General features: G+C 43.1%; 3 protein-coding genes, 3 long non-coding RNA genes and 1 pseudogene across 22 annotated transcripts; 2 read left to right on the forward strand and 5 right to left on the reverse strand.

Moving 5' to 3' along the window:
• Positions 1–10,928: 10,928 nt before the first annotated feature.
• Positions 10,929–25,932, reverse strand: VEZF1 (vascular endothelial zinc finger 1). 4 transcript variants are annotated; one of them, XM_072940170.1, is made up of 6 exons: positions 25,657–25,932; positions 20,196–20,890; positions 19,378–19,441; positions 18,072–18,273; positions 16,805–16,960; positions 10,929–13,749 (listed from the first exon to the last, which is right to left on the reverse strand). In XM_072940170.1, the coding sequence occupies exons 1-6, from the start codon at positions 25,687–25,689 to the stop codon at positions 13,322–13,324; spliced, it is 1,578 nt and encodes a 525-aa protein (XP_072796271.1). In that variant the 5' UTR covers positions 25,690–25,932; the 3' UTR covers positions 10,929–13,321. The 4 variants fall into 4 exon arrangements, with proteins under 4 accessions (XP_072796271.1, XP_072796272.1, XP_072796273.1 ...); XM_072940171.1 differs by having other exon boundaries at positions 18,072–18,255; positions 25,657–25,929; XM_072940172.1 differs by lacking the exon at positions 25,657–25,932 and adding an exon at positions 22,819–23,214.
• A 693-nt stretch (positions 25,933–26,625) lies between these two features.
• LOC116283589 (uncharacterized) lies at positions 26,626–37,367 on the reverse strand. The gene is made up of 2 exons (XR_012060141.1): positions 30,550–37,367; positions 26,626–27,376 (listed from the first exon to the last, which is right to left on the reverse strand). It is a non-coding gene; the product is annotated as an uncharacterized lncRNA (long non-coding RNA).
• A 4,155-nt stretch (positions 37,368–41,522) lies between these two features.
• On the reverse strand, positions 41,523–45,189 carry SRSF1 (serine and arginine rich splicing factor 1). 2 transcript variants are annotated; one of them, XR_012060134.1, is made up of 5 exons: positions 44,996–45,189; positions 44,397–44,581; positions 43,850–44,022; positions 42,960–43,641; positions 41,523–42,039 (listed from the first exon to the last, which is right to left on the reverse strand). XR_012060134.1 is itself a non-coding variant. In XM_006216408.4 (4 exons), exons 1-4 carry the CDS (start codon positions 45,187–45,189, stop codon positions 43,447–43,449), a joined length of 747 nt encoding a protein of 248 aa, XP_006216470.1. In that variant the 3' UTR covers positions 41,523–43,446. The 2 variants fall into 2 exon arrangements, 1 of the variants encoding a protein (XP_006216470.1); XM_006216408.4 differs by having other exon boundaries at positions 41,523–43,641.
• Positions 45,190–45,427: 238 nt separating this feature from the next.
• Positions 45,428–77,488, forward strand: LOC116283588 (uncharacterized). Of its 6 annotated transcripts, XR_012060136.1 has the most exons (6): positions 45,431–45,513; positions 62,633–62,873; positions 65,159–65,239; positions 66,501–66,640; positions 74,975–75,059; positions 76,979–77,488. It is a non-coding gene; the product is annotated as an uncharacterized lncRNA (long non-coding RNA). The 6 variants fall into 6 exon arrangements; XR_012060138.1 differs by lacking the exon at positions 66,501–66,640; XR_012060137.1 differs by lacking the exons at positions 65,159–65,239; positions 66,501–66,640.
• Positions 77,489–79,162: 1,674 nt separating this feature from the next.
• On the reverse strand, positions 79,163–96,521 carry LOC140686385 (uncharacterized). 7 transcript variants are annotated; one of them, XR_012060143.1, is made up of 8 exons: positions 96,177–96,521; positions 86,867–87,278; positions 84,181–85,651; positions 82,887–82,968; positions 81,695–81,839; positions 79,918–80,014; positions 79,454–79,536; positions 79,163–79,334 (listed from the first exon to the last, which is right to left on the reverse strand). It is a non-coding gene; the product is annotated as an uncharacterized lncRNA (long non-coding RNA). The 7 variants fall into 7 exon arrangements; XR_012060146.1 differs by lacking the exon at positions 79,454–79,536 and adding an exon at positions 95,209–95,305; XR_012060148.1 differs by lacking the exon at positions 79,454–79,536 and having other exon boundaries at positions 87,210–87,278.
• DYNLL2 (dynein light chain LC8-type 2) lies at positions 88,665–102,133 on the forward strand. 2 transcript variants are annotated; one of them, XM_072940176.1, is made up of 3 exons: positions 88,665–88,760; positions 99,745–99,883; positions 101,825–102,133. In XM_072940176.1, the coding sequence occupies exons 2-3, from the start codon at positions 99,752–99,754 to the stop codon at positions 101,960–101,962; spliced, it is 270 nt and encodes an 89-aa protein (XP_072796277.1). In that variant the 5' UTR covers positions 88,665–88,760; positions 99,745–99,751; the 3' UTR covers positions 101,963–102,133. The 2 variants fall into 2 exon arrangements, with proteins under 2 accessions (XP_072796277.1, XP_072796276.1); XM_072940175.1 differs by lacking the exon at positions 88,665–88,760 and adding an exon at positions 96,701–96,986.
• A 37,673-nt stretch (positions 102,134–139,806) lies between these two features.
• LOC102546129 (large ribosomal subunit protein eL39-like) lies at positions 139,807–140,561 on the reverse strand (annotated as a pseudogene).
• Between the last annotated feature and the right edge of the window lie 2,390 nt (positions 140,562–142,951).

A 142,951-nucleotide genomic window follows, 5' to 3' on the forward strand; every position in this document is an offset into this window, starting at 1 on the left:
TGGGAGGTGAGTGCTCACAACATCTTGTCATATATTACTAATAAAGTCATCAAGTGAACCCGGTCACTATAATGGACGCTCTTCCTTGAGAACACTTCTTGGGCGATGGTAACATACTCTTCCTTTTAGGGCTGTCTTCCTGAAAGGTTTCTCACACTCCTTCCCTGCCTCTCACATCCCACTGGGTACCCTCGCTTGCTCACACCGCTGCCTCTGAGCTGAAAGTTCCCCAGACTCCCAGGGTCCCAGGCCAGACCTGCCTCCTGGGTTCCAGCGCCTCACAGCCAGCTGCCTACAGAGACTCTCCAACTGCAGGTCCCTCAGACACCCCAGTGCAAGGAGGCAAAAGGCCCTGAGCATTCCGTCCCCAAGCGGCCTCCTCCTCCTCCAGCTTCACAGCTGGAAACCTTGGTCCACAGTGTCCCTTCCCCTGCGTTCTGTTGGTTGTGAAGTCCTGTTCCTTCCTCCTCACTCTTCCCCTCTTTTGTTTCCCGGGCTCTGCCCTGGTTCAGGCTCCTACTGTCTCTGCTCATCTCAGAGGATGAAATGTCCCTTTGCTTTCAAGCCCGTCTGCTTCAGGAGACTCTACCAGTTCTTTCTTTCTCCTGCTCTCTCTGCTCCATACCTACAGACACTGCAAAAACATGCCCTTCTAAGAAACTCCCTACCCTAGCCCTGCCCTGCCCTCAAGCCATTGTTGTATCTCTCTCTTGCCCATTCATCAGTAGACTTCCTCTTAGAAGAAACCAACCTTACATACTGTTTCTGCTTCCTTAACCCCCACTCAGTCCTCATTCTCCTGCAACCCAGCTTTCTTTCCCATCATTCCGAAGACACCTTTCAATGGGAGGCACCATCTCCAGATCTCCTGTGCCGGGATTCTCTGTCCTGGAGACGGGCACCTCCCTCTCACCGGAGCTACTGACTTCACACGCCGCCTTCCTCCTCTGCCACATTCAAACCCCTAAGTAAACGGGCTTTCTGCTTCCTGAGCTTCTCTGAGCTCTGTCCCCTCTGCATTCCCACAGCTCAGGCCACCAGGCCCCTGCCTTTCAACCCGCCCTCCTCAGTGTTAGCAGTTATTTTCCAAAGCACAGACTGGTGATGTCTCTGCCCTGTTGAAAACATGTGGGTGACTCCCTGTGGCTGGGAGGATGACACTTAAACACCCTTCCCCCCTCAACAGAACATTTCCTTTCCAGGAGTTCCCCACCCAGGACAAATGCCAGGCATGAATGGTGACAAGGGCATGTGGAGGCAGCTTTGGAACCAACCACATGGTCCAGCCATCAGGAGACTCTCTCTTCCTCCTCGAAGCACTAAAGGCAGCTTAACAAGGCCCAAGGCAGAAAAGCAAATAGTGTTAACATCCAGGTATTTGGGGCAGTCCTATCCCCTTCTCCAGTGTCACTGATTTGATCAAGACACTCAGAGAAAACTTTAAAAGAATTGGTAATATCACACTGGGTTTTTGAAAGAACACATGAGTGAAACATGGAAACAGTAAATGATCCCCTTCTGGGACAATAACTGGACAGATGCCCGTGGGATTGCCAACCTGACTCCCATCCGAGAGACGGATTCCCTGGGACCCTCACGAGGGGGCCAGCACCGATGTCACGCCTGTAGCCCTTCCTTTGACCCCTCCTGCCCTCGCACACCAAACTGCTCCCATGCAGTCCCTGTGTTCATCCTGCAGGCGGTCTCTGCAGGAGCTTCGGGAGGTAGGGAGTGTCTACTGTCTCAGCGCAGGGCCTGGCAGGCCCCGTGAGTGAGTACATAGTTGCCAAAGCACTGCCTTCCGACAGGTGGTGAGCCACGCCTGGCTTGCCCTTACAGAAACCATGCATCTCCCCTTCAGTGGGAACCATTTGTGAAGCTCCAGGGGTCCTGCCTTCCAGCACAGAGCCTGTCAGCCTGTCCTCTACGAGGTGGTGGCGTGGAGATTAGGTGTAGGTATATGGAATTCTGTATAGCCATTCAAATTGCTTTTAAAGAATGTTCAACATCTATAAAAATGTTTTAAAATGTGTTACGAGAAAGGGAGGCTACAAAGCAGTATATGCAACGTGAACCTATTTAGTTCTTTTCATTTAGTTGTAAACAGAGAAGAAAATAGGCCAACGTGTTAACAATTGTTGGCTGAGGGTTTTATTGATAACTTTTACTGTGTTACCAGTATTTTCTCAGATTTTCCAAATTTCCTTTATAATCATAAATATTGTAGCCTTCAACATCATTATGTGTGAGTGGAAGGAGGAAAAGTTAAGCATAAGGAACTTCCCTCCATAATTACGTCTAACTTTGGCTGTTTCAGTCCAGTTCCAGGACCATTTTTCTTGACCTCTCGTGTCCCCATACTGAGACCCCAAAAATGAGCAATAATAGTCCCTCCCCCCAAGTCTAGGGGAAGGTGGATGTGGAGCAAAATAATACAAGGCTGAGTATGACACTTCCTAAAGTCAAGGTGTGAGCAGAGGGCTCTGGGGCTCCCCAGGAAGGAAGTGGTTAATTCTCAAGGAGGAGAGGTCAGAGAGGGCACCTTTGAAGAGCTGGCTTTTGAGCGATGCCTTGAGAGATGAAAAAGATGTTAACTGGGGATAAAGGCATTGCTCTCTGGGGGTGCAGCTAAGCGAGGCACTGAGGTGGGAGTGTGGAGGCAGATTTGGATGTGAATCTCCACTGTGGTCAGAGCGCAGGGTGGGTGGCGGGGGACACAGCGAGATGAAGCTGAAAGGGGAGGAGAGTGTGACCGGGAGTGGGCCCGAACAGCACACTCAGGAATCCACGGAGGAGTGTGATCCAGGCATAAGCTTGAAATTTACAATAGAATACTAACATTTGCTTTGATTTTCCTGGCAATACCAGGAGCTGAGGCAGGGAGGGCTCCCAGTCCCGTACCAGGACCAGATTGTGGGGAAAGTTGGCCTGGGGTTAAGCATTTGCTACAAAAATTTCACAGAGGCTAGAAGTTCAATCTCTGCTTGGAGCAGCAGATTCCTTCTTTCTCCTAACCCGCCTGAGGAGAGTGGCTAAGCGCCCAGACCTTCGTGCCAGTCAGACCAGGGTACAAGTAAGCCCCCGAGGACCCTGTTCACCAGCTAAGTGACCTTGGGTGAACCACTTTAACCTCTCTGAGTCTTGGTTTCTTCATCTCTAAAATGGTAAGAGTATCTCCTTTCTCCTCACTTGATTAAAAATAATAATAAATGACACATTTTCTTGAACATTGACAATATGTCCCTGTTTCAAGCACTTTTGCCCATTTTAGTTCATTTAGTCTTCAGAAAAGCCCTCGGGGGCAGGCATTATTACCATTTCTATTTTACAGATGTGGAAACTGAGACCCAGGGAGGTCAAAAGTGTTTCCAGGTCCAACAATAAGTGATAGAACCGAGACACACCCAGCATGTGACTCAGAGCCCATGCACCTCCCTATATCCCTGGAGGTAACAATGACAATAATTGTAACAGCTAACCCAGAATGCTAACGATATGCCAGTTATATTTACATTGTCAACTCCTTTACTCCTCAGTGCCTCTGTGCTAGGTATTTACCTTTAGGCCCTGTTTACAGATTAGGAAACTGAGGCAGCAGAGAGAGTTGCCCTCCTTCCTTCTCAGAGCCAGGATAGGAACTCAGGTGTTCTGGCTGCAAAGTCTGCTTCTCATCACGCAAATGCGCTAAATGAATGATGCCTGTTTTATGTACTGTCATTCTTTCAATTCCCAGGAGGCCTGCCTGTGATCAATTTCCTCCAGATGTTCAGGTCTGATTCCCTCCAGTGATGAAGATCAGTAGAGGAGGGAGGGGGTGGGGCAGGATGAGTATTCCAGAGTGGATGGAGCTTGGGGAGCAGGGCTGCAGATGGAGGGGCCTCTGGGCCTTGGTGTCCTGGGGAGGGCTCCTTCGCTCTTGGAGGGAGGGGCCCTCTGCTGCACCAGTAAATGGCCGAGGAAGGAAGGAGGGGAAGCTGGCGCTACCTCCTCAGCTCCTGAGCTGGGCTCTGGGCACTAGTGGAAATGGCAAAAATGTCAGATTCTTCAGTGGGAGAGCCTCCCTGGGATTATACCCCTGCTAGTTCCAGCATGGTGAGTGGCGGACCCTTGAGGGCTAAGCGATGTCTTTGAGGGAGATTTCACTTACCAGATGTCTCTTTTAAAGGGAAAACAGAAACCTGTCCCCAAGGCAGGGCTGAGCCCCTCAGGCTATGACAGGATTGGGTTCCTGGGGTTCAGACCCCCAGCCCAGGCCCCGCACTTGAGCCTGCAAGGCCTACTCTCTTTGGGGTGAGTGGGAAGGTAGAGCCCAGGCTCAGTTCAGCTCTGTTCCCTAGGCAGGGAAGTGTCGGATGAGGGTGGCTGGTCGGAGGAGTGGAGCAGCCAGTGTAACAGCAGAGGCAGGGCACAGCTACCACTGCAGGACTGGTTCACCAGAAGGCTGAACTGAGTTTAAAGGAGCAGGAGGATAAACTAATTCATTTACTTATGTAAATGGATTTATGGATTTACTTTCCTTCCATAGCTTGTGATTTATTATTACCATTATTTATTTTGATGCTTAGATTGTTCCGGATTTGGCCATTTGCTGGCTCCTGTGTTCTTTTGCTACATTCCCATCTTCTTTGATACAGTCCCATCCCAACTTTCTTGTGCAAAGAGATGTTTCCACCATCATAGGAAAGACTGCATCAGACTATCAATGGATGCTAGGGGCGGGGGTATAAAAGTGGTAGAGTACATGCTTAGCATCCACGAGGTCCTGGGTTCAATCCCAGTACCTCCATCAAAAAACCAAATAAATAAACAAACAAACCTAATTACCTCCCCCTTGGGAAAAAAAAAGAATCTAGGGGGAAATTTTGATAAGGAGCAGGCTATTTGAATGGTCTTAAAGTGTTTCCCCTCAGACTTCTTATTAGTTGCAAAAGCAAAAACAGTAATTATACGATGGAGAAACAAGGCAATGTCGTGACTGGGTGATCTAAATTATTATCACCTGTGAGGGACAGTGGGCCATCATGTGCCTTTAGATATGCTATCCTGAGGACATGTTGCCTTAGCAGTATTTCAGCTGAGAATGCATAACTAACCTCAATTTAATCATAGGGAAACAAACACAAAATGAAGAATGTTCTGTTTTTTATAAAGGCAGGGGTCTGTAATGGTTTTTAAAAGGCAGCTATGTAAATGGTGCAGATCTAAGGAGACTAAAGAGACAGGACCACTAAATGCAACACCTGACCCTAGACTAGAACTTGTCCTGGAGGGGAGATGCTGTCAAGGACATAATCAGATAAACTGGCAAAATTGGAATATGGGTGGTAGATTAAATAAAAGTGTTATATAAGTGTAAATATATAAGGTTAATAACTGGACTGTGGTGTAAGAGCTTATCTCTATTTCTAGGAAATACACACCAAAGTATTTAGGGGTAAGGTCCATGATGTATAAAATCCTGAAATGGTTCAGAAAAAAAAATTAGAGCCCAAATGTGATTAAGTAAAGGATAAAATGTTAGCAATTAGGTGGATCTAGGTAAAGAGTATATGGGTGTTTCTTGTACTGTTCTCATTTTTGCAACTTTTTGTAAGTTTGAAATTATTTCCAAATAAAAATTTTTCAAACTGTTCCAGGCTTTGTGTTTTCCCAGCCCAAGACCTGCAATCAGCTTTTCTCCAGAGGCGCCTAGTGAGCAGGACTACTTAATCACAATAACAAAACAAACCAAACAAAAAAGTGACTGAGAAGGAAAGGCATTCCTACTGTGTGGGAACAACATGACAGCAGGCAAGAAAGTGTGAGATATAAGTGTAAATGATAGAAAGGACCGATGCTGGAAAAGTGGGTCTTCTGAAAAGCTAACCGATCAAATAGCATTCCAGGATAAACCGTGGCCTCGCTGCGGAGAGGCAAAACGCAGCCCGGCTGCGGCTTCCCACCGGCCTCTCCCCATTCACGGGCCCATGTGTGATCTGGAAATGGGATGCAATACACCGACAGATTCGGTCCTCCTTCAGGGGGCCAACACCATATTGGGAGGCACATCACAGAACTTATTTTATCTATTTACGTAGACTGCGTACAACTATTGTGCAGAGTGGAGGAACTTCAGCAGGAGGGGAGCAATGCTCTCTGTGAATGAGCTCCCTCATCCGACCAATCAGAACACAGAACACCAGAGACGTCGACCAATCCCGGCTCGGCAATGCTCTAGTCGGGGTGAGGGGCCGACCTGTCCAGGGTTGGTTGTTTGCGACGGCTCCTCACCAGCGCCGCTCTAAAGCTAGTCTACCCCCGGGGAAATCGCGGGGAGGAGGCTGGCAAAGTAGATTAGGCTAAATGGTGGAGGGCATCGGATGCTAGGCCTGGCAGTTTGGGAACCACAGTAGGTTGACTGATCCAGCCCTGGCAAAACTCACATTTGCCGCGCGCTCTGCAGAACTCCTCTCTTTCAGCCATGAGCCCTTGACGCCTCCAAGAGAGCAGGTGGAGCTGATGAGGGTTGATTCAGGAGTCTAAGGATGTCAGGCTTTTCTCTCACATCCTGCCTGGGTAGGTGGTGGCGCTCCCTTTCCTCTTGGGAAAGAAGGAGTTCAGGCCTGTGCCAGGCTAGCAACAAGCTATAAGAACTCTTATTGTCAGAATGGTGAGATTGCAGAGGGAAACTGCACAACAGACACCGTCTCTGGATATAGTGCACGTAGGGGGAATGGCGTGAGATGGAACGACTACTCTGGAACATGCAGGTCTCCTAGTCTGGAGATTATTCCCTCAGTGTAACCTGAACCCTCCCTGCCATGTATCCAGCAGCCTTCAATTAGCTGCTGTTCAGATGTGTCTCCCATCTAACTCCCATTCCCGAGATGAGGCTCTGGTTCCCATGTTGGATGCCAAATCTCAAAATCTCAGCGTCTGAGGTGGCAATCAGGTTCGTTGCTCTTTTGGAGAATGCAGTTGGTGCCTCTGAGCGAACTGATGTTGCTATTACTGGATAGGATATAGGAGGACCAGGTGGAGGTGGGGTACATTGAATTTGAGGTTCTTTCCTCTATACCAGGCTCTGTGCTAAGCCCTTACATGAATTAGATCTTTAATACTTTACTAGGTTGGAACTATTATCATCCTTACTTACAGTTGAGGAAACTGAAGCCAGAGAGGTTACATATCTTGCCCAAGGTCACACAGCTCCAACTGACACAGCCTGGATTTACACCCCAGGCATGTCAGATTGCAAGCCTCTGCTCTTAACTGCAACTCTGTGTTACAGCACCTCCCGACTGCCCTTTATGCTAGGGCTCGTCCTGCTCTGGATCTTCTGGGGGCCTCACTTACCTTGCTGCTGTTTCCTACCTTGGTGCTTGTACCTTGTTTCAGGCTTCCATTTGGGACACATTGATACAAGGGAAAGTCAGCAACAGGCTGCCATGGTCCCACTAAATTGGAACCAGAGATCTAGGGGATGTGGCAAAACATTTGGAATCTACTGTCAAACTCAGGAACTAGGCTCCCTCCTGGGGAGCCCTGGACTACCTCCACTTTATTTGGGTATCTCCCAGCTCCTTCTGTTCCACTAAGGAGGAATGAACCAACTGCCTAAAAGTTACAGGAAAGGTTTCAGAGGGAGCAACATTTAAATTAGCCTTTGCAGGGTATCTACGGGCTCACAATAGATAAAGGGTTGCTTGTGGCAGGACATTCTAGGCCTAAGAAACAGAATATAGCAAGATTCTCTCTCCTTCCTCTCTCTTTTCACAACTCCACTCTCGACCCATTCCTCTCCCTCAGACATCCTGAACAGCCACAGAGCTTCTGGTGTTGGCAGAGTGGCAGAACTTCCCTTGTGTGGGACAGGCCACCCTGGAGTCAGGGCCTAGTCTCTTGGGATGAAGCTCTGGGATTCCAGGAAGGGGGACCCCTCCCTACCTCCTCAGCTGGAAGTGGCTCAGGGGTGCCCACCCAGGCGGGATTCCCTGCTAATCACCCGAATCTTGCCTGTTCCTCCAGCTAAAATCATCATAGCTGCCTGGGACTAGCAGTGTGACTCAAAGTCCTCTGAGCAATCATGTCCAGCCCAGGGCAGATGCCTGGAGAGGGGAGGGGGTCAGGGTGGGGATTACACCGCAGGGAGCACAAGGACACTTTCTCCAAAATCTCCCTTCCCCCACTCCCTGGGCCCCTTTCTAATATTCAGGCTCTCCCTTTTCCTTCTCTCTCTCCCCTTATGAACAAAGCTGATTTCTCTTTGGCTCTTTTCCCACCATTAACAAAGCTAGGAATTTCTTGGCTCATGAGCAAGGGCCTTGGAGATCCAGCCTCCTTCAAGCCAGATCTCTGAGTGGATTTAGGCTGACTCTGTAAGAACCGTGGCTTTGGTGACTGCCAATCGACCCCTAAGGTTAACAAAGAATTAGCTTCTTGTCCCAGTCTCCGAGGATGGTTCCTCTCTCTGTGAGCAGACTCTAGAATTGGCCCTGGTCCATGAGGGTCAGGTATAATCTGCTCCCAGCCTTGGACCTGGGCACTGACTGCCGACAGACCTGCTGGACCAGTCACTGGACGGGCATGTCCCTTCCGTTCCCCCTTGGTCTCCTCGTTCTCTCCAGCTGCTGTGCCAAAGGAATAGCTCACAGGCAGAACAGAACGCTGTCCTCAAACGTCCATCTTCAGCCTAGTAATTCTTGCCCAAGCTCTTTGTAGCTGTATTTAGGGGGAAATGACACTGGGGTGAAGGGGCTGATGCAGCCAAACGCAGGTGGACTTCACTTTGAGAGAACTCCATAAACAATGTGAATTTACAAAAACACCCCCAGAGAATTCTTCCTGCACAGTTGGCAGTTACATACATCAGAAAGGATTCACTCCCGTAAGAATAGTGATCTTAAAATTCTTATTCTGTGTACTCTTCAGAGATATTTAGGTGTTGGGAAGGAGGTGGGATATCAACTTAAAGATCATCAGGGATGAAGAAAAATCCTGAGATGATGATGCAAGTCAGTGGTGATACCGAATCTCAAGTGTGAAAATCCATCCCCTTACCATGACAGGCCAGTTTTTGTAAAGGGAAGTATTCTTCATCCCCATGGTCCAGGGCCAAGATCTGGGTCAAGTTCCTGTCTTGGGAAGGGGACAGCTAACTAGCCAACCCTTGATGGACTGATCCTAGGGGAGGGCTAGATCACACAAAGAACCAATGCAGAGCTCCTGACCCTCCCTCCATTCCTTTCTTGGGAACAACATGAGCCTTCATTGCCCAAAAGTGAGCAGCCAAGAGAAGGTGGAGTCCAGATCAGTGCACAAACCCAGTCAGTATTCAGCCCTGAACCATTACACACTGATCTGCCTGCCCTGCTACTTTCACAAGACAGCGGGAGATTATCCAGTAATCTGCCAGGGTCAGATCAGCTGTGGGCGATTTATAGGCCCAAATGGGGACAAATGGCATTCTTTCAGGCTGCAAGTCTTTAAGGAAGAAATGGAGAGGACAAGACTGCAGGCCAGATTTATTAGGCCGGGGAGGGGAAAGTGATTACCAGTCCATGAACACACTGGACTGTCTTGTAGTCCAACAATCCTTGAGGACATTACAGGGGAAACCTCGGCTATCCCCTCTACATCCCCAACCCAGGTCTCTCCAGAGAGGATTAACTGCAGGGCCCCTCGAGAAGAGTGGAGACACCTGGACAGCCAGGACGGTAAGATTAAGCAGCAACTCGGTGAAGTAACACTTCCCATTCTCAGACAGAAACAACATAAGGAACTCCTCCTCCAGCTGTTTTCACTGAGCCAATAAAGAGACTAAAGCAACTATCAGAGGAAGTTTGGAAAGCCTCAATTCTTATGTAAAACAGATGTAGGTATCCAAATTTTTTCTTTAAATGAAGTGTCAGATCCATCTTGATTTGCTGTTTGGTGATACTGTTACTTGGGTACTTGTCATCTCTCTCTTAACAGCCTCCTTGGAGGCAGCAACCATGTCTTCTTCATCACCTTTATATGCCCTTCAGTGCCTAGCGGTGCCTGGTACCTTGTTGGTATTCAGTAGACAGCTAGTGAATCCAAATGGGTAGGGGACCCAGACTTTTCAAGTAAAGAAACTGGGTTTAGGGTATGAAAAGAAATATTTTAAACTCATCTTCTCTGGACTTCACTCAAGCTGACTGGTGGGGTCCTTGTCTTCCTGCAGCCTGTCTGGTGCACTTCCACCCTCCCTTCTCAGTGGTATCTCAATACAAGCCAGCCTGACATTAGTCCCTCGCTCTCTCTCTCCAGCCCAATACCAAGATGTGTACACCTGGAGAAGCAGTGCTTCAAAAATTTCTCTGTCATCACAGTGAACTGGTGAAGCTTCTGAGGTATTAAGCAATCCATCATAACATTTGTGACCGGTTAACTTTAATTTGTCAAAATAAATCTGCAGTTTTTGCATGTTAGTAATACAGTGCTGGTATTGACAGGAAAAATCATCTGCTTACACAGAAACCTTCGTTTAGGAGCACACCTTAGGAGGGAAACGGATACACAATAAAAGGCAAATGCAGGCCGAGCAACGAGCCCTACAGCATAACAGGCTGGATGTCGGATTTGAGGATTATCTAGTACAGCTGTTTAGCTGCCGATCTGATAAAGGGGAAGCTCTCAACCAGGTTACAACCAGAAGGGAAAAATAAACTCTCTGCTTTTCCATGAGCGGTGGCCGTCGTGCCTTCAACACTTGGTTGAATCAGTTCATCAGCATCAAAACTCAATTCCAGTTCCAAGACACAGGAGAATTTTACCACACAACCTACTTGGCGCACCCCCCTTCAGTGGCCCACTGCCACCCTCATCCTGCCAACTCTCTCCCTCCCAAAAGACACGACGTGGCTTTGTTATTGCAGACAAGCTTCTTAAGTGAATCAAGAATGCATACAAAATAGCATTTTAACTGAAGTCATACAATGAAGTCTCACTCCTGTTTATTATACAATGAATTGATAAAACAATCATTTCTAGTATATATCTTTTTTTTTTTTAAAGAACTAATACTTTCAGGGTTCTGACGGCCACACTCTAGCCTGGGGGTAGGGCCCACACCTGCCCCCACTGAGGACGGCTCCTTGGGCCACTGTGGAGGAAGGCTGGGCTGTCCCAATCATGAAGGGTGTGACTGGCAGCCCAGCCACAGAGAGACAACCGGCCCAGCAGGCAGAGCCAGAACCTGGTCCTGGGGCTGCACACCAGGAAATGTGGGCTTCCTCCAAACGTGGCCACTGCCTGCCCAGTCCAGGCCTCAGCAGGGCCATGCCCGGGCCTTCCGTACGCAAGTCCTTCCAGTAGTCCACACACAATGCTCTACATATCAAGAACAAACCATCTTGGTACTGTGGATAAGAGCAGTTGTAACAAAGTCATAGCTACATGTTTTTCTCTACATTTTGTTTATTGAGACAAACTAATTAAAAGGCACAAACATAGGGCATGTTTACATGGACATTATAACAAACATATACATTAAAAGTGTAGGAATGTGTTGCCTTCCTGCTAAACAGAAAGTTCCTAAGCTTTTATATATACAAAAGTTGTACAATTTAATGTCCTAAAGTACAAAAAGATCATTTATAAAATTATTTTACACTAAGTACTATTTATTTTATTTTTTACTATGTAGTTGAACCCCCTCGAACTATTTTGTATAATGACACACAGATACCTGTCCCTGATGTAGGAAGTCTGCCTCAGACGCAAGGTATTTTGATGCTTGAACTGACACAGTGGGGTATAAATGGAAGTCATCCAGTTTGACAGTCAGTCCTGCAAACATTCTGCAAGATTAACACAACTAATTTCCATTTCTCTTAACTGCAAGATTAAAAAAGAAAAAACCAAAAACATAATTGCAACTTAAAAAAAAAATCACAGCGTCTTGGTTTTAGTATTGTTTTTTAAAAAACACGATGCTTTAAAAACATTAAATGTGTGGCATGATGGCGTAGAGTATCTGTTTCCCTAGCTTTTGGTTTCTACTTTATGTACAGAGATAAAACATCCTGCTAAGAAATAAAAAGCACATGTCTTAACGTGCACTATCATTGCTGGGTGTCTGCAGGGAGTGCAGACAGCTTTCTCCCTGAAAACCCCACAAAGCGGATACAAGTGTTTTTTTCAAAGGAAAAAAAAAGTGATGTCCATATTTACAAAGTTGAACAAATCTGCACAATACTTAGATTAAGAAATGGAAGGAGAAATTTAAAAAAGATACACTCTGCTTGTTCTGAAGGGGCATACTACCTAGTTAGTGGTTAGAATAAAAACTGTATACAATTTAATATAAGACATAAACTCTAGTGAGCAACTAACACATCTTTCCCTGTTGAAACATCAACAGGCTCTGATTGGGAGAGAGAGGGGCATATTACATCCCAGTGCCTCCAGCGTCTTCCAATTTAAAGCAATATATTTCAACTGTTCCAAAGCACTCCTCGGCTCCTGAATAGGAGTCCCACGGCCTCTGTCTGCTGGAGTCGGCCTGTCCGCACACTTGACTTCTCCTGTCAGCTGCGGCCTTTTCTTACCAAAACACTATTTGTATATTTTGGTTTTTTTTTTTTAATTTTTTAAAAAAGTCAACTACAATGCTATATTCCATCAGGATTAGTATGCTGAGCAATATTTACATCTCCAAATATCAGGTCACAATCCCTATTATATGTTGACGTTAGAATGATAAATTACCATATGCTTTGCATATCAGAGCTGGTATCACCTTTCCCATAGGGAATGCTGCCTGAAATTAACATATTCCCAAAGGTAAAATGCATATTCTCTGAAATGCATTTTATTATGACAATGCGTGTATTTACTCATAAAAACAATAAACAGACAATTCTACACTAGCTCTCAATCTGTGGAGTTAGAACTTCAGGTTAAAATCAGCCACCCACCTTGACCATATGGGGAGAGGAGCTCTGCTAGTGTTTAGAATAAACTGATTTCTTGGGATTAGAAACAGAAATGCTTATTTTTCTTATTTTGAAATGGGTTTTGCTTTTTTATGATTGGTTTTAATTTGGGCATTTCATCTTGCCAACTACTATCCTGTTTAAGCAATGCTGTCAGCTAAAAGGAATTTCTGATTAAACTAAAGTGGTCCAGTGATAAGTGACATACACACCCTACTTTGAACAATCCCAGCCAAATTGGAGAAAAATGCTACTACACTATTTTTTAACTAATGTAATGAAATCTCCCAATTTCATGGTTTACTTTTTGCTTTAATAAACTAAAAGTAAGTTGCTGGTAAATATTTACTTTAACCCATATTTTGACTTTATAATACTGTTTACCAAGGTGGTGATGTAGGCAAAGCTTGGGGTAAGAAAGGCATGCTCTCTACAGGCCTCATTGCTATATTGAGAGGGGCGGCTAACGTCATAGGCGTGGGCAGGTTCATCGGAGATGTGATCGTGACAGGGTGTGCTATATTCACTGGAGCAGTGACGGGGGTGGGGAGGTTGACTGGGGTAGTGAGTGTTAAAGGAGAGGTCATGGATAATGGACTGGTTATAGTTACAGGGTGCCCTATGTTCATTGGGCTGGTTATATTAACTGCACTTGAAACATTTACTGGACTTCTCATGCTCATTGCAGCTGCCACTGTGACTGGGTTTGACATAGTCCCAGACGACACAGAGGACGTTATATTGAATGGAGTAGTGAGAGTCACAGGTGTCGTAGCAGCCGTGGAGGTTTGGCACAGGTTAGCAGCTTCTAAAATAAGAAGACAAAAGGGCCTTTAGACTCTCAAAACAGTGAACACAATTCAGTTTCTGAATCAACTTCTTTTAATTAAAAAGGACAAACATTTAATAAATTAAATTACAGTTTTCTACCCCGTGGTCAACAAGAAGGGAGGATCCTTCTAAGCACAAGACTGGGGACCAGGAATCCCAGCATGAGAGCGGATGTCTTCTCTGATGCTTTGCCTCCCACGAGGACTTAGGCAACTTGTTTAGCCTGGGTGCTTCTGGTTTCGAGTTTGGATTTACTCACCTACCTCACAGTGAGGCTGGGAACATCAGTTAATTTCTGCAAGGCACTCTGGGGGGCAGAGATATCATGTAGGGCTAAGTACTCTCACTACCACTTCACGGAGTTCCTCTGAGTTCTAAAGACTTTCCCGGGAAGAGCTAAGCATCTGAAAGCCAGGCGAGCAGACCTGTTTACACAGAGCGGGGCCGACGGTCACACAATAACAGATAATCAGAAAAGTCTTCTCAGAAGGCACACGGTAACTAGCAGAAAGATGTGTGTCCTCCGTGCTATGTATTCTAAAGCCTTCTCAGAGGTGAAGCCATATTCTGTTAAGGTTTTAAAAATCCATTAAGCAGGGATTAATAAACAAGCTATTTTAGTATCATCTGCTTATTTCAGTCTTACGAAAATCATTTCAGTTAAATAATTCTGTTGTTTGTGGTTGTTTCTTAACTACATTAAGAAAGAATATGCGTCCCTCGTAGTTTCACGTTCTTCTCCCAACTCCCGCTTCTTTTTCCCTTTCTGATGCTGACATAATCACATACTTTATGCCTGTCATTTAACTGCACATATTACACACACCACCAACCATACCAAGCAGGACTAACCAGGCTAGGAGAGCTGGCAGTGAGCTGGGGGGACCTGGGTCCTTGTTATCAACAAAGCCTGGGCACTTCTTAAGGAAACTTCCCTCAGAGGTGACCCCCCCCCAAGCCCACCCCTCAACAAAATTCAGCACCACCTGCTGGTGTGTCAGAAAAGAGCAGTAACAAGACAGATGAGGGTGCTGGCTGTGACCTGGTGTCAAAACGAAAAAATGCATTTGAGACATAAAGATAAGAGGGTTGCACACAAGCCACACATGGGTCAAATCACCTCAGGTGGACCCGAGTCGATGAGCAGCCCTTTCTTGATCAATATGATGGAACCTCAGCATTACTCCATGCTCCACATCAGGGACTCCCAAACCTGGCTGATGATCAAAATCATTTATCCAGGGGGATTTTTTTTTTTTAATGGCTTCCCAGAAAATTCAATCCTGAGATTTAGACGGAACCTGGGAAATCCGTATTTTTAAAAAGCTCCTGAGGTGATGATATGATTGTCATCCAGGTTTGGAAACTTAGGTTACCTTATTTAAGCCCCATATTTAACAGGGACGTGCTGATTTAAGTTCAGGTTTTCAGGTCAGGAGTCTCTTCTCCCCACAAATGTGGTATTTACTAACATGAGTTTCTAACATCAGAGATCGTTTCCAAAGAGATCCACGCTACAAATGGGAATACAATAGCATTTTGTTTCATGGGGGTCAGAAGATGAGTTGAACAACTGAGACTTATTGTGCAAGCACACTGAAATACAATACCAAACAGAAGGGTGCAGAAAAAAAGAGAATGAGGGAGAAAACCAACTCACTTTCGAGGTGATGGTAGCATTGCTAAAAATATTGCTTCCACCAAATGAGTTTTCGCTCTCCCATGTGCCATCTCCCCACCTCTCCTCCCACGTTTTCTTTTTAATCTAACCTTACTCTTTTCTGTAACTTAAGTACTTTTACTTCTTAAGTAAAACATCCTTCATAATATGCTTTCAACTCACTATGCAATTATCATAGCCTATAAACACATATAAATATTTCTCTCCTACCCCTCATTTCTCCACCCCTACTCCTGATACAAAACATTCTGTCAAAATAATGACAAATAATCATTTGGAAGACAGGAATAAGCAGCACCTGAGGCAGAGGGGGAAGCCTATCTGAACTGCTGCACTCTTTACCTCCAGTGCCAGATGTATATGAAAAGAGTGCTATTCCTTTTATCTCTATCCAAGTCCGGGATGTTTGGAAGGGATCTGAGGAAGGGAACAGTCACGCTACATGAAAGCACAGAACGGAAGGAACTACACAGCAGAGGTATTACAGCAGAGTCTACATGCAGAGGATTCCGTATACATTTAAAGTAAACAGTAAGACATGACAGGGGTGAGGGAGGAAAAATGGAATTTAGGAAATCTGTCCTGTGGCTGATGATACACTGTCAAAATGATTTAACTGAAATGGCTGCACAAGAGTCCAGAAGCCAAAGCTACAATTAGTAAGTTAAAAAGCTGTTTTGAAAACTGATATACCAACTGATTCTTTATAGGATGTATGTGAGAGAAAAACAAACCATTCTCAATTTTAATAACAATTACAGTCAAGTCACTAACAACTGACATACATACATGTTAAGCTAATGCCAGCCCCAGTGACAGACTGAATGAGATTAAGGGTGAGACCAAGAGAAAAGGCATCAGCATTACGAAGTCTGAAACATGTAATAAAGAAGACAATTCAGGAAGAACACTAAAGAGCAGAAAACAGCAGTTGTAAGAAAATGAACTTTTATACACACAACGATAAGTTCACCTACCTCTGAAAGTGGGAGTATTTTAGAAACAAAGGAAAAAAGAGCCCTTAATGCATGGAGGCTGACACAAAGATAAGCATAAAAAAGGGACTCTGGGCATACTGAGCAAAGGGCCAGATCTGGCTCCAAATTTGTAACAAAAAAGTAAACCAAGAGAAACAACATGACAAGAAATACAGAGAATTTTTATTTCCTAGTAAAAAAATTTATCTGGAAGCTTGGAAGCTTTGTTGCCAATAACTTTACCAGGTGTTTCCCAGCATATACAGTATCTCCACAAAGTGCTCTCCTCGCGGTGGCTGTGACGTTGCCCACTTAGCGTACCGCAGGGACGCACTCCTCCAGCCATGCGCGGAGCGCTGGCAGCCTCGTCTTACCTTTCTTCCTTGCTTTGACAGCTTCTTCCCACAGCCTCAGTGTCTCCACCTGCTTCCCCGGCCAGCTGCTCACGTGCTGCTGCTGCTGCTGCTGCTGCTGCTGTTGCTGCTGCTGCTGCTGTTGCTTCTGGCTGCTGGTCTCCTCGCTCATGCATGCTGCCCCCAAGACAAACCAGAAACACTCCATTTACCTTGAAAAAGTGCAGCTATCTTTTCAAAATCCGAAACTTCAGATACTCTGACTCCTCACACCCCTCTGATTGTTATCATTTGACTGGATAGTTTTTACTACAATGCATCTTGTTTGCTGCTTCTGTCTATATTGGTCAACTAGGTAAATTTTAAAAATCTAGGACTAGGGAAAACCAATGTAATAAAGAAAAGAATTCTTTGCTACATTAAAAAGCAAGTGTCTTTTAGAATGGAACTTGGGTAATTTTAGCACAGAATAATTAATGCTCATCGAAGTATCCAACATATACCTGGTTACTTGACCACAACAATGTACACTAAAAGTAAATTTGTATGAAGTCTGACACGCTAGACAAAGAAGCAAAAATGAGAGATTACACTTTTTTCTGGTGGTAGGGGAGATCTTAAACAAAACACCTGGGTAAACACAAGTGATGAACTTTATCCACAAGCCCGTGGATAGTCTACCTTCAACTTAGAATTTATGGTAAGCAAAACATTTAATACTTCAAATGGATATGATATCCTATTTCTCTGTAGATTTGGGTTTGAAAAGTAAGCTTATTTAACACTGCTTTTATCCTTAGGTTATTAAGGACATGTTATTAACACAATCAGGAGTTCGGTGGCACTTGAGCTTGAGAATCTTCCTAACATTAAATAAAAACAATTCAAACTGCCTGGCAGGAGACGCAGCTTCCTAGTAGCCTTCTGTTGTCACAATTCTAACACACTAGAGCTTTTAATTCAAACCCCATAGAAGAAGAGACAGATTGAAAAATAGCTGCAGGGAAAATGTGCTCTTTTAACATGGGTGTTATTAGTAGCCAAGTACAAGATTAAAAGCAAAATCAGTGGAGAATTTATCAATACCGTCTGCAAACATGCATGTAAAGTGTATTTCCAAATTAATATACACTCTCTTTCGATGCATGTCTGCATACTGTAGGAAACACATAAAATGAACATTAATATAGTCCTGAGAACACAAGGGAAAAATACCTTCAATATATTATAAAAACATCTAGATTCTGTCAATCCAAAATGAAAAAAAAAAAATTGAAGTGTCACCTACTTTTACTGATGCCTTGTTTACATGTATTACAGTTGATGCTTTGGCTCTGCCCGTGCGTCTTTAAGTGGCTGGTGATGTATGCTGCACTCAGGAGCTTTCCGCAGATGTTACAGGATACCTTGCCTTCGTGGCGCACCATGTGTGTCCGCAGTCTGTCTTTGGTGGCAAAGGCAGCAGTGCACGTCTGCATGAGGGAGGAAAACTTTTTTTAAATATAGACTATCCTGTTCTACTCATTTTAAAGTACGTTATATTCTAGGTATTAACCTATCCATGTCAGCAAGCAGACTGAATTAGCTGAATTTTCATGGCATGTGTCACCTAGAACTGTACTCTTAACAAAACATTTGGTGAATTTTAGACTCTTACAAATTTGGGGGGGGAGAAAAAAAATATCAACAGAGTAGTGAAAAGATGTGAGCTTCAGAGTCATTTAAACCTGGATTTAAATCCAGCTCCCTCAGTCACTAAACAGTGTGATACTGAGCAAGTTAGCTAACCTGTCTGAATTTTTTTCTTCATCTGTAATGAGGACAATAATACCTACCTCACAAAATTATTGGTGGATTAAGAGTCTGGCCCAAGGCCTCACACATAGTAGGTACTTACTAAGTGACACTAGCTTCCTTCCTCCAACTGAATTTTTCTTAGAATTCAAATCATTTACTTAATAAAATCAGTCATTAACAAATTTAACTACAAGGAGCACAAAAAGATTTTCAGCAACAAACCAGAATTACTGATGCCTAAAACAGTCATTTGCTTTAGCAAGATTCTTAACATTTTTTTCTTAACATTTTCAATATCACAACTTATATAAAATAAAATCATTAACACGAGTAGATTTTTAAACAACTGGAAAATGCTCCAATTTGCCAATATCAGAGAAAAATCCAGTAAGTGATAACATTTGGGAGAAAATTCATACTTTCTTCTACTGCATTTAAAACAACCTCAACCATCAGCCCAGAAATTAATTTAAAGCATTTCATTTGTTTATTCATTTCAAATACACAGCGACCTTTGCAAAGACAATAAATGTTTTTTTATATAACAATAAATACTGTTGCCCAAGGAAACGGAAATGTAGCTTCACAAAAACAGCATATTTACATTTTCAAATGATCTTGCCTCACAGAAACAGAAGCTGTCATTTATATTTTATAAAACTAGAATTCAAATGGACCACATTTATTCAAGTCAGTGATTTTAAGACTATTTAAAAACGGTGAGATTTGATTGGCTCAGATCTTCTGGATAATGTGCATTAAGTGCTACACTAAGGATAAGTCATTTTAACTCTTACTTGGCATTTGAAGGGTCTTTCTGTTGAATGGACATGTTTTACGTGACAGCTTAAGTGGTCAGGCCTGTGAAAGAGAGAGTTTCAAGAGAAGATGTAATGGAACACACACAGAGAAATGCTACTTACTGTGATGTTTACATGCTTGGCAGATTTGGGTGGGGGACATTTTAAAGAAAGCTAGCAGAATTACCAACTCCCCCGCCCCCCGTGCAAGTCTCCTTACCTCTCTTACCATAATCAAAAGTCTTAGTCCTTTACCTGTTAATTTTCTCTCCTAGTCAACATCAAACCATATTAGGTCTGTATTCTTTACAAGGACAAAATACCCAAAGTAAAGTCCTAACACTTGCCAGAGACAACTTGTACTATATTAACTTTAAAAGGCTTTTAAAAATGAAAATTAGTGAAATGTTAGTAACCACAGAAAAGTGGAAAAATGTTCTCTTAAAAACTTCAAGAGTATCCAAGGTCATGCCAACTTTCAGGATATGTTTCTTTGTTTTGTGCAGTGAACCTCATGTCTAGTCACCCAACTGAATTGAAAACCGATGGTTTTGCAGCTTTGATAAGAAGTACTGATGTGCCAAATGAAGGCCTGAGTCCATCAAGGTACTCTTTAAATGAAATAAGTTAATCACTACGTCACCACTTGTCAACCACACCAAACTGAAATTAGACCTGAAGGTATAATACTTCATCTGTCACCAATCTCCTCTAACAACACAAGCCTGCACATACCTATTCTCACATAAACCTTTTAGATTACACAGAGATCGCACTGAAACCATAATGGAAAAAAGCAAAGCAAAATGCAGTACCTCGAGAAGCCTTTCCCACAAACACTGCAAGTATAGGGTTTGGTGATGCCTCCTTCATGAGACCTCACATGGTAAGTCATCCGGTCCTTCCTCTTGAAGCGCTGATTACAAATAGGACACTCGAAAGGCTTTTCGTCCGAATGGGAGAGCTTGTGCCGATTGAGGTGGTACACATCTCGGAAGGCCTTCCCACACATCTCACAAGCATGGTTCTTCTTGACAGGCTTACTGGGTTTCTTGACAGACTGCGTCACGGGCATAGCTGTGGTGCTGGCACTGCTGCTGGGGTTGGTGCCCGAGGAAGATGTAGTGACTGTTGACAAGATGCCTGCAATGGTGGAGACCAACGAAGTTCGGCTGCTGTCCCCAGCGATGGTGGAGATAAGGGGAACCACTGTGGTGGGGGTTTTCTTTGGCCGGGACACCAACTTGATGCCTGTGTGGCAGGACTCGTGGCGCCTCAGGTGATAGCTGTCCCTGAAAGCTTTACTGCAGTAAGTGCACACAAAGGAAGTTTTGGGTTTTTCTTTTTTAATCCCAATGGCATCCTTTAATGTTTCTGGAGCAGCCTGAGGTTTCTGAGTTATTGGTATTGGAAGCAATGGTTTCTGATCAGGGGGCTCCACAGCAGAGCTCAGGAGGGGCAGCAAGCTGTTCTGTGCTGCCTGCTGTTGGTGATGGGAGGCTTCATGGGCCTAAAACCAAACATTTACACTTCAGAAACTCAGCCTCTCACAACGACCTTCAAAATTCAACATGCTTCAGACAACAGAGACCAGAACAAACAATCAAAGAGCCTACAAGCTACTCTCTGCAGCAGAGATCCAGCAATCACCTAGGTACTCTCAGAGCTCCCAATACAAAGCATTAAAATCACTGCACAGACACAAAACTTTAGCAAATACGTTGCTGACAGTGATCTTGCTTTCAAACAGCTGAATAAACTACACACCGCCCTGGTTCATAAGGGACACAGCAGCTGATGAAATCACTCTGCATTAGTCTGTCAGTGCCAAAACCAAGTTTAAATAACCTGTCAAAAAATTACCCTCCAGACTTAAGTATTTAACAGTACCTTATAACACTAATGCACAAAACACACTCACACACAAACACATATATACAAGTAGTCATCTACTTGTCTACTTTACCTAGAAAAAGTAATGCATTGTGTCTCTCCCTTTCCATCAGAAAACTGTTAGTGACTGAGGAAAGAGGCTGTTGCTAAGTGACAAAAAGAATCTAGTTCTCTGAATACATATGCCAGTTCTTAAGTTTACTTTGAAAGTTTTCACTTAACCCTACTGAAGATTTGATTGAAATGAAACCTGCAATTAATCAACCTGGAAGGCATTTGTGAAGGCAGCTCACAGCAGAACACCTGCCCGTTGTTTCTCAGTTCATGTACTCTTACACTAAAGTCTGTATCCTTTAGCACCACTAGCTGTTCAAACCCTCAACTCTCTCAGACAGACTAGTAAGAGGAAATAAACTATAAATTATTAAAATTCCTTTCATTTCCATCTTCTTCCAGCAGTTGTAGATTTCATTAAAGTATCAGACATTTGCTGTTATAATGTGCTGCTCCACTGCAAAATTGGGGGCTGGCCACTGCCTGGAAATTTTCTTTAGCTGCACTGAAACCAAAATTTCACTGTGGATCGGGTTCTTGGTATTTATGAGGAGTTACTCTCTTGGTTTTTTGATTCTTCCAAAATTCTCCACACCTCCATACTGATAAACATTTAGGAAATGATGGGGAAAAAATTCCTGAAATAGTTCTTCCTAATATGTTGTACTTGATCGACATTATTTTTGAAACTCTTGACAGTGAGCCCAAGCTCCTGTGCTTGAGTTTTGTAATCCTAAAAGGATACAGGCACTCAGAGGTAAGAGTTCCAAATATTTTAAGCATACAATGTCCTAGGAAGGGTCTATCCCATCATCTTAGATGCTCTAGACACTTTTTTACCCTTCTCACTGTATAATCGTAAGACCTGCAGTTAACTCTATTAAGGAGAAAAAAAACATGGAGACAGACACACTCACACAGAGCCTCCCCTCCCCCCGTCCCCAACAGACAAAAACATCTACTACACGTTGCTCGATGTTTACTTGATGGCAGGACAACAGCTAAAACAGCTAAGCCTGGAACCAGACTCCCCCAAATCATTAGGAGGCGTGGTATCCAGAATTACCACTTGCAATGTAATAATTCTGACTGAATCTCCCTTTGAGTCCTGGAAGTACTCATAGAAATTGTATGCTTACTTATGAGTATCTTTCTGGACTTAGTGCTCACACTGAATTACAGTCCACTTTTAATTTAATTTATGGAGCTCCTGGAACTATCAGGCGCTACCCGAGTAACATTGGTAGAAACTTTATAGAATTTGGACTCTGATCTAACCCCCTTTCCAACCTGGCTGTAGGACACCCAAGTTTCCATACAGTATACAAACAGTTAATAGCTGAAGATAGCTCAAGATATACAATTTCAAAGGCTAACAGATCAGATAATAGGGAACACAAATCTTCTGGACAAAGTTCAAACTTATAGTGTTTAGAGGCATTTTTCAATTCTAAACAACCATTAGTTCGATGGAGTACTAAAAGCACTTACTGCCATTTTACCAATTCAGATGTCTGTGGCAACATAAAGTATTTTTACAGCATTGCTGAAGCTCACTCTCACACGAGGGTCACACCAGGTCCCTGCTTCTTGGGTGAAATGCTGTAGGAGGCCTCGACCACTACGGGAATCACTTTCTGAGGATTCCTAGGATCCCCACACTTCTATATGAAGCCTTCTAAGAGGGGAACTGGGTTTCCCCAACGTGTTCTCTGGGGGAGAGACAGAGTAAAATAACAACCATTGCCTGCCTTCAGTTAAGTGATTTTTAAAAATATATAACTTCTGGGTAGACTTTTATTTGACTAGCATCATCAAAACAAAGTTTTAATTTTATCTCCCATCTCTTTCAATTACAAGGCTCTTTTTTTTTTTTTTAAACCCTGCCCAAGCTTTCCTTTTTATGGGGACGGCAAGAAACAAAAATAAAACAGAAATGTTATTTCATCACCCAGGGTGGTAGGATATGGCACCATGAAATCTCCAGTGCCAGAGGATACAAGATTTTGTACTGAAAGAAATTAGCATCAGTGAGTCATATCTTGAATGTCCTGTTAGGAGAATCATCCATCAAACATTTTAACAGCTATGGCTTTCACTTTCCACCAGGTTACTTGGAAAGCAAGCAGGTATTAAACTGTTTTAAAATATAAACTCAATGGGATGCTCCAGAAAACAAATGAGAGACTTTAACTCTCTATTTCCCCAGTGAAAACTACTTAAAACTGGAACTGAGTAAGTCTATTCATACCTTTCCAGAGAAAAGACTGAAATATTCTCTTTACCCATTCAACTGTCCTCGGCTCTAAATTATAAATTTTCCAACAATTTTCACTGCACACATTGCCAAACCCAGGATCAAATATTAGCTTTCACACTTCTCCATCAGGTGGAAAAAAAGATTTTAGTAGCTGAAAAAAATTGAATAATATAAAAATCTAATTAAAAAGTTGGTCAATAAATGCTTGGCATTTGCTTTATCCAGGAAAGAAGTAATAAAAGTATTCCAAAAGATTTTTTAGCTAGTTTCCCAAAAATTAGTTACAGGTTTTTCCCTCATATAAAGAACTCTCATTTTTTTCAATCTCCATGAAGTTTATAGAGAACACGTTTAATATGGTAAATCTAAATCATCCCTCATGTGAAAATCACCTCACTGGCCCATTAATTCCATATTTTAAAATGACCATTTGAAAGCGTTTTCTAGAGAGGGCATTTGCCACCTTTACACCAACCTGGATGCTAGTTAGTTATATACCACATCTTTTCCAGCATTTTTAAGTTGACTTATCACATTATCAAGCTCATCAAAGCACAATACTAGCTCAGAATGAAAAAAGGGCAAGTCAGTGAATTCTGTACTTTTGAATATATTCAATTTTAAGAAGCCCGAATATATTCCAACAATTACTTGAAAATCAAATTACTCACATTTGAAAGAATATGTTTTAAAATAATAAACCACCCCTACGAAATAGGCAGTGTTTGAATTAACCAACTCCCTTTATTAACTCCACTGGGATAGGTCCAGTGGCTGGGAGGATTATTTGAAAATTCTGCATCCGTTCCTGGTTAGCTCCAAAAGATCTCAAGCGCCCAAGCTACGCGTTTGGGATTTCACGAAGTTATTCAAAGAAGGAAAATAACTGAGAGAGGCGGGAAGAATGCACTTAAAGTGACGAGCTTCCTAACCTCCTCTGGTTCCGAAGTTTCCCCGTGAGCTCATCACTACTGCCCACTAACTGGTTCGTTTGCAAAGAAACGAAGCAGAGGAAGAAAAAAAAAAGTTCTCGGTCTTCTAAATAGGGGTCCCCTCCTAAAGTGGGCGGGCAAGAGGACTGCCAGCGTATCGGCTACAGTCACCTTCAAGTTTCTTCCAAAAAGTGAAGACCAACACCCCATGAATGACTCATCTGGGGGCTTTGTAAGCGGACTTTGTTTGCTCTCTCCACTTGCCGTCTCCCCCACTTGGTTGGAGGAAACGTTCGAGGTGGGACGAGAGAGAAAGGCGCCCCGGGAGAAGGTGGGGCCTCCCGGAGTCCCGGCCGCCCCCGTGCCCCCCTTTGCCCGGCCCGGCCAGGGGATTCCCCGGGCTGAATGGGACGGCGGGAGAGCTGGACAGAGGGAGAGGGTGTCAGCTGCCAAGGCTCGGCAGAGGCTTGGGAAAGAAAAAACATAAATCCGGTGAAAAAGTTTGGGGAGAGTATACACATTCTTAACACCCCCCCAACTGGGTAAACATGGGGGGGCGGCGGGAAGGGGGAGTGGCGGGGAGCCCAGGGACACTCGCTACTCGCGGGGATGGGGGGGTCAGAAAGTCAACACGCACACACACAAAAAGAGGAGAGGGAGGTGAAAAGGACGGAGAGCGAGCGAAAGATGGATGAAGTGGGGGGGAACTAAGACCCAGGGACCCCCCTCACCCCACGGTGCGGGCCCGGGCCCGGCGCGCCGTGGCCAAGCGGACCGCGCTATCCAGCGGCCCGGCGCCCTCCTTTCTCTGGGCCGCGGGTGGTGACAGCGACTGGCCTCCTCCCTTCCCCTTCAGGGCGGGAGGGAAGGGTGTGTGCGTGTGCGTGTGTGTGCTGGGGGGGCCCGGGGTTCACCCCGAGGCCTGCTCTCTCCCCCGCACCCCGTGAGGCCGCCTCCTTTCACCTCAGCAGCCCCGCTCCGGCGGGGCGGGCGGGCGGGCGGAAAAACAAAGGGGGATTAAGGCCGGGCCGGAGAGCGGAGCCGGGAGGGAGGGGAGGAGCGCCCGCCCGCCCGCCCGCCAGCCCGGGGCCCGGCCCCCCTGTCCCCCCCGTGCCCCCCCGGGGGGGCCCCCAGTACCTGGAACAGGAACGCGGTCCAGTTGGCCTCCATGGCTGCGGCGGCCGACCCCCCTCCTCCCCACTCCCCCCGCTCGGGGAGCCTCCTCAGCCGGAGGAGGCGACAACAAAGCGGCGGCGGCGGCGGCGGCAGCGGCAACGGCGGCTCCTCAACATGGCAGCGCCGAGCGCGGCCACTTCCGGTAACCTCCGGGACGCACCACCGCCGCGGCGAGCGCGGGCGGGGGGGGAGCCCCGACCCGGCCGCCGCCGCCCCCAGTGGCCCGGACCCCTCCCGGGCGTCTTCGCGGCCGGCTCGCCGCCTCGGAGCTCAGCCAGTGCCCGCTGGCGGTGGGGTCAGGGTCCCCGCGGGGGGGCTGGGGTGGGGCCGGGGGCGGGGATGGGGCGCGGCGTCCCCCCCCGCGGGGGTGTGTGGTGCTGCGGTCCGTGGCTCAGGCAGCTGGAGCAGGGGGAGCTCAGGAGAGAAGATGGAGGACGCCAGGGTCTGGCGCCGGCTCGCTGGGCACGGCGGGGCCGGCTCCCGTGACTCAAACCTGGTGCCCAGCAGCATCGCGTCCCTATCATACCCTGAGCGGAAGGCATAGGCCACGGCGGTCACCCGGGTCTTCAGTCCCTTATGCGCAGCACAACCCCCACCTCCAGATTGGGGAAAGCCCCTTCGACTTGGAGCGTCTCTCGGCTCAGCTATTTCATCCCAGCGAAACCTTCCGCGTTCGTGCTACGATATGCATCTAACTCTGAGCGGCCTTCCAACTCAAGCAGGGAATCCCACTGGGGTGCAGCCTCAGATCCTCCCTGTGCGGAGGGAAACACTTCCCACGCGTAGAGATGTCATTGCTGGGTTATTCTTGGGTAAAGGGCTGAGCTTCCCCATCCTCTCCCCCTGAACTCCAGATATGATGTGAAATTCTACCGAACACCCCTTCTTCCGCCAAAAGTAAAAATAAAAATACAAACACAAACAAGTGAGAAAGTATAGACAAGAAATTATTTAGTAGTTTAGTACAGTCCGCTTCCTCACCCCCCAAAACAAAACTCGAACTTCTGGTTGGACAGCGTCAGATGTCACTGTGGTGACCCCAGCCTCTGTTTGCAGTTCCAAGTCTTCCGTGTAGGCGTCACTGCTACTGGAACTTTATATGAGGATGACCTGAACATTTTCTATCTTTTCTCACATACGGGTAGTTACTGGGAATATCAGAGACAAGCTATTATTAAAAAAGTGCCTCCAATCCAAGTAGTCTGTGGTGGGAAGTGAGGGGGCAGGCTCTATCAGTGATATTTTTATCAACTCTGGTTTAAAAAAATTCCTCAGATGGTCACATTATTTCAAGACTTCAACATCTTTCACAACCGACAGTCCCTTATCTCATCCCCTCCATTTATTCCTCTCAAGTCACATTCTAATCAACGTTACTATCTCCAACTTCCCCGATACATATACAACAAAAGTATGATTGCAAAGTTCTGTTAGTAAAAGCAGCTGAATAGGTATAGTAATCTGACAGTCTGTGTTTCCCTTCCATCCACCACGCGTGTATATCCCCTTCCCACTCTTTCCTTCCCTCAGTCAGCAGAATAAAGGGGCTGGAAAACGTTGGTGTGGTTCCTTTGAGAGTTGATTCCCTATTGGATATGCCTGGAGGCCTTGGGGATGACTGAGAAGTTCTGGAGTTTGGATCAGTGGCAGAAGCAGGTAACACATCAGGGAACCAGTCAGCCTACGACAGGAGGGGACAAAAAATGATGAATAGTTTCTGATTACAATGCTCAGCTAAACTGCTACAGTGGCCCCTATGTCTCCTATGAATGTCCATTAGTCTCTTTTGGAAAGAGAAATAAAACGGTTCAGGAAGTCTGCGTTTATATATACATATAAGGAGAGAACAACGATGTAAACCTAAGGAATTAATTAGGTAAATTAAAACCTTTTTGCATTGACCCTGAACACTGCATATTCTTATGTTTTCATTCAGTGAATGCAAGTCTCCACTCTTTCCTGTCTTAATATGTTCACTTCAAGGTCTCTGTAATGCCTCTTCTCAGTTTTTCTCCTCCCCTGTATAGCCTCTCCTACTCCGCTGCCTTTCAAACTGTGGTAAAAATGAATCTGAGATTATGAAAACTAGTACTTAATGAAGATCATTATTCTAATAATATTGCTGGACTCAACTCCTTATCCCAGGATCTAGAACTCCTTCTCTAGCAACCTTTCTCACAATGGCTCTAGAGAGGGGTTTCCCTCACTAACAAAGTAGGGGTCAAGTGAAAACAGTTCATCCAGTTCTCATTAATGAAGAGCTGGGATTCAGAAGTATCACTTTTCTTGAAGAAAATGGCTAATGCTATCTCTATCCATGAGATGAAACCAGAATTCCTCATTGCTCCCCAAAACCCCACTGAAAAATTAACCTTTTAAATGCAGATGGTATTTTAAACCTTAGGATACTTCCCAGAGAAAATACCCAAGTTTGCAACAAGTATTCAAAAACAATCAGGTCCAACTGTTTTGAGGAATATAATGAAACTAGGAAGATCAAAGACTCCATCCCTAGAAGGGACATTTCTACCCTTAGGACAGACAAAATCGTAGCCACAGACAAAATGAACTCTCCTCAAGCCTGCTTCCACAGACCATATTGGGATCCAGTCAAAACCCTAGCAATGTCTAAAGACAGTAAATTCATCTTGATTACTGTAAACAACTTTCAGTGAGTCAACCAATGGTGTTACCTCCAGATATGATGAATAACTGCAATGTCTGGTGTCTAAGCAAAAAATTGCATGTGCCTATGTATCACCTAAATAAAATTCAGATTCCCTCCCTACCCTGTTCAGTTTCCTCTCTCCCACCTCCCCTGCCCCAGTGTGTAAAACCTGTCACAAGCTTTCAGGGCCTCAGCTTAAATGAGGACAAAATAAAAACCTATCTCACAGGGTGACCTGTGGATTAAATGAGAAACGCATTTAAAATGCTTAGAACATTTCCTGGAATATAACAGGTGCTAAGTAAATTTTTTTAATTGGTGCTATTGAGTGGTTCTAGATTAACTTTGGGGCTGAGAACTCTGTATTTTAACAGCTCTGAGCCAGTTCCTCTTACTTTCTCTCAAAGTAACAGGTTTTCCCCATGCCTCATCCTTCTTTCCTTCAAAGAGCTCTAAGGTAAATAGCCAAAAGGCTAATGACACATGACAAAGGAAGATCCCTATTAAGATCAGCTTTTCCAAAGGCAACTTTTCGCAAACATTAGAAAGCAACAGGCTATTTCCTTCCCATTTTGGAAAAGATTTTAAAGTCCTGTGAGTACATTAAGGATTAAGATTAGATTCAGAATCCTAGGACTAGAAACCATATCTGCTATTGTCAATTACCTTTCCCAAGTAAGGCTGCTCCACAAACCAAAACCAAATCAAATCCAAAACGTTCCAAAGAGAGTATCTAGTTAGAAGCTTCAGATTGGCAGTTAATGGACTAACTCCTCATGCAAAAAAAAGCTGGAACTGACAATTAACAGATCTGGTAAAAGCCAAGACTGCAATATTTAGAAATACCAAAAACATTGGCCAGAGAGAGATGTTATCCTTTATTACCAGTCTCAATGCAATCAAGGAGAAAGGAAGCACACTCTGCCAGATCAAAGGGAACAACCCCCCTCCACCCGCTCCCCCCATCAAAGAAACAAAAACAACCAAGCCTTTCTCTGAGGAAAGCAGAAGTAATCACCTCGCCCAAACACCCCCCACCCCCAGCTCCATAACCACACCAAGGGCTTAAGCCAATTGCCTGTGGCCCATGTGGTCAGAAGTTGCGTTTGTGTTTCAGTTCTACCACCTAAACTGTCATCACTAGTTATTTCTGTTTTAACTGGTAAGGTGAGGAAGGGGAACAACAGCGAAGAAGTTTTTTTCCTGAATACTTATTTAAGTTCCTTGACAGCTGGAACATAGCCACACAATACAAAGGGACAGGGAACAAATCCACCCATTTTCTTAGCAGACATTTAGTTCAACCAGTAGTTGAGGGTCCTTAAACACTCTGTTGTTTCTAAGAAGGGCCACATAACCAAGATGCCAAAACTAAGTCCAAAGCCATGGAACCACATTTATCACCTTAACTCTTCTTGAAAGAAGCTGCCAGGAAGCAATGCTTAACCTACCCACACAACATTTGAGTAGAAATACCTTCCGTTTTACAACTCCTGAATGGCTGACAGAGGACATCCAAAACATAGCAAGCAAAATAGCGCAGGACACGAGAAGGAAAGACACTAAGACAGGTCAAAAATACACCAAGTGAGAAATTCAATCCAACTGGAAAACATACCCTCAGGCACTAACACTTCTCCTTTGGACACCTGTTCCTCCCTGCCCTCAGATGCCCCAAGCCCAGGGTAATGGCTGAGCTTGAAAAAAAAAGTTGGTACTTAACAGGTCATGCAAACTCGGTGAGTCTGAACCAAACCACAGAGACTGGTTCAGTGACAACATCATGCTAACAATCAAAAACATAAATTTAATTCTTACATAAAGTTATTCTGGTACAAAGGAAAAGTTCTTTTCAGTAGCTATAGCCTCTACCCCAAATACATTCCACTGGTTAAGAGGGATGTAACAGCACTAAACAACATTGTGCCAGCTACTTATCTGCATTACTATAAAAATGATACTCATTTGCAAAAAAAAAAAAATCAGTACTTGTTAATGCCTGTCCAAATGTTCTGGTGAAGAGTAGGGGCAGAGCAAAAACATAGATATATCAAGTGAATACTTTTTACCCAAACTCCAACAGAAACATCTCTTCAATTTCTTCTTCATAACAGACTTCAGGATAGTTCAGAGTTCAGATAGGATTCTGTTTCTCAGAAGTCTCCAAAGAGTTAGCATATTAATACCTGCAGATTTTATGGCTCCCTCTTTCTGAGTTGGTACTCCTTCCTCTCCCTTTGATTGGCCTAGATTAAAAAAAAAAAAAGAGCCTCATTGGGTCAATTTGATCTTCAACTGAGGATCCCTCCATTCCTGGTGGTGAAGAAAACAGAATAATGAAACAGGTGTTGAGGAACCTATGCATTATGTCCCCTGGGTGAGGGAAGTGAGCAGTGGTGACCTAAGACACTGATGTGACATCACAAGACCAGTTAGATTAAGCTTTAGGAAGGCTGCTCCATTCTAGACAGCAATGCCAAGAGATGGCAACACAAGGCCAGCATAAGATCAGGCTAACGTTCCAGGAGAGGGATTTGCTTCTCTAAAGATGTTTCTTAGCCCCCAGAGAAGTCTCTGAACTAGAAGCTGCCTAAAGTTCTACAGTCAGTCATCTGGTCCAGGCATATGAGCAGGTGCAGGGAACCTGGCAAGCTGGTTGTTAAACCTCTACAAAGGAACAACAGTGGTACTCAGCATTTACTCCTTAAGCTGTGTAATAAAACATCAAGCTTAGGTGCAACCCACAAGTACTACTTGAAGCATTTCACCCTTGGCTGAGCAGTGGCAGCCTGAGCAGTGGCAGCAAGCTCTTTGCTAGACCTGAAGAGGCCCAGAATTCCTAGAGGGCTGGATAGATTTTGACTTGAACAATTTACTACAGTACATAAGGACAGGTCAGATTCAGAAAATCGAGATTTCTCCTTTGAAGTAACTTTAGTCTCTGTAACAAAGCACACAAGGATCTACTCAACTGGTTGACAGAATTAGCCCTCTACCCTCAGGCCTGACCCTGTCCTCTGCTAGCTTTCTGTTTTACTGACTTTACGTAAGTACCTCTCCTTTCCCCAGTTCCCAGCTGTTTCCTCTCATTTTTTCAGCTTCCTCACCCTCCACCCTCTCACTTCACTTTCTCTCCCTTTTAATTCAGCAGTGAATGCTCAGAGATCAGACAGTAAGTACTCAGTCCAAGCCACTGAAAATGCTCCCTGAGCATCAGGTATAAGGCAATCCCAGAAACAAGAACCCTGGAGGTCGAGATCACAATTATTTCTGCCTTTAAGTGATTTACACTTTAGGTGGAAGAGGCGTAATATATTTATTCTTCTCTTATGGAAGAATATCTTCAGACCAATTCATTAAAACTAGATTATTTGGGATAAAAAATGCCTTAGTTATGCTTCTCAGGGACAAGATATTTTCACCTGCATCAGAATTGATAACTTTTATTCCTAAAGTAGTTTGTCCAGTCATCTACATAGCATACATAGCAAAACTCATGAAGCCTCAGGAAGGCCCCATATATATGTTCTATACACAAGTTTATTTAGCTAAAGATGAGTTACTCTGATGACTTAAGCAAAGCATATGGAAGGATCCAAGCTGGTACTACAATCCACAATTAGCCCTCTCACCAGAGAAGAGCTGAGAAAACTAAAAGGGAATCTTGACCACTAGAGGCAGATTTTGAGATTTATTCCAGAGTGATCTCCTTTAAAACCACAGGAATTTTGGGATGGAAACTTACCTGGGAAAACAGGGAGGGGAGAGGGAAAAGGGCACCACAAGTCCAATACCTCCAATCAGGAAAGCTTCATTTAGTCTCTTCGGGTTGCTCTAAGAACCTTGGTAAACACCCAGTCCTAGAGATATTGCATGGATGGTATCTAAAGAGAATCAGTTCAGATACAGCCCCAAATTCAGGCAGTGCTAATTCCAACCTAGAATGACATAGTCAAGATTTTGAAAGGCCAGCCAGGACACCCCAGGGACTAACTTTCCAGTTCATAATGAATTCTAATCAGCTTAAAAACAAAGCTTAATGTGGACTCTCTCCTTGGAAAAATGGCTCATGTGTAGAACTATGCCATAACTATTATCCTATTTCAGTAAACAAATACTTACCAAGCATCTATTAAATGCCAGGAACTATACTAGCTACTGGGATACCTTTAAGAATCTCCTCCAGTAGAGAAATCAGAACTTGAAAAGAAATAATTATAGAACAGTTAGACACTTACACAAAGTGCTTAAAGAGCACTGGAAAGAAAATAAAATTTTAAAGGGGCTACTTGCTCTGATACTATATGAGACTTTATCTCCTTGATTCTCACATAAGTGATAAAGATTGTCACCCAGGGTTGCTGAATATCAAAACTGATGCCTAAGAGGTTGTATGCTCAGGGCTGAGTGTAATGCAGACTATTATTCCAAATTAGAAAGTGCCATGTCACCATGCATTGGCTTTTAAAACTCTTCTACCTACAGTGGTAAAGCAGTTCAATCCGGTTTTGAATTTCAGATCTATTTTGCTAACACTAATTTGCTAACAAAACAAATGCTGATGTTTGTAAACATTTACTCATTCACAGGATTCTTTTTTGCTACTGTTCTTCATGAGGCTGCTGCCTAGAAAGAGTGGCTAGCCAAGCCCAGGCTGCTGTCTGACCTGCTGTCCCGTGGGGCCAGCCTGACCAGCAAGGGTCCAAAGAGGGCAAGGGCCTCTCTGATGCTGGCCGTGCACTGCATACTGGAAGACCAGGGAGCTAGGCACACCACTTTCTTGCTACTGGGCTCTGGGCCATGGCCGCTGTAACTAGATTAACACCAGCTTTCAAACAGCCCTCAGCAACCCAGATAAGAACATGAATCAAAGACAGTACCATGGGACACCCTGGTGGCATCAGGTGGATATTACAGGTGATGATCACTTGGGTCAAAGACTTCTCTTCCCCACAGCAACGTCCCCACTGGAAAAAGCTGCTTAAAAACAGCAATGTAATAGTGAAATAAACAGGAATTTGTCACTAGAAGATGTGGATTCAAGTTCTGGGCCTGTCACTTTAACATCTCTGAGCTCATTCCTCAAACTGCAAAATGAGGCTAATACCATTTGAGGATTAAAAGGAGTCAAAGCACTCCACAAAAGAGCTACTATTTCCATTAAGAACGATAAGGTACTTATTGTCTTGCATTTTTTCCCCCTCAAAATTTTCCACTAAAAAAAGGTCGGAAGGGCATGAACCCTTTCAGTCACTATTTTGAAGACCACACTACATTCTATATCTAAGCTATGTAGTCCACCTGCCTAGGATTTAATGAACATACTTATTTATCCATAAACGTGTATACTACACACAGGGCATCTTGAAAGAAGTGTATAAAAGTTATTAACACAGTCTTTACTCTCAAAGAGTTAACCATGTAGCTGGGGGAAATAAAATAAATACATGAAACAACTAGACAGCAGCTAAGGGCAGCATGACACTAAATATGGTGAAGAAAGGCAAAGCAGAAATACAATGCAATTAGTCCAAGAATGCTTTAGTCTTTAGCTGATCATGGAGGGGTGGAAGAATTCTTAATGGCAAAAAGAAAGCGGATGGATTTGTGCGTGTGTTTGCTAAATGTTTCCTTGCTAAGTCTCCTGGCTTTGAGAACTGTTTGTTAACTGACCTATCAGTCTAAAGATCAGAGCCAGGGTCCTTGAATAGTGTTAAGACTCTCCCAAATCAAGGAAATAATATACTACCCAGTTTCTTCACTCTATTTATGAATCCCTTTACAGATAACTAATAATAACAAAGAACCAAAATGACTCAATCTCAATGAGAAACCTGAGAAATTCTTGAGGCAGGATCACTAACTTTGGGGGTGACTTAAGGCTCCTTCTGTAAGAATAATTCTTAAGAATGATGGGAAAAGGAAACCAGAAGGAAGCAAGGGAGAACTGCTCTACTCTTTAAGGAGACAATGGCATCAATTCTTGACGATCTGTCCTGAAAAGTGTGTGCATCTTGCAAAACTTCAACTTTGCGAGAGCGATTTTGGGTGCCAACATGTATTTTTCAAGTTATGCTTGGCTTAGGCTAGCATTTAAATTACAGTTGACCTTTGAACAACACAGGCTTGAACTGCACAGGTCCACTTATCTGCCCCCCCCCCCCAAGTAAATACATATTACAGTACTACACAACCCATGGCTGGTTGAATTTGCAGATGTGTAACTGGAGATAGAGGGCTGACTAGTTATTTGGAACTTTCCTCCACTGTTTGGAGGGTCAGTGCCCCTAACTCTGGCGTTGTTTAAGGGTCAACTGTAATTTACATTTCCTAGGTTCACATCTGAGGAATTATTTGATGCAATGTTAGTTGTAATTACTTTCTCCCAATAGTCCACCCAGAGATAAAACAGGCTTTTATAATATTTTTCTTTTAAGGAGTACTAGTCAAACAACAGTTATTAACTGTTTCAAATAGAGAATGGGAGACAAATACAAACAGCATTTTGAAGACCCCTACCTGGCAAGTATACATTTGGCTCATTGGGAAATGCAAATATTACAAAAATTCCACTGGGCAGAAAAAATTAACACAAAACTTTCAAGAGTAATAAGGTAAATTGTGAGGAAACTAAATGTACCACAGATTTAGAGGCTTGGTTTTCAGTTTCAGAAATTAAGTTTAATCTGAGGATGATAAAGATTTGAAGCTGCAGGGTGACTACTACTAGGAGGGAAAAAAAGTCTGAAAACATAAAACAGATACAGAACAAAAACCAAGCATGGTTAGTGAAATATTACCAGATCAACCAAAGCAGGGGAAGATGTAATTGAAAAGTGATAAACTGTAACTATAACCCGTTGTTTCATATTAGGGAGTGACATGTTTTAGGATGATCCAACTTGATGGCCAGGATGGAGACAAGTCAGCAAAATCAGCTAACGCTTTAGTAATGAATTTGTGGGGCACAGACAAGGATGATGGTACAGCAAATGGGGATGGGAGACAAAACAGCAATTTGAAGAACTATCTGGCAAGTAAACAAATCTCTCAACTAGTTCAAGTCATAGATACAATGGCACTGTAGCTATGAACTGGCTATATTGTCACAGAACTTGACTATCCCCTTGCTGCACGTTCATTACCTAGTTTTAGAGGACAAAGGAATCGTTTTTCGTTTTCTTTGCTATCGTGTGCTTGCTCTACTGCTTACCAACATTTTATTCTCCTGGTCTTATACTGTGGATGTGGATGTCACTTAGCTTATTTTGTAATTCAAGTTTAAAAAAAAGTCTCCAAAAATTGCTAGAAATATTCCAGGAGATAAAGGGATGGAAAATATTTTAATGTTAGTTTCTTCTACACAATAAGTATCAATTGAATAAAGATTTCCAACTTAGAAATAGAAGTTTGACTCTATTTACTGGTTATTTATTCAAGATACTCAGAAAGCGAAAAAAATAACTCAAGTTTCTAGGTTTCTCTTCCAAGGCAATTGAATTGAGTATCTTTTGAGTGTCTGTCTACTCTGCATCATATAGTGCTATGTACCTGGGAAGAAAGGAGAGGTTATGACCTGTTAAAAAGGATAGCTACATTAACAGCTCACCAGGGGAGGCTATAGTGCAGCGGTAGAGCGCATGCCTAGCATGCAGGAGGTCCTGGGTTCAATCCCTAGTACCTCCATTTAAAAAAATACACAAATAAATAAATTTACCTAATTACCACCCCCCCAAAACCAAAACAACTCACTGATAAAGGCAGAATGGCATATGCTTTAAGATACTGTAAACAATATTCTATGGGAGTCAATAGCACTATTCCACTCTTTATTTAGTGCCTATCATGTGCCAGACACTGTCTTGGTTCCTTAGAAAATAAAAATTCATTAATCAAGAGGAGGTGGATGCATAGAGCAAGAAAGACAGTGACATATGCTATACTAGACGCAGATACACAAAGTCTGTCAATACACAAGGGAGTGCTTCTTGATACTGTTATTCAGGGTATGTTACTTTTCTCCAGCTGAAGAGATGGCAGTGCAGGAAGAAGAAACAATAGGACCAAACACAAGAAATGCTGGAGAATGCCAAGCCCTGGGTTATGGGGCACATCAGAGGGAAGGCTAGAGATTAGACTAAAAGGTAGGCCAGGGGCTAGGTTACCACGGGCCTCATCTGCCTAAGGAGCATATCCTCCAGGAAATGAGGTTTCAAATAGTTTTAGTAGGTAGTGACCTGATAAATTTTTCATTTTTTGAAAGATCAATCCAGCAACAGTGGATGGTGGGAGCTGGACTTGGAGTGATGATATACTGGATTTCTAAGTATCAGGTTGACATTCATTGACCATACAGATGATATAACTAAAATTTCCAGGTATGCTGCCTTCAAGAACACATTTCAGCCCAGGACTTCCAAGTCCTATTCAGAGGCTGTAGGTTGTCTTTTGTTTAACTGATGCAACAGTCTATTCCTAAGTATTAAACCTTAATAATCACTGCAACCTGAAAACTTATCCCAAATTTACAAAGCCTCGCTAATACTCAGCACCTCAGGGCACAATTCCATGCCTTCTGGCACTTTAACAATCTCCATGTTTAATATTTTTCTTTTACAGAGAATTCTAGATTTTCATTTGAATAATTTTGGATTTAGAGTCTCTTCAAAGTACTCTCAATCTAACTTGCATCAAGGCTGCTAGTCAGCAACTACCTTCTGTTGCCTCATTTGCTACGTAAAATGTCTGTTTAGCAGGCAAGGTAGTACCTATTGTGTTAACTTGATTTTTCTCTATTTGTCCTCTTTTAATGTCTTATTTCTTCAAAGCAAAGTTTCTAACATTGAGTAAGTGCTTCCATACTGCGTTGACTAAACTGGATCAAATGAGCCTAAAAAACTTTAACAGTGTTCTTACCAACAATTTAAACAGGAAGTAAGTTTGTGTCCTTTACATTTTAGCATTGTAAAATTGGAGGGGGTGATGGGAATGACAAATGTCAAAGTTTAGTTCCTAGTAATTTTCAACTTTCTTTAAATAAAATGGCATTAAATAATCATGTCAAGAGAGGTCTACGCTGACTTTTTGATCACATGATCCTCTGTGCCTACTGAAACAAGGCATGCAGAATAGAAAAATATAAACAGCCAACCTGATGAATAATAAGCAAGGTTTTAAGTACACTAATATTCATTAAAAGTCTCTTAGTAATGCCGAGAACAATATTGGTATCACTCTAGAAACTTTAATACCATAAAAACATGCAACAAAGGTTTCTGAAAGCATATTCACTTTTCTATGAGACCAATTTTTTGCTAATTTTTTTGGGGGGGTGCACACATATACTTCTTACCCAATTCTTACACTTTGGCCTTACTATTCCATACCTGAACATGTACAAGGTAGGCAGAAAAACAAGCAGATTCACATCTTCAGCATTTTCTCCTAAGTCCCAGAACCTAGATGTATTTTTCTGATTTACAGGTCAGTACTCATGAAATAATCAAAACCTAAATGATCTAGAAACTGAAAAGGGAAAGAATTCTGCCCAACAGATGGGGAGGCAGAGGTAAAGTTACAGAAAAAAAAAAAAACTTAGACCAAAAAAGCTAACTTCGGAGCTGATATAGAGGATTAAAATAGTTTCCACCTTGCTGTAAGGATGAACTGTACGGTATCTCCTGGTTGATTTTGTATCATGGCTCCCTCTAGTGGCTAAGTGATTTCCCTTAGCATTTACCCAAATACCGGGAGTGGAACATTAAAAAGTCTCATTAAGACATTTGGCATCTCTACAAATTAATGTTTTGTTCAAAGTATATTTGATGAGGATGAGTATAGCATCAATATAGTTGATAAATGATACTTCTAAGTTGTGAAAAGAGTTAAGACACTTTAACCTGGTGGTTGAATGTTAATCCTTTGTATTTTTTAAGAAATGAAGACGAAACAACCAGGATCTACTGAACTAAGCGTTGTTTCATCTGTGTTTTGCATACATACCTAAATGGCAACCTCCTTATAGAGGCATGCATTTTTCTATCCCATAATCCAGCCAGGCATCTATTAAAACCTTGTTTATTATTAGGTCATTTCTGCCTAAATTAATTTCCATATGAGAAAGGCTACAGAAGCACCAATTTTTTTGTAATAGAAAAAAAAAACCCCTCCAAAATTACAAGGTTATCAGGTACAGCTCTCAAAGGTAGCAGGAAGCACCTCCAAAGTTCCCAATCACAGGAATAAGCTGGTTCCGAGTATTCTGTACCTTCTTGGATCTATATGTAAAGCAAATTTTTGGACTGGATTACTATTTATTCAATAGACAATCACAATAGCCAATCCCAGCTTTCCCTATAGGATCAGATTGGTCAAAGTTCCTGTAAAAAAGAGAAGTACTGAAAAAAACTACCCCAAGAGTATTCCACTGTATACAACGGGATGGCAGAATATTTCCTTCAGTGGACTGCAATCAATTTTTGAGCCCATTGTAGCAACAGAATATAAAGAAATGTGGGTCATACCTTTCCTGGTGGCTGCTTCAGACTAAAAAGACGGGGAATTTACAGCTCAATTAGTACAGGATCCACAGTAACAGGTTTGTTTTCACTCACATGCCCAAAATCACACAGAAGCTTTAGCTCTGTGTATCCTATTACAGTTCTACAGTCCCTTATCCAAACGCTTTGGGGCAGACACATCTGAAATCCAGAGCTTTCAGTACTTTACAAAGGTATTGTATATAGACCCTTTATCACGTAACATCCTCAGCAAAGCCTGTGGCAACTGACGTGTAATCTAACACATCAGTATTTCTGCAAGAAAACGGTGTAATCACAGTAAGTGCAAAGCAAAGGTATTTTGGTCATGTTTTATATTCAATTTGCACAACAAAAAATCTTTTGGGGAGTTTTTGGATAAGAGATCGCGAACTTGTTCTCTGCTTTTTGTGCTCTTCATATCGTGGTAGAAGTTAAACCAAAGGATAGTTGTAACAGAGCTTTAGTCTAATAGTTTTAATACTATTTATGATACAGACAAAACGTAATTCATTTGCAATTTCATTACATCTTCATGTACAAAGCAAGCAAAATGGCACACATATGAAATTTATCTTCACAGAAAATTGGGGGGGGGGGAGCAAAAACAACCCAATGAGCCAGGTATGTTTCAAGGACAAAACTGAGAAAGTTGAAATTCTAGAAGCCATTCTGAAACTTAAAGCACTACAAGAGTGGATATATGAGCACTCCAAATTATTAAACTATAAAACTTAGGGGGAAAAACATTCTAAATAAGGAAAATCTGTTCATATTCCAAACAGTATTTAAAAAAGAATCATTAAACTTCATTTTTAAAATAAAACTCAGATCCCAAACAATCAGGAATCATAAAATAGGTTTCTTACCTTTTATTTCCAGAAGGATGTGGGCTGAACAGCAAGGTGGGTTACTCAATCTGATGTTATGAAAAATAATTGCTTCTTAGAGACTTAAGTTTTTCCTTGACTAGAAAATAATAAACTAATTATAGCCCCCCCCCTACAATATTTAAGGGGACATAAGTAGAAAAGGGGAAAATTCAAGACAGTTTTTTTTAGTTCCCAAAAGGTGTGACTTTATTCTAATATCTGCCAACATGGGAAGAAGTTTAAGGTCCATTTCCTAAGACAAGCAGAAAGTCTGCATCTCCCCTTAAGAGCTTTTAGCTGTCTGGTCTTGACTGTAAAACCTGTGCCCCTCTCTCAAAAATACACATTAGGTCCTTTATAATCTTAAAGAGCCTATATACCAGACAAGGAATATTTTCTGTCTCACTTCAATCTAGGATTGGACTACTAAAACTTTTAGTAGAGCACATTTTTCAACATAGCTTAAATGCACTCAACTTTAAGGCAATTTTCATTTTGGTCCTGTTTCCAAAATATTCAATGAACACAAATGAACCCAGTTAAGCCCAGCTCCCATTTACCTTCCCAAAATTATAGCAGTCACTTAAAAATACTGATGTATATTCTACACATAAAAAAGAACTTAATTCAGTTTTAAATAGTAAATCTGTTCAACACTGTATTTTGAAGTCTTACATAAAAACTAGTTACTCCCTTAATGAATCTGTAGTTAAGTGCTTTACTTACTTAAAATGGAATTCTCATTCTGAACTTGGTATTCCTTCTCTTCCTCCTAATATTCCACAAGGTTCATTTAAATGTATTGGTTGAGAAACCTTATGCAGATCTCTTTGGGCCCATTTCCTCCACTACCAACAGTATTTCTATTTCCTAGGTTTTAAATTATACCACCTGAATAGCTGTCTTAAATTCTGCTTCCAGCTATAATTAACACCCAAGGGAAATATTACGAAATCTATCGTTTGAGTGCAGAAAAATAGTGGTTTGATAGTTGTGACTAGACACCAGGGAATCAGAAGAAAGATTTGGAATTTTAAGTAAAAATCCCCTCCCCTAACCCTTAAGTTGAAAACTTTGCACCAAAACACTATGAAGTAAAGATACAAAAACTAGTAGACTGTAAGATAAATCACTGCTTCGGTATGTTCTGCACACAAGTAATTTTATGGTTGAGAATTTTCCAAGGCAAAATTCTAAAGAATGCCATTTTTTATTAGCTATGATTCACTCAAATAAGCAGTTAATCTTCTAGTGTGCTATTCATATTTTGAAAAGAAAATGTAATTTGTTAATTCTAATCTGCACTGAACATTTGATACTTACCAACTTTTGAAATGGGTTTCATTGAGAATCTCAAAGGCTATCTCCAACATAAATTTACTAGTCATCACCCAAATTTTCACAAGCCTATACTACCTAGATGATCACCAAAAATAAGCAGCATCTATAAACTTTCAATTGGTTTTTAGTCAAACTATTGGAAGCATTATCATTCAGACTAAATTGCTCTCTCATTTACCATATTACACACACAACTGCCTTACTCTCACCTTTTCTCATCTTTCCCTGAAGATTTTTTTATAATTAACAGTAAGACATGGCTAATACCATTTATTAGAAATGACCTTAAGAACCTTTAATTTACTAACACATAAACACAAGAGACAGAATCTTATCAACTTAAAGTATTAACTGAGACTAGTCACCCAGTAAAAAAAATCTTACAAGAGGAAAAAGGACAACCATGCATAGTTTTTTAAAAAATGTTTATTTTTTTTCAAAGAAAAACGGCAATAGCCAATTGGAAACCTACTTATTCTTCAACTCCAATTTTGTTTTCTTTAAATTTAGAAGTGACTTACTGATTTACTATTTTAAACAAACCCCCCCTTTCCCCTTTAAATGTTTACCATCTACTCGTGCTGAATCCTTCCAAGGAGATTGCTCCAGCGTACATCTCCAGGTCCTCGCTTTGCTCCTTTTACCAAAAAATGCAAAACAAATTCCATCGTGCATCTTAAGGGCTCCAATCGTCAAAAATAGGAAAAAAAAAAATCTTTGGAATAGCCAATTAAGTTGAATAAAAAAAAAAAATCCACACGAATGCGGTTTGGTTGGGGCAGGAATCCACTCCTATGTTCCTGGTAATCTGATCCCGCTCCATGAATCCTTGTAATTCATCCTCCCTATCCTATCCACATTATGATTTGAATCCAATGATCCAGCTCCAAGGATTGGGATCCAGTGAGCCCTCTCCAATCCAAACCTTTATAACCAGCAAAACCAAAAAAGAGGAGGCAAAATGTTAGATACTGTAATCAAAAAAGGTTTCTGGGGAATGATGAGTTATGTCTGTCATCAGTTTAACAGATGTACATCAATAACTATCAAATTCCCCAAAACAAGTTTCTGAATGGTGTTCAGATAAATTTTAGAAACTTAATCATCATAGAGACTAATTGGAAGAAGCATTTTATATTTACAGTTCAACTGATAATGCCAACACTTGTTACTGTACAGCGTATTACAGGTTTTGTGGTTGCAAAAAGTTATGTAGTTGAAAAGTTTACTGGTATTGCTACCCACCTAAGTCTAAACTAAATCTAATGCTCCCATTTGCAATTTAATCCGTAAATTAAAGTGTTTTAAACATATGAATCAATTATGAATATTAGTTTAAAGGGGAAGGTGAGACTTAAAAGTATTCCCAACTAGATTATCTACACCAATACGTTGGAATTCTATATTCTGCTTTCATTTTGTCTTAAAAAAAATGAAGTAGCAACGCTATATCAGTCACACAGAGGACATGCAGATTTAGCAGTATTGATATTATACTCTATCTGGTTGGAATTAAAGACACCCTGTACCCACATGTACACCAACAGCAGGTCACACATTAACAGTTGTAACTAAGCACTGTGACAAATTAGCCAGTTCTTCCCACATTAGTCCCTATTAAAACAAAAAAGGGAAGGGAGCAAAATAAATTGTTACAAAATGGGCAATGTAATTTTGCCACAATTGCCGAGGTTTAAAGAGCAAAGCAATTGTAGCTAAAGATAACTGCATAAGACGTTTGCAAGTGTTTTAAGGTAGATGTATATAATTACTTTTAACCCTTGCTTTTTAGTATAAGGTCAATACTGCCAATTTCATCTGTGACAATAGCACTTGGAGTCATACCATTGCCTCCATTATTGATCTGATCCTCCTCAATCCTCCTTTTGACAATCCTAAAATGATTGAAATGTGCTCCACAATCCTTAATCCAAAGCATTCTTAATCCATCTCTTCAGATATGTCTACAGAAAGACACATGAAAAGCAAGATAAACATAAGAACTTCCCCAGGTAAGATAATCACAAACACCCCCAACATCCCAGATTCACACAAACCAGAGCAGAATAGACATTTACACAATATCACAGTCTGAAGAGCATGGAGAGTTAACTAAATTTAAACAATCCTGTCTATGACATCACTTAAAATACAATTTATCAGACATGAGGGGAATGTAGATGTTAGGAGCAAGGGGATATTACACAAGAATGCAATTCAACACTTTAGCCCATTCTGAACAAAACAGTTTGAATTAAAAAATTAAAAGATTGTACTGAGTAAAGGAAAACTGTATACAACATGGGTTCTACAAAAAGTGTCACCAATCATCTTATGTACGAGAGCGAGATCTGCTATGACGGGGAGAATAGCGTGGTGATCCTCTGCTTCTCCTTGGGGAATAACTGCGACTCCTGCTGTTGCTTCTGCTACGGCTTCTGCTACGACTACGGCTTCGAGATCGAGATCTTCCATAACTTGGACTTCTGGGCCCATCAACTTTAACCCGGATGTAGGCAGTTTCTCCCTATTGAATAGACAGAACTTTCGATTGAAAGATCTAAGCTTTCACCTGTCTTCAGGCATGCTGAATGAATACAATGTAGCTAAAACCAGAAATCTGGCACTTTACTGGGTTTATTTGGACACTCTTGCCTGAATCTTACCTTCAAATTCCACTGTTAAGACCACTGTATCCAATTCTGGCCAAAGAAAAGAATAATTGTATAACCTACCTCATGAGATCTAAACTTAGTGTTATCCAGTTTTCGAACTGCATAGGTCATATCTTCTTTCCGTACAAACTCCACGACACCAGTGCCATCTCGGTAAACATCAGCATAACATACATCACCTGCTTCACGCATGTGATCCTTCAAATCCTGCCAGCTTCCACTTGGAGGCAGTCCTGAAAAAGCGATTTTTTTTTCAATACCGATTACCCTAAATTTCTCATTATACTTAAAATCTACTTTAGAACAAACGTTACTTTAAAATTAACGATTATATTTAACATCCTAGGTTAAAGAGCTGTTAAAAGATTCCGGAATGAAAAGCCCAAAATTATTTGTAAAGGACAGATCTTCACATTCTAGGTACTGCAACCTAATCTGCTAAATCTCAATGCAGTAATCCTTGCTTACTAAATTCACCCAAAGAACTGAAGTAATCTGAGACTTGGCATAAAAACTCGCATTTGTCAAACTGGTCGTGAAAGGAAAACTTTTGCAGAAAGTGGCTTTCTGCCCTTTTTCATCAATCCGCACTTAACAGTCAACTCACCAGAGACAACCACTCTGTTTTCAGAACGTCTGGATGGGGGGCCATAGCGGCCTCGAGGAGCCCCGCCACCTCCACCCCCGCCGCCGCCTCGGCCTGTACCACGGCCACTTCGAGGAAACTCCACCCGCAGACGGTATCCATCGTAATCATAGCCGTCGCGACCATACACAGCGTCTTCCGCGTCTCTGCGTGATCACAGAAGACAGAGGTAAGAAAAGAGGACCGGGAGGAGAGGCTAACCCCGTCGGGAGCTAGCGGCCCCCTGCACATGCGCACCCGGGGCGGAGAGCCCACATGCGCTGCATAATAGGAATGGCCCCTCCCCCACCCATAAGCACGCCAGGCTCCCGACCACTACACCAGCCCTCAGCGCCTCAGTTTCCCGCTCCGGGCCTGCGAGTAGGCTCTGGGGACGTCCGTGGGGCCCAGCCACCATAGAAGGCACACCGACTCAGCTCCTTACTCGACTCCTTCACAGGCGATATCGTCTTGCCCCCAACCTAACAGCCTATCTCCCCATTCTCTACGTGAAGGCCTTGGAGCCTTCCCCAGCTACTTCAACCTATTTCCTCAAGGCCGCGAGCCCCGGGCCGCCTCACCGCGGGTCCTCGAACTCAACGAAGGCGAAGGGCGGTCCTCCGCGGCGATTCTTCAGATCGATGTCGCGAATAGCACCGTATTTGTAGAACACGTCCTCAATGTCCTTGGTTCGGATGTCTGGAGGTAAGTTACCCACGTAGATGCGGCAATCGTTGTTCCCTGCCGGACCACGAATCACACCACCTCCCGACATGGCGGCGACGAAAAGCGCGGACTCGAGAACAGGCCTTCCCACCAAGCCTAGCGAACAGCAGAGCGAGTCCGCAGCGACACCACGTCTCTCGCGGCCCCTCCAAAATGGCGCCTTTATCAGCTCGGCGCACGGATATGGGGGGGAGGGAGGAAGAGAAGCGGGAGGAAGCAGCTATCGGACCTCACTACGCACGCGCAAGAGCGTAACGGGTGCTGCGAAAGGTACGCTTACGCACGCGCGACGTCACCCTCCGCGCGAAGGGAAAAAAAGTTCCCGCGTTCCCGATGTGCCGAGAGGTTTGCTAACGGAGTGACCAGCCGTGTGGTAGGAGTTAAATACAGAGCCGTCTTAAAAGGGATTATTAACCCCTGTCGAGTCTTTAAAAATAGTCAATTTCCCCAGGAGTGGGTCTCTTAAAGCAACGGCGCCTTGGAAGGATTTGGTGAAACCTAGCCTAAAAGCTTTGTCCCATCATGCTCTGCGGTGTTAACGGCCTTTGGCGGGAAAGGCTCCCGGAGGCGGAGTCAAAGGGGGAGGGACCAGGCGGTTGCTCCGGAAACGGGGCGGTCCTCGGAGAGTGCGCCTAGTCCAGGAGTTGCGTGGATCGTGGTTCAACGCAGAATAGAGGCGTGACTGTCTGCTCGCCCTATCTCCTGCGAACTGGCCTTGGGCTGCTTAAACAAGTGTCCAGTGTAGGGGAACCCAGCTTAGATTCCTTAGTAAATATTCTACACCAAGTAACGTTCCACCTTCGGTTCAGAACTGAACTTTTGTATGTAGAGCTCAGTTCAACCCTCCTAGTGCTAGTGGCGGCGGTGATTCGTGCTTTCACCGGTTACTGGTGGTACCTGCCAACCAGGACACAGACCCCCGCTTCTCTTTAATCGCCTGTCTCTAGGCCCAGCGCAGTGGAGAGGTCCAGTGAAGGTCTGCAGGATGAATTGTGCCTGTTATTTCTCCAGTCCCTTTAAAAGAACGAGAAAAAGCACGCGCTTCCGTCTGTATTGCAGAGTTCTGAAATTCCTTCCTTTTTTTGAACTCACTGCCGAGCCTCTCAGGTAATATGAGTGAGCACAGTGGATATGTGACCACTGGACACCACAGTTGCTGCTCAGGACTGATCCCGCAAGCATGCTGGCCCAGGGAGATAAGAACTTTTTATATTTTTTTCCACAGAGAAATCTGAAATCTGGATTTTTGTGTGAAATGCTGAGAGTTTTAAATGTTAGTGAGGAATTCAAATTAAAAAAAAAAACCAAACCCAACCCTACAGTCATAAATATGGTAAAATAGATCTGCACTGTGAGTTTAAGGATTATTTTCTTCATGTTATGTATTTATTTGAAACAATCCCTCTCCCCAAGGATATGAGGCAGTTTGCAAATATACCATAAAACATTAAAACTGGATGGAGAAATCGGGGGAAAAATAAGGAGGAAGAATTAAGACGAAGTCATGGATAAGGTTAGCACACAAAATGCATTCAGTAGTAATCTGGTTAGTTCCCAGAGATGAACTGCAGATTTGACTCTGGTCATCCCAAAAGTCACAGTAAAGAAGGGAAAATAGTATGCACAAAATCCAAAGTGCTTTTGATATTCATATATATATGTATATGTGATTTAGGAGTAGGGCATGTTTTCATAGTTCTCAAAGTTGATTGAATGTATTTTACAAATGTCTCTCAATAATCCCAATATACAAATTTAATTTACTCCTTGACAGATCCATAGAGGATCTTTGGTATTCCTTGAAATCTCTGTGATTGTTTCCAAAATTGTGTGTATATATGCATGTACTTTTTTGTCTATCCTTTGGACCATCCTTCAATGATCCATTTTTAAACTGAGCTTTTAATTTTAAAAAAGGATACCCTGGTAATTTTTAAAATGAGAAGCTGACCAAAAGGGACTCTTTCGACAAATTTATTTAATTTCTAGCACTGTCCTATTCGGTTAGTAGCAGAAGAGAGAGAGATTTTTTTTTTTTAACATATTGCAAGCATATCATGTATGGATTTTTTCATTCAGTAGTTACTTATTGAGCACATTTTGTTTCTGTTCTAACTTTTATCCATCCATTTATAATTATTCAGATTCATCTTCTGCTGATTAATATTAAATCATTGATAACTGAAGTGATTTAAACATAGGTGCTTTTAATTTCAAGGCATTTTCATTCCAGAAAAATAAGAAAACCATGAATTTGCTTTGATTTATTTTTGTCCAATTTAATGTAATCATTTGTGATTTTGTTCAGTTCAGAAGAATACAAGGTAGAATTTAATATAGAATGAATAGAACACTCTTGTTTCTCTATTGGCCTCTTCTTTGACTGTACTTAAATGTACCTAGATTGTAGGTTCTGGGGTCTATGACAAGGTCAGGATGTAGCAGGAAAAGTCTGGATGGCTGTTTCTAAGGAGGTCTCCTAAAGATGACATTAGTTTAGAGATGATTACGTTTTAGGGTGTGATCTTCTACTGTCACTGCCCCAGGGTTGATTAGCATCCTTTAATCCACCAGGGTGAAAAAGGAGAAAGCAAATAAAGCAAACCACTTGTTCATTTGTTGGGGCAGTGGGGTGAGGCAAGCAAATCATGCCGTTTCTTAGTAAATAAGGAATCAAAACAGTAAGGTGAATCATTTTGAGAGACTTCATTCAGGTCATGGTGAGGCCTGATAAATGGATTTTGTGTCCCTGTTCCCTGAACAGTGCTGGTTAAAGATAGGCTAATCTTGAAAGATTTCTCCAAACAATGTACTAGACAGTTGATTAGATTTCTGCTGGCTGGATTACAACTACTTTGTTTTGCTTCATGAAGTTACAGCCTCACTTTTTTTTCCCCCCTTTATTTAAAGCAAGTGCTTTTTTTTTTTTTTTGGTTTGGAGAGGGAAGAGGTAATTAAGTTTGTTTATTTACTTTTTTCAAAGTGTCAGTATTGGGAATTGAACCCAAGACCTTGTACATGCTAAGTGCCTACTTTACCACTGAGCTACACCCTCCTCACCCTGTATCCTTATCTTAATTAGGGCTTTAGAATGTTTCTAAACTCCTGAGTTACACATTCACAGTTTTATGGATTGCCCCCACAACCAGCTAATTTATTAAGTATGGATTTTACCAGTTTAATTAGAAGAAGCTGGCTTATTTTCAACACTGTTGCTGTTTTTAATAAAGTTACTTCCTCAAAAAGAAACTTTTTAAATGCTTTTGATTCAGTCCAGTAAGTGTAAACTAGTGTCAGCACTATACTTTACCCTGGAAATAATTACTTGGGGGAAAAAAAGGGAAAGAAAGAAATTCAAAGAGTTAGTTACTATAAGAATTGAAATCACAAGACCCAGTTTTTCAGTCATTTTCCCAAACACTTTAAATCTCTATACTTGTGGCGATAGTTACCCAACTGTAAATATACTAAAAAAAAAAAAGATCATTGAATTTTACAATTAAAGCAAGTGAACTGTATGGTATGTAAATTATAACTCAATAAATTTTTTTTAAGTGGGGAAAAAAATATCTCGACAGTCAGCAAAATCACTCTCTAGTTACAATTCCTCTAAAGGCATTATTGGGGCTGGGGTGTGTTCCAGGGTAATTTGCACTGAAATATGGCTTCCCTAATCTGAAAATTCTTTTTTCAGCATTTATGTGTTAATCTGTATTGTTCTTTCTGGAGATAATTTAATTTATTTTTTTTAAGTAAAGAGACACAGAGATTAGGAATGCTTGATTCCACTTTGTATAGGAATTACCTCCAGGAACAGTTCACTTGCATAATTCTTTAGTCCCGTGTTCCACTTGTTTTAGTGATTAATATTCTCTGAAAAAGGAAGAAATAATATACTATATCTTTTTATTTCATTTCTGTCTGTCTCATCTTCCCTAGTTAACTATGTTAAGGACAGATTTCTGCTGTAACTCCCTTTATTACCAGTAAATTCTGTTAAAGGAAAACTATTGACTATTTACTGACTGCTCTTTGAAAAAGGTGGGACGTTAGATGAGCAGAATGTTGTTTCTATGGAAACTCCATCATGTTTCTGTTACTGGGTAGACACAATGTGTACAAGGACTGTTTTTCATTTCACAGTGTAATAATGATGGCCACTTTTCAAGCCCAAATTAATCATCAATAATACAGTCTTGATAATCTTGTTTTAAGACTGGCCTCCTTCATTCTTTGACTTCTTTTTGTTTTATTTTTGGCTAATTCTTCCCATCTTTCTTGACACATTATCAATAACAATAGGATGTGATTTAGCCAGAAAACAGCTCTTAAAATGATCTATTACAAAGAGATATATTTTTACCATGTCTCTCTCTTCCTATTAATATTACTCCCCCTCTTTCTGCTTAGTTCTTTTCTCTTAAAAATTAAAACTCCAGTTCATCGTATTGTGCATTTCCTAATTGGAGTAAATAGATGTTTAAAGAATTATATTAAGAATATGGCAGATGTTCTTTACTTGCTAAAGATGCTACCTTTTTTGGCAATTTAATCTTATAGTGTGAGTCCCATATAAGTGTTAGCTATTAGTAGTAGTAATAATGATGTTATATGTTAATACTTCTGTCAAGTATGTTAGAAATAATTTCAATAATTTTTTTATTTGAAGTTTTGAGAGTGTGACTGTTTTTTCCCTTTATTGTTTTAATAGTTAGGTTGGCCAAAAGCTCTCAGAATTACTTGTCTAAATTTGCTTGCAGAGTTGAGTAGTTGCAACCTAGACTACATGGCCCACAAGCCTAGAACATTTCCTGTCCGGTTCTTTATGGAAAAGGTTTGCCAACCTCTGACCAAGAGGGGAAAACCTGCTTTTGTAATTTTTGCTTAAACCTAACTCAGAAACTCAGTTTTGTCATGTTCTCTCTCTCGTAGGTGTTTTCGATGGGGAATATCTTATATTGTCAGTAGTTGTAAACATGAGTAATACAGTTTTTCAAGTGATACATTTCTTGCACATGCTTCACCAGCCATTACTACAGTCTAATGCTAAGGTACCCTGCCTGTCTGCCCAGCTGAGATGAGGAGGTGCTGCCCTACTCCAACTGGTTGCTTTTTTTTTTTTTTTTGTAGTCTAGTAGACTCACAATTGCTCATTGTACAAGTGCAGGTTTCTGTAACCGTTCTTGCGTTGAAATAATGTTGCATGCAAAGAGTCCATAACAGGTTTTGTTCTAAGTATCTATTAAAGTTCATTTACTGTGATCTGTAAGTGAAATTTCCAAAATTTACGGATTGTGACCCACAGTTCTGGGAGCCCACCAGATTTCTGGCTGGTACTGGTACCACTATGCTGGCTCCAGAGGACTACTCAGTGTGGATACCTGTGTCGTCTACAGTCTAGACCCATGCCCATGGGTCCTTCCTTATCTGGCTCCCATCTGCCTCCATGTGGTCAGGAGCTACCCTGCTCACCAGCTGCAATTCCTTCCTAGTTAATTTCTATTCTTTGTGGAATCCAGAATCCAGAGGAGAAAAAAATTCTTTCCCTTGATTCAGAGTCCCAACAGAACAATTTCATCAGGTCATAAAGGGCCAACATGGATATATTTTCCAACATCTGGATTGTTCACAATTAATACCACATGTGAAACATTCTCACTACATAGTCAAGGTTGAACCTCATCAGCCAAACATGGTCCTGTACATTTTTCTTTCTCCAGTTCCAGTTCTTCTAGTAAGTGATGAAAAACACATTTGAATATCCTTTATGTGGTCTCCTGGATCTGTTTCTGATATAGTGCAAGTCACAGCTTAAACAAGAACATACGTATCCCCACAAAAACAGCCATATCCATATTAAGATAAATATTTCTATCTATATGTTCCCGATCCCCCATAATAACTTTGCAGTGGTATAGCATGTCTTTGCCAAAAATAATGATTTATATGCCCGAGTAATATATTCAGCTTCTCAGTCTAAAATACCTGCAGTCAGAAAAAAAGCTTTCTTTATAATTTTTCCCCAGGTGAGTAAGTGGGTGTTGCTTTAAATTTGTGCATATGGAGAGCTCCATTATGTAGGCTTCCTAACACAAAAGAAACAGTCTAAAGGATTATTCAGATCTTCCACCTTTATAGATACAATAACTGCTTTCCACCTTAAAATGTGTTTTCCTAGCTTCAACTAAATTCAGGTTTAAAGAAAATTATAGGCATTTCTGTTAATATTTTACCAAGTCACAGTTCTAAAACATTTCTTACAAATTCTTAGTTTGCAACAGAACTTATGAACATTTGGGGTTCTAGTTCTAGTTCCCATCTGACAGTGTACTCTTAAAATTCTCTAATTGCTCTTAAGAGAATATATTTCTCTCCAATCAAGGAGACTGTCTCTCAACCTCTGACTTTAAAATTCCACCAAAAAGAGCCCCCCTTTACTATGCGCTGTACAAACAGCTAGACCAAGCTATTTGCCGTCCAGCACAGCCTCCCCCTACCAGGCTGGCTTATAATTTGGTATCCCTTCAAACTGATATTCTTTAAATTTCTCAACTTACTTATACTTGAATAGAGAGGATATTTAAATGTTTTTCTCTTAATAGAAAAAGTAAAGAACAACAACAAAAAGAATATATTTCTCTGGATGTTTATGTACCAATTTGTATTTAAAGTATTTAAATGCCAAAGCCATCCCTTGACAGACTCACAGTATTCCCTGCAGAGCTTCAAGCATTTTTCAGTCTTTGTCTTAAATAAAAGTAAGTACTTGTTCGGGGATGGTATAAAGTGATAGAAGCTCTCACTAAGCATGATCTGCACTACACCATGTTATTAAAGTGGTTCTCAAAGTTGACACCACTATATTTAGAGATACCTAGGCCAAACGACTTCTGTTAGGTAAAGCTTCAATAATAAAATAATCCCAGAAAGCTCAGTGGCTTAACAAATAGCCAGGGTTTACTTCTTTCTTATGTTACTTATTGGCAACCACGGGTTGACAGAGTCATTACTCTACAGGTCTTACTCTGGAATCCGGAAATCTGGTGCTGCGGAAAAATGGGTTTTGAACAAGACGGGTATTTGTTTAAATCCCCTATACCATTTACTACCTGTGTGATCTTGAATAACTCCCTTAACCTATTTAAGCCTCTGTTTCTTCATCTATAAAATGAAGGGGTGGGGAGTGGTAATAATAATACTTCTAGGATTGTTGTGCAGATTAAATAACCTGCAGAAATCAACTCTGCACAGAGAGGTTTTCTGTAATTACCAGTGGTTCTTATTCAAGCTCTACACCCCTTGGATTTTCAACATTCGTGGTTTGGATGTTGGTCCACTTTACTCCCCTTTAGAAGAAGGAAGAAGTTAAACTCAAGTAAGTCTGTCTTGTGACTAACTTGGTATTATGGATAGACAGCTTAGTGGAAAAGACAGTTAAGGTCTTGCCTACATTAAATTTTGTTTGTTTTTGTCTGCTTGTGTTTCTTTTTTTTCTTTTTTCTTTTCTTTTTTTGAGAGAAGAGATATGGCCTATGCTGAAAAAAAAAGTTGAGAAATCCCTTCTGTGTATCATATAGAGAAACAAAAGTACCCCTGGCCCTGCCGGATGCAGCCTCTTCTGGTCTCCAAATATGTAACTGGAGGAAATATGATGGAGCTCTTCTGCTCTTCTAGGTTTCTGAGGAATGTCTCCCTTGTGGGCTGGATGATAAAAACCTCCTGATCAATGTACTGCTTTTCTTTGTTGCTCAGGGCTTATCTATTTTCTTCTTCTTCTTTTTTTTTTTTAAATCAACTAGCTGGGAAAACATCTCAGGTTCTCCCTTGCTAATCTGTTTGGTGGGCTGCGCAGGAGCCTGTTCTTGGGAAAGTACAGACTGGAGTTAAGCAGATCTGAATTTGAATCCTGACATCTCCACTTACTAGTTGTATCATCTGGGGCATCTAAATTAATCTTCTTTCGTTCAGTGATTCATCTATTTGTGTATTCACTCTCAATCAGAACATTTATGGAGAACTTCCCACTATGCCAGGAACCTAGGTTGGACCTCAGAGGTACAAGCATAAGGGAATATAACACCTGTCCCGGACAGTGTGCCCTTGGTCTACCATAGTAGCCTACAACTTTCCTGACCACTCATATCATCAGTAAAACTTCTGAGCACAAGCCCTTCATATATGTACATTTTGATATAGTTTATACATGACTTCTTCACCATTATATTGTACACACAATAAGATATTTGGTTAAAAAATGTATAGTATATGACATACCACCTAGATGCATACTCCCAATTTTATTTTGTTTATTTTTGGGGGGAGGTAATTAGGTTTCTTTCTTTCTTTCTTTAGTCAGGGTACTGGGGATTGAACCCAGGACCTCATGCATGCTAAGCACACACACTACCACTGAGCTATACCCTCTCCACCTATATACCCAGTTTTAGAGGCTACTGGCCTAGTGGTAAGCTTTTCTGAATTTCACTTTACTCATCATTAAAACTGTGATGATGAACTCTTTTTCATTTCATTCACTTAACTAATTTCACTGAATACTTTGCAGTGTTAGACTCTTGTCTGAGGGACTAGAGAGTGCTAAATGTCAATTGTGTTTTTTAAAGTCTAAAGAGAGACTCTGTTGGGGGGTATACTATTTATACTTAACTTATGTTTTAACTGATATTTAATACAAGTGGCCCTTTTGTACCTGCAGGTTCCATATCTGCACATTCAACCAACCATGGATTGAAAATATTTGAAAAAAAAATTCCCTGAAAGTTTCAAACAGCAAAACTTGAATTTTGCTGTGTGCTTGCACAACTATGTACATAGCATTTACATTGTATTAGGTGTTATAAGTGATGAAATGAAGTTATTTCTAGGCAGGAGAAGAAAAATTAAACATAAAATCCTCTTTGCACCTTTGAGCCACCCCCCCCCTCCCCTTTAGCATACATTGTGCATCTACATTGTACGTTAACTAGATCCCCTTAGACGACACAGGAATGCCTACTCACCAAAAAAAAAAAAGCGATTTCCTCCTGGTGCCAGCAAGTTTACTCCTTGGGAGATAACACTTCTTTCTCAATCCTGTAAGGGATCACAATAACCCACTACTCACCTTGTGGGACTATGCAAGATGTCAGTACCTTACATTGATGTATAACCCTTTGTCTCAAAAACTTAATATAACTGTGCCTTGACCTCTAACAGGTGGAACAGTCCTCAGAGCTTTCTGAAAGACTGTCTAATCCTCAGGTTGGCTTGATTAAAATTTTCCATTTCCTTCTTAGATTGACTACTGAATAATTTTTGTTGACATAGCATCTAGAGATGATTTAATGTATACGGAAGGATGTGTTTAGATTATATGCAAATACTACGCCACTTTATATAAGGAATTTGGGCATCCACAGATTTTGAGATCCACAGGGAGTCCTGGAACCATCCCCCGTGGATACTGAGGGATGACTGCATATTAATATTCTTAAGTTTTAAAACCTGTTTTTTTAAAACTTAAAAATCTTGATAACTACTAATCTAATCATGTGTTATATAAAGATAAGATCCATTATTTTTACTTATTCTATGATTAATGTTAAATTAATACTTATGTTTGGGGGAGGGTACAGCTCAGTGGTACAGTGCGTGCTTAGTGTGCATGAGGTCTTGGGTTCAATCCCCATTACCTCCATTAAAAAAAATAAACCAAACCGCCTCCGCCCAAAATAAAATAAAATAAAATAAAATTTATGTTTCAAAGATTAAATCCGCATTTAGCATATTCTATAAGTGGTTCATCAAATTTCATTAAACATTTAAAGTAATTACACATTTAATGTATCTGATTCTCTCAAACACTTCAAATTCTTTTTTTTTTTTTTTTTTTTGCTTTTTTGGGGTGAGGGATAATTAGGGTTTTTAAATAAATTTTTATTTTAATGGAGGTACTGGGGAATTGAACCCAGGACCTCATGCATGCTAAGCGTGCACCCTACCACTGAGCTATACCCTCCTCCACCCCACCTCAAATTCTTATCATTAGTTCTATATTAGTCAGTCACCTCTAGGTGTGACTCCTAGAGCACTACAAAACTGATCTATAAAATGTTGCTTCTGCTACCACAGTCAGGCAAATGGAGATCAGGAGGCCAGAACCTGAAATATTGAGAGAAAAAAACTTCTCAGTGCACTGCCTAGAATGCTCTTCAGGGATCACAGAGCTGGGGTTAGGAAGCTGCAGGAGCCACCACCACCACTGCCTCGTCGCTGGGTTGTACTATTTGGATGCTGATGCTCCTGCTGCAACTGCTTCTCAACACCCAAGAAGCTAGAGACTGGATACCGTCAACCCCAGATTTTACCAGCACTACACACTGCAAAATGTCTGGAAGATGGATCCTGCCACACTTCTGTCTTCTCTCTTTTTTGATCATTGTTGCTCATATGTGTATTGTGATTCTTCTAAGTGAACTGAAGCCTCCATGAGGAAAGATGTCATGATTTCTTTGTATTTTTTCAGCACAGGCACACAGAATTGCTCAGTAAAAACACACTGACGCTTGAGTATTCAATATATTGATATTTGATACTGTCATTTTGATGCCTTGGTGTTGATTGATTATTCTAATCGCCCATCTCCATCAGCTCAACTTCCACTGTATCAACCATAAGCAAATGAGCATGCACAGTAAGTACTACTGAAGAACCGAATCACTTCCATTGGCAGTTGGTCAGAGACATCCGTTGTAGACATTACTGTATCACTATAAAACATCTGTGGATGATAGATGTTTAGTAGTAGTTGCCTACAAAAAGAAAGTTCTACAGTTTGTTGGATTGGGGCACCAGTACACCTAACTTCATGTACACCCAGAGCCCTAGCTGCCCAGGTGTGTTGGAAATGGTACCCATGTATAACACTCATGGCCATCAAGCAAATTTAATATAATGGCAAATTCCCTATAAAGAAAAATAACATTACTCACCAACCCAATACCTGTAAAATTCTATTTAGGAAATTAACCAAATTCTCTTCGACTTCCAGATAAAAATCACAAGTATGAATCAAAGCTTTTCAAACAAAAGCATAATTCTAGAAGATGTCTGATTTTAAGATTGCAGAGTATGGGCATTTCTGTCCCATTCTTACCTGAAAAACATACAAGTACAGAAATCGGAAATACAAACTCAGTCTTTGATGAAACTGGAAGACATCTTAAGTCATACAGGAAAGTGGAAAAAGTAGAAACTGGAAGTAGAAAGAAGATGGGTGACTTGGCAGGTCAGCAGAGTCACAGGAAGGCAAAACTGGGCACCCTGAACTACAAGCTGAATTCACATGAAACCCACAAAAGGCTCAGAAACAGGGGTTCCAGGTACCTGAGTGGGTGAGGCTAACACAGGAGAATCTCTGGAAAAGTTCAGTTTGACCAAAAAGGACAGAATTGTAGCCAGCTCTTCCTACAGTGAAATCCTGCCCATATATGGTGCTTTCATTTAACTTTTTAGCACCTTACTTGTAAATATAGATGGTCAGTCAAAGGCTGCTAGACATTTAAGGAAAATGTCTAACAAGAAAGAGAAGAGACTAAAGTGAATAAATAGGAAAAAAGGAATCTGGGCATGTGCATGTGGTGTATATATAAAATAACCATGGAATAAAAAGCACTTTTGAAAATCCAAAATATGATAGTAAAAAACTAAATATTAAAGAAAAAACTATGCAGAAGAGTTAAAGAAATAAAATCAAGAAGACCTCTCAGAAATCAGGACAGAAAAACAAACAGATGACAATAAGGAGAGAAAGGATAAGAAAAGTAGGGGATTAATTCAAGAAGTTTAAAAGCTACTAAGGAGTGTTCCAAAAAGGCAGAATGGTAAAGAGAATATTATCAAAGAGATACATTTCCAAGAATGAAAGGATATGAATCTACAAATTGATAGAGATCACCAAATGTTCAGCACCATGAACAAAAAGAAGACCCTCACCAAATTATATCATTGTAAAATTTTAGAGTACCATAGATAAAGTATTCTCAAAGCATTTAAAGGAAAAAAAAAAGGTCACATACAAACCTCCTCCCCACTCCCCACCCCAGGTGTTAGAATATCATTAGTAATAACACTGGAAACTAAAACAGTAACAAGCAATAATGGAGCAATTCCTCGATATTTCCTGGTGAAAATTTATTTTCAGTGTTCAGTTCTATACTGAACCAAATTCTCAATCATGAATGAAGCCAAAATTTGCAGGGGTGAATCTTCCATTCACTATTTCTCAGGAAGGTGCTGGAGCATATGTTCCACTAAAAGAAAAGTAAACCAAGAAAAAGGAAGACATTGGATGCATGGAACAAGAGGTTTAGAGAGAGAGAGAAATAAAGGAAATTTTCAGCATGATGTCAAAGGATAGAGGCAAGAGGATGATTCTGTAGCTTCCTTAGAAGACAGCTAGTCTAGATTGAAATGGACAATGAAAACGTGAAGGTGTGGTGTCTCTAGCAGGGGAAAAAGTAACAAATAGATCATTGACAAAAACTGTGTAAAACTTGTATTGAAACATTTCAATATTTGGGAGTATGAAATGAGCTATAAAATATTTCAATATTTGGGAGTAAGAAATGAGCTATAAAAAGACATGGATGAATCTTAAATGCATATTGCTAAGTTGAAGAAGCCAGTCTGGAAAAAATCTACATCCTATGTGATCCCAATTATAGGATATTCTGGGAAAGACAGAAACTGTAGAGATGGTTAACAGATTAGTGGTTGTCAGGGGCTCAGGATGAGGGGAGTAGAGTAGGTGAAACACATAGGATATTTTTTAGGGTGGTGAAAATATTCTATATGATACTGTGCATACAAGACACAAAACCCATAGAATTTTGTCAAAAGCCCATGGAATTTTACAGCACAAAGTATAAACTTTAATGCATACAAGTTTTAAATATCATTGAGGAGGTTTGGGGAACCCAGCATGAAATGCAGAGTGTGACAGGAGAATCTGCTTATGTTGCAAATATATGAAGCACCCTCTGAAGGGGATAGGGGAATAAAGGTCTGATCTAAGTAACTTTGGAAATGAGTGGTGTCTATAAAACTAAAGGCAAAAGGAACAGTACATAAGCACTGCACACTAGTTGATAAAAAACAAGTTGCTTTCCAGGTTAACAATTTGGAAATCACTATATGCATATACTGTAACAATTAAGCAAATAGATGCTTGATGGAGGGAGCTAGATTTTCATTGTTGAAATGAGAGCTTACAGAAAACCCAAGAGCACAGTATAGAAACGGGGCCAGGGTTGGGGGAAGAGTAGCTTTATAGTGGAGAGAGAGCTAGTAAACACTCCCGCAGGCCAAATGATCAAGATTAACTCCCACAGTGATAAGTTATATCACAAGGTCGTACTACATAGGACAGGGAACTATAGCCAATAGCTTGTAATAGCCTATAATATTGATAACATGTACTCGTGGTATGGTGTGATGAGAATGGTTTTCCTCCCCAAAATAAATTACTCCAGTCTAAACATGAGAAAAGCATAAAACAAATCCTAATTGAGGATTATTCCACAAAATACCTGACTAGTAATCCTCAAAACTGTCAAAAGTCATAAAAACAAAGAGAGTTTGGGAAACCATCAGAACCAATAGGAATCTAAGGAGACAGGATCCTGGAACAGAAAAAGGATGTTAGGAAAAAACTGAGGAAATCTGAATAAAAAATTGACTTTAATAATAACACATCATATGGACTCATTAATTGTGACAAATATACTCACTAACATAAGATGTTAGTAATAAGGAAACTGGGTATGGAATATATGGGCTTTCTCTGTTCTATTTTTTTTTTAATAAGTGTTTTTTTTAGTTGAATTTATTCAATCTTTGCTTTTGTTTTCTTTGGAGGGGGGTAATTAGGTTTTATTTATTTGTTTGTTTGTTTGTTTATTTAAATGGAGGACCTGGGGTTTGAACACAGGACCTTGTGCATGTTCAGCATGCAATCTACCACAGAGCTATACCTTCCCCTCTTCTATTTTCAATAGTTTTGTAAATCTAAAACTTCTCTAAAATAGAAAAGTTTATTTTAAAACTGAGTCAATTATGAATTCCAGAAAAACCAAATAGGCTTACAAGAAATGAAGAAAAATCTTAGTATACTATTGGATCAGCCTTGAATGATATTTACCTAGTCATGGTAACTAAAATGTGAAGTATGGATCCAAGGAAAAATTGTGATATAACTGTATTTGGAAGTTGGATGGGGGATGTAAATTAAACACTCATATCATAATGTCATTATATACCATTTGCAATTGATGAGTCAAAAGAGAACACTATACCATAGAAATATGGAGGTAATTACTAGAAAAGCTAAAAAAAATGGAAAGTGCTCAGTGCTGGAATTGATGAGGAACTATTATTTTTTGTATAAGCCTTAGATCATTATTTTACTTTTTAAACTATGTTTAAGAATATAGTTTACATTGCAAAGCATGGAGTACTTTGATAAAAAAAATTTTAAATGTATCTAATAATATTAAATATTTAAAACTAAAATCATAAATTAGACATTAAATTCTCTAATATGTTGGGTTTTCTAAAACATTTCAAACATCTACCTCATTTACACTTTAACGGGATGGCAAAATCTCTAATTTAAGAGAAGCCAACCAACTAGATTTATTGAGTTGAAGACTCAGGACCATAATATAGTTGAATTTTTAGAAGAAACTTTTGAAACCATGAATATAATTTTACATTTTCAGTATTTGACATTTCCTTTCACATTTTTAATGAAACATTTAAATCGTATATATTTTGAAACAAATTACGTTTTGGTTATTAGCCCTTTAAATCAGGGGGTGGCAAAACTTTTCTGTAAAGAGCCAGGTAGTATTTTAGGTGAGGCGGGGCCTGTGACCTCTGTTGCAATACTCAACTCTGCTGTTGTAGTGTAAAAGCTGCCATAGATAGTAAGTAAATGGATGGGTGTGACTGTGTGGCAATAAATCTTTACTTACAAAAACTTTGCATGGCAGGCTGAATTTGTACAGCGGGCCATAGTATGTGACCCTTGCTCTAGATAATTACTATCAATAGAATGTACATTGTGTGAAAAATCTAGGTTATAACAATATAATTAGTGATTTCGCTGAAATAAAAGCAAGAAAAATGTTTTGTGGAACAAAGATATAATCATTTATTCATTAAATATGTGTTTATTTTATAGTTTATCTAAAATTGCTGCACATCAGTAGAACACCCAGAGAGGCAGATAATTATTTTTTGTGACCTTGGATTAGGCAATGGTTTCTTAGATATGACACCAAAAGCACAAGTGGCAAGAAAAAAAATAGAAAAATTAGACTCTGTCAAAAGTAAAAAACATCTTGTGCTTCCAAGTACAATATCAAGAAGGTGAAAAAACACACAGAATGGGAGAAAATATTTGCAAATCATTTCTCTGATAAAGGAACTTATACCTAGAATGTATAAAGAACTCTTACCACTCAATAATAAAATGACAAATAATCTAATTAAAAAACAGACAAAGAATCTGAATACACATTTCTCCAAAGAAGATATATAAATAGCCAATAAGCACCTTAAAAGATGTTCAACATTATTAGCATCAGGGAAATGCAAATTGAAACCACAACGAGATGCCACTTCACACCTTATAGGGTGGCTAATCAAAAAGTCAGATAATAACAAGCACTAGCAAGGATGTGGAGAAATTAACCCCCTCATCTAATGCTAGGAGGAATGTAAAATGGTGCAGCCACTTTGGAAAATGGTCTGGCAGTTCACCACATGGTTAAACTTAGGTTACCGTATGACCAACGCTTCCAGTCCTAGGTATATACTCTAGGACAGAGGAAAACATATGTCCAGACAAAAACTTGTACATGAATGTTTATAGCAGTGTTATTTATAATACCCAAAAGGTAGAGGAACCCAAATGTCCATCAGCTGATAAAAACAAAATGTACACCCATACAGTGGAGTATTATCTGGCAGTAAAAAGAAACAAATACTAAAACATACGCCAACATGGAAAAACCTTGAAAACATGCTAAGTGAAAAAAGCCAGTCACAAAAAACAACATAATATATAATTCCATTTATATTAATGTCCAGAATAGACAAAAGAGACAAAGTAGACTGCTGGTTGCCTAGGGTGAGGGTTGGGAGAAAATGGTGGTGGCAGGGGTGTGCCTGCCAGTGGGTGGGGCGTCTCTTTTGAGAGTGTTGAAAATGTTGTGATTAGATCATAGTGATGGTTGCACGACTCAGAATATACAAAAACCACTGAATTGTACATTTTAATGGGTAAATTGTATGATATATGAATTATATCTCATTACAATTGATATTTTTAAAAAATGCCATCTAGCACAGTGCCTGGCCCATGACAGACACTGAAATAAAAGTTCTTTTTCCCCTTCCTCTTCCCAAACTTCCCTACTCAGGACACTGAAAGACTTTCCAGATTTTTTTCACCTCTGACAGGATTTTTCCTTACTACTATCTCAGCAATCAAGATGTTCTCTTTCCTCACAAATAGCACACCCTTTAGATCTTCCCCCCTTTCCGTTTGCTGACTGCTGTCAACCTCAAAGTAACTTCCTCGGATAGAACAGCCTGAGATAACGTGCATTTGATTGCTGAGGGGGCCAGTGACTGGCTTTACTGCTCAGATTTCTGGGGCTCTCCTCCTCTGTGGTCACTTCACAGCTCTAGCTGGAGGCTTCTGTGACTCACGCCTGCCTCACCTGTCCCTCTCTTCTTTCTCTGGTCCACCCAGATCAATTCTCCCTTCAGCTCCCTAAATCAATGACAAAATGCTCTTTCTGTCTGGATGGCAGGTCTACCCTTTAGTAAAAATGTAAAACAAAAACAAAATTAGAAAAAAAAACAAACCAACAAAACCCAGTGAATGTTAATTTCTTCCCAACCCCCTAAAACTTGTCTGAGAACTAGTCCTCTAAATCTCCAATTTACCAAGATCTCCTTGAATTAGTCCTGCTGGTGGCTTGATGTTACTTTTGGGGCTTTCTTTGCTTACCTGTGAAAGGAGAAGGGTTCAAGGGTGAATAGAGCCAGATGCTCTGAGGCTACTCCAGTCCTTACTTTTTTACTTTCACCTACTAGTAAGCCTTCTCTATTGGCCACTCCTAATAACGGATCATACTGCTGCCTGCATGTTACTTCTGATTGTTATAGCATTGGTGCTGGAGTGGGTGGTTTGGAGCTCACGTGGAAAGCAAGGAAAGGAGAGCAAGGATTAGAACCTGGATCTCCACGTTCTCTCTCTGTGTCCTCTCTGGAGCACAAAGCCAGGTGACCTTGAATCCTTGGTATGATGATTAATCTTATTGTAATATGAACCACAAAGACCAAGCACAGTGCTAAGAGCTTCATGTGCATCATCTTACTTAGTTCTACTGATAACTGTATTTTTACTTCCTATTTTATAGACAATAAACTGAGGCACCTAGAGCCCAAAATCAACCAGCTAGTGTAACAGCTGCCTAGGATCGGTACCCAAAGAAGCCCCGTCCTTGATGCAGATGTTGCATTTCTGAGGATTAATGTCTATTCTGATGATCCTACATCCATCTGAATGGTGTTCTTGAATCAGGGAGGAAGGAGGATTGGCACTGTGACCCTTGATACCCTGAGTAGGACCAAAACAGTCACCTCGTAACAGATAAGCAGGTAATCCTAACATCTCTTGGCGAGGTTCTTGGAATGTGGGAGTAGTCTCCAGCCTCTCCTGAGTGATGGAATTTCAGTCTGGTTTGGGTTTTGAAAATATCATTGCAACTAACCCTTTGTTCTCACTTGCCTTTGGAATCCTGTTCCTGTGGCCCCAAATGAACCCAGAGCCCTTTGTGTCCAGTTAAAGCCTGGATAGCAGAAACTTTAAAATACTGGAACCATTTGAAAGGGCCTCAAGTCAAGCTGTTGCCGTAAAAACACAAATACTGAGACCCAGAAAATACTAAGGAAAAAAAAAAAAGATAAAGTTTCCTTTGCTGGTAGAGATACTCATAAAAGCAAATCAAGCTCATCACTGCTCTGGAGAGAGAAATGTGTATCGAGGGTAACAAAAGAGATGCAGTGATTGTCATTGGATTTAGGTCACCTGGGCCTGGGATTACCTGAGAGGCAGAGGTTTGCTTAAGCAGGGTTAATGGAGAATCACTAACTTTGAACTAAAAACAAATAAACAAGTCAAAATCATTCAGTCTAATAATTTAAGACAGAAAAAAGGAGACCCAGAAAGTGAGGTGGCCTCCTGAAGTTCCCCCATCTGATGAGAGGCAGTGGCCGAGCCAGAGGTGGTGACCAGGCCCCAGCTCCGGCCCACTACCAATATCTCTGCCCACCTGGCTGTGGCCCCAGAGAAGCACATAAACTGGTGAGAAGGGAGGTGCAGAGCATCTTTGGGGGTAAATGGAGTAGTGTAGCTGCAGGAGAAGGTTTAGGGGAAAAGTATAGCTCAGTGGTAGAGTGCATGCTTAGCATGCACGAGGTCCCAGGTTCAATCCCCAGTACCTCCACTCAATAAAGAAATAAATAAACCTAATTACCTCTCCCCCTAAAAAATAAATTAAAAAAAATTTTTTAAACAGAAGTTTTGTGTGGAAGAAAGTGCCACCAAAGGTTGAAAGGTGTGTGATTTGAAACCCTCCTAGGACTTGGGCTATAGCCTGAAAGCAACGGGGAATCTGGGAGCATGCTTGAGGAAGGGGCGAGGTAAAAATGGGACTAAGGGGTATTAGTCTGGGGGTGTTGTGCAGGCTGCATTCGAGGACGGATATTTGAAGGCAGGTAGGCCAGCGAGGACACTAGTGGGGAAGGCAGGTGCTGGAAATCCTGGGGTTTTATATTTTATTTCTTAATGCTGCATGTATGAGAGTGTGTGTGTGTGTGTGTGTGTGTGTGTGTGTGTGTGTGTGTGTGTGTGTGTGTGTGTTGTGTATGTGAATGGAGGAGAGAGAGGTGTTAGCCTCTACTCAGCCAGAACTCAGACTTTTTGGGATTTGACTAGTGAACAGGTTGGGCTGCCATCCAGAAGCACGAGCTCTAAACTCCAGTAATCTGCAGACAGTCCACTCCCATCCTCCCATGCCCACCTGCGTGCCACAGCTGAAGTGAGTCTGTTCCCCGCCTCTCTGCCCAGGCACAAAGAGCCTATTGATGATGCACTGTGAACAAAGGAGCAAGTGGCACCAACTGCTCCACACACCCACCCACCCAGAGTGGAATTCCTCCCATCCCCGCAAACGGACAGATCGCGTGCTCAGGGATCCTCCTGCACCAGAGCTCAGCTCGTAACTCCCCACCCCTCCTGCCCGAGGAGAGCCAGCAGACACTCAGGGTGTCCTCAGAAAAGGCCGGTGGTGTTCCACCAGCTGCAGACCGTGAGCAGGGTCTGACCCTGGGACCTTGGGTAGGGTTCCCCCAGCTCCACCCTGTGTCAGAGTCTCCCCTCAAATCCTCAGATCCGTTAGTGAGAATGCAGCCTGGTCTCTCATTGGCTTCTCTCTCCCCAGTAGCCAGGCTGAGGAGTGGAGTCCATTTTTGAATGGCACCACTGTTTCTAGCTTTCTTAAGAAAGCAACTGAATGAATCAATTTATTTTTTGAATGACCACTACATTAAACAAGCACAACTCATGGGGAGTAGTTATAAAGAAACTTGTTTCCTCTCTTGTTAACCCTTTAGATTCAGTAGGGCTGGTGCTTCTGTTGCACCTGGATAAAAATTCAGGCAGGCCCCCTGGCTTCTTTGATCTTTCTTAGTCTGTATTCACCTTAAGACTGAATATAAGCGCAACTCAGTGATTAAAATGTTCATAGAATCATTAAAATTCCAAACAGGATGGAAAATTAGGACTTTTCCTCTCTTCGGCAGCTCAGGCTGAATTCTTACAGTCGATAACACTTCTGTGCCTCCTCTCCTATCTATTTAACTGTGGTTTTTGATGCTGACAGTGTCGCAGTGGGAAGAAGCAGGAACATTCCCACTTGATAGGTGCTGGCATGGGAATCTGGCATCGGTATTCTCTGGACTTGGTAGGTGTTTAAAGCTGACTTTTAGGGGAGGGTATATAGCTCAGTGGTAGAGTGCATGCTTACATGCACAAGGTCCTGGGTTCAATCCTCAGTAGTTCCATTAAAAATAAATAAATAAGGGGGGAGGGTAGAGTGCATGCTTAGCATGTACTTGGCATCACTCAGTCCTGGGGTCAATCCCCAGTACCTCCTCTAAAAATGAATAAACTTAATTACCTTCCCCCTCCCCCCAGCAAAATAAAATAATTAAATAATACAATAGTAAATAAATAGATTAATATTTTTTAAAATAAAAATAAACCTAATTACCTCCACACCCTCCTCCAAACAAACAAAAAGGCTGACTTTTAAAGGGTGCTTTCTATCCCTCCTGCTTTAATCAATTCAGGCTTCTATAGCAAAGTGCTGTAGACTGGATGGTTTACAGAGAACAAAAATTTATTTCTCACAGTTCTGGAGGCTGGAAGTCTGAGCTCTGGGGGCCAGCATGAGTGGGTTCCAGTGAGCGATCTCTTCCGGGTTCCAGAATGCTGATCGGTCTCATTGTATCCTCACATGGCAGGACAAGAGTGAGGTAGCCCATGGCCGCTTCTTCTAAGGACACTAGATCCCATGCATGAGAGCTCCACCCTCATGACCTAATGACCCCCCAGAGGCCCCGCCTCCTAACATCATTACCTTTGGGGTTAGGATTTCAACATATGGATTTTGGGGAGACACGAACACCCATATGGGGGACAGCCCATAACACCTCCATTACTGGGGACCTCTCATACGCAGTTCCCACAGTCTGGGTGATGTACTTTCCTCGGGTTCATCGCTTCCTCCTTCCTCCATCCCTAGGAATGTGGCCATACCTCCAGCTTTTCTTGGCTGAGAAATCTTTGCCCCTTTAGGCTGTCCTCTTGGATAGGATCTTTGACTATCTTAGGCAACCCCCACCCTCTCTCTGTCACTCACAGCTCTCACCTTTGCCCCAACAACTCTGTGAGTATAATTACTGCCCAAGTGTCACCCTCTACTGTGGCTTGCCTCTTGCCCTCTTGGTTTCTCTGACTTGACACCTCTGAGAGAGGGGTGGGGTAGAACTCCTAACACAGCTTTCTCCGAAGAAATTCTCATCTCAAATCTTACCCTCAACCCTTAAATAATCTTTGCCACTTACTTTGTAAATCCTGGTCCAGCACTTCACTTTGGAATTTGGTATTGATTGTGATTCAGCTGAAACTGCTATTTTAATACCTGCTTTCATTTGACTCAGGACACACCTTGAACCAAAATGCTTCTATTATCTGAATCCGGAGCACTGATATGACATTTACTTCAATTTTTCAAGCAGAAGATAACTTCTAATTAAAAAGAAAGAGAAGCAGTGTTTCAAGCCAGCTTTGTAAGGCCACGGTGCGTCCTCGTATGGTACCCTGGAGGGGAGCCGCTGCCCCTCCTTGCTTTCTAGGTGTGAGGTGGTGGAGTAGTGGCGAGGGCAGACTTCTTCAAGAGCATACTGAGACATGGCTGGGGACTCCCTGCAGGAAGAGGCAAGAGCCAAAGGAATTCAGAAACTTGGGCTGTTTGTGACCATGAGTGAGTTACTTCTCTGAGCCTTGGTTTCCACATCTCTAGAATGGGAATCATAGTCCCTAAGCTCCTCACAACTGAGACCCTATGAAGTGCTTTCTAGATTGGGAAGTGGGTCAGGAGTGTTAGGAATAGGGACTCACAGGTAGACACTGTTTAGTCTCCCATCTTGGACTATGTGGACCACCTTGGATGCCAGGGCCAGTGTCATACTGTTTTTCTTCTATCTCAGTGTGAGTACAGTTCATTGGATAGAATGACAGCGCTGTTGGTCTGTGTCTTTTGGGAATTTGTGGTGTGGATTCGCTCTGCAGAGCTGTGTGTTTATTTCACACATACTCTTCATCAGGCCAAATCTAAAGAAAGTGGGTGAAGGACCAGTCCTACTCCAACTTCATCACGACCCAGAAAACCCAAGCCAGAGCCCTTTAATGATTTATGTGATTACTTAGTTTCATCTTCCAAGGTATTTTTTCTAAGATTCTCCGATTCTCTTTGCTTCTACTTTTGCTGTAACACAAATTCTCATTTCTGAAAGAGTTTTCTTGCTTTCCCCCTTATTCTTTCAATCATGTTATTTTCATCTTCACTCGCCTCTGGGTTTTTCGTGTGCCCTGTGAACGGTATTCACTTGCTCAGACACGGGTGTGGAGGAAGCGTAGGCCAGGAAACCCCAGAAACCTCCAGCTAATGCACGGGAGCCTTTAGCTTTGTGATTACTACAATTGTTGCCTAGTGGAACAGTGAGCCATTAGCTGGGTTCTCACCCCTCTATTAGTATTACCCTGTAATTTAATCACAATTAAACTCCCAGAAACATAGACATAGGAAACAAGTAGGCAAAGGACGCAGATGGCAGAAAACAACAGCAGTTCAGGGGTTTTAATTCAAGGCAGTGTTTTCAGGAGGTGCAGGGCCAAGGAAGAGTGAGGTTGGAACTTGGAATAGGCTAATTGAGCAAATGATTAAAAAGACTTTAAAAAGGAATTTTACTTTCTGGCATTGAGGTTGGGGTCTGCTGACATTAATCTCATGGGCTGGGCTGAGCTGGATTTGTGTAATAACAATAGGGATTGACAGAGGTCTTGGGAGATGACCCCATGTCCCCTTTACCTTCTCCCCTTAGGGTCCTTGGGAGGAAGGTCTCAGAGGAGGTTCTTCTTTGTCTTACCCGGCTTCCTTCCTTGGGTCCCAAAGCAAACCCCAGACTATATGTTGGAATCAACCTCCTTTCCGGGAGGCTCCCAGAGGCCCAGGCCTGGAGGTGACCATTCCCAGTGTCCTCCTGGGAAGTGTGGATGCAGGCAGTGTTTACAAGTAGGGCTGGAAGTGGAGGATTGTGAGGTAGAGGTGTCCTTGGAGGAGCGTCCCTAGACCCTTCCAAGGGACGGTTGGCCTTATTCAAGCTTCAGAAACCTAAGCTGCAGTATAGAAGGGAGGAATCCCAGCCTTTGAGCACCCAAATGACAAGGAAACTAGTATCTCAGTCTCTTCCATGGGACTGATCCAAGAGGAAAAGAGCCAAGTGGGAGAGTTTTCAGCCCAGCACGGTCCTTCTTCATTCTTCAACAGCCACCTTTGGCCAAAGTCAAGTCATTAAGGGCAGAGCTGGTGGAGGGAGCCGCGGGGATGTGGCAGGGAGAGGGGGGAGGCTGGGGCAGAGCAGGGTGAACAAGAAATCGCAAGCCTAAGCAGCTGTAAGCAAAGTTACAACGTACTTCAGAAGACTTCCACTTCCCTTAACTGACTCTACTTCTTCTCTTCCCAGGCAGGATCCAGTCTTCCTATAAATCCACCCATGTATTTAATTACTGAGCACCCTCAAAAAAAAGTTTCTGGTATTCCAGAAGGTTCTGGAAGCCCAAAGCTCCTTTCCCCAAATCAGAAGACAAGACCTGGGTGCATGGGAAAAAGGACGTCTCCCTTCTTCTGACTCTCTTGGCATCAAATTCTTTACTTCTCATGGTACCCTTGTGATCCCAAGTTGGGGCCTTTCCAGGACAGTTCCAGTCTGAAATATTTTATCCCGTTGTCCTCATCAGTACTTGTGAGGCCACATGCTCTGAATTTGTCATGGAAAAAAGCTGTAAGGAAAACCCTAGCTCAGAGCATTTCCTGTCCAGCTGAATCTACATAAATTTTGCCCTTTCCTGGCACCTAGGCATAGTGACATTTGGAAGATTTGCTAGAATACCAGCTAAGGAAAAGTTAGCTTGCAGGTTGGTGTAGAGCTAAAGGATAGGTGAAATCCTGTATCTTGAAGCTTGATTCTGAAACCCCCCGAAACTTATGCAAAAACCCACCCTCATTGATGAACAGGGATTCAAACTTGCTTTCACCTTTAAGCCTCAGATGTAGTTGTGTGGTTTCAGCTTTTCGGAATTCTCTTTCCCATGAATTCCCTGATAAAAGTTCATTTAAGAGGAAACAGAACCTTTTCCTCTATAGTGAGAAAGGAGAGTTAACTAGCCTCTCTCACCTGGGGCACTGTTTTTCACGCCAAAGTTCTCAACCCATTGTTGGGTCACAAAATCAATTTAGTGGGTCCTGACTTTTGGCAAAACTTCAAAATGATAGCTAGATGGAAAGATACAGATTTAGATATAAATCTAGAATAGAAAAGAAAAGGCAACAGAAGAGAACATATCAGAATACATGACACTTGATTTGGATGAGTATTGTTTCATGAAACTTCTGTTTCTTGTTTTCTCTACCTCTGCATATGTGTTTTGGGTCATGATGTAAAAATGTCTTGTTTCCTTGGGTCACAGGAAAAAATGTTCAATACCACCCTGGTAGGACAGGTCACGCAGTTCACACAGAGACTGAAATTACTAAGGCAGACCCGCCCCTGAGAGCTGGTTCCACCAGAAGGAGAAAAGAGTAGCAGGGGGCTGAGCACCTATGGGGGAGGAGCCTGAGCAAGGGCGTGAGGACCAGCAGTGCAGAAAGGAGAGAGGAGGGCTCACTCTCAGCCCCTCCACAGTGGCAGCCACAAAGCACTGAGTGCCAGCAGTGACTTAAAGGAGTTACCCCTTTCAAGTCTTGCCACACTCCAGAAGGAAGATGAGTACTCCTATTACTGTCCCATTTTACAGATGAGGAAACTGAGGCTCAACGGGTTAAATAACTTGCCTGAGGTCACACAGCTTGTAGTTGCAAACAAAACTTGGTCTAACTCAGGTGTGCCTGATTTTTCAGCTCATGCTCATACAACCACAGTAAGCAATTCCTCTGGCCTAAGAACAGGATTTGGTGTTGGCCCAGAATCAAGGATCCACGTAGACCAGCCACGAGCCTTGCCTCTGGGTGCAGGGTAGGCAGGGCCAGGAAGCAGAGGAGCCCAGGTAATGGAGGGCAGGGCCAGAGGCTGGTGGCTGCGAGGGTGGCAGGCCTCCCCAAGCCCTGCTCCTGCCGGCTGCAGGCTGCAGCTTTGCCATCGCAGAATACGCTGCTAATTATAACCAAACAATGAGCAATCACAGCCTGCTGGCGGTTTAGCTCTCGTTAGAGGCCTGGCAGGCTTTTCATTAGAACTTCCCAGCCGCCTGAAGGCGGCGGCAGGAGCTTTGGGCTCTAGCTCCCCACCCCCTTCCTGCTCCCTCCTCTGCTCCCTCCTAGGAGCCTGGTCTGTCCAATTCAGCCCGTGCTTACTCAGCTCCTGAGGTGTGCAGGCTGTGTTCAGTGCTGCAGGCGGGTATTGGAGGCAGCACTTTGTTCCTGCCTTCAGGGAGCTCACCCTCCTCCCAGCAGTCTCTTGACTAGAATAAAAAAAAAAAAGCCAGGCCCATTGGCAGAGAGGAGAGAGGTTTTGGACAGCTTTGTGTCCTAGGTGGCTTCTCTCTATGGCCCTTCCTAGGGCGCTATGAAAATTAATTTCTGCCCTTTGGTAACGTGGGACACCAGAGGACTGGCTCTGTGTAAACGATCTCTAGTGGTGCTCAGTCCCACAGGATGTCCTAGGGAGAGGAACTCTTTCAAAATCTTGGGAAACGTAAACCTGGGCCGATAAGTGAGATGCACGAAGTCATTATAGGCCTGGGGACCCAGAGGAAGTTCTCAAATGCCTATTTTAAGGGCTTTGGGAAGGGCTTGAGGGAATAACCTCAGAGGGTAGAGCCCCTGCCTCTGGTTCTGAAGAAGTGAACACAGTTTACTGCTCCCAGGCCAGACTTCAAAGTGCTTCAGTTTTATCTTTTGCCTCTTCAGCCCGCATCACCCTTCCTGACATCTAACCTCCTTCAGGTATAACTGGGGACCACTCCTCCTGCTTCCATATTAGGGCTTCCTTAGCTGCTATCAACCCATCACATTAAGGCCTTAGTTGAAAATTAATCAAAATAGTATCCCTCTAGGAACCTTTGTAAATGCGAGAGGCAGGAGGATAGAGCTCAGTGGTAGGGTGCACACTTAGCGTGCACGAGGTCCTGGGTTCAATCCCCAGTACCTCTATTAAAAAATAAATAAATAAACTTGGTTGCCCACCCCCAAAATACATAAATAAAATAAACTGTACAAAAAATAAAAAATAAATGTTATGAAAAAGCTAAATGAATGTGAGGGAACTTGGGTCCTGTTCACTGAGGAATCCTTAACGCCTCCCTAGCAGACCACCTGCCCAGAGCAGTAGAACAGGGTACCTAGTTGCGAGATAAATGAAGAGCTGGGAGGGACATGAGAGAGTACCTGGTCTTCATTTTCCAGGTGAAGATCAGTGGCCCCGAGGTAGGGTGACCAACCATCTCAGTTTGCCCAGGAATGAGGGACTCCTATGACATGGGACTTTCAGTTTTAAAACCAGACTTTTAGTTTTAAAAACCTCTAAGGAGTTGTGATGAGTAAACCTATAGGAGCAGAGCAGGAAGGAAAGAGGATTTGGTGGAGTTTTGTTCACTGGGAAGATGCGCACTTTCAGCCTCATCCCCCAATTTCTGGAGAGAGGAAGGCTGAAGACTGTTCAAGATAAAAACTCCTGTGCAGAAAGATTCGAAGAGCTTCTGGGTTGGTGAATACATCCACACGTGGGACGGGTGGTGCATCCAACTCCACGGGACAGAGGCTCCTGCATCAGGACCCTTCTGGACCTACCCTGTGTACCTCTTCATTCAGCTGTTCATTTGTACTCTTTACCCTGAAGCAATAAATGTAAGTGAAGTGTTGTCTTGAGTTCTGGGAATCATTCGAGCATCCTGACGCTCAGCATCATTCCTGTTCCCTTCAATGTCTATTAAATGATCTCTCCAACACTCTGCCTTTCTGTTAATTAACCCTCTCCCACCTCAGTCACCTGCTCCCATCATCTTATCCCTGATCTCGTCACTGGTACCATCTGTGCCAAGTCCAAAATTCTCCATTTCAAGCTGCTCTCTCTGGCCACTAACTCAGATCTGTTCAATTTGCTTCCCACTCCTACTTTCCTTCACCCCCTTGTGGACTCTCTTCCATTCAGTGATGCCATAGTTCATCCATTCATCCTTCTAGACCATCCGTTTTCTCCCTTCTCAGCTTAGAGTTCATGGCCGATCACAAGAAACACACTTACATATACCCTTATCCTTTGTAATGACATTAAAATACGTCTGCAAGTTCTTTGACACTTGTATTAGTCTTCTTGGACTGTCATAACAAAATATCACAGAGTGAGTGGCTTAAATAACAGAAATTAATTTATTTGAGTTTTGGGGAAGTCTAAGACAAAGTTCTGGCCAGTTCAGTTTCTGGTAACGGCTCTCTTCTGGGCTTACAGCTGCAGGGAGCTCTCTGTGTCTCTTCTTATAAAGACACTAATCCTATCAGATCACAGTCCCATCTTTGTGACTTCACTTAACCTTAATAACTTCCTTAGAGGCTCCATCTCCAAATATATCCAGGCTCGAGTGTTAGAGCTTCAACATATAAATTTGGGGGGTTCATACACATTCAGTTCATAACAGCAAAAGGTGGAGTCTAATTCCTCTCCTCTTGAACATGGGCTGGACTTGGTGGCTTTGTTCTAACAAACAGAATGTGGCAAAGCAATGCAATGTGACCTGAGTCTAGGTCATAAACGGATGGCTTCTGCTTAGTTCCTCTTCTTGGATTGCCCGCTCTGTGAGAAGCCATGTCCTGTTGTGAGGACCCTCGAAGAGCCTGCACAGGGGCTCACATGGACAGAAACTGAGTCTGTTTGCCAGCAACCACCTCTGGCCTGCCAGTCATGTAAGTGAGTCATCTTAGAAACAGATCCTCCATCCCCAATCAAGCTTTCAGACGACTGTAGCCCCCTGCTAACATCTTGACTCCAACCTCATGACAGACCCCACACCAGAACTGTCTAGCCAAACTGCTTCCAAATTCCAGGTTCTATCTCACAGAAACTGAGGTAATAACCGTCTATTGTTTTAAACCACTAAGTGTTAGAACAAATTTTTTTTTTTTAACAGCCATAGGTAACTAATACAACTGTCTTCTTCCCTCCCAACCTATGGGTCTAGCAATACCCCAACACTGGTCAAATCAAACTTTCACCTAGTCCATGCCTGTACTCCAGCTGCTGAATGTGGCTGGAGAAAAACACATGACTGTGCTGAAAGGTCTCCCTTTAAAATCATGGTCTTGAACCTCAGGAGGACCATACCGTTGCCCAGAAATCCTACAGTCTCTCCCCAGGCAGGTCACTCTCCAATTCCTTGTGATAACTGTCACACTCCTCCTTTCCCAAGCCGTCATGCAACAGTCTCTGCTTCCCACTTTCAGCCAATGATATTTTTTTCCCATTAAAAAAAAAAACAGAAGAAATCAGAAAAAAAATCTTTATCATTCCACCACCAAATCTACCTACCTCCAGTACCCAGGCGCTTTTACTCTACCTCCAGCCTCTTATGATGAATAGACCATCCACGCATCTATCTGAGGCCAGGCCCTCCCCTTGTGCACCAGATCCCTTCCTTTCCTGCTTATTACAAGGCATCACTCCAGCAATTATCTGCTCTCTCATACGCGTTGTCAAATTTTCTCTCTTGAGTGGACCATTCTCATTAGCATACTAATGGGATAAAACTCTCATCTTGAAAAAAGATGCCTTGACCCTACTTTCTCCTCTAGTTACTTCACCATTTGTCTGTTAACCATTCATAGCCAAGTTTAAAAAAAACTTGTCTGTACTGTTTCTATTCTTCACCTCCTATTCCCAGGCTTGTGTCCCAGTAAAACAAATTCAACGGTCAATTCTCTGTTCTTTTTAAAAAAATAATTTTAGTTTTTTTGTGGGGGACGTAATAAGGTTTATTTATTTATTTATTAAGCATGGTACTGGGATTTGAACCCAGGACCTCACTCGTGCTAAGCATGCATTCTACCACTGAGCTCTCCCCTCCCTGCCAGACTCCCTCTGTATATTGCTAATCCAAGCCACTCCCCTGAGCCCAGAAGGAATAAAGGCAAAGTTGTGCCTTCAGCTTCCTCCCTTTTTGGCATGTTTCGCCCCACCTCTCTGTGATTTCACTTTCTTCTGATATTCATACCCAAGAGTAACTGATAAGATTAAAACTTTAACTAGTGTTCAGCAGGGCCTTGCACAGAATGGAAATATTAATCATATATACTTAAATGGCCCCTCTCAGGGCCATGTTTACATTTGGCCTAAAGGCAAAGTTACACCTCTTTACTGATGAAATTTCAGACATGAGCAGATATGGTTTCATTCTAATCAAGCCTGGGATGGAAATGGTGTGTGTGTGTGTGTGTGTAGTTTTTGAAGGGAGAGGCTTTTTCAGAATAGCTCAGATCAAGTTAATCTCTGACTCAGTCTTTCTGTGGCATGTACTTGGCGTTTCTCCATCTTTTTGGTGTCGTTGTGTTCAGGATAACGTAAATGGGCCGGGTAATACAGCAAAGCCCCACCCGGGATTTGAGTGGTTCCTGTCTGATTGCCGTAGTGCCATAGTTAGATCACAGTAGTGACAAACTGTGCATGCATTTTCCACTGCGCTTTTCAGAGAGACACTGTTCTTTAGCCACTGACTAAATCCTTGACTTGGGCAAAAATGGTAGATATTCCAGACCAAAGATGCAAGCTAGACCTTGACATTTGGCTGAATCATCGTCGAAAGTTTCACGCGTCAGAGCCTCCATAAATAAGAGTGTAATCCCTCCTCCCTCCCCTCTTCACTTTACAAGGATGAGAAGAGACTCAGTGAGATAGCAACGGTCTGGAAGTTGGAGGCGCAGAGTCAGTCCGTGTCCTGTCACTCCAGGCCGTGAGGTGAGTTGGATGAAGGAACTGTTTGCGGGGTTCAGAGAAATGACAAGGGTGAGGAAGCCAAGGGATGTGGTAAGGAGTCCCAGGGGCTGGCAGCAACAGGAACTCACTACCACCTCTGGGCTAAAGGGACAAGTGGGGAGTCATGACCAGAGCCCAGGGACAGCTGCAGCAGGGAGAGGGCCTGGGATGGGATCCTGGACCCACCATCAGCCCAGCAGCGGGCACCCTGATCTGCCTCTCCTCCTCATCCCTTGTCAGTGCCATCCATTGGCCAGACCTAACCAGGAACCAGAGGGCAAGGGAGCCTCTTGGTATAGACCACACAGGTCAGACTCCTGGATCTCAGAGTGGGTTTGAGAAGGCTGGAGGAACTGGTGGAGAATATCCTGCGGACTTGTTCCAAGTAACAAATATGGGAGTGAAAGCTATATGAAAGTAATGCTCTCAAGGTGGGTGGTCCATGACCCCCAGTCCCCACCAGCCAAAACAACTAAAGCTAATGTTCTATTTCAAGATGAGGTTTGTGATGGTTAATTTTATGTGTCAACTTGACTGGGATAAGGGAGGCCCAGAGAGCCGGTAAAACATGATTTTGGGGTGTGTCTGTGAGGATGTTGATGGAAGAGATTTAGCACTTGAATCAGTAGGCAGAGTCAAGAAGATCCACCCTCACCAGTGTGGGTGGGCGTCATCTAATCCAAGGAAGGCCCTAATAGAGCCTAATAGTGGAGGAAGGGCGAATTCCCCCCTCTCTTCTTGAGCTGGGACGTCCATTTTCTCCCGCCCTCAGACATAGGAACTCCTGGTTCTCTGGCCTTTGGGCTCCAGGAATTATACCAGTGGCTCCCCGGCTTCTCTAGCTTTTGGAACTTGGACTGAATTATACCATCAGGTAGCTTTCCTGGCTCCTTAGTTTGTAGGTCATGGGACTTCTTGGCCTCCATAAACACGTAAGCCAATTCCTATAATAAATATCGTATAAATATATATGTAAATCCTATTGGTTCTGTTTCTCTGGAATGCATAGTATTAGAATACTATATATACATGAGACTGGAAGTCTGTTTCCCCAATGATGCTTATGTGACAGGGGTAAGATTTGTTGAAGTGCGTATTTTAAGGAGAGTTCTAGATCTTCTGGGATGTAGAACTGGGAGCATGAATGGGAAGAGAGACTGGAGGGAAAGAGACAGGACCTGCCACAAGAGGTTCAATCACCCTCTATAATAAAGATCTCAGAAAGAGGGGGGACATTTGGCTGCTGGAGAGAACATGGGAGCTTGGGAAAATTAGAGAAGATAAAAGGGGGCTTTAGAAAAACTTTACAAAATATTTCTATCTCTTCAAAATAAATAAATAAATAATTGAAAATTTTAAAAAATGACTTTCAGTTGCTGAACCATGTTTCTTTGTATGATCCCAGGCAGGGCCAGGGCCACAGGGGACTGGTACTTATTGGAGTGACACCATAAGACCTTCTAGATGGTTCTGGCAATTGAGGACTAGCCAAAAACCACTCCACATACCACACTCTCGATCCCCTGAGAAGTTGCCCACAAGGCTGGAATCTTCTGAAGCCTCAGCTTCATTCTACGCTGTCGTTCCGCACAGTAGAATAGAGGGAATGACCATTTCACTCTTTTGGTTCAGAGGCCAGAGAGGATGAGCGAGTTGTTCATGATCACCCAAAGGCTGTCTAAGGAGAAGTGAGGCAAACCCCAGGTCCCTGACTCCCTGTGTGGCCGGTGTTCCACTCAGATGACTGACAGATTCTGTGCCTTTCCTTTCCCAAAAGCGAAAATCCATCTCCCCTTTCCTTCTTGAGAAGGGTTAGGCTTTTTCCTGGGGCCCGTGTGGGACAAGACCAGATCCTGAGCTTTTGCAAAATCATTTCTTTTGAGTCTTTAATTCCTTTCCAGAAAGCACTTTAAACTGCACAAGAGGCGAAGCCCAAGGACTTGGGGGTCCGAGCACCGAGGCATGCCACTGACACCAACGTTCTGATTCTCCCAGCCAGGCCGCACTCCAATGTCAGAGGCTCTGATCGGGATGGATGTTTCTCAGTGCAGGCGAATGAAATGTGGGGAGATATTGACTGAGGGGTTCTGGCAAGAAAGCTTCCCTTTCATTCATGCGAATTATCAAAAAAGCAGCTTGCTCTCTCTCCTGAGAGTGAATGAAGGTGCACACAGCGTTGGTTGCTGCTGGCGACCATCCTGCAGCCTTGAGAGTCTTAGGAGGGAACTAACACTCTGCAGGAAGGTGGAGAGACCAATAGAAACAACACAGAGCAGATGAATCAGACCTTGCACGAAGCCCACCCACCTTGAACTTTTTATACTGTCACAGACCAGTAGGTTCCTTTTATTGTTTAAGTCAGTTCGAGCTGTGTTTTCTGTTATTACAATAAAGATCATCCATCCTTCTGATCTCTCGTGGCAGCTCAGACTTTGTACCGCACACAGGCTCAGGAACAGGGAGGCACGGTCTAGTCTGAGAAGATCCTGTCCTGATGCAGGTGAAGTGTCACTGCATCACTGGGTTTTAACCCTCTTTCTTGGGGAGGGAGGGAAGGTCAGGCAAGTTCATCTTGCAGCCGGGGGCGAGGGGGCGACGTGATAGTCATTCAGCAAAGACACAGCGGAAAGGACGCCCCGTGTGCTTGAACGTGACCCTCTGGGAGCTCAGAGGACTTGGGCTGCCAGTCAGGTGGGGTAGGTAGTCTCTGCCTGGGGTTCCTGGACTCCTAGGAAAGGTGCCAGAAAGCCTATGAAATCCTGAAACTGTATGAGAAATTTTGTGTGTGTACCTTTTTGCCAAATTTTCAAAAGGAAAGTGTCACTGCTCTATGTTTAAATGGTATCAATCTCTCTAACCCCTCCTCCCACCTACCCCCCACCCCCCGCCCCGTTCTTTGTTGTAAAGCAGGAATGACTACTTTTCTTCCTTCTTCCTCTGCAGGAGGGATGAACATGAGAGATCATAGATAGTAGATAAACCTATTAGATAGAATTTTAAAAAATTATCAGGGACTGTGCCAAGATATTGGGAGAGGGGAGCAGAAGGCCTGACCCGAAAAAGAAAAAAATCCATCTGGACATGAAGACAGCCATGAGCTTAGGTGAAGGAAGGTGCTGGAGATCAGTCCTACCCTCTCTGTAGGGAATCCAGCTCCAAGGGTGCACGTGAACACATCCTCATGCATGTGTGTGGGATAACGGCATTTGCATTGTCTGATGGTTTTCAACGAGCATTTCCATAACACTTGCCTCATACAGGCCGTGGCAGATAAGTCTCACGTGTCTGCCCCAGGTTCAGAGCGCCCAGGGTCCTTTAATAAATGGTGATGCTGCCACCCAAACTCAGGTGTTCCACTTCTGCTCCTGGGGCTCTGTCCTCTATATGAGTGGCTTCTAAACCTGACCAATTGGCAGCAGCACCTGGATGCTTCCTTACCATGCAGAGTCCTGGGCTCAGCTCTAGCCCTAGGCGCTCTGATTCAGTAGGAATGGCACAGGGCCTGGGTATCTGTATTTTTCGGAAGCATCCCAGGTGAATTTGAACACCATTTAGATTTTTGGTAGAACTGCTCTCTATATAAAGAGCACTGTGTGTGCAGTGTGTGCATGTGTGCGTGTAAGTGTGTGCACACACGTGTCCCCCCCACAGGCAGGCCTAGCAAACCTGCAAAGTAGGAAATACGTCATGGATGCCTCTCATCACTGCTTTTAGTGCTCTTCTACCCTTTGGCCATCTTTTTTGATGTCTCGTGGTTCTTTTGCTAACCCCTCCCTCATCAGACGGTCGCTTAGTCCCTTTTAGGTACATTGTTACAGTAGACTCTTAGGGATGAATAATCATTCAAGTCCAAAAGTGGGAAATCTCTAATGGTAGCATTTCAGGCTTTGGGATCAGCAAATGGATGTAGGGGATGCTGTAAGGAGGAGAGATGTCTTATTACGCTGGGTGGTGATTATGTATTTGCCAAGACAGCTCTCTCTACCAGAAAACCCCCACGAGTGTGTCATACGCTTGCATGTACTGTACAAAAGTAACACTCACAAAACTCTCAGAATAAAAAGCAAACACATATAACAAACATGTGGATTTTTACAGCATGCAACCTTTTTTAAGGGAAAAAATTTCCAAAGGATTTTTCATGTCGAGTCTCACCACAAGGCATCCTCTTGAAGCTGGAAGAGAGGCATCCGGAAACACGAGTTTGTCATGGAAACGCTGACAGGGCTTCAGCAGAGGGATGCTCACAGGTGCAGCCTGGAATGACACAGTCTCTTGTGGCTTATTTACATCCCAGCCCACGGAATGAATTCTCTTTTCCTGTTTCCTGGCCCCTGGAAAGTCAGCTGGCCTTCGGGGACCTGGGGGGTTCTCACCAGGTTGGTGGTGGTTTGCAGACTTCCGGAGCAAGGAATAGGGAGGAGGGTCTTAGAATCAGTTTCACATCGGGAGAAGGGCTCTGGGAGTGGGTAGAGAAAGGAAGGCGGGAAAGGAAACATGCTGATTCTAAGCATTAGGCATTTCTAGTCCTAGACGCTTATAGTCATCAGCTTCATGTATTTATCATGTTGGCTGTAACTCGGGGGTTATAAAAGGTTATTTCCATGTTACAGAGAAGGGAACAGGCTGGCAGCACCCAGAGTGGGAGCTTACAACCACATCCTCGCGGAGACTAGCTGGCCAGGTTGTGTAAAGGTTACAGTTTTGTTGATGCCAAAAGCCCTCGGGCAGGGCACAGGGCCTTCCCCTGACAAGCAGTGAGCAGGCTGGGAAGGCCATCCCTCCCCGGAGAGGCTGCAGAGTGACCATCCTCGGGCCTGTCAAGGGGTAGGTGACTGACCGCAGACCCTGAGCTGTGCGCAGGCCTTGCTTGAGGGTGGGCATTGTGTCCCTGAAGACACGGCTTCTCTCTTCTTCCAGGCTGGGCCCCAGGAGTCCTGGCAGGGACCAGAGAAGGCCATCAGCTGCTTTGTGGAGCCAAGGGGTGGGGCCTGAGAGGCTGGGGGGGAGAGTGGGGAAAAGGAAAAGGTGGCTTCTGCCTGCGGGAAGGTCCCATGTGGTGGGGAAAGTGTCGTCCCTTGGGGGCTCCCAATCCAACACAACAAGGGAGGCAAGAGCTCGACCCATGGGGAGCCCAAGGCTGATAGAAGAAAGACGGTACCATCCATGCATGCCAAGCGCTCACAGTCTAGAGAGAGAAAGACCAGTTTCTTCCGCTCTGGCCACAGTCTGCCCCACCCTTGACCAACCATCCTAGGAGTTGAACCTCCCAGCCTGCCCTGGACTGTGTCAAGAGCTGGAGCAAGGCAGACCCTCTCTTACCCCCTGCCCTCTGCTGCACACCTGCTGGGCCTCAAAGCATCCTCCTGCAGCCCCTTCTAACAGAGCTGCGTGCCCCGCAGGTCCAGCAGCTCTGCTGGGAGGCTGGTTAGCAACCAGGGCTGCTCAGACTGGCCCACCTTTCCCTCCCCCCCAGAAGCCTTGGGAGCTTGGGAGACATTCCAGGCCTGGCTCCGACATGAATTTGCCGTTCAGTGCGCCAGGCGATCAGGGATGAGTCCTCTCCCTTTTCCCTCGGAGGTGTTGATAGTAACAGCAGAGCCGAGCTGCCAAGTTGGCAGGAGAGCAGAGAGACTGTGCACTGCGGATGGAGGGGGCGGGGAGCGGCAATCCGCGGAGGGCTGGGCCTGAGCCACAGTTTGTTTATCCTGAGATACAGAGGGTCCCTCCAGTCTGGCAGCCAGCACCGTGCACGAAAAGGGGAGATCCCCGAGGAAGGCTGGAGGCCCCGGGGAGGCCAGGGGCAGTGCTGCAGGGTGAGGCCTTTAGGAGGCTCCCAGGTCTGGATGCTGCCAGAGTCTGTGGGAGGGACCTTCTGGTTGGGCCCGAAGCCACCAGCCAGCCTGGCCCCCAGAGGCACACTAGGCCTCAGAGGCGGAATAGAGAGATCCACCTTCGTTCCCACTGTGTATGAAGCAGCTACGGAGTTTCCAAACAGGAGTGGACCTAGGGTTAGTTGAAGCTGCTTCCTACCAAAGAGGACCTTAGGAGGGTACCCATGCTGTCAATCAAATGGACCTGGCGCAAGTCATTTGACTTCTTTGAGCCTCAGAGATGAATATCTACTTCAGAGCTTCATGTGAGAAGTAGGAATACTTCTAATTCAATGCAGTAGTAATAGCAATAACTTACCTACTGCTACCTGCACGGCAAACACTGTTCCAAGAGCTTTAGGTATGAGGATGCATTTAACCTTCTAATGACTTTATCGGGTGGGTGCTATTATTATTCCCATTCTGTTAATGAAGTAACTGAGGCACAGAGAGGTTAAGTGATGCACTCAAGGTCACAGAGCTGGTGAGTATCAAAGTTGGGCTTGAACCCAGTCTTGTGTTACTGAGGCCATGTTCCCAGCCCTCACACAAACTGCCTTCATAGCACAACGGAGTTCTCAGCACAGTGTCTGGCACAGAGCAAGTGTCTGAAAAATGTTAGCTCTCCCCATGACTCCCCCAGAGCAGCTCCACCCTGGGGATGGATCCAGGCTCCTGACATCCTTCCCAGGGGTTCTGTGGGGCCCTGGGGTTGTCTTCCCTTCCATCTTTGGTGCGTCCTACCTTGCTTAGCCTAGGAGGGGAGGATTCCTCCTTCGGAGTGAAAGCCGCTGGCCTTCCTGCTCCCTTCCTCCCGCCTGCTTGCTGCCTGCCTGCCGGAGACACAGCAGAGCAGAGGAATTCTCAGCTTCCTCTAGTTACCCTCAGCCTGCAAAGAAAACATAGTCTGCTGTGTCTGCTGCCAGCTCCTCTCTGGTGGCAGCCACAACCCATTTGCTCAGCGCCAGCCCAAGCCTGTGCTGTGAGTTATGCTGGGAGCCTGGGGCTGGACCCTAGTCCCCTGTGAGACCCGGGGCCAGTCACTTCAAGGCTGGGCCTTGGGGGCTGGTCAAAAGGAGAGGCCTGGGCCAAGTGATTTCTTGAAATCCCTTCTGGCTCTAAGAATGACAACTGAAGATTGATGTGCTGTATTCACAGCCTCTTCCTAAGGTAGGAAGTCCATTGTATAAACAAGTCCCTCATACTTGGCTGAGGGGTGGGGCTGTCGTTCATGCAGCCTTGCAAATTAGTAACCAGCTGTGCAAGACCACTAAGCTGTGCCCCTGGCCACCCTTGTCTCTTAGGAGATACCAGGGGATGAATCCTTTGCCCTTCTCTGGGCAGCCAGAGCTACGTCCTGTCAGCTGTGAGGTAGCAAGCCAGAGCCTGGATGACTGGCAGCTTCCTCGGCCTGAGGTCCCCCCTGCCCTGGACAATTAAACCCCAGCTATCGCGGGAGAAAAGAACCGCAGAGCAGATGTCTCGAACAACAGCGTCCTGTTCATGTGTGCTGGGAAGCACTGTGGGTACGTTAGCTACAAAGTCATCATGCTAACAGTTTCCTTCAGGTAATGACTGCTGACGGGAGGAAACCAGGTGGGGTTGGGAAACTAAGGCTGGAATTCTGCTGCGGATAACTCAGAAAGAAATAAAATATTCTCAATTTTATATTTAGAGAAAGCAGGGATATGATATCTTCTAGTCAGAAACCTTTCATTTAAGGAGTGGAACTGGAACACGGTGGCCAATAATTATGAACAGACAGGCTGTCCCCACCCTATAACTCCTTCCTCTGTGCTGACTAGTCGAGTAGCCCTAAGGATTCCTTAGCTGTGGGAGCGTTCTCTGTCTGGGCCAGGGTGGTGGAGGGGCAACCACGGCACCGAAGCAGAGGAGAGGTCCCAAGTTGTTGCAAGGTGCACCAGAAGGCAGTTACCTGTCATCACACAGGGCTGACCACCATCTCAGTCTCTGGGGTCCAAAATATTGGACTTGCTTTTTTGGAGATTTACTTTTTCCTGGAAGAAGAACATCTCCTGTTGTAACAGAAGTTAGAGAGAGAAAGGACTGCCTTATAGTCAACTTGCTGGCACCTATCTGTTCTGTAAAGTTACAAAGGTCTTTATCCATTGCTTCCTGAAATGTGTTTACTCTATCAGACCCTGAGGGGCTCATTTACAGTCGATGACAAGGAGTCCGAGGCATGGGTAGAGAGGGGAGACTCCAGAGGAGTGGGGAGCCTCTCCCTTCCGCCTGCTGCTGATTATGTTTGGTGGCAAGGAGCAGCCAGAAGAAAGGCACAAAACAGGAGCAGTGAGAAGCAACGAGCCAGAGCTGAAAAGAGAGGAGGACTTAAAAGGGTGAGACTGAAGGTGAGAGCTGAGCTCACAGTGCGAGAGCCCCAGGGGACTGGGAAAGGAGACAGCAGGAGAGGAGGACCTCCAGTGGGGGGGGGTGACCTTCTTGGATGGGGCAGAGCACAGGCCAGCCTGGAGGCAGGGGGATGTCCAAGATGCCCTGGAAGACTTCCTGCCCTCTTGGGGCCTCTGTAGAAGTCTAGAATAGGTGAGCAGAAGTGGGTCGAGGTTCAATTTTCCTGAAGAAGCCCTGAGCTGGAGCCGGGATGCGTTGACTATTTATTTATTTATGAGGCTATCGATTATAATGCAGCTTTTCCACAGCATCCTGGGGCAGCCGGAGTTGGGAGAAGAAACCTCACCAGTTACCTTCCTTTGCCCTCGAGACGTCACGTGCTTAGGTGAGCTGTCCGCACCATCCCCCCATCCTTCTGCCCCTCCCCACCCCTTCTGCCCTGCACCCCCGGGCACCCTGAGGGCTGGGGGCTCCGGACAGCCCCTCTTGTTCCTCTTTTCTTACGTCTGGCTGTTCTGGGTTGCTTCAATGTTTAGGACACTCTCCAGCACCCCAAATCCCAACAGCAGGGCATTGCTTATGGTTCAAATACAGATGTTAAATTTCTGAGCTGTGAAAGACCTCTGAGATCCTCCTAGCAACACCCTTTTGTTTTACTGAAAAGCATCAGAGGCCAAGGGGAAGTGATCTCCCCAAAGTCACACAAAGAGAGCAGCACAACCTGGACAAGAAAAAGGCCAGGCCTCCTGACCCCCAGGCGAGGGCCCTTTGAGCCGTACCCCGTTGCCTCCCAATCCGCCCCTCAGCCCAGGGCTGGGGGGTGCCCCTGGGCTGGGATCACTCTCTGGGACACTTGCCCCCCTTTGCAGTCTCTCAGCAGGGCGTCTCCTAAGTTTGTGTTGCAACTGATGAAATCTTTGCTCTCAGTCGGTCCCACTCCAAAATAGAATTGAAAAGATTCTGTACAACTGCAGAGGAAAACAGAGGCCGGTGATAATGACCATGAACCTGCTCAGCCTCGTTTGGCCTTATCCACCCTACATTCCCACCTCCTTCCCCATTAGCCAGCTTTCATGAGGCCTCTCTGAGCCTTTGTGCCCCAACACCAGCCTTCTGGTAGCAGAGATGCCCAAGTCCACTTGTCCTTGTGCAGGAAGATGGCTCTTCTGCCTCAGCCCTGATTTCAGGGCTCAGTCGGCCAGGGACGCTGAAATAGGCCCTTCCAGGTGGGTAGAATCCAGGAGACAGACCAACACTGCCCCAAGCCCCGAGGGCTGGCTCCCCATCTTTGGACGCCTTGAATTTGGCCCAACTTAACGAGGCTCTAAGGATAAGGACCATTGCTCGGGGCCAGGTGGGCTCTCTGCCCTCTTAAGGTTGTCCACGTCAACGTACTTCTGCTTAAGTTCATTTTGGCATTCAGTGTTCCACCGTCTTACCCTGCCTGATTTACTGGCCACATCTCTTCTTTCTTCCCTTCTTGCAGGCTCTGCTGCAGCCAAAAAGAGTTCCTTACAAATGTCACATTTTCTTCTCGTGCCCTTACTGTCCTGGAACGCGCTACTCTCCTGCTCCCTACATGCGGAAAACTCACCTTCTAGGCCACTTCCCCTGATTGTAGCAGCTGGCATCCACTGAGCTCGGCCATGTGCTGGACACTATTTTGACAATAACCTCAAAATTCTCCCCATTTCTCCATAAGCTAGACTGTAAGTGGCAAAGTCTGTATTTGAACCCAGGCCTGTGGCTTCTGTCCTTTTCGCCACTACCCTTTATCATCTCTCCAAAAACAGCTCCGCTTTCCAAAATCATCTTTCTCTTATGAGGATTTTTATCTACTTTCCTATCACACATCACTTTTTGATTTTCTTTTACTGTAAGTCCTTATATCATATACCTGAACCTCCTTCCTAGACTGAGTCTTCAAAAGTAGGGGCTGGGTCACATTTTGTGTGTCCCCAGCACCAGGCCCGGTGCTAGCACATGGCGGGGGGCCATTAAGTGTGTCTGGGATGAAAGAATGAATATCTGACCGAATGGGTTTGAATCATAGTGAGGGCTAACGCCTGCCCACGGAGGAGTGGGGAGCTGGAACTCAGTTTTCTGAAGGTCCCAGTTTCACAAGTCCTTTTTGAAGGCACCACGGGAAGGGAAGGGAACGGCAGTGTTTCACGGACGAGTGAGAGCAGGAAGGCAGACCCCTGCGTGTCTGCAATTACGGAGCCTCTTCGCGCCAGCTGCTGCTGGCAGCATGCTGGGCAACGTGTTTTCAGTTCTCCAGGCTGGGAACTGCAGGTACTACTGATCGCTTTGTGTGATCTGACGTGGCTGTGAAAGGAAAAGAGAGAAGAGGATAATAAAACCTGTGAGCAATGGCTTTGCCAGTAGAAGTAGTTACAGCTAGGGCCTCCAGTGTGCATCCCACCTTCCAGACCCACTTCGGCACTGCAGAGGGGAATCTGAGCTGGACTCTTTGGGGATCGAGGCCTCCATGGATCAGTCCATGGCTGGGTGGTCTCTGGCCGGGTTAGGGGCTGTGTCAGTCCACTGGGAGTCCTTCTAAGTTGAATAAGAGTAACAGGAGTCTCCTGCGTGCAAGGCATTGGGCAGGGGACCTGAAGTGTGGGCATCATCTACAAAGGGGGTGTGTGTGTGTGTGTGTGGTCATGCTCGAACCCAAAATGGGACTGTGCTTCTTTCAGGGTCTCCAGGTTCCCTGCTGGGCCCACTTTCTCCAAGGTTCTTTTCCAGACTCAGCTTTTCTGGCCCAAGTTCAGAACAGGCAGATCAGGCTACTGGGCCATGGCTTGGGAGAATGGTTTCTGCTCTGCCTGCCTCTAAACCCACTTTTGTTGAGAGAAGGTAGGCTGCCTCCTATCTCTCCCCACCTCGTTCCCACAGCTATCTGTTCATCTCCTGCCCAAACAGAACAACAGTCTAAAAATCTTGCCTTTGTGCGGTGGGTGCTTTAACTAACTCTTGATACTTATATCTTCAAAGCCTGTTTACATCCATTATCACCTTCCATTCTTACAACGGCCCCTATTCTTTTTTTTTTTAATTGCAGTCAATTTACAATGTTGCGTTAATTTCTGGTGTACAGCATAATAATTCATTTATATATATATACATTTTCTTTTTCATATTATTTTTTGTTGGGTATTGAGTATACTTCCCTGTGCTATACAGTAGGACCTTGTTTTTCTATTTTATATATAGTAGTTAGTTTGAATATAGATGAAGAAGTGAGGCCCAGAGAGGCCATGTGACATGTTTTGGATCACACAGCAAGTTAGCAGTGGAGTTAGCAGCAAGTTAGCAGGGACCCCTCTCTGGCTTCCTGACTCTAAGTTCTTTCCTGTCTTCAGCTCTGGGTCCCCATCCCCCATCTCCTTCACCTCCTGTCTCCTGAAAGGAAGCCTCCACAGAGAAGCTCACACTTTATTAGCAACATGCACATCTCTTCTCCCAGTGCGGGATAAACAAGACACCCTCTTCCCTTTGTCCCCTCATTCCTATCCGCCCCCCTAGGAGGATGCTCACCTCAATACACCTCTCTCTGAAAATGTTGGGGACATGCCAAGGAGCTTTCCTGGGAAGAGACTCAGTGCTGTTTGTCCTTGCTGGGAAGGAGGAAGGGACAGTGGTGGCCTGGGTCTCCACAAATGGGCCTGTGCAGGCCTGGAGCAGGACTGAAGACTGGAGTATATATTGCAAGTTTCTCTTTGCCTCATCTCCCAAACTGGGAATGTAATAGTCACTGGGGGGGCCACTCTTTGAGATGCAGAAGTCATCTAGTCTAGCCCTCCCCTCCATCTGAAACTCCGGTTATCTGGCCTCGGGGTGAGTCACTCATTGATTCAGCAGACACTTGCTGACTACTGACCACGTGCCAGCCTTCGCTCTAGGTGCTGGGGATGCCACAGTGAACACGACAGGCAAGGTTCCGATGAGTCTGGAAAAGGACACAGTTAGCTGGCACACTGTGGGGGTGGGGTGGGGTGAGGTCAGGATAGAGAGGTAATGGGAGCTCAGAGAAGCAGTGGAGCTGGGAAGGTCTCCTGGGGAAGAGATGCATTTAAGCTGAGGCTGGAATGATGCATGGAGCATTAAGCCACCCAAGCAGGGAGAGAGTGTTCCAGGCACAGGGAATAGCATGTGTGAAGGCCCAGAGGCTAGAGAGAACCTGGTACACTGAAGGAACTAAGAGGAGTGCATAGGGCTGGAGGGTAGCGAGCACAGGGCAGGGGGAGGGAGGAGGTGGTGAAAGATGAGGCTGGAGGGCAGGCAGGGGCTGGGCCGTGGAGGGCTTGAAAACCGTACTGATTGGAATAAACTTTGTCCTAAAGACAATGATAAACTAGTGAAAGGTTTTTTTTTTTTTTTAATTCATTTTTCTGGGTTTTCTTTTGGGGGAGGTAATTTGGTTTATTTATTTATTTTAAAAATGGAGGTACTGGGGATTGAACCCAAGACCTCCTGCATGCTAAGCACTTACTCTACCACTGAGCTATACGACCCCCACCACCCCAAAAGGTTTTCAGAAGATATGTGAAATGTTCAGATTTGTGTTATAGAAAAGATACTTTTTGCTTTTGTGTGGAGCTGTCTGATAGACACATAATTAGAGCCAGGAATATAAGCCCCAAATGTAATTTAAAATTTTCTAGTAGCCACATTAAAAACGGGACAAGAAACAGGTGAAATTAATTTTAAATAATATATTTTGTTTAATCTATTGAAGCTATTATCATTTAACATGGAATCAATAGAGAAACCTTAATAGGATATTTTACATTTTTTTTCATATTAAGCCTTTGAAATCCAGTGTGCATCTTGTACTCACAGTACATCCCAGTTTGGACTAGCCACCTTTTGAGTACTTAATGGTCATATGTGGTTAGTGGCTACCGTGTTAGACAGTGTAGATGTGGAGAACACATTTAAGAGGAGCGAGAATGGTGACATTGTTGCAGTTGGCCAGGGAGAGAATGGTGCCTTGGGGATACAGACAAAGGGACAGATTTCAGAGATAGGACTCCCAGGTTGTCACCCCAGGCCTGGAATTAATACACCTGGATCCCTTTTATCTCAAAGAGAAATAATCCCTGTCTTAATTGGGCCATTTTACTTGGGGGGCGATTCTTTCTACTCACAGCTGCACCTAATTTTAAAGATGGAGATGTCCAACTGACAGAATTGGTGGGTCTGAATAAGCAGCGAGGTCTGAGGAAGCTACATAGCGATTTGGGAGTTGCCAATTCATAGCTGGCCATTGAAGCCATGGCAACACATGAGCTCTAGGGAGAATGGTCTAGTGAGAAGAGAAAAGGTTCTAGAACAGAACTCTGAGGAACACCAACACCTAGGATGGGCAGAGGAAGAGAAGCCTGCAAGGAGACTGAAGAGACCCCTAAGAGACTAAGCAGCCAGAGAGGTAGGAAGGAAATTAGGGAAGGGCTGTGCCACGGCAGCGTAGGGAGGAGAGACTCCCGAGGAGGGGGTGATCAACAGTGGTAAAGACCGCTGTCTCTGCTTGTTTCTAAGGGCGAGGCTGGCACCAGAGCCTGAAAAAACCTAGATTTCTGTTGTAGCCCCAAATTCCCACAAAGGCTGGTCATGTCATCCTCTCTCTCAATGCCCTTTAGCGGGCTCCAAGTTTCCTAAGGACAAAGTTCGAGCTCCTTAGCACATCCTTCAGGCTTCTCCACAGTCTGTCCCAGCTGTTCCTTTCCCCAGCACACTGTCCCCACCAGGCCTGGCTTCCTCCCATCCCCTGCCTTGGCTTCTGCGCTTCTCTCTGACTGAAGAACCTTCCCTCCTTCCCTTTTCTTTTCTCCGCCAAGTTCTACCGTGCTTCAAGACTTATCTCAGATGCCAACTCTTCTGTTCCCTGATTCTTCTAGACAGATTAATTGCCCCCTCAAGCCCAGCAGCCTCCCATGAGCATTTTGCTCACTCGCAATCACAGCCCTCATTGGAGGTCAGCCTGTGTTAAAGTTGGCTGTGTCTCCCCAACCAGACTGTAAGTTTGGAGAACACATCCCCGAGTTGGCTACTTGGTGCCTTCCACAGATGTTTAAGAAATGTTTATGGATTTAATGGAATTGTTGTCTCTCACAACCCCCAAGTAACAATGTCTTGTCTAGTCTCTATCTTTTTTGTCATCACTCCGTGGGGATGAGGGAGGCACTAAAATAGAAAGAACCCTGGTGTAGAGGGAAACAGACAAGGAGTTGAGCTCAAAAGAGTGGTCCTAGTCTAGCTGCCCCTGACCTAAGTAGCTTGTATCATCTGAGTGCTCAAAAATCACTTTATTAACAGGAAGGCAATAGAAAAAAATTAGTGAAATGAAAAGCTGGTTCTTTGAAGAAATGAACAAAATTGACAAGTCTGTAGCTAGACTGACCAAGAAAAAAGAGAAGACTCAAGTTACTAAAATTGAGAATGAAAGAAGGGATATTACTACAGACCTTAAAGACATAAAAAGGATTATAAAGGAATACTAAGAACAGCTACATGCTATAAAATTAGATAACATAAATAAAATGGACAAATAAGTAAAGAGGTTGCATTAATATTGTCAAAACTTGCCACAAATTAAAATCCAGGCCTAGATGGCTTCACTGGTGAATTCTACTAAATGTTTAATTAATAATACCAATGCCTCAAACTCTTCCAAAAAATAGAATAGGAGGGAATACTTCCAACCCATTCCACGAGTTCAATATACTCAGATACCAAAAACAAAGACATCACAAGAAAACTATATGTCAATATCACTTATGAATATAGATACAAAAATTCTCAACAAAATACTAGCAAAATGAACCCAGCAATATAAAGAGGATTATAGATCATGACCAAGTGGCATTTATCTGAGGAATGCAAGATTGGTTTAATATTTGAAAACCAATCTAATGCACCATATTAGTAAATTAAAGGACCAAAACCATGTGATCATCTTAAAGATGGAGAACAAGTATTTGAAAAATTCAACACCCTTTTATAACAAAAAACACTGAACAAACTAGGAATAGAAGTGAACTTCCTCAACTTGATAAACATCTACAAAAAAAACCGCACATCGAATATTAGACTTAGTGGTGAAAGACTGAAAGCTTTCCCCCTAAGATCAGGAACAAGGCAAGGAAGGATGTCTGCTGTCACCAATTCTATTCTACACTACCCTGAAAGTTCTACCCAGGACAATTAGGTAAGAAAAAGGAACAAAAGGTATTCAGAATCAGAAAGAAGTAATATTATCTCTATTCATAGATGATATAATCTTGTATATAGAAAATTCTAAAGAATTCACACACACACACACACACACACACACACACCCTATTAAGAACTAATGTATGAGATCAGCAAGGTTGCAGAATACAAAATGTAAGAAACAAAAATCAACTGTATTTCTATACACTAGCAATGGACAATATGAACATGAAATTTAAAAAATTAATCAATTTACAATAACATCAAAAGAAAGAAATACTTAGGAATAGGTTTACAAAAAGAAGTGCAAGACATGTCCACTGAAAATTGTAATACATTGCTGAAAGAAATTAAAAAGGAAATAAATGGAAAGAAATTCCATATTCACGATCAGAAAATTTAATATTGTTAAGATAGCAATAATCCCCAAAATGACTTACAATACGACATGATCTCTATCAAAATCCCAGTTGGCTTTTTTACAGAAGTTAGTAAGCTGGTTCTAAAAGTCATATGGAAATGGAAGGGACCCAGATTAGACAAAGAATCTTGAAAAAGAAGAATACAGTTGAAAGACTCACACTTCTAGATTTCACAACTTAAATGTTAAGTTACAGTAATGAACACAGCTCGGTACTAGCATAAGGATATACAGATCAATGGAATAGAACTGACAGTCCAGAAATAAACTCTTATATTTATGGTCAACTGATCTTAGACAATTTAGTGGCGAAAGAGTTGTCTTTTCAATTAAAGACTTGAGACAATTGGATAGCCACGTGCGAAACAATGAAGTTAGACTCTATCTCACACCACACACAAAAATTAACTCAAAATGGATCATTTAGCAAGAGCTAAAACTCTTAGAAGAAAACATAGGAGTCAATCTCTGTGCCCTCGGGCTAGACAATGATTTCTTGGATATGACATCACAAGCAGAAGGGACAAAAGGGAAAACAGGGAGATTGGCCTTCATCAAAAGTAAAAACTTTTGTGCTTTAAAGGTTACTATCAAGAAAGTGAAAAGACAATCCACAGAATGGGAGAAAATATTTTTAAACCACATCTCTTGCTGAGGGTCTAGTATCCAGAGAACTCTTACAACTCAATAATAGCAAGACAACGTAATTTAAAAATGAGCAAAGGATCTGAATAGCCATCTCTCCAAAGAAAATGTACAAACTGCCAATCAACACACGGAAAGATGATCAACATCACTGGCTACCAAAGAAATACAAATGAAAACCCCAATGAGATACCACTTCATACATACTAGGCTGGCTGTAATCAAAAAGACAGATAATAATAGGTGTTGGTGAAGATGAAGAGAAATCACAAGCCTCACACACTGCTGGTAGGAACAAAGAATGGTGCAGCTGCTTTGGAGAAGATTCTGACCACTCCTCAAAAAGTTAAGCATAGGGTTACCATAAACCCCGGAAATTCCACACCTACGTGTATACCCAAGAGAATCGAAAGCACAGATCCCCACAAAACTTGTACACGAATGTTTATAGAGCCATTATCCATAATAGATAAAAAGTGGAAACAACCCAAATGCTCATCAGCTGATGAATGGATAAACAAAATGTGGTATGCTCATACAGTGAAATATTAACCAATCATATAAAGGAATGAAGTATAGATTCACGCTACAGGGATGAATCTTAACATCATACAAAGTGAAATAAGACAGTTGCAAAAGACCGTACCATATAGTTTATTACTCTATTTATATGAAATGTCTAGAATAGGCTAATCCATAGAAACAGAAAGTAAATTAGTGGGGATTGGGGGGAAATGGGGGAGTGACTACCAATGAGCATGGGTAGTTCCTTTCAGGGTGTTGAAAATGTTCTAAAATTAGATGGTGATGGTGGCACAACTCTGTGAATATGCTAAAAATCACTGAACTGTGCACTTTAAAAAGGTGAATTTTATGGTACATGAACTATATCTCAATAAAATTGTTATATTTATATATATATAGTTACCAGTATATAGAGGTAATCCTACATATATAGGATATAGAATTATATATATATAGGATTATAGGAAATGCTTTTTGAATTCTGACTGTGTGGATAGAGAGAAAGAGCAGAAAAGGGGGATTTGAATTTGGCCTGAGGTAAAGGCTCCCAGCCTGAGAAACTTCTCCTATCCCCGGGGAATGTACCCTTTGTGATGGGGTATTGAAATAACAGAACAATAGATTTCAGGGCTGACCGGGACCTTATAGAAATGAGCCAAACTGGGCCTGGGACTTCTCCTTTGACTCCCAGTCCAGTGCTCACCTCACCAGCTCCCAGTCATGTGATTGACCATGGCTGGCTCCTCCAAGTTTCAGAGAATTGAGGAGAAAGAGGGGTAATATTTGGGGCTTGGTAAATGGTTGCCTAGGGAAGTATGTCTTGCAAGGCCACTCAAGAAATCAACAAGGAACTGGAGCATATTCTGGTCATTCTAGTCACACTGCTGTCTTCCTTCGGTGTTCCCAGTGGAGACTTGGCAGAAGGGACTGGCACCAGCGTTTGCACTGTAATGGGAGTGTCAGGGTGTGTGTTGCTGCCTTTCTCCATCCCCCTGGGGCCCCTGAAGCAAGTCAACAGCGAAAGGGCTTGGTCAGATGACCTCTGCCACCGCCATGGTCTCTTGTCTTTGGGTGACCCAGTCAGGTGGGGTGGGAAAGCCTGGACTGCCTTCACCTGTAAGGTGTAAGGATATCAGCCAAATTCTCAGAGTATGAGGAGGAAATCAATGCAGAAATCAGGCCTGGACTTTCCCCAGGGCTGACAATGATTTACCTTAGCTAGCAACCTGCACTGGGCAGGACGGGCCCAGTGTAAATAGTGTGCATTGCTGATTCTAGGGCAAGAGACAGAAGAGCCTGGATAAGGTTCTTTGGTTGGAGGGAGAAGAGATCAAGTGTGTCCTTCCAAGCTGTATTTTTCAGCCATTAATGATCATGATCAGTTTAATTAATACTTAACAGAGAATTGCCCATCTACCAGGAGCTGCGTCAGATTCTGCAGCTCACACATAAATAAGATGTGATCCCTGCCACAATGGAACTACAGACAAGCATGAGACTGACAAATTATCGATAAACCATGGAGGTTACCGAAACATAGAGGAGGGGTGTGCTTCCCACGTGGGATTTAGGGAAGGCTTGTAGAGGACACAAAGAGTTAGCCAGGAAAGAAAGCCACAAGCCTGACAGGCAGGAGAACCACAGGGATAAAGTGTGGAATCAGGGTGTGGGGAAAACCACAGGCAACAGATGATGGTGTCCCTAGAGCCTGAAGAGGGAGCTGGGAAGTGTGGGGAGATAAGACAGAGAGGCTGGGTGTGTGTTGCGGGGAGGGGAGGTAAATTATGGGAAAGAGAATGGTTTTCTGAGCTGGGAAGAGGGAAGTGCCTGGGAAATTTGCATTTTAGATAGATCACAGCAGTGTGGATTTGGGGAGAAGGAGACAAGATAGGGAACCGACTGGATGAGGAGGAGGAGTGCCTGATGCACAACGAGAATGAGGCACTCCTAGCAAAACGGGCGCAGCCTAGAGAAACGGCCAGGAGGTGAGGGATGATGGAGACGTGGTAGGGAAGGCAGAAACGCAAATGCAGGGGGGCTCGCAGGTCTCTGACTTGGTACCTGAGTGGATAATAGGGCCATGAACTGAGATAAGAAATACAGGAAGGGGAAACCGGTCTGGAAGAGAGATGTTGATGATGGCTAACATTTATTAATCACTTAAATGGACCAGGCATTGTGCCAAGAGTTTTTCATGCATTTTTCTCATAACTCTATAAAGTAGATATGATTATCCTCCATTTATATATGAGGAAAAGGAAGTTTTGAGATGCTGACTAGCTTGGTCAGACCTGTACAGCTGGTTGAATGGTGGAAAGAGGTTAAAATCTAGGCATTCAGGCTCCAGGGCCAATGCTTTTAATAACCAAGCAGGATATTCGTGTATGTGAAGAGTCCGAAGAGCCCGCGGGACACCCACAGTGGAGAGGTCTGGAATTTAGGGAGGCCATCAAGGCTCAGATTATGGTATAAACTACTTAAATTGACCACAGTGCCCTGGGGAACCCTTAAGTTAAAGAAGTAGCCAGAGGGTAAGCAGCTCACAGATGAGGCCAAAACAAAAGTCCCAGCTGATTTTTAAATCTGAAGACACGGCCCTGCTATCAGGGCAACAGAAAACGAGGCAATCACAAACGGGTAGTGGAATCGAACAGAAATGTCCACCAATTTTAAGCAGATATGTTAATTGTAACAGTTACTATGTTGCATAGTAATTATCCTAAACAGTAAGCATTTTACATAAATAGTAGTAATTAGTATAGCACAAGTTTCCCAAACCGCATCCTGTGGAATAGCAGTTCCTGGAGATGTTAATAAATGTTTGGATAAAAAAGGTCTTTGCAGTCAGCTAAGCTTAGGAAATGCTGGTACCCAATTCCTGGTTTACAGTTTTATCTTTTCTTTATGAGGAGGAGGATAGGGAAAAGGCTAAAAGTGTAGGCACTGGGAATGGACAGCCTGGGGTTAAACGCTGCCTGCTGCCAACAAGCTGGGTAATTTTGGGCAAGTTACTGAACTTCTCTTGAAGGTAGTTTCCTCCTCCCCACATGTGCCCCACCCTCCATTCACTCACGCTGAGGCTGACATCAGAATGCCCTTGGTCTGAGGGGATACTGCAGGCCTTGCCTATTTCTTTGAAATCCCCTGGTTGAGGTTGGGAGATGACAGAGCTGTGGAAAGCAGAAGTGGGAGGGGATGATTTTCCAGGTTTCCCCCATGCTGAACATTAAATGATGATGCTCTAAATCAGAGCAGGCCAGGGCCAGAGCAAATCTGACTTCCTGACCATGGTTTGGGGCCATGAAGGGAAACTGATGGGAATGAATGGAAGCTTCTTAATCCTCATCGTGTGGCCCAAATGTCTGGCTCCCAATAAAGACCCTCACCACCCCTTTAGGGAGATACTTCCTTTATGAATCAGAGGGGTAGAAAAGAGCAGATGTCTCCTTTCCTCTGGAGCTGGGTGGGGTGGAGTGCAAGGCGGGCACTCTCCCAATGTGCACAGGCATTTACACACACTCCCACAAACAGCCTCTTCAGTCACTAGACGGGCTGCTGTCTACAAGCACCACTTTTCAGCCTAGAAGCCAAGTCCAGGCCTGACCTGTGGGGATCTGGCAAGGGCTCTCCCCTCTCTATTCCTTGCTTCTCTCCTTTATGAGGTGAGAAATATGGATGGGGTGGAGGATTTTAAGGCTCCTCGCAGCTGACATGCTACGGTTTGCACCTCTGGGGGTTTCTATTCATTCCCCTTCCGGCCCTCTCTAACTAGACAGGTAGGGGCCTACTGACCGACCAGAAGCGGCTCACTCTCATCTCTGTTCCTGGGGCCTGTGTACCAAAAACAAACCTCCCTTCTCACAGCTGTGCTTAGGGTTTGCCTTCCTTGCTGGTCAAGACAAATAGCAGCTGCGACCCCAGCTGGGGGATTAGGTCCCGTGGCCTTGAGGCTCCAGAACAAAGGCTGAGATGGACGGAGAAGGGGCCTTCCCCGAACGTGAGGGTTTAGGAGGGAAGCCCTGGGGCTGTTTACAGCTTTACCTCTCCGTAGGGGCTGGCTGCTCCTCTCCTTCCTGCAGTTTTGGGGGGAAGACGAGGGGTCCTGTCTTTTCCTGAGGCTGATGACTTCACCTCCTTCCCCTTCCTAAGGTTAGGATCTCTACCCCTTCCCCATCTGCTCCCAGAATCTGAAATCTCCATGCCCCTCTCTTCCTTTATTCTTCTTCGGATTGGGGTCTTTACGCCCCTCCCTCTCTTTCCCCCTCTCTGAGCCTCGCCTCTTTATTCCTTTTTAGGCTTGGCCTCTCCAGCCCTGGTTGGAGGGGTCTGTATTCTTCCTTTTTCTCTTCTTAAGGCCATGTCGCCCTCCCCCCAACCCTTTCCCGCTCCCCCTCCCCACCCCCTCCCTCCGCCCCGAGGCATTGTGGGAGGAAACAAGATGTGGGGCGAGAGCGGCGCGGGGAGAAGCCCGCAGTGCGGGGCCGGGCGGGCGCAGCCAATGGGGAGGGCGGACGGCGGCGCGCGCGGCGGGGGGGCGGGGGGCGGGGCGCTATTTCAGTGGGGGCCGCGCGTCCACCGGGCTCAGCGGCAGAGCGGAGCGGAGCTGCGAGGCGCCAGCGAGGAGCAGGCAGGCGGGCCGGCCGGCGGGCGCGAGGCGGAGCGCAGGCAGCCGGGGAAGCTCGAGGGCGGACAGCGGCGGCGCGAGCTCTCGGCCTGGGCTTGCGGGAGCCGGAGACCGCGGCGGCGGCGGCGGCTGCTGCCGGAGGAGCCGAGGGGACACCGCCCTGTCCGTGCCCTGCCTCAGGCCATCGCTGCTCTCCCGGGGCCCAGCGCGGACTCGCCTCCGTGAAGGTGAGTGGTGGGTGCGGGTGGCGGCCCGACGCGCCGGGCCCCTGCGACCTCTTTGCCCCACGCAGGCCCCGGAGCGGGGCTGGCCTCGGCTTGACGCCCCCGGCGCCCCTCCTGCCCAGGATGCGCCACCCGGTGCCCTCGCGACCCTCGGGGTGCGGCCGGGGCCCGGGCTGCGGAGGCGCTGTCCCCCCGCCCCCCGGGATCTGCCTGCGCGTCGGGGCCGAGGGAGAGCGGTGGAGCGGGCTCGGGCGTGACGCGGCTCCTCCCGCCGCCACCCTTTGGGGCGTCCTTCCTGCAGCGAGGACGCCCAGTCACTCCGGCGCTGCTCCAGGCCGGGCGGGGGAGGGCGGCTGGCCGGCCGGGCTGGGGGGTGGGTAGGATGCTTTCTCATGGCCCAGGTGCCGGCCTCCGGGGCCGCAGTCCTCTGGAGGATGGGGTGATGGCGGGAGAAGGCCCATGGGGGTTCCGAAGGGAGGAAATGCAAGCGTTTGTGCGTGTTGGGGTCTCGGGGGTTAAGCCGTGTCGTTCGGAGGCTTGGCCTTTTTTTCCCGCAAGACCGGGGATAGAGGAGGGGTAGCTGTCCTGGAGTGCCCTCTTCACTTTTCAGAGGAGCCCCTGGTCGTGACCGAGGCAGCTGGCCCGGGGCCCTCAGGTCATCCTTCTGTCGGGAGGCCCAGGTCCCTTGCTTTTTCCCCAGGGGGAGGGGCTAGGGTGGCCCCTCCCTATCCTTTTCTCACTGGCACCTTGGCCAGGGGAGGTTAGGGCTGGGCCTCACCTCTCCGACGCCTGGGGGGCCAGGGGTGAAGAATCGTGGCATTGTAGTCACAAGACCAGCGTTACGTAACTGCAGGCCCTCCTGGAGGGTAAAGTGGCTTTTAATTACTGTGACAAAATTGTTCTTTTGGACTTTGGGGATGAGGCAGTGGAGCAGGTGAGCTCGCTGGGAAAACGGATGCCGATTTCATACTTTAACCAGGCCCCACCCCCACCCCGGGTTTGTAAACAGTGCCCCCTCCAGAGTGGTAACCTGGGATAGGCCACCAGGTGACACTAGTTTTCTTACACATAACGAGCCTTATAATAGCACGTTCTCCCTGCCCTACTGTTGTACCTTTGCACAAACCCATTGAAGTCACCCCATTTATCTTACTTCACCCATTGGTTTTTAAAATGAAGATGTTGATTTGCCCTAGGCCATATAGTTAGGCCTTGAGCAGGGTTCTCCTGACCTTTTCCTCAGCCCCAGGTGGTGCTCATAGACTCTTCTTGAGGCTCCGACTTTTCCTCACAGGAGTGTGGGAGCAGAGGGTTCTGACGCCCTAACCCTTTGCTCTGCCAGCCTTTGCTGAAGTGGAACCAGCCCTGCTTAATTTGACAGTGCCAGACAAAGGTGCCCCTGATGCGGTAAAGGGCTGCCTGGCTATCAGCTGGCATGCGTGCATTCTTCGCTTCTGGTGCAGGCTGAAGTAGTCATGAATTCTGCTTCTCCTTTCAGCCCACAGGCTGGTGTGGACTCAGAGATCAAGGTGGCCTGGAATATACCAGGGATCTCTCCTTGAGCAGGCAGGTCCCTGTGTAACCTTGTATCAGACAGGGCTGGAACAAGAGCATCTTTTGTCCACTGAGAAGGCTGCAGATTGGTGTTTTGGGGAGTGGCATGTGGGATGGGGGTGGGTTGTTACTGCTCTGTGTGACGGGATTGTGGTCAAGGACAGAGGATAGGATTTTGCAGCTCATCTCTGTTCCTGCAGAGCACCTCCCATGCTGTAGACTGTTAGGCAGGTCCTGGCCAGCCCTCTTTTGAGATTCCTGTCATCCTAGGGAGGGACCATTGCGAGGTCTACCCTGAAACTGATTGCTATAGGATGAATGCCGTGCCTTAGATAGCGGCATATGAAACAGTACTGTTCAAGTAATGATAATTCACTTTTTGTTGCCTCTGTCACCTCTGGGCCTAGGGGTTGGCAGGTTTTTTCTGTGAAGGGCCAGATGGTAAATATTTTAGGTTTTACAGTCCATGTAGTCTTGCAGCTACTCAACTCTGCCATTGTAGCATGTTCCTTATAAAACTATTTATAAAAGCAGGTGATGGGCTGAATTGTTTGCAGATATTCTCATATAACCTTAATCCTTATAACTACCCCAGAGAGAGCTATCCTTATTGCTAAAATAGAAGTAATCAAATATAGAACGGCTAAATGACTTGTCCAAGACCACAAGAATTCATAGTCAGGACCAGAAGTCAGGCCTACTAACTCCTAGTTCATCTTCTTTCCACTGTCATACCAATGATGTAATGGTCATTAAATCAAGGACTTACTATGTTCGAGTGTTATACCACCTGGTTTACCCTCAGGTTAACTCTGAAATCTCATTTTAAGATAATGGAATGAACGCACAAAGATTAAGTAACTTACCCAAGGGCATAACTAGTAGTTGGTTTATTGTAATATCTTGGCTGTTGGTGCTATTCAAAATATTGGAAATAGATAAGTTTAGAGTTAGAAAAGCCTCATTTTACATATGATAAAAACTGATGGCTTATTATGTCTTTTTGACTATGTACTTTGTGTTTCCCAGACTTGGGAACCATGTCTGCTAAAAATCTTAGGAGCTCCCTCTTCTAATGCCTCATGTCCGTGTTTTCTATTGCCCTCACCTTCTGTACTCCTCTCTCCCAGGGAGGCCCCACACCAAGCTGCTAATGTTCATTGCCCAGAACATGGGTTGCAGCCTTACCTCTCTGCTTCTTCTGCAGTGTCACGATGTCTGACCGGAAGGCAGTGATCAAGAATGCAGACATGTCTGAGGACATGCAACAAGATGCTGTTGACTGCGCCACGCAGGCTATGGAGAAGTACAACATAGAGAAGGACATTGCTGCGTATATCAAGAAGGTGTGCTGGGGAGCTGTGGCTGGTGACCAGGGGTGGGGATGAGTAGCTGAGATGTGCCTCAGGGACGGCTGGAGCTGGGGACATAGGAAAGTATGTGTATTCTATGCAAACAAACCCTAGGAACTTGCAAAGCAGACAAATTAGAGATGAATTAGAGAGTGATTTTTATTTACTAAAGCACTCACCCTAAGAGTTCTTAATAGGAACTCTGCTGGGGTGTTTGTGTTTACAGATAATTGTGTGACTGCAAAGCAATGGGGAGTGAATCTTCAGGACTGAATATCACTATCCCAATGTGGACCTATTCAAAATGAAGATCAAAGATATTTGAGTAGATAATATAAGATCATATACAAATTTTCAGGGAGCTGCATTATTTAAAGTGGAATATCCCTATAGTAATCCTCATATAGGAGGTTTCTTTTTCTTTCTCTTAAAAAGTATTTGGGTACTACATCATTCTCTTCTCCCTACCTTCTTAAGGAAAGGGTGGGCTTGAAAATATATACTATACATATATATTTAATAGATGAGCAATATTGGGGCAGTAGGTTTAGTGCCTGAAGACTTTGTGAGTGAATGAGTGAATGGATGTAGTTAACATGGGGAGGAAGCAGCTGAGCTAGAAGTAAGAGATGGTACACAAGGTCCCTGATTTCTAGTCAGGATCCATGTCCTTTGGTGACATAGTCCCTGTCTTTGATATTCTCAGCTCTGGTATCCCAAGGATGCCTAAGAACAGTGGCATTCTGGCCCATACAGGTGGTACAGTGTCCTTGAGTTTTACTCTGCTTTCCTACCCAGATGGGTGGGATCAGAAGAGGAAACTGGAGTCCCAAGAGACTTTTCTATGTGTGGAGCCAAGGGGTGCAGAGCTGGCAAGGCTGTTGGGGGTGCTGCTTCCTTGTTGAGCGATGGCTTTTCTGTCCTGTCCAGGGAGAGAATCTAGAATTATGGACTCTCAGCTAGAAGAATCCTTAGATTATATCTGGTTTAGTTTTCTTGTTTTGCTGATGGGAAAAAAGACCCAGAGAAGTGACTGTGGCTTTCCTATGTTAGAGTCGAGTCAGGACTAAAGCTAGGTTTGGTGACCCATGCCCTTTTCAGTGTTCCCTGATACCTTTTGGAGTCATGTGGTATGAGGTCTGTGTGGAGGCTAAACAAGTCATAGACTGAGCACCTGGGGGACAGAGCTCCAGGGTTGGCAGCATTGCTGGGCTCAGAGTAGAGGGCTGCTGCCCTTTCATGGCCATGGCAGGATGTATCTAGAAGTGAGCCATCTGTTTCCTGCTGTGTCCACCAGGTAGCAGGGAGCTGCCTGTCTGATTAGGTTGCAAGGATTTCCTAGGTGGCTTTGATGCTGAACTTGTACCCCTAAGAGAAAGGAGGAAATTGCCTTGGTCTCATGGCTGAGGTCCTTGTGGTGGTGTTTACAGCCCACATAGTGCCTGGCATGCTGGCGTGCCTTTAATGTTGACTTACACAGAACTCCTTCTGACGTTTGGTCCCTGTTTTGCTCTAGCATCTTGGTTTTTGGCATTTGGAAGTTCTGGTTTAGTAATGTAGGAGGCAGCACATGGCCAGTTAGGGAGGCTCGCTCCTCTGTTTTACTCATGCTGTGTGACACTGAGGTGGTCCTTTATTTCACTGGCTTTTTGCAGAAGAATCACATGGTAGGCTATTGAGTAGGACAGCTAGAGGGATGAGAGACGATCGGGTTGTAAAGTGATAGAAATAATAGAGCCTTTGTGGCATTACATTATTAATGAGGGAAGGAGTGTCCTAGTCAGCCTTAGAACCTGAGCTCCTGAGGTCTAGGGAGCTAAGACCATGGGCTGGGAGTGGGATAGGGGTGATGACTAAATTGATCAGGCTTATTCTGATTTCTTATCCTCCAGCTGTCCTAATCACCTTTCTTCTTTTTTTAAATTATTCTTTTAGGAATTTGACAAGAAATATAACCCTACCTGGCACTGTATCGTGGGCCGAAATTTTGGCAGCTACGTTACACATGAGACAAAGCACTTCATCTATTTTTACTTGGGTCAAGTTGCAATCCTCCTCTTCAAGTCAGGCTAGGTGGCCACGGTGAAGGTGTCAGTGGCGGCGGCAGCGATGGCGAGCAGGCGGCGTTGCTGGGACTGTTTTGCACTGGGGCCAGCATCAGGATGTCCTCTCCAATGGCTGTGCTACTGCATGGACTGTATACTCGATTTCATGTGTATGTCGCAGTAAACAAAACCAAACTTCTTTCTGTTTAGTTGCCTGGGGAAGAAGGCTGCTTTATGTTTATTTTTCAAGACTTAAAAAAATTTTTTTGGTTGTATTGCACTAGGAAATCTCTCCCATCCCTCCCTTTTCTCTTTCTCTCCCTATACAAAATAAAAGCCCTCAACAAAGCCTGTAAGACTAGGAGGGCTAGGGGAAAGAAGTAGGTTTCTGGAGGTGGAACTAAAACTGTGCAGCTGCCTCTTCCTGGTGGTGGATGCTGCTTTGGGAGGGCCACAGTGTGGGGGGTTGCGGGGGGACAGTGTTAGGCTTGGCAAGGAGAGAGGGATAGGAAGGAGGGTAGGGGGATTGATCTAGTACCAGGGAGAATATTCCACTGAACTGTGATTCCACGGCTTGGGGCAGAGGATGGGGCGGGGGCTGGATTCTTTAAGGGGCCCTGAGACGTGTTTGTCTGTGGTGTGTGGGAGTGGGGAGCAGACTTGTCTTGCTGTCTTTGTCAGAAGAGTTTCTAAGTAAGGGCTGTGTCTTTGTGGATTACCTTCTTTTATTCTTCCTGCCAGAGCTCGTGCTAGGAGGATGTTGAGGGTAGGATTAGCTTGATTTTTTTTTCCCCCATTCTTCTCTCCTGTCTGCTCCCTGCTTAGCCCTCGGTTTTCTCATTCCTCTGGAGTTCTCTTAGAGCAGCCCCTGTTAGTTGGCTGGCAAGGGAATTTCTGGTGACTGTAGTTCCTTAGTTAGGTCTTAGCAATCAAACCAAATCAGTGTCTCCCTTGATTCTCCTGTGTATATGTGTGTGTGTGTGTGTGTGTGTGTGTGTATCTTGGTTTGGGGTAGAGGGGAGGGAGGGGCAGGACTGTGGAATCTCTAGTGGGTATGGGTATATAGGGTGCACAGTTCTAAGTGGGCCTTTATGTTAAAAACCTCTGGGGGTGTCTGTTTTGGGGGTGAAGATGGGTATCACCCCCCTCAGCCATCTGGCCTAGACACTGCTTGCCCTATTGCCGTCTGCTCCCAGGAAAGGTTTAGGAGGATAGTCCAGGAGGAGATGGTCAGGCTGCCATCCACCCTGGAGCTGGGTCTCAGTGGAGAGGGAAAGTGACTTTGTGGATGGTGGCAGCCTCTTGTGGGAGGCAGGGATGGAAGTGATAAAGGCTCTTGAGCTTTGGCAGAACTTTCTATGAGGTCAGTCTTGCAGTGGTGAAGCCAGGAATCAGGATGGAGCAGGGCCGCTAGTGGGAGGAGATTCCAAGGGGAGTGCTGGGGAAATCTCGTCTGTGGATCAAAACGGGATGGGGTGGGGGGGAGTCATTGCTGATTGAGCTGTTGATTCTTGTAAATTGCATTAAAAACTCTCATGTGTACGGTTGATGCTGTCGGGGGGTTTGGGATCCAGCTCATTTTTTTTTTTCCAAGTCCATTCTTCGGGTTGGGGGGGAGGCAGGAGAATGCCCCCTCCCCAAGCCTTTAATGTGTGCTGAGCTTTCTTTCTGATGCTGACTAAGGAGGGTGGGGACTGGGATGGTGAGTGAGTTCCCTATATTAAACCCTTTGGTGGGCACAAGATTGAATGCTTGACTTTAGGTGTTATTTTTTTATGAATGTTCAAATCTGTGTTTCCGCTGCCCTCCCAGACTGTGGCCAGTTGGAAATGTCTGGTTTGTGTTCATCTCTTCCTCATTTCTGGAGCAGGGGCTGAGACCCCGCCACATCTCCTGTGCTCTGCATCCACGCCTCTTTTGGACATTAAAGGTCGATTGATGCACTTCTGAGCTGTTTGGGTTTCTTTGGGAGTCAAGGGGATGGCCTGGTGGCAGTGGTGCCACACATGGGTACAGTGGGTATCTAGGGTGGAGTCGGATGGGGGCTGAAGAGATACTGATTGGCCTGAATCAGGTCTTAGTTGTAGGGCCTAGGCTTTGGGCCCCTTAACGTGGGGGAAAACGAACCAGCAGCACTCACCTGCAAGATTTCTTGGGTCATTGATGAAGGTGGCCAGGGGAGCTACGTTTTGAGTCTTTGGTATAATAGATGCTGCTTCCCAGTTTCCAGCTTCAGGTCCCAGTTTCCAGCTTCAGGTCCCAGTTTCTAGCTGCCGTTCTGAACCCAGAGGAGCTTGGCTTCTTAGAACCTTTGACCAAAGTTCCAAGTCCTCCTGTTCCTCATTCGAGGCTTCCCTGAGACCGAGAGACTGTGTCTATTAGCTAAGTGCTGCTCTAGCCACTCAAATGGAAAAGCTGGGAGTCTTCAGAAAGTTGGAAACTCTTGGTGGCACCTGAGTGATTCTGACTCCTGGGTTATCCTGGTTGACCCACTTGGGGCTCCTGCCCCCATATATGTGGAGAAGTCAGGAGTACCAAGACATTTCTGAGAGTACCTGCCTGCCCCTGAGCCTAAGCCATTGGTGTTTGGGCTTATGGCTACAATCCTTGTGGAGCGTGTTAGGGAGCTGAGATGCTTTGTACTCAAATCTGTTGTCAGTTACTCACTGGAAAACACTTCTGAGTTTTTATACTTGGGCCTAGGATACTGTTCACATAGGAGAATAAGGGAAATTCTGTTCTTCCATGGCATGTGCATTCCAGTGGGCCGAGCAGCAGACACGTTGAAACGCTCTTGCCATTAGTGACAAGTCCTATCAAGGAAATAAACTGGACAATGAGTTGCTGATGTTGGGTATTGATATGGGTTGTTTGGGTTCCTTCAGGTAGACAAGAGTGGGCTCAGTCCTGGGGAGAAGGCTTAGCCTCCAGGGCAGTGGAGTCCTAAGGGAGTAAGACAAGGGACTCTAGAACCTTAATTTCTGTTCTGCCTTTGCTGTTATACATAATGTGACAGAGCTGGAGCCTTGGGGGAGGAGAGTGAGGCCACGGCCCACATTCTGTCTGTGATGGGTGTCTCTAGGGCTAAGGCTCATCCTCCTGTCCTGACGAGAGAGGCAGCCCAGGTGGCATCTATGGACAGCACATTCCAACAGGTAGGTGCGTGGTGCTCATCTGGAAGGCTAATCCTGGAAGGCTTCCTGGAGAGGATGGGGCCCAGGAGGGGCAACATGGGAGGCTGAATTACAGAAGGGGCTGTGGAGGACAGATGGGAATTGTGGCAGAGAGGAATGCGACCACTCACTGTCAGAACTGGCCAGGCAGAGGAAGCAGGAGCATCAACATCCCACCTCTCTTTCATCCGTTCTCCTGTCTTCCTGGGCCTCCTTTTGGCTGAACCTAACAGAAGAAAGGCAGACGGCAGGGCTGACCCAGGGATGCAATCTGTAGGCAAGGGGAGGGTGGAGAATGAATCTAAGCAGAGGCAAGCCAAACCAGCATGGTAGGAAATTCTCCCCTGGTGTGGACAGCATGTGTCTCTCCCCAGAACTCCAGCGTCCTCTAGCCTAGGCCGAGGGTGTGACTGTCTCCTAGACTATCCCCTCACTTCCTTCAGGTCTTTGAGCAAACATGCTCTTATCAGAGGGGCCTGCTGATTTCCTGTGTCAAACAGCTCCGCTCCCCCATCACTGTAAACCTTACCCAGTTCAAGTCAGCACAGCGCCCGCCAGTGCCTGCCATTTGTTGTTTACCTCTTGGTCTGCCACAAGTAGGATATAAATTCTGTGAGAACAGAGACGTTTTCTGTTTTCTTAACTGCTTGCAAGCACCCAGAACAGCACCTGTGCTGTAGGACATGCTTGATAAATGTTGATTGCTCAAATGAGAAAAGTGCAGGCAGTCATGGGCTGTCTGGCCTTTCCTGAAGAGACTTCTGCCTTTGGCTTGACTCTGTCGCTGGCCAAGCCCTGTGTCTCCTGCTGTCTGGAAAGGAGTGAGTAGGTCACCTCCCAAGTGCATTCCTGCCCCAGCGCTTCTTCCTTGCCAACAATGGAAGAATGAAAGTGTGTCCATAAAGTACATTTAATTTTTTAAGCATTTCAGTTTGTTTATGTCACTGAAATTTCCAAGCACTCCTCTAAACTAGACCCAGCGGTTATTAGTTCCATTTTTGAATAAGTAAACTGAATCAGAGTGGGTAAGTGACTTGCCAAAGACCACATAGCTGGGCGCATTACGAGAGCCCAGGCACTGTGACTTACAAGGGCTGACCTGGGTTTGACAGCACTGGTCTCACGGACACCCCTTAAGTGTTAGACCCAGCTCTCTGTGCTTAGGAGTGAATCCCTTGTTCACTGAGGTACCCTTTCCTGGGCTAAAGCTTTCGCTTAGCTTTAAAGTAGATTATTTCTCAGTAATATTCATGCCAATTGCACTTTTCGTGACATGGTCTATTGTGGAGTTTTCAATATGGTACATACACTCTGACCCAAATATTAATAAGTTCTTTAAGTACCTTCTCCTGTTTCTTATTACAATATTAATCCTCGTTACCACTAATAATCTATTCCAGTTATTCATTGGCTGGGAAGGGGTAGGAATTATGTCTTTCTTACTAATTGGGTGATGGTACGGCCGAGCAGATGGAAACACAGCAGCCCTACAAGCAATCCTGTATAACCGCATTGGAGACATTGGATTTGTAGCGTCCATGGCCTGGTTTCTCACTAACAGAGTTCTGACCTCTCAGGCCTCCCCTGAACTAAAGGTACAGCCTCCCCACCACTCTGGTAACAAGAAGTTACCTGTCACCTGTTGAAGAAGTCAAGTGTACTAGTATATATATCTTTATAATACAATAGGCTTGGTGTCCACACCAGCATTCATGCATACTCCTACGTGCAGTCTGCAGCTGTGCCAATATAGGGGGCGCTCATCAGAAAAGGTCAAGGAGGTCCCAAGTCCTTGTGCCTCTCCTCCCTTGCTTTGTCCAAAGATGTGTATTGTTTGTGGTGAGGCTGCTGGACATTGCTGTCTTGTGGTGTGAGCAGACCTGCGGTTGAGTCCCAGCTCCAACACTTAACCACTGTATAAACTTAGGCAAGTCATTTGACCTCACTTTCTTCATCTGTAAAATGGGGATAATACCCATCTACCCTAAAAGGTGGTTATGAGGATCAAATGACATCAGTGTGTGAAAATGCTTTGAAATTGGAATGTGATGATGATGAAGATACTGATAATTAAGTTCAGTGATGATAAATCTTGGGGGAAGAATGAAGGTTTCTGGGAAGTCAGAACCTCCAAACTCCCCTCACATCTCGTTGCACTGGCCTTCTCCCCTGTCATCCAATTGTATCCATATTACAGAGAAAGAAATTAGGGACCAGACTGAGAAAGACCCTTACCTAAGGTCACATGGATGTTTGGGATAATTGGGATGTAGAACTTAGTCTCCTGACTTCCTGGCTGGTTTGAGGTGGTGTAGGGGAATAATTTATTACTAGGTGCTAAGGCCCCTACTGAACCATCACCACTGTCTAATTCCAGAACATTTTCATCATTCCCCAAAGAAAACTTGTACCCCTTTGCAGTCACTCCTTGTTCCTCCTTCCCCCTAGCTCCTGTAAACCACTAATCTATTTTCTGTCACTGTGAACTTGCCTAGTCTGGACATTTCGTATAAATGGAATCATAATATGTGGCCTATTGTTTCTGTCTTCTTTCACTTAGCATAATGTTTTCAAGGTTCATCTGTGATGTAGCCAAGTAATGTTCCATTATGTGGCTATATCACATTTTGTTTATGCATAAGTTGAGTGACTTGGGGGTTGGTTCCACTTTTTGCCTAACATGGATAGTGCTGCTATGAACATTCATGTATAAGTTTTTGTGTGGACATATGTTTTCAGTTCTCTTGGGGCATCTTTTATTTTTCCCATGTCAGTTTACTTTTCTATTTTTTTGAACTGGATTGATATTGGCAAATTTTTTCTGTAAAGGGTCAGATAGTAAGTATTTTAGGCTTTGGGGGCCATATAACATCGTGTAGGTAGTTGTTCCAACTACTTAACTCTGCCATTGCACCATGAAAGCAGCCAGAGGCATATGTAAACAAATGAGCATGGATGTGTTCCAGTAAAACTTTAAACAGGCAGTAGGTTAGATTTGGCCTGTGGGCTGCGGTTTGCCAACCTCTAATCTAGATGACTGATTCACATGATTGAATACTCCAAAAATACAGAAAGTGAAAATTCTCCCTCCCACTTCTGTCCCCTAGCCACTGGACTCCCCTTCTTAGAAACAATTAATGTTATACTATGTGCCCCCTTTCAGAGACAGTTGATAAAGGGCATATTTTTAAGTGGCAGTGTAACTTTCCAGTGTGCTGCAGATAGTTTAATAAACGTGAAAGGACTAATGTACCTGAAGGCATGCCCTGAAAGACAGAATGCTGTGGTAGGAGTGTTGCCCTCACCTGCCCAATTGACTCCTCTATCAGGATAATCTTTTGAGCTCCTGGCATTGGCCCAGGAGTTTTCAGGGGCATGCCTGATGAATATGTTGGGTGATCCCCTTTGGATGAAAAACAAGCTCTGGTTCTTGAGAGGTGCAAGATTTTCTTAGGTGGTTCTGTACCAGTCAGTTCCACCAGAGAGATGCAACCTGTGAGTATCTATCTATCTATCTATCTATCTATCTATCTATCTATCTATCTATCTATCCATCCAACCATCCATCCATCCATCCATCTATCCATCCATCTATCCATCTATATTTATTGTGAGGAATTGGCTTATGCAACACCAGGGGCCAGGTAGGTAAGTCTGGAATCTGTAGTGCAGGCCATGAGGAAGGTCAGGCTGGAAACTGTCAGGCAGGAGCAGACACTGCAGTCTACAGGTGGAATTTTTTCAGAGAAACCTCAGGCCTTTCAATTGGTTGGATCAGGTTATTCAAGAAATTTCCTTTACATGAAGTTAACTGGTTGTAGATGTTACCAAGCCTACAAAATACCTTCACAGCAACACCTAGATGAGTGTTTGCTCAAATATCTGGGTACTAGAGCCTAGCCAACTTAACACATAAAACTGACCATCACAGTCCACATCTGGTCAATGTGGCACCAATACAGATCTCCTTAAACCATACTCAACCTCCAAATAAAGACAATAACGAAGCCATACTTCCACCTAACATGATGCAGTTGTCCTCTGTATGACTGAAAATGTGCTAACCTTTTCCCCAGAACAGGAGGCAAAGTCCTTGGATGATGTTCAGTTCCCTTCCATGATAATCCTGTAACTTCAATAATGTAAAGTTGGTCTGAATCAGTCACCCCAGCCAGTACAGTAACTCCCATCTTTGTTTATTCAGAAGGATGAGGAGCCCAAAATGGAGGTAGCAGTCTTAACTTCCAATTCAATGGAATCATTATTGTGTCTCCCAGTGAAAGCATCCCTCCCTGTGGAATGAAGACCTCTAGATCAATAAGCATAAGGTTTCAGACACGAGAAGCAAAATTTTTCTAGTGGATCGCTGGAGTTAATAGTGAATGCTGCCATTCCATTTCCACTCCCTGATTCCTGGAACCATGAATCTCACCTGTGGGAGAAATAGCAGCATACACGGAATGCTGGAATGCTGATTTAAAGTATGTACAGTCCCCTGAAGGACACTGCCCCAGCCCTGCAAGGTGTTGTCACCTAGCTGTAACTGTAACTGGATCTTCAAAAGACCGTTCAACCTTTCTATCAAGCCAGCTACTTCAGGCTGGTGGGGAACATGGTGAGACCAGTAAGCTTCATGAACATGGGCTCGTTGCTGTACTTGATTGCTGTGAAGTGAGGTCCTTGATTAGAAGCAATGCTATGTGGAGCACCATGACACTGGGTACAGCATTATGGAAGTCCACAGGTGGTAGTTTTGGCAGAAGCATTACATGCAGGGAAAGCAAATCCATATCCAGAGAAAGTGTCTGTTCCAGTGAGAACAAAGCACTGTCCCTTCCACGATGGAAGTCGTCCAGTGTAATCAACCTGCCATGAGGTAGCTGGCGGATCACCCCAGGGAATGGTGCCAGGTCTCAGGTTTGGTCTCAGACTGGGGACTCAGCAGTGGCTGTAGCCAGCTAGGCCTTGATGAGTGGAAGTCCTTGTAGCTGAGCCCACGCATAACCTCCATCCCTGCCACCTGGCTACTTTGTTTAGAAGCCAGTGGGCAACGATAGGGTGGCTGGGTATCAGGCTCACTGATGTCCATAGAACACGTCACCCTATCCACTTGTTACTAAAATCCTCCTCTGGAGGTCACCCTTTAATAAGCATTCCCATGGGGCACAAGTATCTTCACATTCTTTGCCTAGTCAGAGAGGCCTATGATTCCTTGTCACCAGTTTTCCAATCACGTTCCTTCTAAGTCTCTGGCTATCCAGCCAAACCAACGGCCACAGCTCATGAATCAAACCTATGCCTCTAGCTGTTTCTTCCCCAAACAAAATGAACAACCTGGCGCCCGGCTCAGAGTTCTGCGCCCTGGGAAGGTTTACATTCCCACATCCTTCAGGGATGTAGAAAGGGGCTGAGGGGCTGTAGCTACCCGCTCTTGGGTGGTGCCTGCATATTGTGCGGAACCATCTGCAAACCAGTCCTGATTTTTCTCTCTCTCATTCACCTGGTCATAGGGAATTCCCCATGAGGCCACAGAGGCAGGCTGCGAAAGAAAAAAAAAAAAAGGAAAAAAAAAACTCTCTATGTGTGTGGGTATGTATATATACATAAAATTGTACATATATATTATTATTGGTAACATATGAACAATAGGATAATATATGATCCTAATACAGTAGGACATATATATATTAATATAGTATATAATATATTCTTTCTATATAAAGAGATTTATTGTAAGCACTTGGCTTATGTGATTAAGGGGGCTGGCTAGGCAAGTTTGAAACCTGTAGGCTGGCAAGCTGGGACTCTGACAGGAGCTGAAGCTGCTGTCCACAAGCAGAAATTCTTCCTCCTCAGGGAAACCTCAGTTCTGTTCTTAAGGTCTTTCAACTGATTGGATCAGGCCCACCTGTATTACCCAGGATTACCTCCTGTCCTTTCTTACAATTGATTGTAGATGTTAATCTCATCTACAGAATACCTTCACAGCAACCCCTGGATTAGTATTTGACGGAATAATTGGGTACTACAGCCTAGCCAAGTTGACACCTAAAACAACCATCAGAGTTTGTAAACTGAGAAAGTTATAACTTCTCATAGAGGAATCCAAATATGTTCAAAGTCATTTTTAAAAGCAGATTTATTACAGTGTGGTTGACATACAATAAATTGCATGTATTTAAAATGTACAATTTGGTAAGTTTTGACAAATGTATACGTTGTTAAAACTATCACCACAATTAAGATATCAAACATTCCCTCACCCCCAAAAGTCTTTTATAATCCCCCTCATAATCCTTCCTCCTCCCTTCCTGGCCTCCCTCCCAGCCCCCATCACCAGACGCTACTGATCTACTTTTTGTCACCATAGATGAGTTTGCATTTCCTAGAATTTTGTAAAAATGGAATCATACAATATGTACTCTTTTGGGATAGGGTTTACTTTCACACAGCATAATTATTTTGATTCATCCATCTAGTTCTTCCGTGTATCATAGTTTTTTTTTTATTGTTGAGTGGTATTCCAGTGTGTGGATATGTAAGGTGTATTTATCCATTCCCCAACTGAGGGACAACTGTGTTCCATTTTGGTGATTATGAATAAAGCTGCTGTAAACGTTTGTGTGCAGGTTTTGTGTTAAGTGTCGGTTTTTGTTTCATTTGGGTGAATAAGAGTGGGATTGCTGGATTATATGTGTATGTTTACTTTAAAAGATACCGCCAAGCTATTTTCCACAGTGGCCACACTATTTTATTTACATTCCCATCAGCAGTATATGAGAGTTTCATTTGCTGCCCGTCTTGTCAATACTGGCCATTGTCCGTTTTACTTTGTTAATTTTAACTTTTCATATAGGTAGGTAGTGATATCTCACTGTGGTTTTAATGTATATTTCCCAAATGACAACTGATGTTGAGCTTCTTTTCATGTGCTTATTTGCTACCCATGTATCTGTTCATCTTTTTATTGGACTGTTTGTTTTCTCATTTTTCAGTTTTAATTCCATATATGTTCTGGATATAAGCCCGTTATCAAATATATGATTTGCGTATATTTTCTCTCAATCTATAGTGTCTTTTCATTCTCTTAATTGTCTTTTATACAGAAAACATTTAAAATATTTTGATAAGTCTAATTTTTTTTTGTAGAATGCTTTTGGTGTATCTAAGGATGCTTTGCATAACCCAAGGTAACAAAGGTTTTCTCCAACTTTTTTTCTAAAAGTTTTAGAGTTCTAAAATTAGATCTATGATCCATTTTGAATTAATTTTTTATATATGATATGAGGTATGGGTTGTGGTTTATTTCTCTTCTCATCTCTTCCTCTTTCCCTTCCTCCCCTCCCTTCACATATTGTTATTTCTTCCTGTTGTTTCAATATCATTTTTGAAGATACTGTTCATTCTCCATTAAATTACATTTGCACCTTTGTAAAAAAATTCAGCTGGCCATATCTGTATTTCTGTATTTCTATTCTGTTCCATCCATCTACTTGTCTGTCTGTTGGCCAGTATCATACTGTAGCTTTATAGGAAGTCTTGAATTTGGGTAATTTAAACCCTCCAAGGTTGTTACTTTTTTCAGAATTAATTTGACTATTTTAGTCTCTTTGCCTCTGCATATAAATTTAAGAATAATGTTATCAATATTTACAAAATATGTTTCTGGGATTTTATTTTGGTGATTGCACTGAACGTGGATCAATTTGGAGACAATTGGCATCTTAACAATACTGAGTTCTCTGATACATGAACATGGTATATCTCTTTTTGGGTCTTCTTTGATTAACTGCTCTAATTTTCAGCATACATATTCTGCACACATTTTGTTAGTTTATATCCAAGTATTTCCTTTTTTCTATGCTATTGTAATAGTACTATTTTAAAACATTTATGTTTCCAATTGTTCGATGTTAGTATATGGAAATGTGATTGATTTTTGTATATTGACTTTGTATCCTGTGACCTTGCTAAATTCAGCTTTAAGTCCATCTTATTTGTAGATCTGATGGCATTTCCCAGATACGTTATCATGTTATTTGCGAATGAAAAGAGTTTTCTTTCTTTCCTTCCAATATACTTTTCTTTCTCTTTTTTGCACTTTCTAGGACTTCCAGTATCTATTGCGTAAGACTGGTGAGAGTGAACTTCTGGGCTGCTTCTGGATCTTAGAGAGAAAGCATTCATTCTTTTACCATTAACTATGATATTAGCTGTAGATTTGTTGTTTTTATTTTAATAGACACCTTTTATCAGGTCAAGGAAGTTTCCTTTTTATGCCTAGTTTCTGAGAGTTTTTACCTTGAGTTGACATTTGTCAAATGCTTTTTCCACACCTATTGAGATAGTCATGTGGTGCTTCTTTTTTACTCTATTAATATGGGAAATTCTATTGATTGATTTTTGAATGTTAAACCAAACTTATTTTACTAGAATAAGCCCTACTTGGTCATGATGATTATCCTTTTTATATGCTGTTGAATTTTGTTTGCTAAAGTTTTGCCTAGAATATTTGCATCCGTTTTTAGGAGGGATTTTGGTCTCTGGTTTTCTTTCCTTGTAATGTCTTTGCCTGGCTTTTTCATCAGAATAATGTTAGCCTCACAGCATGAGTAGGGAATTATTCCCTCCTCTTTAATTTTTCGCAAGTGTTTGTTTGGATTGGTGGTTATTTCTTTCTTAAATGTTTCTTTTATAGTATTCACCAGTGAATCCACCTGTGTATTGAGTTTTCTTGTGCAAAGGTTTTCAACTGCAAATTCAATGTCTTTAGTAAATGTAGGGCTATTCAGGTTATGTCTGCTTAAGTAAGCTTTAGTATTTGTGTTTTTGATGTTATTTCTCCATTTCACCTAAGTTGTAGAATTTTTTTGGTATAAAGTTGTTAATAGTATTTCCTTATTATCCTCTTATTATCATAGATTATCATCTCTCAGCCCTAATATCGATAATTTGTGCCTTTGTGTCTTCTTTTTTTCCTGATTAGTTCTGCTAGAATTTTATCAACATTATAGATCTTCTCAAGAAACCAGATTTTATTTTCATTAATTTTTTTCAGTTTTTCTGTTTTTCATTTTGTTTTCACTCTACTCTTTCTTATTTTCTTTTTTCTTCTTTCTTTGGGTTTAATTTGCTCTTTTATTCTGGTGGAAACTCACATTTGAGATCTTTCTCTTTTTCCAATACAGGCATTTAGTGCTATAAATTTTCCTCTAAGCTTTAGTTGCATCCCACAAATTTCAGTATGTTGTATTTTTTCGTTCTGCTCAAATTATTTTCTAATTTATTTTTTATTTTTTTCTTTGACTCAGGATTATTTAGAAGTAAATTATTTAGTTTCCAAATATTTGGAGTAATAATTTCCAGTTATCTTTCTGTTACTGATTTCTTATTTCATTCCATGGTAGTTAGAGAACATGCTTTGTATGACTTGAATCCTTTTAAAATTATTTAGATTTGCTTTATGTCCCAGAATATGGTCCATCATGGGAAATTTTCAATATGCATTAAAAAATAATGTATATTCTACTGCAGTTGATGGGATGTTTCATTAAAGTCAGTTGAGCTAATATGATTGATCATTTTCTGTATCCTTATGGGTTTCTGTCTACTTGTCCTCTAAATTATTGAAAGAGGAGTGTTGAAATTTCCATCTCTAATTATAGACTTGTCATTTTTCCTTGAGTTTCTAGCATGTTTTTGCTTCATATATTTTGAAGTTCCTCATAAATGTTTAGAATTGGTACATCCTTTTGATGACTTGAGTTCTTTATCATTATGAAATTACCTTCTTTGTCCCTAATAATACTCTTTCCTCTAAAATCTATTTTATCTTCAACTTTCCTTTAATTAATGTTAGCATAGTATATATTTTCCCCACCCTTTTACTTTTAACCTATTTATGTTTTTATATTTAAGTGGCTTTCTTGTGAGCTGTATATAGTTGTATCTTGCTTTTCTTTTTTAAAAATTGAGATATAATTGACATGTAATATTGTGTAAGTTTTACAATATGCTGATTTGATACATTTATATATTGTGATATGATTACCACTTTAGTGTTAGCTCTATCACATCACATAATTATAATTTTTTTTGTGTGTGGTAAGAACAATTAAAATCTAGTCTCTTAGTAAATTTGAAATTTATAATATACTATTGTTTACTATAATCATTATACTATCCATTAGATCTCTAGAATTTATTTATCTACTACAGTTGACCCTTGAGTATCAATAGGATTTGCACTGCTAAACCCACATAGTCAAACATCCACATACAGGCATCCCTCAGTATCAGTGAGGGGATTGGTTCCAGGACTTGAAGCAGATTCTAAAATCTGTGACTGCTCAAGTCTCATAGTTGGCCCTCCGTATCCTCAGTTCCATCTCTGTGGATTCAACCAACCACGGATCATTTAGTATGTAGTGCTTTATTGAAAAAAGTCTGTGTATAAGTAGACCTGTACAGTTCAAAACCCTGTTGTTCAAAGGTCAACTGTATTTGCATTTTGTATTTTCACTTGCTAAACATGGCAACCCTAGATTGAGAGGAACCCTCCTGCCAAGAGCCAGCACTGACTCTACATCCATGTGAGCGAGACATTTGGGAAGCCCCAGTCAAGCCTTCAGATGACTGCAGCCCCTGCCAATATCTTGACTGCAACCTCATGACAGAGCCTGAATCTGAACCATCATCTAAACCACTCCGGAATTCCTGATTCGCTCGCTCAGGCTCTGTGTGAAATAGTAAATGTTTATCATCATTTTAAGCCACTAAGTTTTGGAGTAATTTGTTATGCAACAATCAATAACTAATACAGGAACACATACATTTGAATATAAGCACAAAGAAAGATTTAGGTAAACTTTAGTCCTCTGGGGAGGGAATTGGCTTTGGGTGGCTGGAATTTAAGGCAACTTAAAAGAAAAATGTCCATTAACTGATACATGGATAAGGGAGAGTGATACATACAATGGAATTTTTTTGGCCATAAAAAGAAATGGAGTACTGATTCATGTGTGTAACATAGATGAACCTTGAAAATGTTATGCTAAGTGAAAGAAGCCAGACACGAAAGGCCACATAAAACCTGTGAGATAATAAATGTTTATTGTTTTAGGCCACAAAGTTTTGGGGTAATTTGTTACATAGCTCTAGATAACAAATGTAGTGGGTTTGTAAAGATCAGTGTGAATAAGGGAATATATGTGAGCTGTCTGACACACAGAAGGACCCCATAATAAACAGGGGCTAGTATGAGTGGGAAAAATGTCATCCAGTTCCAGAGGTTGTTCTTGTGTGCAACGAGGGATAAGGAGAAGAGTGGGCCCAGGGGTAGGGCCTCAGCACTTGCCCCAGCCGGACAGAGCCCCCTCAGGTCCCTCTCTGCCTGCCCTGGAGGGAGTGGGCCCGGATACACACACACTCCCTTCCCCTTAACCCATATCTACCTCCCTTGGAGTGCTATAGCTTTGCCCACTGAAGTTATATAAATACTAGTTATACAGTATGTAACCGGCATATAGCTAATACTTACGTATATAACTAATATAATACTAAGGAGTATTTATATGCCCCAGGGCAAAGCCTTGTCTCGTTTACTTCTGCACACCTAACACACTGCTCTACACACAGCAGATGCTCAGTGCAGATCTGTGGAAAAAACACATGAATAATAAAAGTAGCTATTGAACTAAAATAGAATGACCCACATACATTGTCCTAGCTCATTTCTGAGAATCCATCTGAAAGGGGTGTGAGGGAGAAAGTGGCCTTGTTTGAAATGGTCAGGAAGGAAAACTTGGAAACAACCTGACTGTCCATCCTTAGGGGAGTGGGTGAGTGAATTGCGTCCCCTCTGTCATGTGGCTCTTCACAAAGAATGAGCTGAGGGTCTTTCCATCGGCCTGAAGGGTTAGGATGATGTTAGGGGAGATAAGCAGGTGGCACACGTTGGCATATGGCACGATCCTATGTTGTCAAACAATGACCAAAGCATCCTGGAAATACAATGTATGTGTTTGGACATGGCTGTGTAAGTGTGGCGATCTGGGTACAGAGTCACATCCACGCAGCTAATATTGAGATTAATTAGTTTCTTTTTTTTGAGGTGATATACCATTGTCTCACTGGATACAATAAACATAACTCATTTTTGTCATTTTTGGAGAGTGTAGTAAAATTCTATAGGAAACCAGTGGTAAGATCTTGGACCAAACTGTCACCGCCTGATTTGCCTGGTGGTGGATCCTGGATGTCCCATTAATGAGTCAGCTGAGAGGAAGATGGATCCACTTCACCCCCCATTTTGAGGTCCACCATCCTTGCCTTCCTGATTAAGCCAGGGGGAGTTGCTCATCTTCTATGGGGAACCCCTTTTTAGCCTCAAAGCATACAGCCTCCTCCCTTGCCCTGCCCCCACCAGCAGGAAGGACTGGGAGTGAGAGAAGGCACTGCCTCCCTCTGCCCTGCGTCTGGCATGGGGTGAACTCTTCCCGGCTCTCTAGGTAGAGAGCTCCTTCCAGACCAGAGGGAAAAAAATGTCTGTGGCTGCAGCCACTTCTTTGAGGGAAGGAAGGAAGTATGGTTAGTGTGTCTCTTTTAAAGGGAAAAAATTCCCAGGGACTTTCGGAGTTGACAAATTAATTTTGGTATATTACTTAAGTATGTGTAAGCATAAACAGAGGTATAAATGTATGCTTATTGCTCTTATGTGACTATAAAACCAAAACCAAATATACAAATTAAATACAAACAAAATTGCAAAACCTATGAAATTCAAATGAACGACACTAATGCAATTTTCTTTCTTTCGGTATCTAAGTCACACTTCCTGCCAGGAACCAGTGCCTACCAGCCACAGCCCAGGTCCTTCCATGTGGCATGCTGTCCTGGGGTGTGCCAGGTGGATCGCTCACTTCTCCCCTGAATTGCTTTGATTTGAAGCCCTATAAATCTTCTCTTCTAACAAAGCATCTTGGGGTCATTTGGCTTTCATGTGGTCTGAGTGCATCATTTAGGTATCAGGTCTAGCTCGTTTTTTTCCCCCTCTCGTTGGCTCTGAGTAATTAAACTAGCCAAAGCCACCGGAAAACACAAACAAGGATACTGAAATTGGGATGCAGTCCTTAGTTTTAAAGTGGCCATTCACTAAAAAAAAGGTTATCATTGCACCAATATGGATAGGCCTTGAGGGCATTATGCTAAGTGAAATAAGTCAGGCAGAGAAAGACAAATACATATGAGCTCACTTATATGTGGAATCTAAAAACACTGAATTCATAGAAACAGAGTAAAATGAAGGTGGCGGGGGTGGGCGGGGAATAGGGAAATGTTGGTCAGAGGGTACAAACTTCTAATTATAAGACAGATAAGTTCTGGGGGTCTAAGGTACAGTTTAGTGACTACAGGTGACAATACTGTATTGTGTACTTGAAAGTTGCTATGAGCTTTAATGTTCTCACCACTGCAACAAACTAGCAATTATGGGAGGTGAAGGATGTGTCAGCTAAACTTATTGTGGTAAACGTTTCACAATTTGTACTTGTATCAAACCATCATACTGTGCACTTTTAACGTCCACAGTATTATATGCCACTTATAGCTCAAAAAAGCTGGAAAAAAACTAACAATGAATACCCAAAGTGAACAATTATTCTAGTGAATTCTTGTACCCCCAAGAACACTTGAGTTAAAAATGCACTGATGTAGGGGAAGAGGGCAGACCCAGGGGCTATGGGCCTCATCTTCTGATCAGCAGCTGTGTGTTCTTGGGCAGACAATCTTGCTCTTGTATCCTCATCAGCAAATCAGAAATAATACTACTTACCCCTTGAGGTTCCTATTGATGATTACAATAAACAAAAGAGTGCATATTAAAAAGTGCTTGACAAGTTACCAAGAACAATAGAAACTATTATTTTTAGGGGCAGGGCTCAATGAGCTTCAGTCACCTTGTGACTTGGCCAGATCCCTTGTGGCAGACACACATTTTCCGTCTGTAAAGTGGGGATAAAAACTTGCCCAGTGGAGTAAGTGATGATGAGGGCAAAAGCACTTCATCTACTAATTCGGCAGATGTTTGGTGAGATCCCGCTTTCTGCCAGCACAGTTTCCTTCCCGTCTCTCTCTGGGCCTCATTTTACATCTAGAAATCGTGGCGTTTGGACAGAATGCTCTTTGGTCCTGCTTAGCCCTTGGTTCCCTATCTGTAGTTACAACTCACTCACTCGCTCAATCCTTATTGATCGTCAGCCAAACGCCCTGTGCTGTGAAGGCTACAAAGCAGTGGAAATCAAATCAACATTCACTAAGCACCTACTTCTTACTTTTATGATCTCTGAGGGTTAGTGTGCCTGTTTTTAAGTAAAGTAGCTAACACAGTGCCTGGCACTTTCCAGTTCATGTGTAGTTTCTTTCCAGAAAAGTCCCAATTCCCTTCTAATTTCGAATTGTCTTTGGTTGCTTGTGACTTGACTGTAATGTTCTGGAAAGGAAAGGTCCACACCGTAATCCTCTTTGAACTCTGTGCCCAGCACGTTTTGTGCACAGAAAAAAAATGCAATTGAACACGCACGGAGAAGCAGCACCATCTTCTGGCCCAAGAGGGTAATGCATCCCTGGGGCCGGAGAAGAAGAGCTAATTCTAAGTGCCAGAAACCTCTGGAGAGAAAGAGTGTGTGTGGGCGCTCGTGAATTCCAACTGTGGTAGATACCACTCTTGCTTTTCCAGCTTTGCCATCCTCCACATCGGAATATTAGCCTGAGGATGGTTGAGGGGTCTTGGTTTCTGAAATGAGAGGGTTGCTCGGAAGAAATCTGATCATTTGAGATCTTGCTTTTATTAGGCAGGTGTGGAGGAGTGTTCTGTCCCAGACTAAGTATCTCCCACGACTGCAGCATGAGGAAGGCATGACCTTCCTGGGTACTCTACTCAGTGCCCCGTGAACTGAGTTTTTACAGTCTGGCTGGTGGCAGCAGCTCCCATTTCTGGCCCTGTGTGAGTGCCAGCCCAGTTCTCATCCTTTCAGATGGGTCTTTCCCTGGCCTCGGGTGGCTTCCTCACACGGATGCGCGGAAAAGTACCCTACAGGGTACTCAAGGGGGAACCTCTGCACTTCTCCAGGGTTCTCTCTTTGTGCAGTTCTTCCCTCTCCAGCACCCTGTCCTGAGAACTCTACCCACCCTGGTCCCCCCAGGCTCTGAGCTAAGTCTTCTCAGCCCAGGACTTCCCCAGGCTCCATATGGGTCCCCTCATCCGGGACACTTTTCCTAGCAGTAAGCTGGGGTGATCTTAGGGCCCACATCATTTGTTTCCTGTCTCTGGATCACAGACCATCAGTACTCACTCAATATCCAGAGTCTTGCTTGGTGATTTTGCTTGTTTTAGGAAGATAAGTCTGATCCCTGCTGCTTCATCGCGGGCAGGCGCTTAAGCCTATCGGATATTGCTGCATAAGAAACCACCCAAAATGTAGTGGCTTAAAACAATCCTTTATTTGCTCATGATTTGGCAGGTTGGCAACCGGGGCTGGGCAGTTCTGCTGCTCTTGGCTAGGCTAACCCACTGGTCTGCAGTCAGCTGTGAGTCAGCTCGGTGGCTCTGCTTCCTGGGCATTTGCTGGCTGTTGGCTGGAGTAATGGGGGCAACTGGGCCACGTGTGTCTCATCATCCAGCAGGCTAGCCTGGCCGTGTTCTCAAGGTGGCTGTGTTCCAAGAGCACAAGACAGCAAGCGCCCGTGATGAGTAATAGTCCTGTCTATTCTAGCATCACTTTTGCTGTTGTCCCTTTGGCCAAAGCAAGTCAGGAACTCAGATTCCAGGGGTTAATAAATAGACTCCACCTCTTGTTGAGAGAAGCAACAAGGTCACACTGCAAGGGCATAAATATAGGACGGCAAGAATGCGTACCATTTTTAAGGATTAGTCTATCAATAGCTATTGTTATTTCACTTTAATCCTCATAATAAGCCAGGAGGTAGAATTTATCATCGCCATTTTACAGGTAAGAAAACTGAGGCTCAGAGAGGCTGAGAGAGTTACATAAGATCTCGCAACTAGTAAAAGGCAGAGCCAGGACTTGAACCAGGGGCTGCCTGACTCTGAGCTCTTGCTATAGTCACTGCATCATGTGCTTGGTGTGGTGTACGCACACGTGTGTGTGTGTGTGTGTGTGATTCTGATGAGGTACACTTGGATTCAACACCATCAACTGTTTATCCCCCACCCTGGTCCCTGCTGCCCCATGGAACTGGCTATGCTCTGAATCCTTCCTGACACTCCCACCATCCCTCCCCAGACAGAAGACTCTGGTCTGGGCCCCTCCTCTTAGGTTTTGTGGGCTGATGGCTCCTCAGGAGGGATAACTGTGTGTCAGTGTCTGTGTGTAGGGGAGCTCGCAGGTGCTGTTGACCTCTGTCCCCACCCAGCTTGCTTTTCAGCTGGTTGGTCAGTCCCTTCCTCTCTGTGCTGCTCTGAAAGCCTCCCTACCTCCATAGTCTCCTTTGTCCTCATCCCTCCCTCAGGTGGAAGACAGATGGGTCCATGTTGATCCCACTCTACTGTCATCAGACCTTCAGTGGCTTCTGATTTTTTTTTTTTTGCTAGATAAAAGCTAAATTTATTTTCCTGGCACTCAGGCCCTCCATGATCTCATCCTAACCTATTTTCCCAGCCTATTTCTCACCGCCCATGTCCACTGTCTCCAAGGGTACCATGGCTTTGCCCCCTCTGGGCCAGGCTCCTGAATTGTCCTGGATTGTCCTCCATCTCTTCATGGCCAACTCCTACTCCCTTGTGACACCTCCCACCTTTGCCCTAGTTCGTGTGTCATGTCTGATCATTCCATTGAGGCCATAACTTCCTGAGGGAACAGACCTTGGCTCATTTTGTGTTTGACTAATCGTAGAGCCTTCTCTGGTGCCTGATACCCAACTGGTGTTCAGTAAAGTGTCCCAGAGAAAGATAGTCTGAGAGACACATCGCCTTGCTCTCTAACCCTGGGGGGCCTGGCTGTCAAGTTCTGTGAGATAGCCCTATGTCCTCACAGTAAACGTCCCCTTTCTGCCCAAGATGGTTTAGATGAGTTTCTGTTACTGGAAATCAAGAGAATCTTGGTCAAGACAGGAAGAATGTGTGGTGTCTAAGCTTTCTTGGATAATATTTATTGGAATCTTGGAAGCCTTAAGCAAAAAGATGATCTTTAATGGTGGAAACATCATGGACCAGAGGCTTAAGATGAGGAGATACTATATTTGGGAATTAGAAGGGTGTGCTTTGCTGTTCCTTGGGTCCTAGTCCTCAGAGGGAAAGTTCCCTGAATGCATGTATGGCATTCAGAAGCGGGAGAAGGGAGGTGTCTCCTAGGGGCAGTTAAGACAGAGGCCTCAGGGGGCCACCAGTCACCTGCCCATTTGGTAGATTCCTGGCTTCTCTTTGAGTTACACTGAGGGGCACTGCCTCTGGGACCACTTGTCCACAGCCTTGGTTCCAAGTTTGGGCCTAAACCCTGCCTTACTGTGATAAAAGCAGCTGATAAAACCCTGTGGACTCTGTAGCAAGGTCAAGTGCCCCTCATGACCTTAGGGGAGGGGAAGAGAGTGCAAAAATGGTGGCTGTGTGAATGCACCAGAGGGGTGGCAAAGAACTGGGCAGGCCACAAAGTAGGGGGCAGGGCCTCTGGCTGGGATACCCACAGTGCTGGCCATCAAACACTTTGAGGTATGTGGACCATGAGACTAGCTTTGGCTAATGAAAGCGAAAGTGACACATGTCCCATCCAGGTGGAAGCTTTAAGAGCCAGTGCTTGAGTCGCCACCTCCCCTGCCCCTGGGCTGTGGTTGGGATGAGCCCGGAACCCTGAGTCATGATGACGAGCAGGTCTGCCTGCCCTCCCATGCTGACCGTGAGATTTGGGGTTGGTTTGTTACAGCAGCATAACCCACCCTGTCCTGAAGATACAGCAGAAGAGGCAGGATTTCAGATGGTTAAGTAAGGTGGAGAGACCTTCGATGTGTTTCCTGACAAATGTGCCAGCCTCAGGGAAGGCCTGAAGGGGAGGAGTCTAAGAAGAGGGCAGAGACTTAGGGGTGCCGCCTCCCCCCAGCTGACCCGGGTTCCCCAGATTTGGGGATGGTAACACGCTGATCACTGCCCTAGAGTGCAAACATGCTGCATTTCCACAAACGTGGATTAGAATCTTGGGTCAGGTGCCCACTAGCTTTGGCCTCTGGTACACTTTACCTCTTGTGAATTTCACTTTCCTTATGTATAAAATGGAGTTAAGAGGACCTACCTCGAGGGCTAGAGATAACACACATAACCACAGACCTCTTGTCACGTGGGAGGCAGTCATTTAATGGCTGCTGATTTTTATTTATTTTTTTCTTTTCCTCTCTCTGCTATCCCTGGAGGTAGTGGTTGGGTAGGGGTGGGGATGGGCCACAGTCATCTCAGACCACCCTCCTCATTCACCTCACAATTTCACTTCACTTCCTCAGCTGCCCCTGCTAGTGATGTTAGCCAAATACAATCATGAGATATGGACCACTCCAAACAGATGCTGGTATGGTGGTAACAAAGTCCCTTGGATCTGCCTAAGTGTGTGTGCGTTGTGCATGCAGGCACATACAAGCATGCACAGGAAGCCGAGATCAGAGGAAATCCTAACCTGAACTCAGAAAAAGGCAATTGTTTCTGGAAAAACTTGCACCAGCTGCTTGGGACCCTGAAGACAAAGGTAGGCGTAGGCCAATCCAGAGAGCAACAGCTCTAAAGCAGGTGATGGTGATGCTGGTGATGATGATAATAGCTCTATCTGTGGAGCGCCCGCAGATGAGTGTAATGGTTCAGACCAGAGCTCTGATGTCAAGAAACCCTGAATTTGAATCCTGTTCTGCTTCTTCCTGAGCTGAGGGGCATACTGGTTAACTTCTCTGTTATTCTTTGGTAAATACGGAAACAGTGGTCTCTGCCTTTTAGGGTTGTTGTGAGGATGGGAGGAGCTAACATGGGAATTCTCCGGCCAGAGGGTAGTGCATAGTAAGTACTCAATACTTGGTGGCTGTTGTTAGTATTAGTACTGTCTTGGGCCAGGTACTGGGTTAAGTACTTTATATGCATTTTCTCCTTTGATCCTTCCGAAAAGGATGTCATGAGAGTGTCATTATCCTCATTTTGCAAGTGAGGAAAGAGAGGCGCAGAGAGCCCAAATAGCTGGCCCAAAGTCACTTAGCTTGTAATTAAAAACAGAATTTGAAACTTGGTTGAACTTACTCTGAAGCCTTGGCCTTATGTCTAAAGGCTGTGACTTTTTTTTAGTTACAGCAAAAGACTGAAAATATAAACATCCACCAGTAGGAGACTGGTTAAACAAGTTGCAGGACATCCGCACAATATATGCAGCCATAAACAAAGTATTTAGGATGATTTTCAAAATATATTGTTAAGGGAACTGGGCTTGGTAAAGAACAGTGTATAGCACATTACCATTTCTGTAAGAGGGAAAAATCATTATATGTACATAGGCATTTACTTATACATGCACAGGATATGCAAGAAACCAATGACATTAGTTGTCTATCAAGAAGGGAACTGAGTGACTGGAGGACATGGATGGGAGGAAGACTTGAATATATACCCTTATATAATTTTTGTACTTTTCCGTGTGGTTCAGAGCTGGTCTGTAAATTAACATGTAAATAATCAACATGACTTCACTGACAATTTCTTACCATGCTCTTCCATTCTCAGCTACCACAGCTACTCTGTGCTCTTGTCCCTTAAACACTTACTATATGATATCTTGTTCAGGAGGATTTTCTAAGCCTGACTTAGAAGAAGAGCGTGGATTTGACCTGCAAGGTATCCACTGCCAGCCTTGACTGGGCCTCCTGGAGGAACCTGCAGGGTGAGGGGTTGGGAGCTTGTTTGAACATCCACGGCTGTATGTTACTGTCCGTGGTCCTGAACATCATCGTGGATCTTTATGATACAACTAGTTCTTCTAACCCAGGGACACTAGTGACTCCTGTGGAACATCTCTCAGAGATCTTGAGATAGGTAAGGAATAAGAAGGTGAGGAAAATAGAAGGAGACAATGGAGAGAGTGAGAGCAAACAAGTGAGAGAGAGAAAATATAGGGGCTGTTAGGCACAATCCCAAAAGAGTGTCAAAGAATTTTTGGTTTTGAAATATTTGTTTCCACCATGAAAGAAACCACCTTAGACCTGCACAATGGCCAAAATACTTAAAAACTGGGGAACATGGAGAAATATGTACGCCAACCTAAGCAAGTGTGAATGAGTATGGATAAGATTGGGAGAGCAGTATCAAGATGGTTCAAGTGAAATGGTATCAGTTATTATACTAAAGAGCCCATAGTTTTAATTTCCATATTACATACTCATTTTAAATTAAGCCATATGGAAATTTATGTATTTATTGCATTTTTTCACTTCATAATATTTGTATTTCATTAAATCCCACCAAAATTAAGATTTTATCAGCCATGGACATTCTCCTTAGTATTTATTTCATATTAACATGCAATATGTGTATTTATAATGTAAACTATTACACATTTACATGTCTATATAATGTATTAAATTTTATAATATATGTTATACATAAAATGTATTATAAATGAAATGTAATATTTCATGTAATGTGCAATATCCCTTATTATATATTCTTTATAAAGTTAAGCCATATACAGAAGTTTAAGAATGGCAACGAACTATTGAGTTCTATCACTCAGAAATACTGTAATCTAGGTTTTGATTCTAAAACAGATCATTTTTTATATCACATAAAAAGTACTGCCAATTAAACCATGACACAGTGCTTTTTATCACTTCGAATTTTTATTGAAATAACTCTTTTAGACTTATTTAAATATATGTTTTATATTATTCTTATGTAAATGTAAAAAGGAAAATATAAGTGAAGTAAATTGAGCAACCTAGATCATCTTCATGTTTAGTGTTCAACACTTCTGAATCATTTTTTGACTCCAAGTCGTGTGTTTGTGTGTTTGTATGTGTCTGTGTTTATCCTCTGTGCATAAAGAGTCTGGGTGATGAAGCATTTCTTAAAAGAGAGTGGGGGGTGGGGGAGCTAGAGCTCAGCTGGTAGGGCGCATGCTGAGCATGCACGAGGTGCTTTGTTTGATTCCCAGTACCTCCATTTGAAAAAGAAAAAAAAAAAGAAAAGAAAGAAAACAAAATGCAAAGAGTGCTCAGCTATCATCTCTGGACTTTTTTTCCACAGAACTGACACCCAGCTATGCATTTTGATGCCAGCACTATCTTTGTCTTACCAGGAGGTGTCAGCAGTGACAACTACTTCTCCGCTGGCACCTGTCCAGAAGGCAGTGCATGAGCTCACTAGATTTCAAAGTTGTTTATACGTAAAAAAATAAAACTGCATTTTAAGATAGATGAAAACAGAAACTCTGGTAAACATGATTTCAAATATCTCTCTATGCTTATATAGAAGAATGACTGGATAAGTGAAAGTTTTAGATAAGGTTAGAGAAATGATACTATAAAAGTCAATCCCTACTCTACATTTTATCAAAATATAAGCTAATTTTAATAAAATTCAACCAAAGAGAAAGAAATTGAAGTAGATCTTAAGGAAATGATGTACTTTAAATATTCTTCCCACTATAGGAGATGTTAATTACTGACAGATCTCCCCCAGGATAAAGAAAAATGATTATGAAAACCATAAAACCATACAGAGGTTAGAGTCATTGATTTTTCAAACCAGTTTTAGACAAGGTTGACTGATTCCCTGCTGTAAAAGCTGAGGTAGTTAGCACATTACACTTCCTCCTCTTTTTATCAATCTCCCGGTGTTACTTCTGTTGCTTTTCCTTTCATCGGGGTTTGTATTATTTATATTGTGTTCTTTAATCATAATTCCCTAATTATATAATTAAATGTCTAAAGCTGACTGCCCAGTCTTTTAATACTGCTTTCTCCATTCTTAAGTTTGTTTGATTTTGTAATTATTTCTTTTCAAAGTCATATATGCACATAATTAAAAAGTCAAATTTTACCACTTGGTTCTAAATGAAACATAGTATTTCTTTGCCTCATGTCCTCACCCATCCAGATCTCACTGCTCTGAGGGAGTAATCCTCATCTCTTGCAGCGATCTCTTTTGCTACCACATTCACACCCCAAAGCACTGACTTCCTGCTATTGAGACAGCCGAGGCTCTAGATAATTTACCAGGACCTCACCTTAACGCCTATGCATACACTCAACTTCTCTAATCCTCCAAATATAATTATCACCATTTTCCTTTGAATCAATATCCAGTGAAGAGATGTGCCAGCATATATGACGCCTGGATTGGATCATTTTTTGATCCTACTCTTCCATAAAATTGACAATTTTATTTTCATTAATCATCATGAAATAAAACAATAATAAGGGCCAGGAAAGAAACATAGAGTAAAATTCTTCTTTTATTGAACTTCATGTATATAATGCCAGTAAAAAAAGATATAAAGTTACAGTACAAAAAGGAAAAAATAATCATTTGAATCTTGTGTTATTTCTAGTGGAGGTGCTTTGGCTACATGAGCTTGCGTTTCTTAAGATTTTTTCCATTAATTTTACGCAATGTTGAAGGCATTGTATATTTCAAAATAGATCCATACATTGCTTTTTTACATTTCCCTTGTTGAACTCCACCAGATTAATATTGTTTCACATTAGTATGTGTACCACACTTCAAGTTATGTTTATGAAATTAAAAATAACTACAACTGAATCAGTGGCTGGTTTCACAATAATATTGTAAGTGACTGCAAGTTCTTCCAAGTTCCTTTGGGACAAAAAAGCACAACTGTTTATCTAAGAGTTTTTATATCTACCTAATAGAATTTTTCTTTTTTAATTGAAAAATGGTTGATAATTTTATGTTAGTTTCAAATGAAGTACATACTGATTTGACATTTGCATACATCATGAAATGATCACCATGGTAAGTCTAGTAAACATCTGTCCCCACACAGTTATTACAATTTTATTGACCGTATTCCTTATGCTGTGTATTACATCTCTGTGACTTATTTATTATATGATTGGAGGTTTGTACCTCTTAATCCCTGACATCTATTTCACCCCCACCACCCCCTCCCTTCTGGAAACTACCTGTTTGTTCCTCTGTATCTATGAGTCAGTTTTTCTCCTGTTTTATTTGTTTTTTTATAGTCTACATGTAAGTGCAATCATGTAATATTTATCTAACATTTCACTTAGCATAATACTCTCTAGATCCATCCATGTTGTCACAAATGGCAAGACTTCATTTTTCATGGCTGAGTGATATTCCATTGTATATATGCATTGTATTTTCTTTTTCCATTCATCTATCGATGGACAGTTAAGTTGCTTCCATATCTTGGCCATTGCAAATAGTGCTGCAATGAACATTGGAGTGCATATATCTTTTCTAATTACCATTTCTAATTATTTGCTTTATTTGAATAAATACTCAGAAGTGAAACTGCTGGATCATAAAGCAGTTGTTTTTTTTTTTTTTTGAGGAAACTCCATACTGTTTTCCATAGTGTCTGCACCAATTACAAATCCACCAAAAATACAAGACATGAGGGTTCCCTTTTCTCCACATCCTTAACAACACTTGTTATTTGTTATCTTTTTGATAACAGCCATTCTGACAAGTGTGAGGTGGAATCTCATTGTGATTTTGATTTGCATTACCCTGATGATTGGTGATACTGAGTATCTTTTTGTGTGTCTGTTGGCCATCTGTCTTGGGAGATCATATGTTTTTAGGAATTTATCCATTTCCTCTAGGTTGACAAATTTATTGGCACATAATTGTTCATAGTAATCACTTATGATCCTTTATATTTCTGTGGTGTTGGTTGCATCTTCTTTTTCATTTCTGGTTTTATTTATTTGGGCCCTCTTTTTTTCTTGATGAATTTGGCTTAAGATTTATCAATTTTGTTTATCTTTTTAAAGAACCAGCTCTTAGTTTCATTGATCTTTTCTATGTTTTTTAGTCTCCATTAAATTTATTTCTGCTCTGATGTTTATATTCCTTTTACCTCCACTAACTTTGGGCTTCGTTTGTTCTTCTTTTTGTAGTTTCTTTGGCTATAAGCTTAGATTGTTTATTTGAGGTTTTTCTTGTTTCCCGAAGTAGGCTTGTATCACTGCAGACTTCCCTCTTAGAACTGCTTTTGCTGCAACCCCATAGGTTTGGGATCACTGTGTCTTTGTTTTCATCTGTCTCTAAGTATGTTTAAATTCCCTCTGCTTTCTTCGGTGATCCTTTGGTTGTTTAGTAGAATATTGTTTAGATTCCATGTGTCACTTGTGGTACAATGAGCTCCTAAAAATGGCTGCTACCAATGCCTGTGTCCCCAGGGGGCATCCCAGCTGCCTCCTGCCTCTCCAGGAGGCTCTTCCAGGTCAGCAAGTGGGTCTGACCCAGCCTCCTTTCAAACAACTGCCTCTGCACTGGGTCTTGGAGCATGTGAGATTTTGTGTGAGCTCTTTAAGAGCAGAGTCTCAGTTTGCTACAGCTCTCTGGCTCTCCTGGGTCAAGGCCTGCGGTCTTTAACCCCAGACATTCTGGGGCCTCATCTTCCTGGTGCAGGATCCCTGGGCTGGGGAGCTCAGTGTGGGGCTCTGACCACTTGCTCCTTGGGGAGAACGCCTGCAATTGTGATTATCCTCCCATTTGTGGGTCACTTACCCAGGGGTGCAGGTCTCGACCACACCTCATTTCTGTTCCTCCTACTCATCTTGTTGTGTTTCCTTCTTTATGTCTTTAGTTGTGAAAAACCTTTTCTGCTAGTCTTCAGGTCATTCTCAGAGCTAGTTATTCCTGCCACTAGTTGTAATTTTGGTGTGCCTGTGGGAGGCGCTGAGCTCGGGGTCATCTTATTCTGTAATCTTGGCTGCACTTCTGCTTAATAGAATTTTTATCTTTTGGCTACAGTCAGATATAATAATATTTTAGGTAAGTAACTGTTCAAAAACTATTAAGTATTTTTTTGTAGAAAATTGGAATGTCTCCAAAAGGAGACATATATGGTACCTATATAGAAAATTACTGCTCATACCACTAAGGCCACATTTAGTTTTCTGGATTCCTTCTTTAGTTTAAAAAAAATTAACAGTTAGAAAGGAAGGATAAATTTCAAATTTGTAAAACATTGTGTATGAATTAAAATATGTATTTACCAACCAAATTTATTACATCTTGCAGTCTGCACTCTGTTTCACTGTTCTATATTTTAAACACAAATAAAAATTCCAAGTGGCCACATAGAATGACAGAATTGGAGTAACTCAAAAAACGAAAAAAGAATCAGAGTAACTCAAGTTCTGTTTTTTTGCCTTTACAACACTGGGTTGCATTGTTTGTTTTTAATCTACTATTTAAAAGCAGGAATCTGTGATACTGCGGGGTTGGAGACAAGAACTGTACCTTAAATGAGCTTGAATAATGATTCCCTACCATTATAAATTTACTTTCAAAACAATTGCATGTAGCTGAATCTATGTGTGCTGGAGACCAACTTTACACCTGGAAGCTTCTCAAATTAACTTTCATGTAAAATAAAATGTTCATTAACTGATAAATAGTGAAGCTTGCAAATATATTATTAAATCTCAACGGTAACTTAAAAGCTATTTATAAATTAGACAAACAAAATATTTGGTGGAAGGGGTAGATATTTTATCGTTGACATTACTTAGAATTGCTAGTGCATAGTTGCAATGAAAATCAGACTGACTTTTAATAAGTTTTATTATCGTTTTTAAGTTATCTGCAGAAAATTTGCCCCTTATTGTTTGCACTTGGGGCTGACTGCTCTCGCCACCCTGCCTTTGGTATGCCACTGGTTCAGTGTTTATATTATCAAGATAATACAATTAATATTGATAGGTGAGCCACATAATTTATCATAATTACATTTCAAATTTTTGTATTTTCTGGGGTTAATAACTGTCTTTTTTATTTGCATTGGTTTCTGTGCAATAATTCATTCTGCAAATTTCCACCGGAACTGAAAATGTTTGAATTTATGTTCAGACACGCCAAATGAACTGTCTGTTCTACTTTTCTCTTGCAACTAATCCTCCAGGGGCTCTAAGTTTTCTTACCACAAACTGGACAGGTTGCTTCTTAAACCTTCTGCACAGCTGTCTTCTTGGCATTTCTGTTCAGCATTACTCAGTAAGTTCCCATTGTTTATCTCTTGCATTGACTCTCATGTTGTCTGAATCCCATGTCTTCCTCTTTCTTGTTTATTCCTTTCATCATGACATCATGAAAGCACATCTTTCAGTAGCTTTTGGAGAACGGGTATGTGGTAAAATTTTAAAGCCTGGCATATCTGAAAATGCCAGGTTTATACTCAGCTTTTTATTGTATGAATGTACATGGGGTGTTTATCTGTTTCACTCACTGAAGGACATCTGTGTTGTTTCCAGCTTTTTAAAATTCCAAATAAAGTTATAAATATTCATTTATAGGTTTTTATATGAACAGAAATTTTAATTTTTCTAGGGTAAATACCTAGGAATAGAATTGCCAAACTGTATGGTCATATAATATGCCAAGTCATGTAATATGCCAAGTCATATTAACTTTATAAAACTGCCAAGCTGTTTTCCCAAGTGGCAATGCCATTTTGTATTCTCATCATCAATCTTTGAGAGTTCCAGTTGTTCCACATCCTTGTCAGCACTTGGTATTGTCAATTTTTTTTTTAATTTTAGCCTTTCTAATTGGTGGGTAGTAGTATCTCATTGTAATTTAGTTTATATTCCCATAATGGCTAACGATGTTGAGCAGATTTTCATGTGCTGATTTGCCATCTGTGAATCCTCTTTGGTGAGATGTCTGTATAAGTATTCTTTATTTTATTTATTGTTTATTTTCTTACTGCTGTTTTGTAAATTTTTTATATATACAAATCTTTTATTAGATATGTGATTTACAAATATCATTTCCCAGTCTGAGACAGTCTTTTCGTTTTTTTTTTTAATTTTTTATTGATTTATAATCATTTTACAATGTTGTGTCAAATTCCAGTGTTCAGCACGATTTTTCAGTCATTCATGGACATATACACACTCATTGTCACATTTTTTTCTTTGTGAGTTATCATAACATTTTGTATATATTTCCCTGTGCTATACAGTGTAATCTTGTTTATCTATTCTACAATTTTAAAATCCCAGTCTATCCCTTCCCACCCTCCACCCCCCTGGTAACCACAAGTCTGTATTCTCTGTCTGTGAGTCTATTTCTGTCCTGTATTTATGCTTTGTTTTTGTTTGTTTGTTTTTGTTTTTGTTTTTTAGATTCCACATATGAGCGATCTCATATGGTATTTTTCTTTCTCTTTCTGGCTTACTTCACTGAGAATGACATTCTCCAGGAGCATCCATGTTGCTGCAAATGGCATTATGTTGTCAGTTTTTATGGCTGAATAGAATTCCATTGTATAAATATACCACATCTTCTTTATCCAGTCACCTGTTGATGGACATTTAGGCTGTTTCCATGTTTTGACTATTGTAAATAGTGCTGCTATGAACATTGGGGTGCAGGTGTCGTCCTGAAGTAGATTTCCTTCTGGATACAAGCCCAGGAGTGGGATTCCTGGGTCATATGGTAAGTCTATTCCTAGTCTTTTGAGGAATCTCCACACTGTTTTCCATAGTGGCTGCACCAAACTGCATTCCCACCAGCAGAGTCGGAGGGTTCCCCTTTCTCCACAGCCTCTGTCTCTTCAGCAAATGGTGTTGGGAAAACTGGACAGCAGCATGTAAAACAATGAAGCTAGAACACTCCCTTACACCATATACAAAAATCAACTCAAAATGGATTAAAGACTTAAACATAAGACAAGATACAATAAACCTCTTAGAGGAAAACATAGGCAAAACATTATCTGACATACATTTCAAAAATTTTCTCCTAGAAGAAATTAAAGCAAGAATAAATAAATGGGACCTAATGAAACTTACAAGCTTCTGCACAGCAAAGGAAACCAGAAGTAAAACAAGAAGAAAACCTACGGAATGAGAGAAAATTTTTGCAAGTGAAACCGACAAAGGCTTGACCTCCAGAATATATAAGCAGCTCATACAACTCAATAAGAAAAAAAATAAACAACCCAATCCAAAAATGGGCAGAAGACCTAAACAAGCAATTCTCTTTTCATTTTTTAAAGTGTATTTCATAGGGCAAAATTTCAATTTTGGTAAAGTCCAATTTATTAAATTTTTTCTTTTATGGATCATGCTTTTGGTGTCGCATCTAAAAACTCTTTACTTAGCTCCAAGTACCCCAAATTTTTTCCTTTTTTTTTTCTAAAAATTTGGAATTTTACATTGAGACTTATAAATCATTTAAAATATTTTTTATAAAAGATGTGAAGTTTAGGCTGTCCAATTGTTCCAACACCATTTGTTGGAAAGAATATCATTTTTCCATTGAATTGTTTTTGCGTCTTTGTCAGGAATCAGTTGACCATATTTATGTGAGTCATTTCTAAAGTACAATCTCATTGATCTATGTGCCTATCCCTTCACCAATACCAACTGTCTTGATTACTGTGGCTTTATTTATGGAAGTATTGAAATCAGGTAGCGTGATCCTCTAGACTTCTTCTTTTCAAAATTGTTTTGGCTATTCTGTTTTTTTTTGCTTTGTTTTGTTTTTATACATACATTTTAGAATCATCTTGTCAACATCTACCAATGGGATTTTGATTGTGCTTGTGTTGAATCTATGCATCGATTGGGGGAGAGCTGACATCTTAACAGTATCGAGTCTTCTGGTCCTTGAACATAGTATGTCTCTCCATTTACTTAGGTCTTCTTTGATTTCTTTGATCAACATTTTGTAATTTTCAGCATGCAAATCCTATACACATTTTGTCAGATTTATATATAACTTCTTCATTTTTAGAGTTATTTTAAATGTTCTTTACATGTTGGGGTTCAATTATTTATTGCTAGTATCTGCCATCTTGCTAAACTCACTTATTAATTTTAGGAGTATTTTTGTAGATTCCTTGGGAATTTCTGTGTAGCAAATTATGTTTTCTGAGAATAGGGATAATCTGTATAATTTTAATTTCTTTTTATGGTTTAATTTACTGGCTGGGATTTCCAGGATGATGTTGAATACAAGTGGTGAGAGTGGGCATCCTTGCTTTTTTCAATTCTCACAGCTTCTTACACATGAAGGCAGGAATCTTTAGACATTTGAGGAAACCATCTAAGAAAAAGAGCAATAGCAATCTTTCTTAGTCAGTTTGGGTTGCTATAACAGGATACTGTAGATTGGCTTATAAACAACAGAAATTTATTTCTCACAGTTCTTGGACTCCTGAGAGTCCAAGATCATGGTGCCAGCAGATTCGGTGTCTGGTGAAGTCTGCTTCTTAGTTCGTAGATGACCATCTTCTCTCCGGGTCCTTACACGGCGGAAGCAGTGCAGAGAACTCTCTGGGGTCCTTTATATAAGGGCACTAGCCCCATTCATGAGGGCACCACGCTCATGACCTAATTACCTTCCGAAGGCCCTACCTCCTGATAACCATCACTCTGGGTTTTGAATTTCAACATAATCATTTTAGGGGAACTGAAGCTCAGTCCATTGCAGAGTGCTTTCATCGGTCCCTCACACTTCATTGATGTTTTGGCTGAGATTGGAACTGTAGACTGAAAATAATTTCCCCTGAAAGTTAAAGGCATTTCTTGGTTTTCCTCTAGCATCCAGTTTGCTTTTTAAGTCTGAAGCTGTTCTGCTTCTTTCATGGGTGGCCTGTTCCTTATCTTTGGAGGCTTTTAGGACCTCCTTTTTGTCCTCAGTATTTTGAAAGTTTACAGTGAACTGATGTGGGTTTTGTTTCTTCTGCTGGTCTTCGGTGAGCTCTTTGAATTTTGGAAATTTCTTGTATTGTTTCTTTGATTGTTTTTTTCACCTCTGTAATTGCCATTCTTTTGGGACTTCCTAGTGAATTAATTTCTAAGCCTCTTATGTTTCCTCTCCAGTTGTTTACCGCTTAATTCTTTATTCTACAGTCAGAAGTAATTTTCACTTTATCTTCTAATCGCTCTTTTGAGGTTTGAATTTCTAAGAGTTATTTCTTGTTTTCTATTTTTTCTTCTTCTTATTTTATAGATACTATATCATCTTGTCTCTCTCTGAAGATACTAATTATATGAACTGGAGGGTTTTTTTTCCCAAGGTTTCTTTAGTTTCTTGCATCATTTTTGTTTTCTTTCCATTAAATTTTCTACTTATTTTGTTTGCATTCTTTCATCTTGGAAGACTTCCTTAAATGCCTGTTGATCCTTGATTGTCTATATCTATTTAAGAGTAAGGCACTAAAATGTTGACTGGAACCTCTATGTATAGGCAGGACTTTTATACAGATAGGTTTTACTTCAGGGAATCAGGTAAGAAATCAGTAATACAAGGGAGAACTCCCAAGTGCCAGTATGTTAAGCTCTATTTTTCTAAGCCTGTTATTTCTCCTAAGAGTAATCTTGGTTTCTTGCCTTTATGTTAAATGCTAACGTTTTGCAGTGGGTTAAGGAGAGAGATGAAACCAAGTCCTCTTTTAGTCAGGGAAGTTCCCACCTGTATCCCCTCAATTACGTTATCCATGCTCGAGTTTCTGACCCCTGGTATTATAGGAATTTTTCTGTACAAGATGGACTTTGTGTCATTCTCAAGAAATGCTCTCGCTTTTGGTCCATCACGTTCATTCTTGTTGCTGGGTACTTTACGACAACATGGCAAGCTGCCCACCCAGCACTTCCATTCCAAATCCCTTGCCCTTTCCTGTTTCCTACCGAAGTAGCTGAAAAGGCCAGGTATTTGTGTTTCCAAGCCACTTGGTATGTAGGAGTGGTCATGTGATCTAGCTAGTATTGACCAATGAGACACAGGGGTGTTCACTGGGGAGTGCTGGGGAAAGATTTCTCTTCCCTGATTAGAGGCAAGAGATTCAGAGGGAGAAAGGTCTTGTCCCACTCCCTTTCCTTATCTCCAGCCTTTCAATGAGATTGTTTGAGAACATGTATGATGACTGAAGTCACGAGGGCTGTCTAGGCTCGTGAGGAATAGGCCAAGGGCACCACTGACTCACTGAACCAGTGTCTTGATATCACTGAGCCATGGGTCCCCGTTGGCTCATTGGCTTTGACTCCCTGATTTTCCTTAATTACCTGTTTGTCCTCCTCTTTCTTTTCTTAGCTCCCCATATCCTTTTCCCTTTCTCCTCTCTTCTTTGTACCTTTCTCACATCTTTAAGGGTTTCGAAGCTGGGATGGGATGAGTCAGAGGTACAGGAAATTGACAGCCCATTAACAGCCCTTACTAAGTCTTTTCTGAGATAACGATGGGGCATGAAAAGCAAAGGAGCTGCACCTGCAATGTCCATCCTCTCAACTCTCCCCTGTCTCCTCCTTCCCACTGCCATAGAGACCTTCATCTGCATGACGTCCTCCACTGGATTCTCATGCCCCACAGGATAAAATCTAAATTCATTAACCTGGTCCCTACCACTTCTTCTGTGCACTCAGGGTTCCTGCAGTGTCTACTGTGCTATTACATCTCTGGGCCTCTGTTCTCCCTGCCAGAAACACACTTTTGTCTACACATAAAAACTTCCCTTTTGTTCATATGTCACCTCCTCTGGGAAGTCTCCCCCTCTGTCTCAGGCATGGTTAGTTGCTCCGCCCTTTCACCTTTGAGCATCCCCCTAGAAGAGCACCTGTCTGAAGTGCATTTATGTGTTTCTGGGTCTGTTTTCCCCATCACCCTGAAAGCAGAATGTATGTCTCATTTCTGTATTCCCAGCATTGAACATAGGGGTGTACCCAGAACTGCCTCTCACTGCTCTGTAACTCTTCAAGAAATTTCATTTCAAATGATTAATTCCATACTTTTCAAAAGTTTGCCAAATGCCCACAATAGACCAGGTGAAATGTGCTAAAATAATCAATCACATTGTAATCAATTTATAAAATAGAGAAAGGAAGAGGGTACACATCCATAACCCCATATCCCTCAACATATTTGTTACTGAGATCTGGGTATTTAAGGTAGGCATTTTTGAACAAAACAACTTTTAAAGTGGTTCCAATGAGCCTTATTAACTCCAGTGGCCATGGCTCTCTGCCCGGAGTTTCCATTAAAAGTTTATGGGCCCCAGGGGAGGTGGACGAGCCAGCTTAGACCTCCCTTGGGTTCTGACCTTCCACTGGGGCACAGAAGTGAGTCAGTTTTCAGGAGGGATTGTCAATGACGTTAATAACCTCTCATCTGAATACTAGTTTCTGTTTTCCATATTCCTTCAGCAGCATTAGCTCATCTGTTCTCATGTAGAATCCTCCCTGTGCCCATTGTGTGGTTGAGGGGTGGAGACATTCAGCAAGGGGTGATGGAAAGGGCATTGGAGTCATAGTCCTTGTGTAAGACCTAGCTATGCCATTAACCAATCACGTGACTTGGCGTAGGTTATATTATGTTTCTAGGCCTCAGTTTCTACATATGTGAAAGTAGAAAGTTGGATTAGATCTCTTAAGGCTTCATAGAGCTTCAAAATTCCATGACTTTATCCTCTGTTCAAGGTTATATGGCTTGTTTGTGGCAGAACCATGGCAAGAATCCCGGCTTTTTGGCTCCTGGTCCAACGCTTATCTGATCACACCACAAATAATCTGAGTCCCTCCAAGAGAATTTCCTCCAGACTGAGTGGATGTTGTGGCTTCTACTTCCTTCTCCTCTGACCATTTTTGGGTTAGAAGGACTTAGTTGGAGGGAAGAAACAAGAATGGGGCAGGGTGGGATGGGAAGGTGGAATTTTAAAGAAAAGGACAGAGCTCTAATACTTCGCACTCAAATCTGGGCTACAAAGAAGCATGGTCCAGGGTATAAGTGGTGGAAATCTTGGGGAGAATGTGGCCGAATCACTTTTTGGAGCATTTTGGGGAAAGGATTGAAACTTGGTCACATATCTTCAATCTTGAGTAAGGCAGATTTTAAAAGAGTAAGTCTGACTCCATGAGCAAAGACAATCTCTGAAAGATACTGGATGGCAGGGAGACAGGAGAGGCACATATCCGAGGACAGATGCAAAAGTTTTGTGAATCCATAAAATAGCCTCAAATTTAAAGCAGGAATGAGCTGAGCCTTTGGATAAGGAAAACCAGTCCTGGGTGGTTGCCCAGGGAACTAAGAGCTCTTGAGCTCCTGTTAACTCCCATTTTCTCCAGCAAAGGGTGACATTTAAAGCAGAAAATGGGAGGGAAAACGCACACACACATACAAACAAGGAAGTGAGACCCTGAAGAGGTGGGAAGGTGGTGGGTCTAGATCACTAGGTCCAGATACATCTCCGAGGTGAACTCTGACCATGCGCGAACTCAACCATGATTGTGATTTATTTTATTTTTTTATTGACGTGTAGTTGATTTACTATGTTAGTTTCAGGTGTACAGCGATTTTGTTTGTTTTAGCTGTCAGCCCTGTAAGTCCTGACCTATCTGATGTGAAGGTGTGGTTCCAATGTCAACCGACTTTTCAAAGCCCTTGCAGTGCTATTTGGGTCTGCGCCATGCGTGCGCCACCTAGTGGTCAGTCCGGGACTTCAGTGGTGGTCTACATGCTACCTCAGTTCTCAAAGCCTTTGCTGCTGGAAGTCAGTTCTACCCTTTCTCTCCGTGATTTATGCCTTCTGGCTCCTCACGGCCCCTTTCCCTGGGGCTCTGTTTACAAAGCCAGAGTTTTACCCTCCCTGTGTTGTCATAAACTTCCAACGACTGGATCTGCCTTGGGGTAAAGTGGTGAAAGTAAAGAAAGAAAAAAATGAGAATTTCCCTCCCTCTGTTTGGACTCCAAGAACCTGTTTATTGAGGTCTTCTGGCTAGAGAGGATTTTTGTTCAGAGTTTTAAGTGCCTGTGCAGCTGCTGCAGGACTGTAGCTCCAGACTGGGCTTTACTTGGGGGAGGAGCAGAAGAAAAAGAGAAAGGGAACAAAATGGGTATCTCCCCACGTATTCCCAGTCCTGCAGTCCTCTGGCCACAAAAAGAAGGCTTTCGTTAGGCTTTTTTGTCCATGTCCTCGCCTTGTACACTTCCGGGTCTCTGGAGTGTAAGCCAGTAGCTATGGAAGGGAAAAGTTATCAGGGAGCCAGCCACCATGTTGGTTGTTTTTCAAGTTCTGACTTCCTCCCCTAGACTACCTGTTGTTGTCCTCTTCTCAGAGCCTTCAGATTTTAGCCTTTATTTGCAATAAGTGGGAAAATTTGGATAAGCCTTAGATCCCCTGGGTTATCGTTTTGATCCGTTTGGCGAACATGTCTTTCCGGTGTGATCTCATTGTCTTTGGAATACTGTTCTATTTTTCAGTCTTCCATTTCTCATAACAACTTTGTTTTTGGGGGGTTTTTTGTTTGTTTTTTTCCAACAAAATTTCACACATCTTTATTATTGAGCCAGAGCACTGGGGCAGAAACACTGACACAAAGAGAAAAATCATTTTCCCAATTAAACACATCCAGCCATTCGGATAGGAGTGATGTTTTCCGAGTGATGTGGTACGAAGCAAGTGACATTCACACAGCATAAATACGTGTGCCACCTCATGGGCGGGGTTCCTTACAGACCCAGCCTGGGTCTTCTCCAATGTCTTCTCTTGGAGTTGTACCTGATTTTATTACCAGTTTTCATTCGAATCCACTGAGGAAACGGGACGATTCTGCTTTAGTTTCTTGGCCCGGAACCACTTGATCCTGAACGTCTTGTGAGAAGACAGGGCAAGGAGCAAACAGTTGCACACAGGATGGCGAAGAGACGAGAAGAGGACTTATAACAACTTTGTATTGCATTTTCCCTTGAGCGTCTTCAGGTGCTCATTTTTATGTGAAAGTAGTCTCGCTGAACTTTTAGAAGGGGGCGTGATTCACGCCTCCCCCTCTTCTGTTCTTTTCACATAGTATCAAAGCATGAGGTTTCCTGCTTCCCGAGGTTTCCGAGCTCTGTCCTCCCCACTGGTTTGGCTGTGCCGTCTGTTTCCTTTGTCTCTGTTGTCCCATCTGGATTACTCCCAGGGGTTTCTCTTCCGTGTGAGACGTGTGATGATGGAAGGAGGTTCTGGCTTGTCGGTTCTGAGAGTTTCTGTGACTGAGACCATTCTGGTCCCTACGGTTGTGACTCTCGGCTTTTAGAAGTTTCAGCTGCTCTTTCTGAATTGGTCTGCCCTACTTGCCAGAGAATACCTCTTGGCTATTTTTTCTTTTCTTCTTTTCAGGTCTGTCAGGTGCCTCATTTCTTCCCTCTGCTTCCTCCCTCACAGATGCTGAGAACATGCAGCCTGTGTGCGCGGATTTTCCTCGCTCACTTGTTGGGGCCATGGGGATACCTCCTGATCTAGTTTTATTGTGAATGTTGTCCGTGGATTTTACTTTGCTATCTAATGCTCTGCTGCTTTTTTCTAATTCTTTCATTTTAGAGACTTTGGAGTAGACGTTGAGAAAAGTGACATTCCAGAGGACACACAGGTGAATGTGGTAGACAGTTGTGAACATGCCCTCTGAATCCTGGTCCAGTGGGATTTTATTTTTGTAGCTTTTAATTAAAATTACTGCAGACTGATATGCAGTCATTGTAAAAAATAATAAAGAGAGCTGTGTTAGTCATTTTGCATTTCCCCCAATGGTAATGTTTTGTAAGATTATAGTGTAAGATCACCTCCGTGATATCGCTGCTCTGCGGTTTTCATATGTGGATTCTGTGCTGCTGCCACCGTGCTCCTTCTCCAAAATCATCCCTGGGAAATGTGATGCAGATGGATCGATAATGAACAAATCCTAGTAAAGCTGCAGAACTTCAAAGATAATGACATACTTTTATGATACGCAGGAGAAAGAATCAAAACACCCATAAGGAAAAAAAAATCAGATTAGCTTTAGGCTGTTCCACAACAACATTTAATTTTATAAGACAAAGAGGCAATGTCTACGTGGTCCTCAGGGAAAGAGAGCGCGAGGCTACATGCACATCCAGATACACCACCATTCAAATAGAAAGGAAAAAGATGTTTTGATTTGATTTATTTTTTTTATCTTCAGATTTCAAGTATTTTCTCTTTTTTAAAAATTTATTTATTTTGCACACTGTTGGGTGAGGCTGGTCCCAGCATTAGTGCTGGCCTGCTGGTAGGCAGGGCTGGATCCGGATGGCTGGCTGCAGGGCCCTGGAGGTCCCGAAGCAGAGTAAGCACATTGTTTTGTGGGGCCGGGTCGAGGGTGGCTATGGGCTCAGGGGGCCTTAGGGCAGCATGCTTTGGGTAGGGCTGTGTCCACACCCAGCTAGCTGCTCGGCCTGAGGCATCCCAGGGCTGGTACCCAGAGGCTGGTGGGTGCCGCTGTCCCAGCACTAATGAGCTAGCGGGAGGATTCCAAAATGGTGCTTGCCAGCACCAGTGTCCTCAGGAAGAATGAGCTCCCAAGTGGCTTCTGCCGTTGTATATGTCCCCAGGGTGAGTTCAAGTTTCCCCCTGCCTCTCTTAGGAGGCTCTCCAAGATCAGTGGGTGGGGCTGACCCAGGTTCATTCCAAATTACTGCTTTTGCTCTTGGTCTTGGAGCATGTGAGATTTTGTGCGTGCCCTTTAAGAGTGAAGACTCCATTTCCTGCAGCCCTCTGGCTCTCCCCAAAGCACCTCTGCTATCATTCACACCCAAACTTTCTGGGGGCTTTTGTTCCTGATGCTGGACCCTTGGGCTGGGGAGCCCAACATGGGTGTTAGACTCCCTCACTTCTTGGGTAGAATTTCTACAATTGTAATCATCCTCCCATCTGTGGGTTGCCCACCCCTGGGTATGGGTCCTGACAGTACTGCATCTCTATCCCTTCTTCCCATCTGATTGTGGCCTCTTCTTTATGTCTTTAGTTGTAGATCTTTTCTGCTAGTCTTCTGGCCTTTCTCATCAAGAGCTGCTCTGTGTATAGTTGTCATTTTGGCGTGCCTGTGGGAGGAAGTGAGCTCAGGGTCTTCCTACTCTGCCATCTTGGCTATTCCTCCATATTTGGTTATATCATTTTATTTAATGATAAATTCTCTATTTTTAATGACTTTTGTATTTTATTTTTATAATATATGTTTTTCTTTTTCTGTTTTGTTTGTTATTTATTTATATATAAATATATATACACATATGTAATTCTTACCAACTTTAGCCAATACCTTCTGACTATCCATATTAAAATATAAGGGAATTGATACATCCCCTGTTCCCAGGTCCCTTCCCCCTCCTCTGTTTTATCTCTCAGGTTTAGTTGTGTGTACTATCTTTCTTAGTTGTAGTGTTACTATTCATTCTTTACAAAATATAAATTAAACTCATATGTTCATTACTTGATTTGTCAGCTTTAAACAATGAAAAAGGAAGAATTTAGTATGCTTAGGCAACTTCCTACTATTCTCCTTTCTAGCTTCTAACTTTTGCTAATTATGTTACTATTTCCAATTCTTTGTGTTTTATAATGTGCACATTATATTTTGAAACCATGACTTCCTCGAGCATTTAAACTTCAATCTACTTTAAATAAATTTAAAGCTCCGCATCAGTACCTTTAGCATAGCCTCTCATCTATCTTTTGCTAGGCTGAAGTTCATCCTTTGTATTTTCTTCAAAAAGAGCTGCAAACATATTTTCTGCATTCTTGCATATTTAAAAACATCTGTTTCAATATGGAGGGTTCTCAAAAAAGCTAAAAATAGAACTGCCCAGCAATTCCACT

The sequence above is a fragment of the Vicugna pacos genome, chromosome 16, assembly GCF_048564905.1.
Source record: "Vicugna pacos chromosome 16, VicPac4, whole genome shotgun sequence".
In the NCBI taxonomy this organism is placed as follows: Eukaryota; Metazoa; Chordata; class Mammalia; order Artiodactyla; family Camelidae; genus Vicugna; species Vicugna pacos.

What these genes read in the sequence shown, in the direction of transcription:
- VEZF1 (XM_072940170.1), bottom strand. Translation starts at nt 25,689, where the DNA reads ATGGAGGCCAACTGGACCGCGTTCCTGTTCCAG. An exon ending in TAAACAAGGCATCAGTAAAA is followed by an intron (nt 16,961 to 18,071) that starts GTAGGTGACACT and finishes TCTTGGGGGCAG; the next exon opens with CATGCATGAGCGAGGAGACC. An exon ending in TGTCAAAGCAAGGAAGAAAG is followed by an intron (nt 13,750 to 16,804) that starts GTAAGACGAGGC and finishes TTCTTATTTTAG; the next exon opens with AAGCTGCTAACCTGTGCCAA.
- SRSF1 (XM_006216408.4), bottom strand. Translation starts at nt 45,189, where the DNA reads ATGTCGGGAGGTGGTGTGATTCGTGGTCCGGCAGGGAACAACGATTGC. An exon ending in GTTGAGTTCGAGGACCCGCG is followed by an intron (nt 44,582 to 44,995) that starts GTGAGGCGGCCC and finishes GTGATCACGCAG; the next exon opens with AGACGCGGAAGACGCTGTGT. An exon ending in CTAAGTTTAGATCTCATGAG is followed by an intron (nt 43,642 to 43,849) that starts GTAGGTTATACA and finishes TCTATTCAATAG; the next exon opens with GGAGAAACTGCCTACATCCG.
- DYNLL2 (XM_072940176.1), top strand. Translation starts at nt 99,752, where the DNA reads ATGTCTGACCGGAAGGCAGTGATCAAGAATGCAGACATGTCTGAGGAC. An exon ending in TTGCTGCGTATATCAAGAAG is followed by an intron (nt 99,884 to 101,824) that starts GTGTGCTGGGGA and finishes TTATTCTTTTAG; the next exon opens with GAATTTGACAAGAAATATAA.